Source organism: Durio zibethinus, chromosome 16 (assembly GCF_047325235.1).
Source record: "Durio zibethinus cultivar Kanyao isolate XHJ-2024 chromosome 16, ASM4732523v1, whole genome shotgun sequence".
Taxonomy (NCBI): Eukaryota; Viridiplantae; Streptophyta; class Magnoliopsida; order Malvales; family Malvaceae; genus Durio; species Durio zibethinus.
Genome location: NC_143177.1, coordinates 2807621 through 2949587, shown reverse-complemented (window position 1 = coordinate 2949587; position 141967 = coordinate 2807621). Strand labels below are relative to the sequence as shown.

General features: G+C 31.4%; 13 protein-coding genes and 1 pseudogene across 33 annotated transcripts; 8 read left to right on the top strand and 6 right to left on the bottom strand.

The window, feature by feature from the left end:
• The first annotated feature begins 10430 nt into the window (after nucleotides 1–10430).
• On the top strand, nucleotides 10431–13495 carry LOC111291705 (uncharacterized). Of its 2 annotated transcripts, XM_022883612.2 has the most exons (8): nucleotides 10431–10677; nucleotides 10789–10918; nucleotides 11018–11145; nucleotides 11260–11398; nucleotides 11764–11878; nucleotides 12228–12291; nucleotides 12397–12684; nucleotides 13270–13495. In XM_022883612.2, the coding sequence occupies exons 1-8, from the start codon at nucleotides 10528–10530 to the stop codon at nucleotides 13273–13275; spliced, it is 1020 nt and encodes a 339-aa protein (XP_022739347.1). In that variant the 5' UTR covers nucleotides 10431–10527; the 3' UTR covers nucleotides 13276–13495. The 2 variants fall into 2 exon arrangements, with proteins under 2 accessions (XP_022739347.1, XP_089601304.1); XM_089745178.1 differs by lacking the exon at nucleotides 13270–13495 and having other exon boundaries at nucleotides 12397–12865.
• Nucleotides 13496–14622: 1127 nt separating this feature from the next.
• Nucleotides 14623–23080, top strand: LOC111291709 (Glycosyl hydrolase family 47 protein). Of its 3 annotated transcripts, XR_002690423.2 has the most exons (19): nucleotides 14623–15134; nucleotides 15590–15709; nucleotides 15802–15894; nucleotides 16656–16742; nucleotides 16829–16919; nucleotides 17026–17081; nucleotides 17389–17461; nucleotides 18519–18628; nucleotides 19191–19241; nucleotides 19341–19429; nucleotides 19577–19658; nucleotides 19742–19855; nucleotides 20106–20185; nucleotides 20866–21001; nucleotides 21255–21325; nucleotides 21429–21675; nucleotides 22073–22364; nucleotides 22505–22577; nucleotides 22681–23080. XR_002690423.2 is itself a non-coding variant. In XM_022883626.2 (17 exons), the coding sequence occupies exons 1-17, from the start codon at nucleotides 15021–15023 to the stop codon at nucleotides 22304–22306; spliced, it is 1848 nt and encodes a 615-aa protein (XP_022739361.2). In that variant the 5' UTR covers nucleotides 14676–15020; the 3' UTR covers nucleotides 22307–23080. The 3 variants fall into 3 exon arrangements, 1 of the variants encoding a protein (XP_022739361.2); XR_002690421.2 differs by having other exon boundaries at nucleotides 14676–15134; nucleotides 22505–23080; XM_022883626.2 differs by having other exon boundaries at nucleotides 14676–15134; nucleotides 22073–23080.
• A 4788-nt stretch (nucleotides 23081–27868) lies between these two features.
• On the bottom strand, nucleotides 27869–29543 carry LOC111291729 (auxin-responsive protein IAA4-like). The gene is made up of 4 exons (XM_022883662.2): nucleotides 29120–29543; nucleotides 28789–28991; nucleotides 28595–28694; nucleotides 27869–28415 (listed from the first exon to the last, which is right to left on the bottom strand). The coding sequence occupies exons 1-4, from the start codon at nucleotides 29317–29319 to the stop codon at nucleotides 28340–28342; spliced, it is 579 nt and encodes a 192-aa protein (XP_022739397.1). The 5' UTR covers nucleotides 29320–29543; the 3' UTR covers nucleotides 27869–28339.
• A 16684-nt stretch (nucleotides 29544–46227) lies between these two features.
• On the top strand, nucleotides 46228–48719 carry LOC111298527 (auxin-responsive protein IAA14-like). Its single transcript, XM_022893242.2, has 5 exons — nucleotides 46228–46670; nucleotides 46885–47138; nucleotides 47655–47790; nucleotides 48048–48109; nucleotides 48283–48719. The coding sequence occupies exons 1-5, from the start codon at nucleotides 46360–46362 to the stop codon at nucleotides 48318–48320; spliced, it is 801 nt and encodes a 266-aa protein (XP_022748977.1). The 5' UTR covers nucleotides 46228–46359; the 3' UTR covers nucleotides 48321–48719.
• Nucleotides 48720–50768: 2049 nt separating this feature from the next.
• Nucleotides 50769–61046, bottom strand: LOC111291747 (uncharacterized). 8 transcript variants are annotated; one of them, XM_089745174.1, is made up of 11 exons: nucleotides 60847–61046; nucleotides 60573–60694; nucleotides 60172–60310; nucleotides 59971–60032; nucleotides 59544–59682; nucleotides 59364–59425; nucleotides 59047–59245; nucleotides 58353–58464; nucleotides 52604–53178; nucleotides 51217–51359; nucleotides 50769–51102 (listed from the first exon to the last, which is right to left on the bottom strand). In XM_089745174.1, exons 1-8 carry the CDS (start codon nucleotides 60905–60907, stop codon nucleotides 58361–58363), a joined length of 888 nt encoding a protein of 295 aa, XP_089601300.1. In that variant the 5' UTR covers nucleotides 60908–61046; the 3' UTR covers nucleotides 50769–51102; nucleotides 51217–51359; nucleotides 52604–53178; nucleotides 58353–58360. The 8 variants fall into 8 exon arrangements, with proteins under 8 accessions (XP_089601300.1, XP_022739454.1, XP_022739446.1 ...); XM_022883719.2 differs by having other exon boundaries at nucleotides 52672–53178; XM_022883711.2 differs by lacking the exon at nucleotides 52604–53178 and having other exon boundaries at nucleotides 60847–61018.
• LOC111291743 (phospholipase A1-Igamma1, chloroplastic pseudogene) lies at nucleotides 52184–53828 on the top strand (annotated as a pseudogene).
• Nucleotides 61047–79062: 18016 nt separating the features above from the next.
• On the top strand, nucleotides 79063–83237 carry LOC111291768 (magnesium transporter MRS2-2-like). 3 transcript variants are annotated; one of them, XM_022883778.2, is made up of 11 exons: nucleotides 79063–79620; nucleotides 79705–79734; nucleotides 80456–80594; nucleotides 80760–80881; nucleotides 81003–81077; nucleotides 81499–81723; nucleotides 81801–81845; nucleotides 82109–82153; nucleotides 82262–82291; nucleotides 82686–82805; nucleotides 82903–83237. In XM_022883778.2, the coding sequence occupies exons 1-11, from the start codon at nucleotides 79381–79383 to the stop codon at nucleotides 82987–82989; spliced, it is 1158 nt and encodes a 385-aa protein (XP_022739513.2). In that variant the 5' UTR covers nucleotides 79063–79380; the 3' UTR covers nucleotides 82990–83237. The 3 variants fall into 3 exon arrangements, with proteins under 3 accessions (XP_022739513.2, XP_022739506.2, XP_089601296.1); XM_022883771.2 differs by having other exon boundaries at nucleotides 79091–79620; nucleotides 80456–80597; XM_089745170.1 differs by having other exon boundaries at nucleotides 79098–79620; nucleotides 80456–80585.
• Nucleotides 83238–84842: 1605 nt separating this feature from the next.
• Nucleotides 84843–89028, top strand: LOC111291778 (E3 ubiquitin protein ligase DRIP2-like). The gene is made up of 7 exons (XM_089745710.1): nucleotides 84843–85193; nucleotides 85699–85798; nucleotides 86201–86501; nucleotides 86639–87078; nucleotides 87199–87249; nucleotides 88543–88615; nucleotides 88855–89028. The coding sequence occupies exons 1-7, from the start codon at nucleotides 85067–85069 to the stop codon at nucleotides 89026–89028; spliced, it is 1266 nt and encodes a 421-aa protein (XP_089601836.1). The 5' UTR covers nucleotides 84843–85066.
• On the bottom strand, nucleotides 88684–91289 carry LOC111291786 (PRA1 family protein D-like). Of its 4 annotated transcripts, none has more exons than XM_089745173.1 (3): nucleotides 90614–91288; nucleotides 89448–89573; nucleotides 88684–89091 (listed from the first exon to the last, which is right to left on the bottom strand). In XM_089745173.1, the coding sequence occupies exons 1-2, from the start codon at nucleotides 91158–91160 to the stop codon at nucleotides 89548–89550; spliced, it is 573 nt and encodes a 190-aa protein (XP_089601299.1). In that variant the 5' UTR covers nucleotides 91161–91288; the 3' UTR covers nucleotides 88684–89091; nucleotides 89448–89547. The 4 variants fall into 4 exon arrangements, with proteins under 4 accessions (XP_089601299.1, XP_089601298.1, XP_022739548.2 ...); XM_089745172.1 differs by having other exon boundaries at nucleotides 89475–89573; XM_089745171.1 differs by lacking the exon at nucleotides 88684–89091 and adding an exon at nucleotides 89701–89915 and having other exon boundaries at nucleotides 89113–89573; nucleotides 90614–91289.
• A 2775-nt stretch (nucleotides 91290–94064) lies between these two features.
• On the top strand, nucleotides 94065–95488 carry LOC111298529 (transcription factor bHLH92-like). The gene is made up of 3 exons (XM_022893243.2): nucleotides 94065–94450; nucleotides 94553–94846; nucleotides 95067–95488. The coding sequence occupies exons 1-3, from the start codon at nucleotides 94109–94111 to the stop codon at nucleotides 95151–95153; spliced, it is 723 nt and encodes a 240-aa protein (XP_022748978.2). The 5' UTR covers nucleotides 94065–94108; the 3' UTR covers nucleotides 95154–95488.
• Nucleotides 95489–99588: 4100 nt separating this feature from the next.
• Nucleotides 99589–101583, bottom strand: LOC111291799 (small ribosomal subunit protein uS19x-like). The gene is made up of 4 exons (XM_022883825.2): nucleotides 101434–101583; nucleotides 101196–101344; nucleotides 101040–101097; nucleotides 99589–100063 (listed from the first exon to the last, which is right to left on the bottom strand). Exons 1-4 carry the CDS (start codon nucleotides 101434–101436, stop codon nucleotides 99815–99817), a joined length of 459 nt encoding a protein of 152 aa, XP_022739560.1. The 5' UTR covers nucleotides 101437–101583; the 3' UTR covers nucleotides 99589–99814.
• A 602-nt stretch (nucleotides 101584–102185) lies between these two features.
• Nucleotides 102186–105408, top strand: LOC111291819 (GPN-loop GTPase QQT2-like). Its single transcript, XM_022883880.2, has 7 exons — nucleotides 102186–102265; nucleotides 102429–102546; nucleotides 102688–102802; nucleotides 102937–103163; nucleotides 103524–103814; nucleotides 104502–104707; nucleotides 104810–105408. The coding sequence occupies exons 2-7, from the start codon at nucleotides 102451–102453 to the stop codon at nucleotides 105093–105095; spliced, it is 1221 nt and encodes a 406-aa protein (XP_022739615.2). The 5' UTR covers nucleotides 102186–102265; nucleotides 102429–102450; the 3' UTR covers nucleotides 105096–105408.
• A 200-nt stretch (nucleotides 105409–105608) lies between these two features.
• On the bottom strand, nucleotides 105609–118705 carry LOC111291806 (uncharacterized). Of its 5 annotated transcripts, XM_089745167.1 has the most exons (8): nucleotides 118043–118205; nucleotides 116111–116448; nucleotides 115943–116026; nucleotides 115662–115832; nucleotides 107560–109843; nucleotides 107111–107226; nucleotides 106806–106921; nucleotides 105609–106211 (listed from the first exon to the last, which is right to left on the bottom strand). In XM_089745167.1, exons 2-8 carry the CDS (start codon nucleotides 116415–116417, stop codon nucleotides 106104–106106), a joined length of 3186 nt encoding a protein of 1061 aa, XP_089601293.1. In that variant the 5' UTR covers nucleotides 116418–116448; nucleotides 118043–118205; the 3' UTR covers nucleotides 105609–106103. The 5 variants fall into 5 exon arrangements, with proteins under 5 accessions (XP_089601293.1, XP_022739584.2, XP_022739574.2 ...); XM_022883849.2 differs by having other exon boundaries at nucleotides 115943–116448; nucleotides 118043–118705; XM_022883839.2 differs by having other exon boundaries at nucleotides 115943–116448; nucleotides 118013–118216.
• Nucleotides 118706–120810: 2105 nt separating this feature from the next.
• On the bottom strand, nucleotides 120811–125259 carry LOC111291824 (uncharacterized). 2 transcript variants are annotated; one of them, XM_022883892.2, is made up of 6 exons: nucleotides 124746–125259; nucleotides 122961–123120; nucleotides 122292–122468; nucleotides 122081–122164; nucleotides 121446–121527; nucleotides 120811–121355 (listed from the first exon to the last, which is right to left on the bottom strand). In XM_022883892.2, exons 1-6 carry the CDS (start codon nucleotides 125144–125146, stop codon nucleotides 120922–120924), a joined length of 1338 nt encoding a protein of 445 aa, XP_022739627.2. In that variant the 5' UTR covers nucleotides 125147–125259; the 3' UTR covers nucleotides 120811–120921. The 2 variants fall into 2 exon arrangements, with proteins under 2 accessions (XP_022739627.2, XP_022739634.2); XM_022883899.2 differs by having other exon boundaries at nucleotides 122961–123117.
• Nucleotides 125260–141967: the final 16708 nt, after the last annotated feature.

Sequence of the window (141967 nt, the reverse complement as noted above, 5' to 3'; positions counted from 1 at the left end):
ATGGATTTAGATTTCATACTAAATCCCATGAGAGATTTAGAAGTATACAAAATTCAGGAGTTTTGTTACTTCATCAACTATTAACTATGATAGTGCTAGGGACATAATCCCTTTAGAGAAAAATATTGACTATTATGGCATGATTAATGATATTATTGAGTTAGATTATTATGGCAAGTGAAAAATTATCTTATTTTGGTGCGATTGGGCTGCTGTGAATAGTGTAAAAGATATTAAGAAAGATCAGTTTGGATTTACACTTGTAAATTTTTCTCGATTAATTCACACTAGACAACACCTCATCGATGATTCTTATGTTTTTTCATCTTAAGTCAAATAAGTTTTTTATTCTGAAAACTCCAAAGAATTGGGTTGGTTTGTTATTCTTCAAAACACACATAGAGACTTATTTGATATAGGGTTAGATACCAGAGATGATATTGAACATGAACAAACTAAATGTTATCATTTTGCTGAATAAAACTTAGATGAAAATATCTCCAGTACCTTTACTCAATGGGTTTGCGAAGATGTTAATGAACACATTTATAAACCATGATAGATCATCTATATTTTGTAATTTGAATGTTTAAGACATAATGTAATAAATGCTTGTATGTAATTAATGTCGCATTCGTTATTATATATTTATTGTATTGTAAATCATATATTATCTTTTGATTTAATTAAATCGATATGTTCTTTATATATCATTGGTTATGATTTCTTAACTTCTCAATGTCTTTATATATGTTCTAAACTAATATCTTTTATATATTCATTTTTATTATATAGGTAAGCTACAATACGAAGGAGTAGAATGAAAGGAAAACATATCAGAGATATTCATTCAAAAACGTCTATGGCACCTATTAATATTGGCTATGGACTAAATCTTTTGGAGGGGAATGAACGTATTGTAAATTCTAACTCAGTCACTTCTAACCTTTCAATTGCTATTAGATCTAGCAATATAGGAGGTCCAGATTTAGATAGTATCCCGTCAATTGATTTTGCTTTAAATTTGAATGTAGGTATCATATACCTCATATTTAGAATTTGATTATAATGATTAAAGTATTAGCATTTTACAAATTGATTTTTTATTTTTTATAGTTGATAATAATGGTCAACAGAGGACCAGAAGCTGGACAACTTTGAAATAATTGTTTGCACTACCTCCGAACGAGCGTATTGTAATGTCTGCAAACTCCGATAGGCAATCAATTGGTGAAAAGGCTCAACTATTAGTTAGATTTCTAGGCATGATTGCCCATATTGGAATAAAATTGCCTATTCATTATGAAACATGGCATAAAGTTTCAGTAGAAGTTAAGGCCGATGCTTTAGACTTTATTGAGGTATTAATATAATTAATTACATATAAAAATATAATTATTTTACATTTGGTTTATTGATTCAAACTTTTTTTATTGTATTATTACAGTTAAAATTTGTACTTGAAATACCAATTTCATTTATGCTTAAGTCATTGGGAAAGAAATGGAAAGATAATAAGCATAATTTAAAGAATAAATTTTTTTATCAAAATACTACTGTAGATGTCACAATGGAAATCCTACCCCGTAATGTGATTAGGTGGCACTATGAACAATTAGTTAAATTTTGGTTCTTAAGAAAAGGAGAGGTATTAATTTATAACTTTTAATATTAGTTTTAAATAATAAAAGTGTTTTATGCTTTAAGTTGATAATATTTGTATTTCTACCATATATGCAATTATTTTTTATAACAGAAAAGAGAACAAATTGTGATTGGTAGCAGAAAGCAATAGAAATATTGCCACACAAGTAAATCAAAAAGTTTTGCAAGAAAGCAAAAAGAAATAGTAAGTTTATGATTTTAAACTTATTCAAATGAATGAACTTTTTGTTTCTTAAAAGGTAAAAAGGCAAATTAACAGTTATTATTCTGTTTTAATAGTTTTGAAAGTTTTCAATACATGATATTAAACTTATCCAAAGTATTGAACTTAGTTTCCACGGTTGATATACATGAAAAAGTTATTATTTACGTCTATTTAGGACTTTTTGTGCCATTAATAGGTTAAAATACAAAATTGTTGTTATTGTTCTATTTTAATAGTTCGGATAGCCTTAATACATGATATTAAATTTATCTGAATGATTGAACTTGGTTTCTATGATTGATATGTGTGAAAAAGTTATCGTTTACATCTATTTGAGACTATTTTTGCCTTTTAAAGGCAAAAATACAAATTAAAACTTTTGGATGGCTTTTAACAATTTGGATGGCTTTAATCCATGATATTAAACTTGTCCAAATAATTGAATTTGGTTTCCATGATCGATATGTGTGAAAGGTCAAAATGCTTTTATTGTTTACGTTTGTTTAAGACTTTTGTATTATTAAAGGGCCAAAATATAATTTTATGGTTATATTTCTATTTTAACAATTTAGATAGATTAAATACATGATATTAAACTTATTCAAAATTTTGAACTTGATTAATAGGCTTGATATGCATGAATAAGTTGTGGTTGATATGTATTTAACAATAACATATGTTTTTATATAAGAGATTGAGGTCGGTGATAAAATTGGACGTGTGAAACTTTTTTGCTTAACACATACAAAAAAATGAATGTTACCTGAATATTAAAACATAAGAAATTATGGTAATTTGTAACATCTATTTTAACAGAAAATAAATATTTGCTCTCTTTAACATATTATGAATTAATCATTAAACTTAATAGTTTTATCTGATTAATTTACAGGAGAAAGTGAAAAAAAAATAGTTGCTGAGATTGAACTAGCATATGATGGTTTTATCTACATGCAAAAATTGAAAAATCGAATTTTCATAGAAATTGCTAGAAAAGAAAAGTATGGACAGGTTTGACGCCTTGGATTGGGTCTAACAACATCTACCTATTATGGACATAGCTCTTAGCAATTTACATTCTCAGCAAGTCAGTCTTCGTTAGACATTTTCATTTTGAAAAAGGAGTTGCAAACTATGCAACAATATTTCCAACAAATAAAAGTAGAAAGAGAACATAACCGTGCCAAAATTAAAGAAGATTGTGCTAGAATGGACTAGAAGCGTGTAAAATTTTAATAGTTGTATGATCAATTTAATCATCTTATGAATTTTATGCAATAATAATTTTTAAGAACTAATCTCGGTAGTCCACCAACTCAAGTATTATATTTAGTAAATATTTCTATTTTTTAATATAAAAATAGCTTATTATTAAGTGTTAAAATTTATATGATATTATTTAGTAGGTTTTTGAGCATGCTAATGATCAAGATAAAAAAATTCCTTCACAAACGGTAGTCTTTCAAATCTATATAGTCATCAATTTCATACATTTTAAATTTTTTTGTTAATGTACTAAAATAATTTGAATGTTATTATATTAATTATTAAACTTTGTGTTAATTACATGTATATTTGAACATGAATTAAGTATTTATTAATTTTAGTTTCTGAATTTAAGTTTGTTTTTATTTCTTTTAACTTTTTTGTTAATGAAAATAATAAATATTAAAAAAAATTTTAAAAAAAAATAAATTTCTTAATTTCGTAACGTTTATACCATAAAACGCCACTAAAAGTAGCAACGTTCTTATAAAAAAATGTCGCTAATAAGGTAGCGTTTATATCATAAGATGCCACTAAATTAGTGACGTTTTTATGATACAAACGTTGCTAATTTAGTGGCGTTTGTCTTGACAAATGTCAGTAATTTAGCAGCATCTTATGATATAAACACCATCATATTAGTGACATTTTTTTGATACAAATGCCGTTAAAATAACGACGTTTCATAAAAAAAACTGTTAAAATAACAATGTTTCATAAAAAACATTGTTATTTTCCTCGACACGTGTATAGTCGATACTCTTAGTGACATTTTTTGCAAACGTCGTAAATCTTTTAATGGCATTTATAAATGTCGCTAAACATTGAAAAAAATACCATTAAAAACCTAAACCCTTGTAGAGAAACCAAAAAATATATTTTGTGTTTGGCATGTTAACACCAATTATGATATAATAATTTTTGTGTTTTACACATATTAAACATGAAATTTACAGATACGAATATACAAATTATCATATCTAATAGATGCCATCTTTCTTATAAAACACTAATATCCTATAAAGATAACTAGAAGCAAAAATCTATCAATGCCCATAATCCAACTCAAATAGATATGAAAGCTTCCCTTGCATTTCAAAATTAGCTTTTGAATTTTCAAAGACCATTTGTTTTTCAAATCTTGATGCTTTTCCATATAGTTCAGATTTAGTAGTTCGTTGGTCATTACCAGAACTCTGCCATGACTAATAATTAACCATCAATAGTATTGACAGTGTCAATGACTCAATGGCTTTTGTTTTATGATTTTAGATAGTTATTTGAGATTTTTTTCTGATGATTCTTCCACTACTCAAGTACCTTATTGATTTTTATTTTTCCAGCATTTAGCTTAGAAGTCATGGCCATTTACAAAAGTATTTAGTCAAGTGCCACTATTTTCAGTTGAAACTATATATCCAAATACTTGACTTGGAGATACCTTAAATTCTCTACAACAATCAATCAGTCAAACATTCAATGGGTGTTTGTATCTAAATAGATCTAGTGACACAATTGAACTAAAACATAACCCAATCAGGCTGTACAAAAAGATCCATTTGAATCTAAATAGACTGTTAAGCATTTTTTTCCTTGTGAAAAGGGTGACCTTCAATCCATCGTGTGCCAAGTTTTGTTGCTTGCTTAAAATGTGGTAGAATCATCAACTTAAACCTTATCTTTTTGTATATTCAAGACTTTTATGTTAAATTATCAAACTCAGTACAAGGTTTTCCATGGATTGGTCAAAATTAATGATCCCACCAGCTAAATTTTCCAAGAAACTAGAGAAATATAAATAAGTATCTATAGTACTAACATTTGATAGCTATATTAGTTGTTTGATTCTCATAAGTGGGGTTTCATCCACCATGTGGTAGTGGTAGGATCTTAAACCTTTGGAAAAGTAATATTTTATTTCCAATGCCAGTTTGATTATCAATAAAAGATAATGACAGTTCCTGAGTTTCCTCACTTGAGGCTATTTACAGATCATTTATAAATCAACCAGCTGAGGTTGAAAGTAAAACAAGAGAGAAACATTGCAAAAATGAGAATCAAACCTCAACATGTCTCTATCTTATCTTTTTCTATTCTTTCTTTTTCATCATTTTCAAGCATAACTAAACACAATAGGCTATACTTGCACAACCAACCAAACCACTTATCCATGCCAAACCGATGCTTTTGACAGAGCTGTGACTCTTAACTTCTTTGACCTTACTTCCATTGGAGACCTTTTCCATGTCAATCATCTAATGATATCAAAACCAAGCAATATTTCCTCCCCTTCCTCTCTTCTCATCCCTAACCAATTTTCTTTTGTGCTTATAATATGTTTTTGTAACTTTATTAGCACTCATTTTAGTAGTATTTCAACTGCGAACCTCATTTACACAATTAAAAAAGGTGACACTTTCTATCTTGTTTCAATAGGCAATTTTTAAAACCTTACCACTTACCAATCTATTGAGTTTTCAATCCTACTTTCGTCCCTACCCAACTTGAAATAGGTGATAGAATTGTGTTTCCAATCTTTTGCAAGCATCCTAATTATTGAGAATAATGACTCAAATCCCATAAAAAATTTTGTTTAAGATTTGTTAGATGTTACCTGATGGATAAGTTTGACTTGTAGAAAAAAAATTTTAAGAGAAAAGAGATTCTTAATAAGCAAGTTTGTATGCTTATAAATAGGTAAAGTCTCTATAAGATTAGTTATGAGAAAAGATATAAGAGAGTTATAGGGTTTTATGGGATAGACACCCAATAAGACTATTAGAGATTTACATATTATGGGTGTGTATATTTGTATGGTACATGGAAGTGGACTAGAAGAGACTGAGAGAATCCACATAAGTGTGATGAATAGGTACATATAGGTATGTATTTATTTGTATTGAAAAGACGCATATGGATATGTGTTTGTTTAGGTTAAGAATACTCTATAGGATTAGAGGAGATTGAGAGGGTTTATAGGTATTGATTGTTGAAAGGTTGATATATTTTGATGTATATTTGTAATTTTTTATAACTAATAGATCTTATTTCTCATCCATAGACATAGGTCAGTTAGATTGAAAAATGTTAAATCGTTATCTCTTGTGTGATTATTTAATTGTTTTATTGATTATTTGATTTTTTTTTTCGTTGATATGATTGGATTGAAGTTTTTTAGCTTAACAAGTGATATTAGAGCTATAATGATCTTCAACAAGTGATAACAGAGCTATGGTGATTCCCTAACAAGTGGTATCAGAGCATAGTTTAAGACATAAGAAGAGGTAAGTTCAGAAGAGCTTGATTCAAAAAAAGAGTTCGAGTTCAAGTTTTAAGAATTGAGGATCAATTTGCATGAAGAGTGAAGACATACAAGAGAAGATGATTGTGAGACTTTCATTATAGATGGAACTAAGTATGTCTAACTTAAAAATAGATGATTTGATGAAATTTGAGTCAAGGTGAAGATTATTAAGAATAGTAACTTAAATCTCATAAGAGATTTGTTTGAAATTTGTTAGTTATTGCTTGATGAACAAGTTTGACTTATAGAAGAAAAATTTTAAAAGAAAAGATATCTTAATAGACAAGTTTGTATGCTTATAAATAGGTAAAGTCTCTATAGCGTTAAGCATGAGAAAAAATATAAGAGAATTATAGGAGTTTATAGGATAGACACCCCATAAGATTATTGAAGATTTATGTTTTCTAGGTATGTATGTTTGTATAATGCATGAAAGTAGATTAAAAGAGACTGAGAGGGCTAAACAAATGTGATAAATGAGAACATATAGGTATGTATTTATTTGTATTGAAAAGGTACACATAGGTATGTATTTGTTTGGATTGATAATATTTTATAAGACAAGAGGAGATTGAAAGGATCTATGGGCATTGATTGTTGAGTGGTTGATATGCTTTGATATATATTTTTAATTCTTTACAACTAATGGATCTTGTTTCTTATCTGTGGATATAGGTCAGTTGGACTGAACCATGTTAATTATTATCTTTTATGTGATTTTTCAATTGTTTGATTGATTGTTTGATTTTCTTTCCATTGATATGATTATATTAGGGCCTTTTGACCTAACAAGTGATATCAAAACTGTGGTGATCTCCAATAAGTGGTAATAGAGCTGTGGTAATTTTTTAACAAGTGGCATCAGAACATGGTTCAATACATAAGAAGAGGTAAGTCTAAAAGAACTCAATTCAAAAGAAGAGTTTAAGTTCAATTTTTGAAAATTAAGGATCAGTTTGCGAAAAGTGTGAAGACACACAAGAAAAGATGATTATGAGACTTCCATTATAGGTGGAGCCAAGCATATCTAACTTGAAGATAGATGATTTAATGAAATTTGATTCAATATGGAGATCATTGAGAATAGTGACTCAAATCTTATAAAAGAATTATTTGAGATTTATTAGATACTGTTTAATTGACAAGTTTGACTTATAAAAGAAGAATTCTAAGAGGAAAGAAATTTTTAATAGACAACTTGTATGCTTATAAATAGGTGAAGTCTTTATAGGTTAGGTATAAGAAAAAATGTAAGAAAGTTATAAGGTTTCATAAGATAGATACCTCATAAGACTACTGAAGATTTATGTCTTATCGGTATGTATGTTTGTATAATACATGAAAATAGACTAGAAGAGATTGAGAGGGTCTACATAAGTGTGATGAATGGGTACATATGGGTATATATTTGTTTGTGTTAAAATGATGTACATGGGTATGTATTTGTTTGGGTTGAGTATACTCGATAAGACTAAAGGAGATTGAGAGGGTCTATGGGTATTGATTGTTGAATGGTTGATATGTTTTGATATATGTTTGTAATTCTCTACAACTAGTGAATCTTATTTTTCATCCCTGACATAGATTAGTTGGACCGAACCACGTTAAATTATTATTTTCTTGTGTGATTGATTAATTGTTTGATTTTGCATCTGCTAGCTCAATTAGATTGGGGCTTTTTTGCTCAACACTAATGAAACACATGTGCAAAATAGAGTGAATTACCTTGTTTCTTATGTGTTTTAGCCTTTCGACAATTTATCATTAGTTGCTTCAAGGTTTGGAGTTCAAACTCAAGCCATAACCAATGTCAATGACAATAACATTTAGTCTTTTGATACCATATTCATTCCAGTCAATTGACTACCTATATTACCTCAGCCCAAGGTAACTCCTACAGTCTTTCTTGAAAAGACTGAGAGGAAATGGGTCATCATAGGATTGGTAATTGGGTTAGGAATTTATGGAGTGTTGCTGATTTTATTCTTAGTGGTGTATTTCATAGAGAGGCTTTGTCTAAGAGAAGAGATATGAAGAAGGATGAGGAGAAGCAGAAGTAACAAACGAATAGGTCTCAAATATGGATGAAGGGAATTAAAGTAAATTTGATGGCCAATGTATCAGATTGCTTGGATAGGTATAAAGTGTTCAATATTGAAGAACTTAAAGAAGCCACTACTTACTTTAGTGATAGTTGCTTGATTCAATGATCTATCTATAAGGGGTCCATTGATGGAGATATCTATGCCATAAAGAAGATGAAGTGGAATACCTGTGAAGAACTTAAATCTTATAGAAGGTACCATTTCATGATTTTCTGGAAAATGTTCCTATTGTTTTCCTGTGATGTTTCAGCTTTTTTGGTTTTTTATCTGGCCTTATACATATACATACATACATATATATATATGTATTTGTTTCGGACTAGTTTTTTTAGATTTTTCAAGGAATCCTGTGAAAAAAATTCTAATAACATGGAAATAATTAGAGCTAATGAGTTGTTTTATGGGAAGATTAAAAAACACTCTAATGGGAAGATTAAAAAACATGCTTAGCAGACAATGACATCACTGGAATGACTTGTCTATTCATTAGGTTAATTAAGAAATTAAATTGTTTTTAGTACTCCCTTCCAGTAAATAGATTAAATTAGATGTATTTGGTTGACTTGAAAATTGGAACATTGAAAATAAGGGAAAAATAATTTTATATCTATATGTGTCTAATTTGTGTTAAATATACGTAAAACACGAAAATTATCATGTTAAAGTTTGTATCCACCCATTAAATCATGGTTATAAACTTGTCATCTAAAGGTGAAACCTGGAATTCTAGTGAAGTTGGAGGGTTTCTGCATTGATCTTGAGGATACAAATCGCTATCTAGCATACAAGTTCATTGAAAATGGCTCTCTTTACTCTTAGCTTCGCGGAAATGAGAATGAAAAACTAAACTAAAAAATAAGGTAAAGGATTGTTGTTGATGTTGCAAATGGCCTATAATACATCTATGAGCATACAAGGCCACAAGTTGCACATAAAGACATCAAAAGCAGCAACATTCTTTTGGCCTCCAACATGAAGGCCAAAATTACCAATTTTGGACGAGCAGAATCAGGCTACAATGCCATAACAATGCACATTGTTGGCACTTAAGGTTACATTGCACCTGAATATCTAGCAAATGGGGTGGTCTCAACAAAGATGGATGTTTTCTCTTTTAGAGACGTTTTGCTTGAGCTTTTATCAAGCAAGAAAGCCATTGATGAACAAGAAAAGCTTTTGTGGGCATGTGTTAATGGAATTTTGGATAGGAATGAGGGAAGAAAGATGATAAAAGTGAGGGAATGGATCGATGGACATCTACTAGAAGAGTCTTACTTAGTAGAGAGTGTGATGAGGGCAATGACAGTTGCCATTGCTTGTTTAAACTAAGATTCTACAAAAAAGCCTAACATGGTGGATATTGTTTATGTATTGTCTAGTTTCTATTAAGGGAACGAAGCACATAAACTTGAAATAAAAGTTAGTCTATCTTCTGCTTCGTGGCCTAGTGGCCACATAAGCCTTTAAGAAGATATAAAGGCTTGGTTTTGAACCGAACCTCCTCTCCTTCCTCTTGTAATAAGGTTTTGCCCCTCTTTGAAACAAAAAAAAAAAAACAAAGTCAATCTAATTTTTGTTAATTTAATTGACTTGATGTAATTTTTGGTCTACCAACTATAGTTCATAATTATTCATAAGAAAAATTGTGATAATTGTTATTGTGTTTAAATTTTATTTGTTTTTAAGGTTGGTTTGCTATGGGTTTGAACTTGAGCCCATGTTTGGTTTCAGACTTCAGCAATCCTCAGCCATGGATTAGGCCCAATGTTCAATTAAAGATTCAATTCAAATGTTAAGTGGCCCAACAAAGGCCAGGGTGACCTTGCTAGGGCAAGAACAAAACGAATACCCGACAATTTTATAACCAAAAATTTTATTTTATTTTTAATAAAAAAGAAGTTAAAAACAAGAAAACGAAAACCCCAAGCTCGTCATCTCTATAGGGACAGTGACAAAAAAAGCAAAAAAAAAGAAAAAAGGACATGGCTCACGGTGGCTACGGTAAGCGGCGCGTGGCGGAGGGGAAGCGCGTTGGTCGGCGATCAAAGGGACCTGGCGTAGATAAGAAACCAAAGCCAAAAGCCGTTTCTCTCAAGAACCAGATACGCTCCATTGAACGCGTCCTGCGAAAGGTATTCATCATCTGCATTTTCTCCTTTTTTTTTTTAATTTTTATTTTATATTTGTTAATTTGTATAAGAAATTCTCTGAATTTCATTTATTTCTCTTATATATATAATTAGGATCTTCCGCCTGAAGTTAGAGAGGCTCAAGAAAAGAAGTTAGAAGGGCTTAAGAAACAACAAGAAATCCATACCCGACTCGCCGTGGAACGAAAAATATTCTTGCGGGACAGAAAGATTAAGTTTTTTGGTAAAAACAAAGAATTATTATTATCTTTTTAATGGTTATAGAATTTCATTCATTTTGAAATGAATCAGTAATTTGTAATTTTCTTAATTGTTATTGAAGAGAGAAGGAAGATAGAAAGGAGAATAAGGCGGTTGGAGAAGCTGCAACGTGCTTCATCCGGTCAGACACAAGATGCGGAGATTACTGAACAACTTTCTAAATTGAAAGAGGATCTTGAATATGTTAGGGTATGCTTGTAGCATATTTAATTCTTTGTAAATTTTTGTTCTTGTCAATGAAAATTTGATGGTTTTTTCACAGTCTTAATAGGGCGATGTTTTATATTTTATTTTCAAATGCAGTTTTTTCCCAAGACTGAGAAATACGTATCATTATTTACGGGAGGTGATGAATCGGACATAGTTGATAGGAGAAATAGATTGCGGAAACAGATAAAAGCCAACTTAGTTGCTGCTGCTGCCAGTGGGAAAGATTTGGAAGGTACATTCTTCCTTTGCCATAGCTAGCAATATAATGCTATATGAAGTGACTTATTTTTGTTGATTACATGATATAGTGTAGTTTAGCTTTTTAAGAATTAAGGCCTTTTCATTATGAATTGCACTGCAACTCACATTAAGGTAAAATGCAGCAAAGAAAACTTTTCTAAGTAATGTTTGCACAGTACCTTGGACTTTGTAGAATTCTTTTGAGCATGTTTGTAGCTCAAGACCATGTAACAAGTTATGGGTGTATCATGTTTTTTTCTCTTAATGCATGTTATTTTACCTGCTTAAGTTGTTTTTATTAACTTATATTGTCATGTTCGGAAGGATGATGTCTTCTGTTTGGATTTCTCCTAACAGAGACAGGGAGTGAAGATGATGGGCTGTTGGATTTGAGTGATGATGATTTCTTTTTGACCGGAACCTCAAGTGATGAAGCTGATGCTGATGATGAATGGACTGATAAAAGTACCAGGTACATATTGTATCTGTGAGTTGAACCCGCTTAAGTGGACTTTGCTTCTTTTCTTGATAAGAAGTGTTATCTATTATCTAGTTGATCGCATTTTTGTTCCCTCTTTGATTTTTTGGGTCATATTTAGAACCAGGATAAGTTATAGATAGAATGATAAAACTGCCTTTAAAACTTCTTTTCACATGAACGCAGAGTCACAGACTCAGTCCCTGTTGACTCTGTGGTTAGCAGAACCATAGCTTTGGCCTTTTACTGCAAGCTCTTTGTAGTTGAACAGGCGAGGAATCTTTATTCCACTTCTTTTTTTATGTTGAAAAGTGCAGTTAAACTTCCTGGCATTTGTGTACAGGGAACAGGCTTCTAGTGCTTCTGGCAAAGCAGCATCCGGCATGTCTAGTGATGAAAGGAATCAGGTTTAGTTTCTACTTGAATAGTTGCATTTTTATGAAAATAATTGATTATAACTTTTTGACATCTTCTCCTTTCATTTTACTTTTGGTTGCCACAACTTATAACAGAGACAGGTGTCTGCCAGAGCTTTAATGCCGCCTCCCAGGCCATCAACTAATTCTTTTTCAAATTCAGCACTTGCAAAATCAAGGTTTGGATCTTCATCTAGCCGAAATTCATCCATACAAAGAGCTGAAATGTCCACATCTAGCAACACATCAAACAGCAGAAGTGGTTCTTCCTTTAAGGTGGGGGGATCCTCAAATTCAAAGACAGGAAACAGTAGTAATTTAAGTTCCAATTCTGATGCTCGCAAACCACGTAGAAAGAGGAGACCAAAAAAGAGAAAACAACAGGTTTGTTGATCGTGACTAAGACTTAATACTTACATGTTTTTTGGTATTTCATTTTGCCACATGCTATCTGTTACGCTGCCAAGGTTCATGGGTGCTCTTACTAACATCTGAAAATCCCTAATGTCTTGGTAATAGAGATGGTCTTAACGGTTATGGATGGTACAATTCTACTTTTCATTTATTATTGTTAGTTCTACATTATATATGCTGGGAAATTGGTTCTGCTCGTTGTTTGTGTCCATCTTCCATCATTCTCAAGGTCTTGTGAGCTGAAATCATCTTTAACCTCTGGAGGTCTTGTGAGCTGAAATCATCTTTAACCTATCTGATGTCCATCTCTCGGCACTTCTACTGAAAATGCAACCTATATGGACCAAGGGGAAGGAGTTGGGGGACGAGGGGCATCAAATCTATCCACAGATATTGTACATGAAACATTAAAATGAGATTGCCAATTTTCAAAAGGAAAAAAAATAAAAATAAAAAGAAAAAGAGCCCTCGAGATACTATGAACAATTTGCAATTATTTCTTGCTAGAGTCTTTGGACGTGTCAGGCTGTACCACATTCTCTTTCGTTTTTGCAGGCATGAAGTGAACTCGGCTTTGGTATGAACCATGATAACCAATTGGTGTTAAGAGACGGATTTATTATGGGGGCAGGGTTGCCTCCATTGAAATTCAACAACTTTTTTTTTGTTGTAGTATTATGTGATTACCTCAAGTTTAAGGATAGTTTTAATTTTGGTTTCACTGAATTTTAATTTTTTTTATTGGTTTGGATTTAATTGTAAGGTGTCAATGCTTTCTTTAGATATTTTCCTTTCATTACAACAATGATAAATTGGAAACGGCTAAAGGAGGCTAGATTTGAGCCCTTGAAAATATGGAAAATTACGATTACGGTGTGTGAAGAAAAAGAAATATATTAAAAGTTCTCCATGTAAAATACTATATATATATATATATTTGGAACTAAAAGAAAATAAATTTCTAATAAAGTAAGATTAAAGTGAAAAATATGGATGAAAACGGGGTAGGTTTTTGTTTAATTGAACTTGACTCGATTTTATATATAATATTTGAATTTGATTTAATTTAATTTTTTTATTTTTTTTAATATTTGAATATGATTTGATTTAAAATTAATAAAATATGATTTTTTAATATAAAATATGATTTTTTAATAAAATATAAAATTAAATAAATATAAATATATATAAATGTAAAATTAATTAATTAATTAAAAAAATAATTTTTTATATATACCAAGTTAGATAAAATTTAAGTTTATTTATCATTCGATCAGATTTGATTCGATTTTTTTTTTTTTTTTTATTATCCGATCAGAATCGATTTGATATTCGATTTTAAAAATAAAATTAATCTTAAAAAATCAAGTCAAATTAAGATTTGTCAGATACAAACTGTCTTCCCTAACGAAAACTTAATAAAACCTTGGCAATTGTGATAAAATTAAGGTTATTTTAATTAGTTAACAAAATTGATTTAATGATAAACGAGGATATTTTTATTAAATTGTTTTTTTTTTTAAAGATAATTTTGGACAAAGGCGGGTTGGATATCACTATTTATCACGAATATAGTTTTTTGTTAAATGAGATTTTGGTGAGTATAGTTCTTTTGAAACCAGGTTTTGGACATGAATTTTAAGATTTAGCTTAATTTGATTTTATTTAAAATATTATATTAATAAAAATATTTTTATTTAATTTTATTTAATTTTAATTAAAAAATTCTATAATATAATACTAAAAATCTTTTAATATTTTATATTTTACTAGTTTTTATGAAAATAGCTTGTTATTTATGAAAATTATGGAGTTATTTAATATTACTCGTAATTGTGATAAAAAAAAATAACCATTAGGCATTAATTATGTATATCTTGTTAGTCTTTTTTAATTTTAAATATAGTTTAATTTCTTTTTTTTTTTAAATAAATAATGAATTCCACTTAACCTACAATGCTGTTTTAATTAGTATTAATTTACTAATAAACTTCTCCAAAATATTGCCACTGGTAGAAGAAAATAAATTATTCTTGAAAAAAAGTCAAAAGCAATTCAAAGAAAAACCTACTGATTTTATTATTTTCTTTTCTGCGATTATCTTTTTGGTCATTCACCCTTTTCATTAGACTAAAAAACCCAGCCAGCCAGGGAAGCCCAGACGGAGTTTAGTTCCAGTGTTTAGATTGAAGAACACAATAGCTCCGAAAAAAAAAAAAAAGAAAATCATAAAAGAATCCGAACAAAAGCCGATGTTAAGATCGAGATCTTAACAAAGAAAGAGAGAAATCTAATCTAATAAAAGAATGAAAGCTTTGAACTTGGTTGTTCAGTTTCTGTTATTTCTTTTGTTGTTTTCTTTGCACAAAGCAGTCGCAGAAGGCGTCACTCCCAAGGAAGCTAAGCAGCTCAGAGATGAGGTAAAACATTTTTTTTTCTTTTTATCTTTAATTTATCTTTTGAATTCAGGGTTTTTGCTTTTTATATGGATGTAATTAGGATTCTTCGAATTGACTTTTCAACTTCTTATTACTACCGGAGTCTTTGCTGATTGAGATTTTTACAGTGTTTGATTGGTTTGTTGATTGATAATTGAGTATTTGAGGCTTCTTTGATGATGAGAATAGATTTTAAGGCAAAATTTGAAGACCTATTTGGGCGAAAAGCATTAAAAAGAATGAGAAACAGATGCCATATTAGTTCACATTGTATCTACATGCTTGATTTTTTTTTTTTTTTTATATGCTGTTAAAAGAAAGCTGAAGTCAAAGTTTAACCTTTAAATTAAAATTATCGTTATAACTAAATGGGAGTAGATGGGATGCATTAGCCGTTCATGTGATGGCATTTATTTTTTTGCACTTGGGTGCTCTAGGTGCGCGAAATGTTCTATCATGCTTTTGATGGATATATGGAACATGCATTTCCACTTGATGAGTTGAGACCTCTATCGTGTGAAGGAGAAGATACGCTTGGTGGTTATGCCTTGACGCTGGTACAATCCTTATCTCTTTTTTCAAAAATTATATGAGACTGAGATTGTGTATTGAACTGTTTTTGGATGTTGCTTCTATGCTGCTGTTGCAGATTGATTCTTTAGACACACTGGCTTTACTTGGAGACCGAGAACGCTTTACTACCTCTGTTGAATGGATTGGTAAAAATCTTCGGTTTGATATAGTGAGTGAAATATTTTTTGCATCAATCTTTTGTGCTTATCGCATTGGGTTTGTTTTTAGTATGGAAACCTTAGTATGGACTTTTATAGGGTTGAAGGTGAAACTCTATATCCTTGGTTTAGAGCTCAAGCTCTGATTTAAAGAGCTACTTGATAACTCTTAAGACTGGTGCAATAGAAGCTTGATCTTTTGTAAAGTGATAAAAGTTATCATACTTCTGGTTTCTTATCTTAGGACTTAAATGCAACATACATGGCAGTTAGTTTACATTCTACTATGGTAATAGATTATTGTTGTTGATTTCCATTTTCAAACTTTTTATATCCGCAAGAAGTGTCTACCATTCTTTTTCAATGCCCATATACTTTTCCTGCAAAATGAAATTTCTCCTTGGCAAACCTAACATCTAAGGCTGCTTTTGTCATATGTTTAGCAATTAAAGAGACAACCTGTCTGATTTCCATGATTGAGGAGATATAATAAATTTGAAAGCCTTCATAAAGTTCTTTTATCATGATGGTTACTTCCATTGTCAAAATTGTCTTGTGAATTCTATAAAATTATATATCTTCATGGGACTCCAAAAAGACTAATTTTTTCTCTATGTTGTTCTTACAATATGACTGTCACAGTGTAGTGGTTTATATTAACTCGACATTTCCTCATCCTTACTTCATGGTCTTTTTCTCCCTCCAAATCACTGTTATCATCCAATCAATTAGTAGTTAATTTTAAACTTTGTAGTTTACTTTTATTCTGCAGAATAAAACAGTTTCCATTTTTGAGACCACCATCAGGGTCCTTGGAGGTCTGCTTTCTGCTCATCTTATTGCAAGTGACTATGCTACGGTAATATGGACTTGTCCACCTCCATCAATCTTTTCTAATCATATTTCATTCTTGTAGAATAAACATCTGGGTCATTTCGATTTCAGGGCATGAGAATTCCTTCCTATGACAATCAATTACTTGACTTAGCTGAAGATTTGGCCAGGAGATTATTACCTGCATTTGACACTCCTACAGGTATCACTCCTGGAACATTTTTCCATTAAGATACAGTAACGGGAAAGCTGGCTGGTAATAGGTGTGGTATCTTATCATGACTATCTTCAGCTATGATGTATTGCAGGAATCCCATTTGGATCTGTTAATTTAAAGCATGGAGTTGATGAACATGAAAGCAAGGCAATGCCTCTATCATCTCCTATGTGATGATTTATTTAACTAGTTTTTGCTTGTGTCACCCTGAACATAGCTTGTGCTAATTCTCCTTGTCCCACACCCTAAAGTACAATGTTATTAGTACTTAGTGATGTTCATAGTTGCTGTATGAAATTTCAAATGGATGAAGATGAAGGTATTAAAGTGAATTGATGTTGTTCACATAGTAATCTATAATAAAGCCCAGTTACTTATGGGTCCTCTATGTTTGCAGTTTTCATGTATATTATATTATATAGGTTATTTAAACTTGCAATTTTGGTCTGCTTAGATAACATCAACGGCTGGTGGTGGGACTTTGACCCTTGAATTTGGAGTGCTAAGCCGTTTGACAAATGATCCTAGTAAGCGTTTCTGCCCCTATATTTCATTTGTCGCATTCTCTGGAAGTTTGTATGCTACAAAATGTATAAATAGCAAGCTTTGGCTCTCCTACTTGCCTGTTACTGATAGCCTTGCTGGGGAGCCCTTGGTTTACCAGGGCTATGAGCCACATTTTAAGTCCAGGTAGCAAGAGTTCTAGGACCTTTCATAGTCCTACTTCATATCATGCATTGAGTGAATATTGCTTTTGGCTTGCATGTTCCCTTGCAAGTATTTTAGGTTTATTGAATTATTTTTCTACTTGCACAGTTAAAGAATTGGTTTTGCTGTTATTATAAATGATAATTTGATGCTTAGTTGAAATTTTTGTAGACTGTAGTTGCTTTCCTGGATTCTAGAAATTAAAGAATCCTTTTGTAATCGTGGATTTCAATACAGTGCTTGCTGTTGCTAACTTGCTATGACTATTATGAAATTAGACCATTTTCCCCTTTCCTTGTCCAAGCTCTATTAGCTGGAAATTTTATATTGCTGAATCATAAAGAAGCCTTGCAACTTTTGATGGAGCCTTGGGTCAACCCTGACCTGTGAAGCCAATATATTCTGAACTTAAGGTTAATAGTCCCGGATCCTAATGTCATTTGCTCTTGCTATGAGAATAGATGGAAGAAGAGGTCAGGGTTCCATTGTTTTCCATGGTGCACAAGTATATTTACCATGGAAAAAACTAGAGACCCCAGTAATCACATTTGCTGTTTAAATTTAGTCCATAAAAAAAATATGGTTCTAATTGTTCATAACTGAAAGGCACAAAATATGGAAGGGAAGACTATGGAAATACTAACAGACAAGAAAACTGAAGGGAAAATCTGGATTGGTTTGCTTGGAATCTTAGTATAACCAATTGACAGGGCTGCCAAAATGACTAGGAGATGCTTAATTCAAAACTCGGTAGTCTAGACTTTGCAAACTTCTATCAGAAGGTCTATGAGACTTTTACTTACCATTACCAATTGTAATGACTGTTAGCTTTCACTTTCATTGCTGAAATAGGTTTATTTCTTAAAATGGATGCAGCTTTTGAGCAAGTTACAAAGAATGCTGTTCGGGGCCTGTGGGCTCGCCGCTCAAAGCTTAACTTAGTCGGTGCTCATATCAATGTTTTTACTGGTGAATGGACACAGAAGGTAACATGCTTTTTTACTATGACCACATAATCAAGGGCCTTGCAATTTTCTGTTTTTGTAATAACTATTTCAGGATGTTCTTAATATTATTTAGTTGTTAAATGGATGGAAAAGGATTAAATCTTTTGTTGCTGATGCTTCTATTGAGTCATTTTTTCAATATGTATGAAGGAAGTCTTTTCTAGATGAAAGTTGGTCAGTTTTGAACCTTTTTGATGTGGTCTTTATCTATTCTTTTATAAGTTTATTGTCCTATCTTCTAATTCTTTTGTGAAACCTTTCTTTTTCATTTTCAAAAGGACAAGTTTAGAGTTAATATTTTCATAGGTTGTATTTCCCTTGCAAATTGCCTTGCTGATATGCAGACATCGAATAAGAAAAACGCACATAATTAAGAATATACAGCTAAACTAGGAACTCAACTGCAGTTTAACTCATTAACCTGTCACTCAACTGGACCGATCTTTGTTGGCCCTTCTGTTACTACGATCTACAATGTGAAGGAACAATTTAAGCCAATCTATATCTGGCTAGCTGCAATTGATTCTATGCTGCATTGCAGGATGCTGGAATAGGGACAAGCATTGACTCCTTCTATGAGTATCTTCTGAAGGTCTGTCACATGACTTGAAATTCTTGTACCTCGTAATTTTGTGATCACAATTTAGTAATAGAGAGGATATTGTTTTTTCCTTTCTTGATATCTTTTCAGGCATATTTGTTGTTTGGAGATGAAGAGTATTTGTTCATTTTCCAAGAAGCATACAGTGCTGCTATGCACTATCTTTACAATGACCCTTGGTAAAAACTTCTGCTGTTGAGCACCACCTTAATATATGTTTCTTTTCCCTTATTTTATTATACCTTTGTCATTTCACAATTTCCCTGCATTATGTGTTTTACTTTATCATCTCTCTCTCTTTGTTTAATTTTTATTTATTTCCTTAGGTATGTAGAGGTCAATATGGATTCTGCTGCTATTGTCTGGCCGTTATTTAACAGTTTACAGGCATTTTGGCCCGGGCTTCAGGTTATTAGATATAATTTTTTTTTATAGAACCATAAGATATATAATTCAATATTTGGTAATCAGAGGTTTACCTTTTTTGGAAGGTCTTAGCGGGGGATATTGATCCTGCTATTCAAACGCATACTGCTTTCTTCAGTGTCTGGAAAAGATATGGTTTCACTCCTGAGGGTTTTAATCTTGCTACACTTAGTGTTCAGGTATCTGAATCATAATATTGAACTACTCTTACCATTTTCACTCAGCATTTCAAATTAGAAGTTTACTTATTTCCTATGTGTACCTTAATAACACCAAATACGCCCTGATACCAAAGTACACTTTCTTTTTTTTAACAAAATTTGCACATTTGCTCTATGATGGTTCACAATTAAGATCTACCTGATAACTTTTCTCTTCTTTTTTTTTTTTTTAAACATTTGTCACACTTATATCATGTTTCTTTGGCAGCATGGGCAAAAGAGTTACCCTTTGCGTCCAGAGTTAATAGAAAGCACATATTGGCTCTACAAAGCTACCAGAGATCCCAGGTCAATCAATTGACTTTTATTTAAGTTCCTTTTCTACTTTTTTTTTTTAACTCAAGTTTGCTACATCTTTTAACATATAGTTATTTGGAGATGGTAATATTGCAACATCTAAACTTTATCAGTTTCTTTCTATAACTGGAGTAATTCTAAAGGATGAAAAGGTGTCACTCTGTTTACACATTAAATTAAATATATTCATTTATAAAAAAACTCTCATTTATCCAGCCAGTTGATATTGTTTCTGAAAGGCTTTATTGTTTCAGGATTACAAAAATGCTGGCATAGCTTGCTTTCTCTCCGATTTGTAGAAGCAATTCATTTGAGCATTAAATAGCAAAGAAATACCCTTATCTGAAGATAAATTTTATTAGAAGACAAACTTGCTGAAACTTAATACATAGAAAAAGAGAAAAAGTGAGAGGAATAAAAGCTGATGCCTATTATGACATTTAACAGCAGTGATTTAAGATATTGCATTAAATGAATGTGAGAAAATAAAACAGACTTGCTATGTAAGCTATTTTGTTAGACAAAGAATTGTTGTTGATGAGAGTGCAAAGCTCTTCCTGCTCCTATTAGATGTTTTCCAGTTATCTGTTCTGTTATTGTTAACATGAACAACTTCTGTTCTATTTCTCCACTCTTGCTAATTAAATGTTCACAAATATTTTCCACTGTAGATATCTGGATGCTGGACGAGACATGGTTGCTAGCTTGCAATACGGGGCAAGATGCCCTTGTGGTTATTGTCATATATCAGATGTCGAGTTTCACAAGAGGGAGGATCACATGGAGAGCTTTTTCCTGGCAGAAACAGTAAGTAATAATTTGTGTATTTTAGCTATTCCATGTTTCCCTAAATGCACCTTTATATATATGGACGACAACACTAGATTTTAAGATTTCGTTTAGTTTGAGCTTAAGTCCAATTTGACCTGTCTGCCAGCTTCTCCCTCCCTGGATATTTTTTGGTGTTCTCATCTTGTTGTCTTGTCATTTACAGTATAATCTTGTTTATAACCTCGTCATTTACAGTATAATCTTGTTTATAACCTCTCAACATGATTAGGTGAAATATTTGTGGCTCCTTTTCGATTTGGCTGTGGGTCCCGACAACCTTGTTGAAAATGGACCATACAAGTAAGATTTCTGTTTCCTAGGTTTTTTCTTAAAAAAATTTTGTAATATGAAATAAGCGATAGTTTCTTATTTTTCATTTTTTGTGGAAAATTTCCATTTATAGGTACATATTTAACACTGAGGGCCATTTATTGCCCGCAACTCCTCAAATATCTCTATTGCGAGAGCATTGTTCATATTTTGGGGCTTATTGTAACCGGGGTGACTTTAAAGAAGAGCCTCATGCATCAGACAAGTCTGCTGATTCTCATGAAACTAATGGTGGTAGAGTTTCTGAGGTTTGGAATCGGACTGGATTTCCATTGGATTCTTCTTATCTTGAGGCATCTCCTGTATCAGGGCTGATTAAGGTTAGTTTTGAAATATTTTCTGAATCATATTTAGGTAAACCTTAATGACTTTTATTCCTCTACTTTGTATTTTGTTTGTTTTCCACTGTGTTGATGGTAATCTTATGTGATGAAATATTACTAAAAGATTGATAAATGCCTGTACTCGGTGTCTACGTAATGATTTTCATTTACAGGTTATCACTAAATAGAAAGGCTATTTCAGATCTCCCTGGTAGGAATTTAGTTATTTCTAGTTATAGCATCATCACTTTAATGAACTCTTTCTTATGGTGAAATAGCAGAATAAACAAGGAACAGCTGTTTGAGGCTTTTTTTGGCAATAACTCCTCCATTTTCATGAGGAGCACATTGATGTCTTTCCATTCTCTTAGAAAATTTGTTCTTTATTTCACAGGGCCTTTGTCCAGGACTAACTCATGGGCAGAAGTATGGCATTTCATATCTGGCTTCAGTTGATACACCTCATGAAGATAATTCAGCAAAACAAACAGATACTCCCGTTCAGAGCCATGCTTTAGTTGTTGTTTCTGGCCAAAGTACTAATCAATCACTATCTGGTGACAGCAACAATGACAATGTTGAAGAATCAACTGATAGGGAATCAGAGAGTGATCCATCTCAATCATGAAAAGGCTTCTTGGCCGTGTGTAACAAACTGGGTGCCCTGAACCACATAATGGAACCAGGTCTCAGCTCTTTCCTTTGTGCTGTTTTCCCTGATTGGTGATAGTGACGTGACTGATGAATATTGGCTGGTCTGTCATTTTATCTGATTTAAGCTCCTAATCTGATGCTTATGATTGATTGATCTTCTCCACTTTGACAGCATGTATACTATTAAAGTCAATAGTTTCAAGCAATTCGGCAACAACTGTCAATAGAATGAGAATATATTTGAGGTTAGAGTTATAAACTGCAAGATGAAGGTCTGCATGAAGACTGTGCTGTTGTTATGCTGGCTGTAATGTGGAGAACTGAAAATAGGCACTTGTTTACTTACAGGGCCGTTGTAACTTACCAAAATTTGACAGAACTTCTGTGCATTTTATATAGTTACTCCAAAGGTTAATTGCGGTGGTGAGTGGATTGCTGGAAGACCATAGTCCCAAAGTTGCTCGAGAGGGACAACCAGTTTAGTTGGGATGCCATTTATTTGGGACTGTCAGAAGGTTCTCATTTCACTTGAGGACTTTAATCTTGGAAACCATCACATTCAGACACTTTGATTTAGACAAATTATACTCAAAACTATAAGGAAATCTTGATTGATGGATTCTCATGTTCAATTACAATACATATTTGAATTATTTTAGATTCAGTATTAGGGATTGGTTGAACGAGGACTAAAATTCTTAGGTGTTCAAGAAATCAATGAAAGAACATGTTGATGATTCTCTCTTGATATCCATCTTGCCTTTCAGATTAAACAACAGCCTTGCATGATTTTATTAGTTGAAAATTCTTCGGGGTTTTGACAGGTTGTAACCATGCCTGAGGGACTTGTTAGTGAGGGCAGGAGGTACTTTAAACATATGCTGGAAGAATATAGAATTCAACCCTCAGAAAAACACTATGCATGTATTGTTGACCTTCACGGTCGAGCTGCGAGCCTTGAAGAGGCATATAACCTTATAAGAAACATGCCAATTTTACCTAGTGCAGTTGTTTGGGGAGCTTTCCTTGCTGCTTGTAGGGTCCATTGCAATGTACAATTAGCTGAAATTGCCGGAGATGGTGTTTCTAGAATGAGAGCAATGATTAGGAAGAATCAAGTTAGGAAGAATAGAACTTCCAGCTGGATTGAGTTTTGGGGTGTGTTATCATGAATTTGTCACAGGAGATCCTTTGCATTTTGAGTCCGAAAGAATATACTTTACCTTAAATTTGATCAGTGAAAAAATGATACTCTTGGGATTTTTAAGAGACTCAAAAAAGTATCGCCGTACCATGCTTTTCTGGTTTTCTGATGTGTGCTCATTTAACATTTTGGGAAATGGCTGATCAAAAGAAATTTGTAAGAAGAAAGATTGTTAGTCTTTTGGCAATAGATCACCCTTTTTGGTTATTATTGGACATTGTCAACTGCTCCATCAGCATTTTTCCTGCCTGTGAGAATCTAGTACATCCTTCACATTTTTTTGGTCTTATAAATCAGAATGAAAACAATTCAGGAATGTATAACATGATGCCAAATATTCAAGTATCCGCTATCCAGGTGCCAAAGAAAACACAGTTCATGGATGCACCAGTAAGCTTTATGACATCTCTTGGAAATTTATCTGCATGGAAATGCTTATTTTCTGCTACCAAGTTGTACTTCAGACTCGTTACTTTTTGAGGCAAAGCACTGTAAAGTTGTGGCCAAGTTGGAAGCGCCACTAATTTTGTCCCAAAAGTTAATATCTAGTGGGGAAAAAACTTTTTGGGTCTGGTGTTCTGCAATTTTGACTAGTATAGTCCTAAAGGAGCAGATTGCGAGGAAAAGGTGATATTATGTAGGTACAAAGAATAACTGGCTTAGAAATAGAAACTTATTTCAGTTGATTGATGCAATTACTTATAAAAAATGACATTTACTAAGTGTTAGGATTCAAATTTCAATGCTTGCAACCCATTTTCCTATTCCAAATTGCAATCTCGTTTATAAAAAATAATTGGCTGAAGGTGTCAGTTTGAGTATCATAAAATACTATCAGCATTGTTATTTTCTTTTTCTCGACATCTTAGAGTACCCTTGTCTCTGTTTGATTTCATAATGGTATGAAAACTTTGGTAACTTTAAATCAGTTTCAAGTTCTCCCTTATATTCCATGATATCCATCTGACTTTTAACCACAGCAAACAGATAGATACAATATCAAGAGGAGATGAAATAGCGGGTACAAAAACATCAAAATGCATGTAAATGTAGGCTTACGATTCCATCTGAAAGCATCCTGCTTACAAAAAATTCTTAACCAAAATTCCCACTGACATGGCTGGCTGTCTGAGTCCTGTGCTGTAGGCCTTGCATTGTTCTTGACATGGCATGGAGCAGCCAATATCAATGCCCATGTGACAAATGCGTGGTTTATGCATAAGAACACATGTCCTAACCTTAGTTGTGGAATGATAAAATCTAAGCAACTGCTTAATGTCCATGTTTCTCCCATATATTAAGTGCACCAACTAATCAAACCATGCTTGGCTGCCATCCCTTCCTTTGAACCGCACATGGAATCTGTGATATGGCAAGGTGAGGCAATGACTTGGTTACATAGTCTGTGGATAGTGCGGTTGGGTAATGACTGGCAACATAAATGTTACTAAACATTAGTTTTAGTAACATACATATGAACAATTATCGAACATGTCATGTGCTCCATTTCAGGTTTCAGACTTGAATTGCAGTAAAGAATTATCAGAAGTTTAGGCTGTTTGAATTTGAGAAATCCTGTCTAGTTAGCAGTGGTTGAAAATTTTTAAATTTCATTTTTTTACACAAAAAAATGTCACGTGTTTGAAGATCAAAAAAAAAAATTATAAGTGTTGAAATTTTATCACAGACTACTGAATATCTCATTTTAAAGATAACCATATAAAAAAAAAAAAAGAATTGATATTTTATCTCATTTTCTTATTTTCAATCAAGCAATTAATTTCTTTGTTAGAATCTATGCTCTCTAGGAACCAAAGAAAAATATATTATTCTCAAGGAATTAAAAAATGTAAAAAGCATTAAATTTATTACATCATTTAAGACATCATTAATTCTTATAAAAAATATTTCGAAAATAAAATTTTAAATACATTACACGAATATAAAAAATGCACTCTTTAAATCATCCAAGACACAACTAAATCAATATTAAAATAGCTTATAATCAGATATAGTATGGTGCCGGGCTCTCAAATAGAGGTGATAACGATTTGATTTTGATCGGATTCGATTTTAATTTTTTTAAATATTGTATAATATTTTAAAATTTAATCTAAATTTGAATTTAAACTCATTCGATTCAAACAAAATTTAACCAAATTTTATAGGTTCGATTCAATTTATCGATTTTTAATTTTTAATTATTAATATATTTAAATAGATTTTGATATAAAATTATTATTTTTATTTTATAAAAATTTAATATACATATATATAAATTAAAATATATATATAATTTGGTTCGATTCATTTTTTTAAAAATTTTTTATCTCTTGATTTAAAATTTTGATTCAAATCTAATATATGTATTTAATATTTAAAATTGATCTGAATCAAATAAAAAAATTAATTCAAACAAAATCGAACTAAATAATTTCAAATCAATTTTTAAAATTTTTAATTTTTTTTCTTACCCTTACTCTCGAACACCCTTTTGCCAAAAGAATTAGGTAGGAACAATGTTTACAAAGTCCCAAAAATTTTCTCATAGCTGGATAAGATTTTCATAACAAAAGATATTATTAGTTTAAAAATACCACTAGCCATGGCATATAGGTTAGGAAAGATATTTTAGGCATCCATATCCTAGAAAGCTGTTCTCGAGAAAAGGACAGCTTAATGCTATTGCTTTTTCGTTACCAACAAACCGTTCTCCGATGCGTAAAAGGGAATATCAAATGGATTATTCCTTCCATTTGTAGATTATGTTAAGTAATCGTAACCAATCATCATTTTCACCTCCGGTGAAAATTTTCCATTTGATAGATATAAGACTGATGATGTAATTCTGAGTTGATGGGTGCAGAGATTGTTTAGAGGTTGAGCTGATAAGCTTACCAGACCTATTAAGAGAATAAGGTCAGAGGGTAGTGGATCGAGTTCGCATATGCACTCCAACATTCAAATCAGTAAAATCATATGTAATTTGTGATTATATGGCTGGATGACATAGTAACAAACTGATAGATTTTTTTTTTTTACATTATTTAGTGTCACTTCGCTTTTCTTTCTAACATAAAGACATCATTAAATTCAATGCCTGCACCTGAACTCCACTGACTTATTAGAGAAATGAGAGGAAGATTACGTATTGAAAACAAAAAGAAAAGAATCCTGACAGTTAAGATTATAACCAGACTTTTTTCCTCCACTGGAACGTGCAGTTTTGCTTCTTGTGACATGTTCAGTCCTGTAGATCTCACTGTTCCCAATACAATTTTCAACTTTGGGCGGTAAAGATTTAGATCTTTTGCATTTTAGTTTGAAGTTTGAACAAAAAATCCCAAAATCCTAGTATCATAAAGGTCCCTGTTGAAAGGCTTTGAATGACATGTTTTGACATGTCATCCTATTTCGTTGTTTCAAGACTCTAGTTTTATTGACCTTTTCTTCGGGAAACAACATTTCAGTTACATGTATTTTCTGGCCTTTTTGTCTGTAATCTTGGGTATTTATCAAATCAGTGACGGTCATAATCTTTTGTTGAATACAAACTTATGATAGGCTGTTTGGTATTGTTAGGAATATTTTAACTTTTTTTTCCTTTTTAAAAAATAATTTGACCTTTTCTATGGAAAGCAACGTTTGAGTAAAATAGAATTCTGTCCTATATACTTGTATTCATGCATTTATCAATTCGGTGAAGATCAAAGAAACTGCAATGTTACAAATATTAGAAATTTTTTATGGATATGTAGGCAATGCTTGCTGAATGCTTCTTACTCTTCCAATTGGATTTTCCAGGTTCATCTGCACTTAAGACCTTCTGCCAGGAAAATTAAAATAAAAAAAATAGTACTAGAAAAGCAAGATCAATAGATCCAAAGTAAAGTTTGAACATATCACAAAAAAGAAGTTTGAACATGAAGTATTTCTCCAGACCTAGAAGTGAGTCAGTGACCTTACTTGAGGCCCTGACTACCTTAAGTTTGAGAAATGATCACATTCACTGCCAGTGAAATTACTGTCAAGATTTGTAGGGTGACATACACTGATGCATATTTCTTAAAATCAATACCAGAGACCAATTTTAGATCAATATTGAACTGTTACTCTAACTTCAGTTCCTATTTTCCTTACATAAATGTGTTCTTTACTTACACTCAATATATATTCTGCCTTGGTTATAAAGAAAAATCAAGTTTGAGTTTCTTAGAGCTCCTAGTCCTGCAAATTAAGCAAAGGTGTCCAGTGAATTTAGTGCAAGGCAACTTATATATATATGGGAAAGGATTTAATTTATAACAAATATCCCCTGTTGTGATGCTTGAATTCTGGAGAAATACATTTCATATATGTAAATGTAATTGTACAGAGACACACAGCTGAAATACAACTTTGTTTCTTCATATTACAAGCCAAAACTTGTTTGTGACCTTTTTTCTTCAATTTTTTTTTTTTACAAAGTAGCACATGAAGCAACAGATTCTTGTATCTAGTTTTGGTTTGATGAGTAAAATAGCAAAACACAGTAACAGATGCTCAAACCACCAAATATGTTTGCTGCAGCCAAACTTCTGAGCAAAGAAAATGTGAACTCCTCCTTTATATTTTCTGTTTTATTTCTAAACTCTCCTAGTCGGTCGAATTTTCTGACCAGACTACCTACGGAGGAGACTGAGAATCAGATCCAAAAATCTCCTTCGAGAACCCAAGCTGAAAGATTTTTCTCTCCATGAGAAAGATGGATCTTCTGTTTTTTCCTTGCTCTTGGATGTGTTGTTGTTGGTAGAGACAATTTTCTCATACACCACAACCTAAGCCCCTGGCTTCTGATCCTTTCATGATTCTTAGTCTGTTGCATGATGTGATGAACATTCTGTAACAAAATTAGATAACCTTGTAAGTTTCAGAAGATGTATATCTAGGATAAATAGCAACTAGGAAAAGGTAGGCAACAGCCGTGTCATATTGATCGAGTGCCGAGCGGTCAGTTTCAAGTTCAAATTCTGTAGACTTAAAATTAAAAAAAAAAAAACAGAAAAGGGAGAGACTTACTCCCAGGGAACATCTCCAACTAGCATCCAGTCTCCATCCTTGTCTTCATAAGTTGGTGCATAATCTGATCCTTTGTAGCCTTCTCTGTCTGAGTACTCACCTGAAAGAAGTTGAAATCCAAGGTCATTTTACCCAAATCCAAGGTCATTTATGTCATAACAACAAAATAACAACATAATATTCCATTTTCTTACCTAAGGTGAACTTGAACATGTTCTCTAAAGCCCGCAGGAGCTCCGGGTACCCAGTGTAAACTTTCAGGTCAATCTTTCTTAGGTATGCTGCTCCATCCATGCTTACTTTCACGTAGATCCCAGGACCCTCACACTCACTTTTCTTTGGCTGAAAGTTATTCTTTCTATAGGACCGGATTGGTGGCCACCCCACAATTTGTGCTCTGCATGTTGCATATATATGCATCAAAAGGATCCATTAGTTTCCATCTAATTTTACAGGAAATCAAATAGCAAAAGAAGATCATCTGCTAAAGGCAAATTTTGTTTGTAACTTGTTATAATAACTTACTTGGCATGAGGGGCAGTTTCATTTTGAGTATTAGATTTGCCATTTGCTCCACATTCCTCATCAGCCACCTGCAATGGTCGCTTGTTGTTTCTAACATTGGAAACTGTTTGTTCCTCTCTTTCATCTGTTCCGGGTAACCCTAATCTTAGTTCAGTTGCCTCGAGGTTTAGATCATTCTCATATGCCACACTACCTTCCATTTTTCAAAGAGCTTCACTCTCAAAATGATATACCAAAGCAGCTAGTATAGCAAACCCAAAGTTCCTTCTTGTTCAATGTAGAGATAAATGCAAGCTGATTTTTTTCAAGTTCTGATTTTGGGAAAGTCACAGTTCCTTTGAGGATGCACAATGTTTGAGAAAAATCAAAATTTGTTTCTGAGTTTATGGTTGAAATAGGGTTGCAAAAGCAAGTATTTTATAGGATATGATGCTAGTCATGGTGGATTAAGAGTAATGAGGAAGCCTTGTTATTCTCTCGATGCATGAATTATTGCCAAAAGAAAGCTCAGCTGTCGGTAGCAATAGCAGCAACTTTGAGGCTAGCTGCCCCTGGATAGGGAGACAAGGGTGGGACAAGCTCAGCCGCCCATATGGAAGACTTGAGGCTTCAGTGGAAGGGTCGAGATGGGTTTGTGGGTTGTAGGAGTGAAATCAGGGGCGTTGGTTTTTCTATAAATGAAGGGAAAAGCTAGCCAGCCTCCCCATGTGAAAAGGATCCATCTTGGGTGTGTACGGGCACACCATGGCCATGTGGGGCTAGAATTTGGCAGGGTTTTTCAATTTTGCCTAATGGATTGTGGGGTTCGTTTCATGTGGGCTGTCATATGTGTGGGTCAGGTCAGCCCCTGAATCATTCATGGTTAAAATTCAAACAAGAAAAGAAATTAATTAAAAAGCTAAGCATTTTTAATTACTAGTCTTATTTATACATCTCTGTCGGCCATTCTAACTAACGAAAACCTGTTTTTTTAGGTAAAGAATAGTGTAAGTGGGAAAAATTATTTCGTTTAAAGGTCAGAATATGTTGAGAAAATATATATTAAATTTACAAATTACTCATTAAAAAAATTTATCATTGATAATAAAAATCGAATCATATATTTTTACAAGCAAAATATTCAATCCTTAGTAATTCAATTAATCTCTCTGATAGCAACGAAAAAAAAATAAAAAACACTCATTTGACCTGGCCTGTTTGTAGTTAATTGAGATTCTCCAAAATCCAAACCATGCTGTTTTTACCATTTTCTTGCTTTGATCTTTAGTTGTTTGACCTAATTCTTTTAGGAAAGATCCACAGGATTAGTAAACTTTATAATTTTCCTATGCATTGGAGCCTCCATTAATGTATCTGGATTAGTTTCAGTTTATGAGGGAATAAGAAATTCTTTAATACTTTGGGATTGTTAAAGCAAACTGCTTCTCTGGTTTCTGTCTTTTCCCACCCTATCAAGAACTAAACTTTTTAACATTAAGGAGATAATTGAAGGCTTAATCTTTAGTCTATAACTTTGATCCTTGTGCTTTTCATGTAGTTTGCATTAGCTTTATTTATCTCATCTTAATAGTATCTAGGCTAGTTTTCATTATACAGCATATCATCATTATGTTTTTGTTTCATAGGAAAGATGAAAAGAATTAAAGATATAAAATTTGTTAATTCATAATTATTTTGTTCCTTTATAATGTAACCAAAAACAAAAAAAAAAAAAATCCTTTGTTGCTTAGTAACTTAATCATTATATTAACAAATTTTTTTTCTTTTTTTTTTTTTATCTTTCTTGCCTAACAAGCCTTGAGCAGTAGATTGAACTAAATTCTAAAAAATTTCATGAGAGGTACTATAATTTCATCTTGATTATAACTTTTTTAGAGACATGCTCTGAATTTTCATGGTTAAACAAAGCTGGCAGTTAACAACAATATTAAGAAAATAGTAGATTCATGAGGAACTCTATGCTTTTGAGCAAATAAGATGAAGCCGTAAAAGGAACTAGATGTGAAACATGGGTACAAATTATGGGACACTAGCCATTTACCCTCGGAGGGATGAGCCCACCTTGTCCTCTGGTCTGAATAATCTCCATTGCATGCTCAATTGACGCAAGATGGGCATTTCAGCCTCACCCGTGCGCATTGAAAAGCTGTTTCATCATTATTATTCTTGTTCTGCTATAGTTATACATATGCCATCCAACGCCTGATATTTGATAGACTCTCTTATGGAAAATCTCTTTTTTTTTTCCATTTTTTTTCTAGCAAAGGTGAATCAATTCATCTTACCGGCATGGCCTTTTTCCAGGTTCCATCTTCTATGGTTTGAATTTAAAGTAGAATTCTAGACAATCTATTTTTCTTTGTCCGGTTATCTTCCATATTTCTCTGATCCCTCTCTGCATTCTCCTCCTATTTTAGTTCCCAAAAGAAACAAAAGAAAAAAAAAATGAAAAATTGAAATAGAAAAAGGTAAATTACACCTTTGGTCATTCAATTGTATGTTTAAAATTATCATTAAACTATTAAAATTTTCGATTTAATCAATAAAATTTGAGTAAATATTTTTTTACCAACAATTTTTCTCCAATGGTGTACTGATATGGTAATACCAAGTCAGTAATCAGATGCCAATGATATTATTGCGTCAGCCAAATTTATTTTTTTCAAAAGTTATAATACAATTTCAGTAATATAATGTGACATTGTTGATGTATATTGTTGATGATGTAATAATATCATGTGACACTTAATAATTGATATAGCATTACATGTCAATATATCGTTAAAGATTAATGGTTAAATAACAAAAATATTTACTCAAAAATTTTAATGATTAAATTAAAAATTTTAATAATTAAGTGGCCCTTTTAAAAATACATTCATATTTGGTGAGCTATGTTGTATTTTACCTCTTTTTACAGTTGCTCACATCCACATGTAAAACCCATGGCTTTAAATGTACAAAGAGTTTCTTTTATGACTTTAAGGAATCCAACAACTTTTGGTACAAATTTTTGAGCTGTTATGCTGTCTTGGGTCATGGCATTGATCACACTGGTATGTCATTATTGCTGATGCAATGCATCGATAGCAACAGGGACTAAAAATGTTACAAGGGTTAGTTAAAACTTGTGGGCAGCGTCTGCCAAAAATGACCATTGGCATAATCAAAGCTGTATCTGATTCAGCTTTTGCATGTTTGTGGTGCCTTGGAACCCTTCTATTCCAAAACACCCCAACAGGGATAGCGATGCATAACAAATATGGGACCATGATTTAGGTCCATATTGCAGAATTTTGATCCACTAAAAATTTCCAGGTTGGATGATCATTGAGATGACTCATCAATGGAGTTGAATATTAAATGCTTATAAATTGGAATTGGCAGGCTGTCATCAGCCAAGCTTTGACTGTATAATAATTTCTATATGATATGGACCATTCAGCATTGCTGATACGTGAAGATTCTGATTCGTGTCTGGTTCTAAGATTGGATACGTGTTTCGACAGTGAATCAAATTTATTGCAGAAAGCATTGACATGTTTTTTGCTTGTTTATTTGTTTATGCTAATAGTCTTCTAATATGTTTGTCAGGCAAGTTATTGAAGTTACTCAAATTGTCTAACTTGGAAAAGGTAAAATTGGGAACAAAAATGATGTGCAGAATAATGAACAAACATATCATATTTGATTGAATTCAAATCACTTTGATACCAAATTGAAACATAAATCAGGTTAACCCTTTTTCCTGTCAAGCTAAATGCACTTAAAGGTTTGATGTAGAGTAGTCTATTTGGTAAGGAGTTCCTTTTCTTTATCAACTAGCATTAGGTTCTTTTGGAAAACATTTTAGGATAAAATCTTGAATATACTAAAGCCGATGTAGAGAAGTGAATCTTTAAAATTATCGGAAGAGGAGATTAGGATCCCGAAAATACCCTAACCATATCACCAAATATAAATATATATATCCAAAAAAAAAAAACTTTTAAAGAAAGAACTAGTTGAAGCCATTATTGACTTAGAATTCTGTAAATAAATTGAGTGCCTGTCTTGAAGTTTCTGATCAATTTCAGCAGAAGTAAACGCGTGCTGAAAAGTTCATGAGACGAGCACGTTCTTTTGCTCATAAGAAGCAAGCAAGCAACTTACAGGAAAGAGCTTGAAAAGACAATATATCTTCTCATGTATGAAGAAACTTAAGTAGAATATTTCAATTGTGTCGGCTGCAACAAAAACACACGATGCAAATTGTGTGCTTATTATATTAATTCTTTAATCATATTCAATACTTTGATATCAAAGCCTCTGTTCTTGTTGTCACCAACACAAACACTTTGGTCCCTTTTACAGTTTATCAAAGCCTGGTTCTGTTTCTTTGTACTTTTTTTTAGCGAGTCGGTGCTGAACTGCTCTCTGATGCCCTTTTTATCCTAAATACAGACCTGTTCAATTTGTAGCAGAAAACAAAGGAAAAAAAGGCAGTAACCTAGAACGATGGATGATTAATTCAAGTGGTAAACAGTGTGACAGTGTGCTTCTCTATACCTGAGAGGTTTAGAGATGATTTCCAGCAAGGCTGGGGTTTGATCCCAGTACTTGCAAATTTCCCATCGCCAAGTTTTCTTAACCTTGGCCTCCTATATACCCAAAAAAACAAAAAGAGTATATCCTTTTTTCCTTTTTTTTCTTTTTGTCTAGGTTTTAATTTGTTAACAGGTTACGATAAGGTAATTTCATATACATTTGCTAGGTTTAATGTAAATAAACTTATTTGGACTGATCCAAGAAAATAATGTACTGAATATAGCCCATGAATCCATGCCGACCTAATAAAAAATTAAAAATATTCCGAAACTGGACACTAGGGTCAGTTTTAAAGCTAATCTGGAGCAAAAAACAAGAGAGTTTCCAAGCTGTGTAGATTGTCATGACATGAGTACTGGTAAAATGACAAATCTTACAACTTAGATGAGAATCAGTGGACCCAAACAGGCCAAAATGCCGACACGAGGAAAGCTGACCCCTATTGAAGGAACCCCCACACCGTAATATGTAGGGCGGCACCTTTCCTTTGCATTAAATCTGTGGGGATTCACTTACTGGTCCATGGCTTTTGTTTAGATTCCACCAACGTGCACCAAATCTTCCGCTGCAATGTGGACCTCCACCTTTGATATCTTTCAATTATATAAAAGTTTTTGGACCCAACCGTGTGTTTTCACAAACATAAATCGACTCCACCTCCTCTTTCAATTCCTCATGTGCTTGTGGTGTACATGTCTAGATAATTATTGAAAGCTGAAATCAATAAATGATGTTTTTTTTTTTTTTTTTTTGTGTGAATTAGTTGTTTCTTGCATTTGGGATTTTTATGAATTAATTGTTATATGTGTGCATAAATTCTGTGAAAATTTAATAAACAATAAGTGTTAGAAAAGTTTAATAAATTGTCACCAATAAGTGGTTTACGTTTAAAATTTTTTTTTTTTTTATGAAAAAATTTTGAGTTTAAGTTTTATCGGTGATTATTTATAAAAATTATTTTAAATGTACGATTTGTAATCATTTGTCTTAAATTATCAAATATAATATATTTTATTTTGACTTGAAGATTGAATAATTTTTTTTTTTTTTTTTACAAAAAAAAAATTTGTGAAAATTAGTGTAGCTTCATTCTAAAGGTGACATCATTTGAAATTATGTATGCAAATTTTTTTTGTTCTTGCTGCAATCAAAGTTGATACATGAATTTAACCAAAATCTTTGGTATGGTATTGCATCTGGTGAGTATAAAACCAAATACAAGAAAAATAGTCTTGCTGGAAAGACTTTCTTTTTCATCTTTGATTGGTTCAATCCAAGATAACTTTACATCTAGATAATTCGTTTGATCTTGCAGAAATAATAGAAAAAGTCGATTGAATGCATAATTCTTATTTCTTTTTTTTTTATTATTATTTTCTGAAAATGATAGATGATTTGTACAATTTGAAATAGGCCAAAGTTTGAAGCATAAGATTGGGTTGAATGAAACTATAAAATAATTTCCAAATTTGATCATATTAAAAACTTGGTGTCTCACGTAATGTTCGTTAAGTGCTATAAATATATCAAAATAAAAGGACATTTATTGCATGAACAAGATGACCAAAGTTTTAATGGCTGAAAATATTTTGTCGGTAAATATCCATTCTCTTGTAGTGATTTAACATAAAAAAAAAAAAAACAATAATCCCAAAAATAAAAAATTAAGAGGAACAAGAAAATGAATAGAAAGGAATGATATATACTAAAGTGAGAGAGAGAGAGAAAGAGAAAATAAAAAGAAACATACAATTTTCACTTTTCGGTGAAAAGAGTTTCAAAGATGTTTATTTTTCAAGGAAATTTTTTGTCTTTTTTTTTTAATTATTGCTACTGTTAAAATTTTGATCAAATTTTTTTTAACTCAAATTTAACTTGAGATAAAAATTAAATTATTCAAGCTCGTTTAATTAGATTCGATTAACATATAAAAATAAGTTTGACTCTTATATTTAACAAAAAATTTATTATTTGTGTTCAAATTCAAACTTGAATTTAAGATATTTTATTAATTAAAATAATAAAAATATATTAAAATATAAAAATTTGATTAAATTTACGAATTATTCAAATTGAATATAAAAATATTTAAATTTGATTCGATCGATAAATTAAATTTCGAACTCAAATTTAACTCGACAATAATTGAATCAAATTTAAATTTTATTCAAATCAAATTTAAATAATTTATGAATATTAATATATTATTTATACTCTTAAAAATAATTTTACTTTTAGAAAAGAAAAAAAAAACACCAAATTAGAATTTTGATTTTCAATGGTAGTAACCGGTAATAATCGCAAGCAGCATCATCTGATATACACGTGTGGCATGCTGATGCAACCTAATTGTTCAAGTGGGCCCCTTTTATTCTAGGGCAGATTCTGTTTGTATACAAAAAAAAATATCTCTCTCGTTACTAATTACATCTCACATTTAAAAGTTAAAAACTAGAACATTTCTATTCAAATGGGCCCCTTTTCTTGCAGGGCAGATTCGATTTGCATACAAAGAATCCCTTTCACATTCTATTATTAATTACACCTCACATTTAAAAATTAAAAATTAATTTTTATTTTTATTCTTTACAGCTTCAACCCTCTCACATTTTTTTTTCTCTCAAAAATTGATTCACTATAATATCTCAAATAATAACCCCAAAAAATAAATCTAAAATCATTAATTTTTTAAATTAATCAAGTTATCAAACTTTAATTTTTAACTTTTGTCTTTTATTTTATTTGATTTGAGTTAAAATTACCTTTGATTTTGTAAAATTTTGATTAAATTTTGTGTGAAATCATCAGTCTTGGATTTATATTTCCATAAACTTTTATAAATTTCTGAATTTTTATTTTTTGAAACTTGAAAATTTATTTGAAAATGTAAATTTAAACATTTTTAAAAGTTATCAGAAATATAATTTGAAAGCTTTTATTAAATACAAATAAAATTTCTGAAAATAGTTTTTAAAAGCTTTTTAAAATATAAATAAATTTTTTAAAAAAATATAAGTCTGGAAATTTAAAAAGAAAAAATAAAAATAAATGTACAAAAGATTGAAAGATAATTTATCAATAATTAATTAAATAACATTTTTTATGCAAAATTGAAACTCCCTTATTCCAAGGCACCACCACACGTGAGGGTTACCGGGAAGAGAGGGTCCCATTTTCCGGATATGACAGTATCAGAAGCTAATCGTTTGTTTGTTTGGCCTGGCTGTTTCTCAGGCTCTGATTTGACAATTATTGATACGATTTACAGAGAGGTCAGGGATCGGGAAGGCAGAATTGAAAATTAAAAGTCAAACAGAGTAGTGCTTGATCCTGGTCAAGCCACGTCGATGCATCAGTGACCATTCATGGTTGAATCAAAAGGGGCCCTACTCTTCTTTCAGAAACTGCAAAGTTGAAACATGATCAATCATCGTGGGACCCTTTCGAGAACTCATCTTCAATCTTGTTAACTTGTCTTTTCACAACATTGTAAAATTTCATGGTTCTAGCTAGCTAGGCTTTTCTGGTTATGGCAGATTGTAACTTCGAATGCTTCAGAAATTTGGGGACAGGATGCCGATTATGCGTTTTGCTTAGTCTAAAAAACTCTCGTAAAAATTTCTTTTCCAAATGGCATCAAATCCCATTTTTTTCTCTTTAGTTAGCAGGGCGAAATTTTCCTTAAGAACAGGATTTCCCTGTTAAATTGGAGGGAAAAAAGCAAAGAATAACTGAATAGTGGGTAGATAAATCATATTCTTTGAATTAATGTATTTTTTTTTAAAAAATTGATAATTTAAAATATGATATAATAATATAATACGAATATAAAATATAAATGTAATATAATTTAAAATTATAATATTAATTATATATAAATTTAATAAAATAAAAAAATTATATTTTATATTTTAATATTAATATAAATAATAACATATATTTTTTATATAAATTATAATATAAATATATAAATTATAATATTTTATACTATACAAATACACAAAACACTACTTTTCCTTTCCTCGTCTCAAAATTCAAGCATTCCTTCAAAAGTCAAAGCAAAAACATTTGAAAGGGCCCTAAGTTGCCCAATACGGACTTCCAGCCCTATCCAGCTAGATGGGCTATGAAAACTTTCCAAGATTGTAGGCCTTTAGCTACATCAGCGAAATGGGCTAAGGCAGCTTCTGACAACTTCTGGAGACAAATTCCAGGTATCTTATAAATTACAACTGAAATGCAATAAATTATTGGGAAAAACTCGAGGAAGTTTTTTTTGGATGAAATTTTTTAATAAAAAGAATTTAATTAAAATTTTAATAAAAATTAAATTAATAGAATTAATAGAATTAAATAAGAAAATAAATAATATATAAAAAAAATTAAAAATATCACTTATAATTTAAATTTGATAAGTATTTATTCAAAGGTAAAAATTTATCAAAATTTTTACTAAAAATAATTATCTATAAATATATCAAAATTTATTAACTTTTCTTAAAATTTTACATGTTGATCTAACAAAGCCTTTTTTTCTATCAATTTTGATTTTTATTTTTAATTTTTATTTTTATTTAATCAATTTTAATTGAAAATTTCATAAATTTTATCTAAATAACTTCGTCTAAATCTACCTGTATGCTTAGAGGTACCTAAAGAATTTCTAATCTAGGCTAATTGATGCCGGCTAACATGTATGATAATCTGTCTGGAATAAATGAAATTAACTTAAAACTCATAATTTGTTCAGAATTACTTTTTGTTAGGAATTCAGAACTGGCCAGGTTGAAGTATATCTTTTCTTTTTGAAAAAAATTAACAACCTTGTTTGCTAAAAGGGTCATTCCTTTAGCCAAGTACATATTCATCTATGAAAAGTAGTTCATACTGAATCCATGGCAATGAGTGTGAAAACTACTTTAAAAAGTCATCAACCCAGTCTGCCAGCCAGCCCCAGCAACAAGCTCAAACATTAAGCATATGAACCAGCGGGCAATGACAGAAATGAATTCAAAGTGTTGAGCTGGTAAGATCTGTATATCACCATTATGTGGAGCCTAAGAGGTACAGTCATATTACAATTTGCAAACGGAACGGATCGCAGTGTTGAGTGCTGCATATGCAGAGCCATTGCATGAGGCTTTAACTGTCAGTCTAAATGTTGATGGACCCATTGATTAGGGCACTGCAACAGTTGAACACCCTTAGTCCAAGAAGGATTGTTCCTGCTTCGTAAGTCTTCAAGTTAACGTCGTTTTTCTTCCTTTATTTCAGGGATTTATGGCGTTTTCATGGGGCTGATTCCATTGTAAGCCATACCTCCATCAATAATACAAGTTTTTTTTTTTTTTTGAGAGATGGACTTGGCTCATAAATTCTGCAAAAGTTAAATCAAGTTTAGATATGCTAATGATAGAACAGTCTGCCTCCTAAGCTGATATCAACATCTTGAGAGCAACTATTCCTTCATGATCTTCTTAAATGAAAAGCTTCCTCGTTTAATCTTTCTCATTATATTATATACCTTTGAATTCAAAGCTTAACCAGTTGATTTATGCAGTTGATACAAAGTTTTATAATCTTGAGATTTTAAATTCTAATCTCATTATGTGCATGTTTAATTATCTAATTATATTTTAGTATATTAATTAATTATTTATTTATCATTGTAAGTTCTCCAAAAAAAAAAAATCATTAGTCTTGGCCATGTAAAAATTGAAGTCATAATTTTTGTCATAAACTAAACTCATATAAGATTTATTGAAGTTTCAAAAGTATTGTAGTTAGGACAATTTTTTTTATGAAAAAATATCTTAGTTTGAGAATAGAAGATGTTACTAAGTATTAAAATTTGAATTTTAAATATATTAATGTTATATTTTAATAATGATTATACGAACCAACTTAGTAAAGTTTCCGTTTGGATTTCATCGTGCTTTCAATGAGGTGCGATGCGATTAAGCTCACTATATCTCTAGTTAAATTCAAATGTAAACTCTAGTGAGATCAAATCAGTATAAATTTTTTATTATTTTTTTTTCAATCATAATTACAATAATTTTTTTTCAATCGTAGCTATAGTATATTTTATTATTTTTTTTTTATTTTACTGCAGTCAATTTCATGGTCCATTCAAATGGAACCTAAGTTTCGAGTTTTAAAATAATATAGCTTAATGGGTTAGAAGGATATGATTGATCTTCTTTACTAAAATGGAAAAAGGAGAAAAAACAAAGAACTCTTAGTATTTAGTACTCCTCCAGGGAGACCAAGCAAGTAAAAAACACCCTAATTGCCAGCCAAAGTAATAAAACTCTTACCCAACCTGAACTAAATGTTATAGCAAGGGGTATCAAACCAGCAACTGTAAAGAGAACACGATAAAATTAAAAGAATAAACAATAACTAAACTTGGATCCTTTCCAAAGAATTTGATTCATCTAATCTTCTTTTAAAAAGCTTGATGATCCTTCTGTCAGCCACTAAACTGATTCGGTATCCTCTTTGGTTTGAGTTAAAGATTAAGTAAATCACTCCCTGATTATGAACCTTTGTCATCAACAATATGAAGCTGATTAGGCGAGAAATAATGAATCAAAGGGCAGCCTGGTAAGGCCATATTTTTAGTGCCTTCGTCAGCCCCCACCATGGCGTCCACTGTCCCAGGTTCGACCAACATTTGGAATAATATTATTGTGAAGGAGATTCTCATATATATTGCCTTTGTAGGACCAAACTAGCTAATAAACTAGATTAGTGATCATAATTAATATGTTAATTAACTTATGAACGGTCGGTCACTTAATGTGATATGTCTATTTTTGGGGATGGATCGACTTATTCAATTAGAGTGTTTACGGACACCCTCAACAATTGAAGAATAAAAAAATTTTCTCGCAAATATCCCAAATAAATTTTTTTGTACAAATTTTTCATTGATAAAATTAGTAAATTCATTAATAAATTTTTTAAAAACAATAATTTTATAAAAAAATCTTGACTTTGTTACCATTTGTTCTTCTAATAAAGAGGATAGGCTGCAGATTTAATCCGTTGATCAATCACATGCATATGTCACGGACCTAAGGAGAAGTCCTGAATCCCACATCGAACATAATAGGAAGGTCACTGAGATATAAAAGGGTTCACACCATCTCCGCCTTGTGAGACGTCTTTTGTAGGACAAAACCGTGAGGTCAGGAGATCAGAGCGGACAATACCTCACAAGGATGTGAACCATAACGGTCAGGTTGATCTGGAATGCCGAAAGGGTGAATGCCCGGGTCTCGAAGCCGCGCGAGTTCAGAACTTAAATCTCGACCCATGATACATACAGCAAGACAGCAACATTGAAAATGCTTGTTCAAGAGAGTTTGAAACTATTTTTAATAGTGAACCTAATCAGTACGAGTAACTTTGGGAGACATTACACTATCCATTGGACGTACAAATTAAATGAGATGATAATACATGTTAGCAAGAATGAATATTTGTCGTAATCAAGAAAAAGATTTCTTTTTTTTTTTTGCAGAATCAGGAAAAGATTTTAAACCGACACAAACATTCTAAACCTTATCGCTTTTAAAGTTACATCTCTTACAAGTAACTGTTAATTTCAGATATATATTATTTTTTTCATACGAAAATTAATATATATATATATATATATATACAAAATTTAGTACCTCTTGTTGTCTCAATTAAATAGTCATATTTTGATTTTTTGGTAAAATTTTTTAAATTTTGATCTCTTATTATTTTATATTTATTAATGATAAAAATATAAAATATATTTTAAAAACTTTGGATGAAATAGTTTCTAAATATATGTTTTATAAAATTTAATTGATTAAACTATTTCAAATAATAACAATCAAAATTAAAAACTTTTAATAAAAAGTCAACTGTGACAATTTAATTGAGATTAGAGAAATATATTTTTTTCTTATTGCATTATTAATGTTAAATTTTCTACACAATTAATGAATTTAGCATGTTAAAAATAAAGTTAGAATTTTAAATTCTTTTATGATGTTTTAAACTTTACATACTTTGGTGAAAGATATTGATCAAATATATACAACAATCAATCTATAATTTGTGACCTACAAAATAATTTACCTCTATTAGGAATTCATTTATCGATCCTTTAAATTAAGTAATTAAGTATGATCTTAACTTGGCGAATGGCTTAGTAATCATGTCTATAGTTGTTACATCTTAGTGACTATATCTACATTTTACCTCTTATGTTATCTACATCCACACATGATTTTAAAACAAACAATTACATGTCTAACTAAACGTCATAATCCACGAGATATAAAAGGAATTATTAAATCAATTATATAATTATTCTCAACATTCTCTTATTCTCTTCCATTACTTTCTTCTCTCCCTTTGCTTCATTCCTTCATTGTCTCATAACTTTGATTGATTTTAGTGTCGGAACACGTCCCAAAGCCCTAATTCCGGTGCCCCTGACCTTCTTCTCTTTGATAAGTCTAATAGACTCACCAGGTCATCAGTCTTCAGCTAGCTCCATTCTCACCAAGCCTAGAAGTACAGCATCAACAATAATAAAAGAAATTTGGCCGTATTTCTACAAAGTATTAGTTTAAAACATGCTTGACAAAGCATGTCAATTGTGATGATAATTATAGCCATCTAAAAATTTCCTGCCATGCCAATTACTTGAGAGGTTCTCATGGTTTTTAAAAATATCTAGCTAGCTAGGCAAAGACATGCATCCCTATTTGAAGGCATAGAAAGAAGAATCAAACAAATCAAGAGAGAGTGATATAAATAGGACAAATTATGGTAACATCGATCGTGAGGCAAGGCATGCAAAGTGTCCAAAGTTCAATGGAGATCGTGAAAAGCACTAATTTAAATTTGGAGCAAAAACAATAGTTGATATTCTACTCTTTGTGGTCTTCCATGGTATTTTATGGCAACAAAGCAACCAAAGGAAAATCTTGATAATTGACACCATATCTCAGTTTCATATTAATTTGGACCACATCCCGAAATCCTCTGAAACTTACTTCTTTACTTCACATTGTAAAAAAAAAAAAAAAAAACTCATATATCCAAAGTGGTGGAATCACTTTTTTTATGAGATATATAATTAAGTATTTTTGGGTTTTTTTTTCTTTTCCAAAAGAACATGTAGGGAACTGAGATTTCTTTATATTCTTGTATGATTCCAAGTCGAATAGATGAAAAATGTGCTTTTTTGTTAATGGGATTGAATTGGATAATGTTAAAAAAGACAAATATATAATATCATAAAGATAGATTAAATTATTGTATCCATACCAGTAGATTTGAAATTTAAATTTTGATATTTATAATTTTTTTTCAAACTCTAAATTACACTTGGTAGAAAATATAGAGATAGGTTAGAAAGCAACAATACAAGAAAAGGTTGGGGACGTTGACAAGCCAAGGACGCAGCTTGGGTGAGGGATGTTTCCTTCTCCTAGTGATTTGACCTGTCTCTAAGTCACGTCCATTCCCTTCAAAGGTCTTTATAATGAGTGATGTTAATAGCAATTGCTATTCATATACTTTCATGTGCTCCACAGGGGAAATTGGTGACACAATATCGTGCTATGCCACCCATTTTCATGCTTTTATTTGACCCAAAAAGAAATTTTTAGTCTCCAAACTCTCCCTCTTTATCTTTTTGTGCCGGTAGCTGTAACCCCAGTGCTAGCTGTTTGATTTGGAGATACTGTTTTAGCACAGACAATAGCAGGTGGAAAAACTTCTGTTGTGAAACTAAGCTTTGTATGAAAGATTGGTTTTTGAAATTGAATTCAAAATTTATTTGATTTCTGTAATTTTTTTTAAAAAAGTGATATTCGATTGATAATTACGAGTTTAAATTTTAATACTTACAAGATCTTTTGTATTTTAAATTACAATTTAGTTTATTAAAAACAGTGATTTTTTTTTTTTGAAATAAACTAAGATAGATTGCTAGATTTTGTGCAACATGTAATTACTTTTTGGTACAACAGGTGATGGCATGAGCTAATAGGTTTTTTTTTTTTTTTCTTTTTTAATGTAACATGTAATATTATTTTCTTTTAATGTAACATGTGATTTTTAAAAAATTTTCTATATTAAGTTTTAAAGGAAATTTTTACTTCAGGTATAACAAGTCTTTTTAACCCTTTCTACAATTAGTTACTAAACTTTGTGTTGTATAAACATTTTTTTCCAGTTGTGTGTAAACAGTAATTTTAGTTATTTTTATACATTATTCATCTATTAATAAGTGAGTTATAATTCATAAGTTTTTAACTTTAATTTTAAATTTTCTTATATGATTTAATAAAACTTTACATGAACTATACTTAAATATAATCATGCGATTTATTGAAAGATTAAAAATAATCGTGCAATTTATTGAAAGAATACTAAACTTTTAATTTTAATATTAATATCATCCCATGAGGATAGCTCCATTGGTAATGGATTAGCTAAAGCTGGGTACTTGAACTCATGATTTGGTTGCTTGATTGGAAATGTTTCACTAGTGAGTGGGGTTTCATAACTTCAATCATGTTTGATGTTGTTAAAGGTATATTTCGTGCATAAGGTTATGATAGGATAGGCTAAAATAGGATGAGATAATATTATAAATATGATTATATTAAATAATATTATCTTATATCGTATTTTATACGCACAAGGATTAAGGTAGGATAATTTTATATATTAGTCAAAATTATCATTCATCAAAATTTATATAATTTAAATTATTGATATAATTTTTAAGAAAATAATAGAATATATAAATTCAACTTCATGAATTAAAAATAATCTTCTCTACTTTTAAAAAATTGAATAATGATTAATCTTTTTACAATGATGTCCCTTTCTTTAAATACAAACCAAACATAATATAAAATTATTATCATTTTATCTATTATTCTATACATCAAATATAACCTAAATTTCTTATTATTGATTCTTAATAAAAACACATTGTTTTTCAAAAAAAATTAGTGATTAGAATTTAATTTTTGAAAATTTCAAATATAAAAATAAAATAAAATTCTGGTAAATTTTGTGCAATTAAAAAAACAAAAATTGAGGATTATTCAAAAAAGTTGTCTTTTATCCGAACATTTTTTCCTTCTCAATCGTTTTCAATAATTCATGAACTCTTTACAGAGAAATTTTAAGTAGAAAAAGAGAAGAAAAAGAGTAGGTAAAAATTGGAGAAAAACAATTTATTTTTTGCTTTGCAGACTATACATACTGCTGCATTATCAGATAGATATATAATATAGTATTTAAGAAAGAAAAAAAACCTATTGTTGCATGGGATGAATTATTGGTTCATGTGACAATGTGCTTAATTGGAAGGTTCTTAGAAGTATCATTACTATAAAATATGAACATTTTAGTTTTTAATTAATTTATACAATAATAATATAGTATAATAATTAAGATTGGGTTATGCATAATCATATGCTTCTCCCAACACCCAACTCATAAAATTAATTGATGCAGCTGAAATAGGAAGATGGCAGATTGGCAATACCCAAAATAATTTAAAAAAAAAAAAAAAAAGAGACCTTCACATGCATGTGATTTGTTAAAACTTTTGTGACTTCTCCATTATTCCTACAAGATGATAGTGTTCAATTTGATAATGGGTTTTCAAAAATTAATGAGAGAATGATTATCAAATTTGTTATTATAATTATTATTATTTTGTAAAAGAAAGATTAAGTAATGATTGGTGGTTCAAAACTTTAACTTGAATTTGGGGTATATTAAATGTGAAATAATAGAGAACTCAACTCTATGATGAGTGTTTAAGAATTTATTCCATAATTTTATGGAGTATTTAATTCTATTAAATTTGTTTAAAAGTGTGTGTGATTAATTAGTATAAATATGTTATTTGCCTTGCATCTAATATAATAAATATATAAAAGTCAAATCTCTTTTTTTTTATGAAGAGCTTAAAACATAAAACTAAATATCTGAATTCGAAATTTAACTTTATCGATTCATGCAATTATTTTAAGAAGGGACATTCAAATAATAGGCATGAAATTTAAATTTTAATACTTGTAATTTTTTCTCTTCCCAATTATCCGACCATTTGTACGGGATCTGATCAAAGCTACATCTATGAGATTAGTAAGAAAACAGAAAGGAGCCTATCAAGATTTAAATTAAATAAAAATAATTAGGTTAAACCTAGCAAATTGCTTTTATGTTCATGCATGATTCAAAGGAAAGGCTACCTGATTAATTAGATAAGGTCCACAAGGGCTACATGATTTTTTCACCATGTTTAATTAATCAATATGTTTTACCATCCCTCCAATGTTCGACTAAGTGCTTTTGCATATAGTTAAAGTACATGGTTCAAGATCCAACGTCCCATATTCCTCCACGTGTTGACATACCATAGTTCATGAAGTTGATGTGACATACACATGCAGCCATCATAGCTTATATATTATTGAGCGTTTCTGTCTCCCTTTATTAGCAAAGATAATAGCAGAAGCAACTCCAGAAAGAAGAAGAAGAAAAAGCTGAAGCAAAAGTATATATCATCAAAAGTGAGAGATAGGATCAAAAGGTAGAAAAAAGGTCATCAAGAGGCAATTTCTTCCATGGAAGTTACTCGCAAAATGGCCAACATGCTTGGAACAGAGCGTGATTTGAACTTCAAAGAGACTGAGCTGTGTCTTGGATTGCCTGGTGGAGGTGGTGGCGGTGGAGGTGCTGGTGGTGGTGGTGGAAATGAAGTGGAAAGTTCCCCAAAGACTACTGGGAAAAGAGTTTTCTCTGAGACTGTTGATTTGAAACTTAATCTTCAGTCTAAGGAAAATGGCATAGATCTGAGCAAGAACATAGAGAACGGTTCAAAAGAGAAGAATCTCCTCCCTGCTTGCACCAAAGATCCTGCAAAACCACCAGCCAAGTAAGTCAAAAACAAAACTACCACAATTTTTTTATATCCTTGTACACTTTCTAATATATTTAATTTCTATCAAACTTTATGAACATAGTTCTTATATATGATATTATCTGTTGCTTTTCTATAAAAGATATAAGGGTTCCTTTCCGTATTACTAATAAATATTCTTTGTTATTTGAAGAGTAATAATAATAACCAATTTTTATTGGATTTCCAGGGCACAAGTTGTGGGTTGGCCACCAGTTCGATCTTACAGGAAGAATATTATGGCTAACCAGAAGAACAGCAAAGAGGGAAGTGAGAAAGCTAGCAGCGGCAGTGGCAGCGGCAGTAGCAGTAGCAGTGCAGCAGCCTTTGTGAAGGTTTGCATGGATGGGGCCCCATATCTGCGCAAGGTAGATTTGAGGATGTACAAGAGCTACCAAGAGTTATCTGATGCCTTGGCTAAGATGTTCAGTTCCTTCACTATGGGTAAGTATACAGTTTCATTAAACCATAAAAAAATATAAGTACCATACTACCATGTTATGTTTGAAAAGATCCATAATCCATGTTATTTTGTCCATAACCCATCCAAAAACATATTCCCTCTTCTTGAAATGACAAGTCAGAAAATTTTAGTGAATAACATTATTTTTATATTAAATGCTTGAAATTTTGTCCTTACAAAAACTTTTAAACTTCTTTAAAAAGACTAAGTATATGCAAGGGAAAAATTATTAAAAGATACTAACATTCGAGTGATTTGTTAGTAAAGTATTGAATAATCCTTAATGTTAGTGATTAGTCTCGAATAAAAAAATTTATGAAAAGTAGGTTTTGACTTTAAGAAAAGATGTTTGATTATGTAACATTACGTGCCAAAAAGTGAATTTTTTAGGCTATAGGAGGAGAAAAAAGCTGCCTGATTAGGTATTGGTTTTTCTCTGTCAGAAAAAATGGAAATTAACATGCATGGCTGTTTTTGTTTTTGTTATTTTTTTGAAGGAAATTATGGATCTCAAGGAATGATAGACTTCATGAATGAGAGCAAGTTGATGGATCTTCTCAACAGTTCTGATTATGTGCCAACCTATGAAGATAAGGATGGCGACTGGATGCTCGTGGGTGATGTCCCATGGGAGTATGTTCTATATTCAATTCCCTTCTATAAAATACAGTAAAGCCCAAAAGCTTATAAATAACACTAATCAATCAAACAAGGAACTTTGCCTAAGTTTATGCTAGTCTTCATTACATGCTCCATGTACATCTTTTAGCAGCTCACCTCACCTTCAGCCAAAAAAAAAAAAAGCTGGCTAGGCCAGCACTGAGACATAGAAACTGCTTTCATCTATCAACATAAGGTGAATTTTGTCACTTATCTTTGCTTAATTTCAGGATGTTCGTTGACTCATGCAAACGCTTGCGCATAATGAAAGGATCAGAAGCAATTGGGCTTGGTATTTTTATTCACTTTTGTTTTTATAATTGAGGCTATCATGGATTGAACCATGATTACAAATTAAACGTCCAACACTCTACCAGCATATCACATGCATGTTGGTTATTCACTTATTTACTTGCAACAGGATATGGTACTAATTAATGCTAATTTTGTTAAAACTTCTTTTAGCTCCAAGAGCAATGGAGAAATGCAAGAGCAGAGCCTAAAGCTTATACCAAGCCTCAGGCCAGTTACTGGCTCTTTTCCAAGTTCTGTATCCCTAAAGCCTGGAGCCCTGGACAAAGGGCATAGTTGCTACAACCAGATCCTGGAATAGAGCAAAAAGCTAGTTGGCTGCAGCTTCTTTGGGTGTGTCTGTGTATTTCTATTTGATATGTTTTGGTATATAGATATGCAGAGAGATATGGGACATTTGTAATGAACAAGAAGCAATAAACTTAACCATATTGTCTAGCTTGTTTATTGCTAATGTGGCTTGTTTAATAATCACCTGTTTTTGCTGTTGTCTGCTCGTCCTTGCTGTCATAGACTCACAGTTTGTTGTGTTTGTGCTCTATTCCTTCCCCCTCAGTTTTAATTAATGTCAATACTTTTATCTTTCTTCCTCTCCTCCCCAATCAAAAAGATTCTTCATATCATGCAAAATTTCATATTCTTCATTTATTAATTTAATTATTGCTGTTATTATATGTATATTAGAGTTGAAATTTATCAGAATTCAGGACCCGCATGAGGGATGGGGAACAAGGCCATGTGCAGGCTGATGGGGCATTCATTCATGACCATTATATTTATTTATTTATTTTTGGGATAATCAGAAACATTAACTTTAATTGGCTAATGTAAGGCTGTTGGGTGAATAAGGCTGGAATTCTATAATGGTGAGATGGTGGTTTGTAGCTGCTGCAAGACCTGCTTGTTGGTTTCAGTTTATTTTATGAATATACCAATTCAATTAATTTATGGGATCACCAACATTTAGATCATTTCTTTAATGCAGTTCCTTCTTTCTGATCTAATATATTTATATATATATATATATAGATATATATATATATACATATATATTTGTTAAAGGTTTCTTGGATCTGGCATCATGTTCAATATCTTTGATAGAAATATAATTACTAATATATAATATAACATTGTGCAATTTGATCACGTTATTACCATCAAATCACTGTAGAAAGCAGCAAAAATCTATCTTTAATATAGTGGTTTTAGTCAATAGAGATTATTATTAAAGCAAAGGGTCTTTACAAAGTTACTAACCGCGTGAATTATTGGTAAAATATTAAATTTTTAATTTTTTTTAATTAATTCAAATTCCAATAACTTTAAAGTACAAAAAAAAAATCTCTAGAATGACCTGATCAACCCACCTCTACTTGTAGGAAAAAGTTTTATATGGTATGTTTTTAACTTGAGCTAGAGCAAAGAGGGCTTTCATTTTTTTATTTTTTTTTGGTGATGAAGTTTCCATATGAACTTAAATAAAAGTTATAATCGAAAATTATAGATCCAAAGATCTTGTTCATGAATAGATTCATATGTAAAAATTAAAATAATTTTGAGAGGGGAGCAATTCAGCAGCAGAATGGAGATTTCAGCACAAATCTCACTTGGCAATTTCTTAAGGCAGAAGAATCAGAAAGTACTGGGGCATAGATTGGTTTGGTTTCAGCATCATGTGCCAAATAATGCCATAATAGCATGGATGACTATCCTCAACAGGCTGCCTATTAAGGACGTATAGATTGCAGAAGTGGGGGCTCTCAGTTGGAAATGTAAGCAAGAGGCTGAAATCCAGGGATCACCTCTTTTTCTCTCGCAGCTTTTTCAGAAGAAATATGGCAGAGGGCATTAAAGTATATCAGGCATCTAGAGGAGAGCAGATGATTGGAGTCGCAGTCATCACCAGACTAGCATGGAGTGCTATTTATTTTGTATGGCAAGAAAGAAACAGGTTATTTGAGAAATCACAGGCCTCAAATTCCCAAATCATGAAAAAAACTGCAGGACTTGTTCGAGGAAAGATTGTATGTATCAAACCTGATCTTTGTCAGAATTGGGGTTTCAGTCCAGGAATTTTTGCTTTTTATTTCTTATAGTCAGTCCAGCAATATTTTTGTTCAAAATAAATGAGAAAGGATCAAACATCGAAGCTAATCCTTCTTTTATCAATGCCCAATGAAATTTCATATACGTCCAAGTACACAAGCACCATAGACAATGAGATTGAATTATCCAAGGTCTTGAAAAATCTTTTACAAAAATTCTGACTCGTTCATCTAAAACTTAGTTGCGAATTATTTGCTTGAGCACCAGACCCAGCAACTAAAGCTCGAAGACAGAGCCCAAGTTAGACAAAAACCCGCCTGTATATCAGATTCTGTCTGGTCATTTCCATTACCAAAGCCAATGAAAAAGAAAAATCAACCATAGTTAGCTCAAGTGATAAAGAAAGAATGTTCTTTTCTTTGTTATCTGAGTTTGAATCTACTAGAAAGTTAAGAGAAGGTAGTTTTTCATGAATTCACTAAACTCAACATAGATAAACTTGCTTGAACTAACCCGGAGAAAGAATGCCTTCCGCAAAGTCCAAAAATCCTTGCTGCTTTAAAGAAAAAAAAAAAAAAAAAAAAAACCCAATGGGAAAGGGAAATCTTTTTTAACCATAGATAACTCTCTCTTGGATTCAAAGACAGGAACTTCCAGGACAAATATAATATTGCTGCTGATATCAGTGACACTTTGGTAGGAAGAAAATAGAGGGGAAAGGAAAGAAAAAGTCTTAATCTAATGATTGAGTTACAAAATAACTAATGTTCTTATGAATCTCAACAATTAGATTAAAAAAATTTTTATTTTTCTCCTTTTCCATTCTTCATACCAAACATAGCATGAATGTTTCCAAGTGCTGTGCTCTTCCACTCCAGTCTCAACCTTCCCCAATTTGAATGTCTTCCGGTATAAATATAAATAACACTGTTCATATGTATAGTATTAGAAACTGAGGTAATATGATGAGAACTTTAACAATATGTAATTCAAAAAAATATGCTTGGTCATTTTCTACGGGAAAGTCACAGGAGAACTTACAAAATAAGAGAAAGTCAACTCTCAAACTCAAAACTGAACAAGGAGCTAAAATTTGAGATCATCCCCAGGAGCATGTGTTGAACATTCCAAGCGAATACAAGCATGCACATAAGTACTCCCCCAGTCTCCCGATTTCAGCCCAACTGAAAGTGGCAAAGAAACAGAATTTATCTAAAAAACTCAATATCACAAACACACGTCAATGAACAAAAGATTGCAGTCTAAAATAGCTGTTATATTCCTCAGATGCTCTTTCATTGGAAGAGAAGGAAACAGATACCAAGGTGGATTTAGAATAGGTTTTCCATCCTTCACGCCTCACATGCCATTTCATTGAAAATCAAAGAAGTTTAGAGGAGGGAGATGAAAGATTCCATCCTTATCTAAACTAGTTTTCTGTACAAAATTCATTGTTGTATTTCCCAATATTCTCAAACTTCTGATGTTCACCATGACTAATTACATATTCCTAATACAGGTTGCAGACAGGAAAATCTCCTATTTCAATGTTATTCAGTTGACTTTCAACAAAATAGCAGGCTCGCTTAATTTCCTTATATTTAACTAACATGTAAACATGAGAGAGACAGGTTATTGGACTAGAATATGTTAGAGACATTATTATTTCAAAATACTTTAAGAAAGCCATCTCCAGAAGCTCACATGGAAAAAAAGTGAGAATTGCATGTTGTTTCTGGCAACTAGCTCAATGAAAATAAGTGTGAAGGCAGGTCACTGAAACTCAGACATCATCCATACATAAATCAAAAACTCGCTCTTAAATTTTTCAATATTGACTTATTGACCTGCAAGGCTTTCTCTTTTTTCATATTTTTTTCTTCCCAGTGTCAAGTGCAAGAACAACCCTTACTGACTGGTTAAAAGGCATCTACTTCTGCATTTTCCTTTTGTCGGGACTTCAGATATAAACAAGAAACCTGAAAGTGTAACCTAGAGACAATGACCAATGGTGCCCACAAATGTTCAAACTAGATATTGGTCCATCGGATTAGTTAAATCTCATCTGCGGAAGTCCTTGAAACTAGGTTAAAAACAGAGATCAGATAATAAAGTCAGTTTGAATCCTTCATCCAATCAGCTCTAAGGAAATAATACATAGAGCACATTAAACACCACATTATCATCTTCCTAACCAATTCTCAACCTCACCCCTCTTGATCATCCCTTTTACCAGCCTGAGCAGTTTACGAAGAATTAATCAATGGCCATCCACATACCTAAGATGGTATTGCTCTTCAATGGACATGAGCACAAAACATTCCTATACAGACATCATGTTCCAACTCTATTTCTAGGGCAAGAAAGGAAGGAAGCATAAAAATAAAACAAATAAGTATTAGAGTGTCAGCTAGAAATGAGTCCCCACCTCTGCTTTGAGAAATTGGAACACAGAACGAGAAAGAAGATCATCAAAAAATAAGACAACGGAAGAACCTGAGATAAAATTAGCAGACACTTCACAAAAGATACTTGGTGAGGATGATTGGGTTGGTATGCTTGATCCCTTTCATCCGCTCCTACAATTTGAGCTTACACACGATGGAGAAATGGCACATGCTTGTTATGATGCATTTGATTCTGATCCATTCTCCAATTGTGGCAGTTGTAATATAGTCCCCAGAAGTTTTTCCAGTCTCTTGGTTTGACGCAACATGGATAAGAAGCAACCTGCTACCTCCATGCCACAGTCAATATAAACTTCCCAAGCCTCTTCAAAAGATCATTGAGGTCTGAGAGTTGGAGTCAAGCAGCAAATTGGATAGGCTATGTTGCAGTGTCAAACGACCTTCAGCATACCTAGGAAGGAGGGACATTACAATTGCCGGGCAGGGCAAAGCAGCAAAGCTGGAATGGCTAGCTGATTTTATGTACTTTCTAAGACCAATTAAAGTGCGTATGATCCCACACCTCGATCCAAGAGTTGCAATTAAGACTGGATTCCTTCATTTGTACACCGGCAGAAATAGAAGTTTCCCATTTAGTAAGTACTCAGCAAGAGAGCAAGTTCCAACAGAAATCAAATAACTAATTCATCTGTACAAGGGTGAGAAATTGAACAGGTTTGAAATTGAGCATAATGATAACAGGTCACAGTCTAGGGAGCTCACTAGCAACATTAAATGCTTATGATATGACAGAGACACGAGTAGATATCATGGATGATAGGCAGGCAGCCCCTCTATGCAGTTCTCATTCTCAGGGCCACGAGTTGGGAAAATCAGGTTTAAGGAGAGGCTTCATAAGCTCAGAGTGAAGGTACTAAGAGTGAGGAATGTTCATGATCAGGTGCCAAAAGCACCTGGGATATTTTTCAATGAATGTGTAGTAGCCATTCTACAAAAGCTAGCAGAAAGGTTCCCATAGTGGTATTCACATGTTGGAGCGGAACTTATTTTGAACCGCAAAGACTCCCCCATCTTGAAAGAGACAAAAGATTTAGCATGCTTCCATAACTTAGAAACTCACCTTCATTTAATTGACTGATTAGTATGTTTGTTTAAAGTAGTTTCTGTGTTGCATGGCCAAAGATGAAGTTTTACTTAATCATGAACTCCAAAAAAACATCGTAAATTAATAAACCAGTGTTGATTCTAAGAGAACCCAAGAAAAAGAACAAGCAAAATTGTTCTTCTCGTCATCTAGAATTCATGACATTAAACATTCAACTACCTTAAGAAAACTATTGAACCATGTTTTACTGCATGTTATGTCTAAATTTCCTTTATATCATATCTGCTTCTGTTTCTTTCTTTCCCTTGGCAATTTTTAACACCCATTTGTTATTCACAATAGGCCGCTACCACTCAAACCCTGAATTTCTACATTACCATCATTCTTTTTTCTCTTAAAAGGATGTAAATTAATCATTTATTTATTATGCCGGGGCATAAATTTCACGAAGTGCCTTCAAAAGTTTAAAGTTCATAAACCTAAATTCTATAGTCACCTAGGATACAATTAGCAATAATTATTACAAAGAAATTATTATCAGCAAACAACTAAATACTGATCATTTTCTTATTCTTGCAGTCATACAGAATGATACAATCCTTCCCTTTAAAGCTTTCGCATTTTTATATAACTCTCAGGACCTGGACATATGTTTTTGCAGGTGCAAAGCATATCTTCTACATATACATAATAATTAACTAAGTGTTTAATTAAACTTGAAAAAATATATATATTCATATAGTAATGAGTAACATCATGGTAAATTGCTGACTTTATGTCTTCAACTGTTTCATGTATTCAGTTGATATATCAAACTGTGGGATGCTATTATCAATTTACATATCCTATTCCTATATTCTTCATAATTATGCCATTTGGCAATTGCAAAGTTTAGGATTTACTTATAATAATTCTTTGGCCTTTTATTTAAAACATGAAAAGGTACGGTCAGAATGGAAGAAATTTTGTCTTTGCCAATTGAAGGGACATTGCATTGAGCAAGCCAGCTGATTTCTTGAGAGACCATTACCGGGCACACCCCCCCCCCCCCCCCAAAGAAAAAAAAAAATTTGGTTTCCAAGAGAGAACTAAGGACTGGTCCAAACCACAAGGGTCACTGGATTCAGTTTCAACAGCAAGATCTTGAAGATCATCTAAAAGAGATACACCCCTACTTCTAGACATTGGGAATAACTGGAGAAAAGTGATAAAATACTTATGCAGAAGAGAGTCAAGCTTGTTGATTTACTTTCAGGGAGGATAATCGGCAATGCTAAGGAACATGAAGGCTTGTACTACCTTGAGGATCTTCAACAAGTGAATAAACAAGCTTTGGCTCTAAGTGGTGAATCTGTTTCTATTTCTAATGAAATTATGTTATGGCACAATAGATTAGGACACCCTAGTTTTTCATATCTAAAAACTCATTTTCCTTCCCCTTTTAAGAATAAAGATGTCCATTCCTTTCATTGTGAAACTTGTCAACTTGCCAAACACACTCATGTTCCTTATCCTAGTCATCCATATAGATTTTCTAAACCTTTTTCTTTAGTTCATAGTGATATTTGGGGACCTTCACAGGAAAACACAATAACTGGAACTAGGTGGTCCATGACTTTTATAGATGATCACACACGAGCTTGTTGGGTTTACTTATTAAAAGACAAGTCTAATGCTAAGGCAATTTTTCAGCTATTTCACAAAATGATTCAAACACAATTTCAAGCCCAAATCCAAATTTTCTACACAGACAATGGGAGGGAATACTTCAATTCAATTCTTGGTGATTATGTAAAAGAAAATGGGATTTTTCACCAAAGTTCTTGTGTTAACACCTCCCAACAAAATGGGGTTGCAGAACGTAAAAATCGTCATCTATTAGAAGTTGCTCATGCTATCATGTTTACCAATAATGCTCTTCAGTTTTTTTGGGGGATTCTATTTTAATAGCCTCATACTTGATCAATAGACTTCCTAGTAGAGTTCTCAATTTCAAAACACCATTGAACATGTTACTTGAATCATATCCACAAACTAGGTTGTTTACTTCTTTACCCCCTAAAGTCTTTGGTTGCACATCTTTTGCTCACAACAAAAGTCCATCTCGTGGGAAACTAGAACCTAGAGCCATAAAATGTATCTTTATTGGGTACTCTCTTACTCAAAAAGGATATAAGGGAAATTGTCCATCCACAAAACAAACATTTGTCCCATTAGATGTTACATTCTTTGAAAATCAACCCTTTTACCCAAAACCAACTCTTCAGGGGGAGATACTAGGTGAAAATAGGCTTTGGGATTTTTCCATTCCACTTCCTATAACATCTGCTATTCCTATTGTGTCACCAACAGAAGCTAAGTTGGAAACAGGGACAGATTTATCTATGCTTAATCCTCAACAAAAAAAACAGAGCTCCATGTTTATTCACAACGTAAAACACAACCTAAGGAAGTACAAACTTTTGTGCCCCAGCTGCATTGTCAAGAATCTGATCCGCAAGTAAATTCTGAATCAGAAGATGCTGCACCTAAAACACCATCACCAGTGAATATCGATCCGCAAGATTCTGAATCAGAAAAGGTTGTGCCTACCACACCATCACCAGCGAATACTCCACCTGACGATCGAAACATACCTATAGCACTCAGGAAAGGTATAAGATCGTGAACTCAACACCCGTTGTCCAATTATCTATCCTACAGTCATTTGTCTACTGCATTTCGTGCTATGATAGAACAGATTGAGGTAACCAAAATCCCACAAAATATTCATGAAGCTCTAAAAATCCCATAATGGAAAGCTGCTGTACTTGGAGAGATGAGAGCACTGAAAAAGAATAAGACTTGGGATATTGTGGAGTTACCTAGAGGAAAAACACCAGTTGGATGTAAGTAGGTGTTTACTATTAAGTATAATTTAGATGATGGAATAGAGAGACACAAGGCCCGCTAAGTTGCGAAAGGAGTTACTCAAACTTTTGGAGTAGACTACATTGAAACCTTTGCTCCAATAGCTAAATTGAATACTATAAGGGTATTGTTTTCACTAGCTGCTAATCTTGACTGGCCATTACACCAAATGGATGTCAAGAATGTCTTTCTTAATGGGGAGCTGGATGAAGAAGTTTATACGGATTTGCCTCCTGGCTTTGAAGGGGGAAACAATGACAGGAAGGTATGCAAACTGAAGAAGTCTCTCTATGGTTTAAAACAGTCACCAAAGGCTTGGTTTGATGGCTTTGCAAAGTCAATAAGGAGACATGGATTTAGCAAGAACAAACTGAACATACTCTTTTTTTCAAACACTCATAACGTGGAAAAAAGACTATTTTGATCGTTTATGTTGATGATATTATATTAACAGGTGATAACACTGAAGAAATAGAGGCTAAAGAAAATTCTTGGAAAAGAATTTGAACTTAAGGATCTTGGACAACTAAAATACTTTTTAGGGATGGAAGTTGCAAGGAGCAAGAATGGCATTATTGTTTCCCAAAAGAAATATACGGTTGATTTGTTGAAGGAAACTGGTACGCTTGGCTGTAAACCAACTTATACACCTATAAATCCTAATGTGAAACTTGGAAAGAAAGGAGGAATTCCAGTAGATAGGGGGAGATATCAACAAGTGGTTGGAAAACTGATCTACTTTCTCATATAAGACCTGATATTGCCTTTACAGTTAGTGTAATAAGTCAGTACATGCACTCTCCATTTGAGGAGCATCTTGAAGCTGTGTATCAAATCTTACGGTATTTGAAGCCCCACCTAGTAAGGCTTTGTTCTTTGAGAAGAATGAACAACGAAATGTGGAAGCATTTACAGATGCAGATAGGGCAGGACCAATTGAAGTTAGAAAATCCACCTCTGGGTATTGTATAAAGGTTTGGGATAATGTTGTCACATGGAGGAGCAAGAAACAGTCTATTGTTGCTCGAAGTAGTGCAAAAGCAAAATATAGAGCTCTTGCACAAGGAACTTGTGAACTTATCTAGCTGAAGAGACTTTTGGGAGAATTGAAAATGATAGCTGAATACCCTATGAAACTGTATTGTGAGAACAAGGCTGCTATAAGTATTGCTCATAATCCGATGCATCATGATTGAACAAAGCATGTGGAAGCTGATAGGCATTTTATCAAAGAGAAGATTGATATGGGAGTGATCTGTACAACCTATGTCCCTACAAAGCAACAAGTAGGAGACATCCTAACAAAAGGACTACATAAACCAAGCTTTGAGACTCTTGTTGACAAGCTGAGAATGATAAATATCTATTCTCCAGCTTGAGGGGGGGGTGTTGACAGATTATGTATCAAATCAGAATCAACTTCCTGATTTGTTGGGATTTATATTTCAGGTATTTTATTTGTTTCTATGTTTGGATGATTGTGTCCTAATTTTGTGGGTTTCTTTGTACATATCAACTCCTCTATATATTTAGGGATTCTTTTTAATAAAAGAACACTCAGAGAACATTGTTTTTTATCTCTGTTTTCATAAGCATATAACAGAGCACAGGAAACGTTAACTTAATTTGTGATTCTTAAATGGCCTCCAAATTGGCATGGAAGGACGAGCACCACTTCGCATTTTGGTTTTGAGGCAGAGAATAGAAACATGATGATAGTGCTCAGAAGATTAGGAAAGACTAAATGGCAATACCTTCTTATTCACTGTATTTGATTTTGAGGCAGAGAGAAGAAATCTTTGGCATTACGTGCCACCTCTGCTTCCATCACTGCTTCCAACACAATATCTGACCCTTTTGCACTTTCTGCCAACATAATCAACAGCTACTTATATAATTATATGGACTTAACATGCATCAGCAAGAAATACTAAAATATTATATTTGAAGTGACTGTGCAAGCATATTAGGTAACCCTTAAAAGAAGTAAATATCACACGGTGCACCAAACAGCCAAAGGTTGCAAAAGTAATTAAACATGCAAATATTTTCATTCCATGGGATAAATGTACATTGTTTCCTGGAAAAGAGTCCAGATCTATTATGTTATGAACCAGCTAAACAGTCAATCCATATTGGAAAACGAAGTAATTGGAGAGGCGTTGGGTAAATGTATTAAGACTTCTTCAAATTGACAGGAAGTTAAACAAACACATTCATACATACATTATACCCAAATGGACACACATACAAAAAAGCACAGTACTTTTAACATTTAGATGATAGAGACAAAATTTTAAGAGAACACATACAATGAAAACTTGTTCAAAGGAGAACATGACCCATAGAAACAGCAAAAAAAAAAAAAAATCTAGTAACCTTCAAAATGCAGGTGCAAACGGACATAATTGAAGCAAACCAACATTTAATAAATGATAATCTTATGACCTTTGCGATCTGGAAGGAATCCAGCACTTTCAGCTGAAACTGGAAGAACAGAGAAATCAACAGACTCATGATTAAGATTTTCTTCTTCTATACTACACCTTGCTGAACCAGCTTTAACAGCTTCAGATTCAGCCAATCTTGCATAGATGGTTGCTTGGCCATGCAAATCAGTCGAAGCAAAAGATTTTGAATTATAATCCTGAGAAGGATGCATGTGAAGGAATCAAGATGTTGCAAAGAAGACATGCTTTATGAATAAACATAAACAAACAAATCAAAAAGAAAGGGGTATAAATAATAGTGATTAGATTCAAAACCTTCTTTGCAGTATCAGCTGAATTCTTCACTTCTTCACATATCTCAGTTGGAAATGTACCTGCTAAAAGACACACAGACAAAAGAAAAGGGTTGGGCGGGGTAAGTTAACAAATATGAAGCAAAACAAGATAGCCTATAGCAATGCAATGGAATGCATACAATTAAACTAGGACTACTACCATTACTATCAGACGCAGGCTCTGGAGGACTTTCAATCAGTCTTCTAGTCATAGGACCAGGATTCATAAGAGATAAACTTCGTATTTCTTGCCGTATTGCATCTGGTTGTGCCATTGTATCTTGAAGTTCTTTGTGAACCTAAAAAGGTCAGATTATCATAAGGTGAACCACAAAACCTCCCTAAATTTGTCATCACGACTATCTTTATGGTTTTAAGTATGCTATACACAGTTCATTTTCTATATAACATACTATACAGTTGCTTGGCTATGCAAATCAGTCGAAGCAAAAGATTTTAAATTATAATCCTGAGAAGTATGCATGTGAAGGAATCAAGATGTTGCAAAGAAGACATGCTTTATGAATAAATATAAACAAACAAATCAAAAAGAAAGGGGTGTAAATAATAGTGATTAGATTCAAAACCTTCTTTGCAGTATCAGCTGAATTCTTCACTTCTTCACATATCTCAGTTGGAAATGTACCTGCTAAAAGACACACAGACAAAAAGAAAAGGGTTGGGGGGGGGGGGGGGGGGGAGGGGAGTTAAGAAATATGAAGCAGAACAAGATAGCATACAGGAATGCAATGGAATGCATATAATTAAACTAGAACCACTAGTACTACCATTACTATCAGACGCAGGCTCTGGAGGACTTTCCATCAGTCTTCTAGTCATAGGACCAGGATTCATAAGGGATAAACTTCGTATTTCATGCCGTATTGCATCTAGTTGTGCCATTGTATCTTGAAGCTCTTTGTGAACCTAAAAACGCTAGACCATCATAAGGTGAACCACAAAACCTCCCTAAATTCGTCATCACCACTATTTTCACGGTATAAGTACGCTACACAATTCATTTTCTATATAACATACCATACAGTTTAGAGATTTTACTTCCAGTGGACATTCAAGAACTTCCAAAATTCTTGGCAGGAAGAACAAGAACAGAACAAGAACAGAAAATTTATTTCGTAAAGTGGGTTTTCTTAACTTTGTTAAATTATATGAAAAAAAAAAAAAGTACCTGACGAGCTTGAGTTTGTTGCATAACATTATCGAACTGGCCACGAGCTAATTGAACATACCCTATAGAACGACCTGCCAACCTACCAACTGTTCTTGCAATTTTGGGGAGGTCCTTTGGTCCTACAATGGATAAAACACAAAACCCATTTCAGTTTTTGGCTCAAAAAAGCTTTCATTTCAACATCAATTAAAGTATTTCTTCAAATCCGATAATCCCAATTAACCCCACAAACCTCAAAAAGTAAGCATGTTTAAAGAGAGAGAAGAAATACCAACTAGAGCAGCAGTGGCTGCAATCAAGAGGAAGAGCTCTCCGTATGAAATACCAAACATTTGGTAAGACAATCCCAGTCACAGGTGATTAGACGTTTTTGTGATATCTGATTTTTGTTGATTAGTGGAGCGGCGGTGGAGGAAACTGAGAAGTGACTTCAAAAAAAAACGTAATTGTTTTTAATATTAAAATTTATATGAAATTTTCATATATTATTTATGCAAAAATGGCAAATGAATTTGCCCGCTATAATAAATAATTAAGGAATTGTGTAAAAATAAAATAATGAAATTGATGCTAAATATTTTCCAAATCAGATTAAGAAAATTATTTTTTTAGAAAAAATATATGTTTATATTTAAAAACAAAATTAAGCTCTAATATTCGTCTATTTTCATTTAAATATATATATTTTTATATACAAATGCCATTTAAATATAAACTTAAGATAAATTTGGTTTTTAAGATTATAGGTGAGGTTATACTAATAAGTAATTGATGTAATTGGTTAAAATTTGTCTTATTTGATAAAAAAAGTTTTAATATTGAATTTTAATATCGATATTCATTTATTAAAATTATTTCGAATGTATAATTTTTGTTTTGTATTCGTATTTTATATATATTTATATATTTAATAAATTAATTTTTATTTAATAATATAAATTTTATTTTAAATTAATTAAAATAAATATATTTATATTTAAAATTATATATTTAGAAAAAATATAAATATATAAAATAAAAATTAAAAAAATAAAATTATTTATACAAAAATTATTCACATTTATTAAATATGCATTAAGATAAATATGAATAAATTTGACATATGCGTTAGATATAAATATAAAAATAAATATTAAATAAAAAAATTCAAAAATAAAAATAAAAAATATTCTATCCATCTCGTATCCAATTCGTTGATATCCAATTAGATGGCTAGATGATTCACTTATTCATTTTGCTTCCAGGAGGATCCTTCGTCTTCTCGTCTTTCATCAAACTTCTCTCTTTACCCCCAATTCATGTTCTATTTAAGAAGGTCCCAATTCCTAGATGTCTTTAACAGTACCCCTGATGAAACTGCATTCTTCCGCCCGGCTAACGCTGAATGGTGAAGGAGTGAGTTATGGATTCTATTGTCATGATCCAACCCACATTTCTACAGTATTCTTTTGATGGGCTTCCAGTTCCAGTCCTCTTAGATATTCGCTCTATGTGTCCACATGTTATCGAGTCTTTGACTCTATGTGGTTATTCATTATGGATCCAAGATTGCTCAATGGAGAAAACTTGGTTATCAACAAAGACCCAAACCATGAGAACCTGAGAAAGTTGTTGGAAGCTCCGGGGCTTGATACAGGGCAATTGGTTGCTGAACGATTTCCACCTCCAAAGCTTGTTAAATGTGACCAGAATAGCAGTCAGGGAAGGTTTCTTCTTGCCAAATTAAACCCATCCGTTACTCAGAATTCAACTCACATGGATGGTTCAGATATCATATTTACTGATGATTTGAGCTTGCAGGTTTTATAGATCACTTACAGGCCCTTGCAGTGCAGGGCTAATCAAGTGTTGTTTTATATTAAAGTTGTTAATAATGTATTGGATAATATTTCAGTTTTTTTTTTTTAAATATGATATATGTCATTATCAATTATTTTAGTATATTATTTCAAATTTTTTGATTTAGTATAAATATATTTATAAATATTCATAAACTTATACATTATAATCTTATTAATAATTTACAAAACAAATATACAATATCTTCAAAAATCAAATAAATATATTTTTAGTATAAGAAATAATATCGTAAATTTTTTATGATATTTTTAAATACTAAATCCGATCATATAATATTTAAATGAGTATTTTTTATATAAATATTAAGATAAAAACAAAAAGATAAAAAATTTTAACTTTTATTTTATGATTGTTAAACTTTAAAAAGGAAACATAATTGCTTTCTTGAAAGAAATTAAAATATTTACAAACTTTTGTTCCAAAAAAAAATTAAAGTATAAAAGAAAAAAGTTACAATAAAAAAAATAGAGAAACTCAAAATTTAAAATTTATTTTATCAATTTTGTTTGGTTAAAAATGGTTAAACAATAAAAAACAAATTAAAATTTTTAAAATATATTTTACATTCATGTATTAACCGAAATAAATCAAGTCATCGAAATTCATCAAAATCAATCAAAACTAACGAAAACAATTAATATTATGTAATACCAAATCCGATATAAAAAATTATTTTTAAGTGTATCGTATTTTGATATAATCAAAACTTACTAATTGATATATTTGATACCAAAATAAAATTAATTACGTGTTTTATATACAGGATCTCTTCTTAAGGAGGTCATACTTCATAATAGAAAATAGACAAACATCCTTTACATTGTTGTATACATTTCTTTCAAGAGTAAGGGTGCCAAATTATCTTCACAGCCAAGACGGGTAAAGTTTCTTAATTTTTTTTTCTTCTAATTGTGAAATTATGGCTACATAGATTGCTTTAGTGTGTGTCTAAAACTTTTTAATTAACAGGAACAAATTGTTGAAGGGCATTATATCTTGTGACTTTGCAGTAGTTGTGGATGCTTAAGACTTTTTGACATTATTCTTTGCTGAAATGCGTAAATGTGCCAAAAGGACAGCCTTTACGTCGATGAGAAAACCTCTCAATGGGTTAGGGATGGTAATCTTACTCGTATTCGGTGAGTTTCGATCTTATTCAATTTTATAAGATCAATTTTTTTAAATTGAGTTTTAAATTAGATTAGATAATAACAAAAAAAAATTATAAAATAAAATGTTCTAATGCATAAGTCAACAATTAAAAAAAAAAAATGCAAAAAATAACTATAATCAAAAGATATAATTACATAATTCGAATCAAGTGTAACGAATACGTCTTTTTTACTTGTGAATAAAATTTGGCCTATATAAAATAAGTGGCATAAATGTGTGGTAACATTGCAAATTTGTTTTTATTATTAGAACTAATTTAATGTGTCTTTCATGCAAAAGATGTAACACTTCGATAACTACTTGACAGTAACTTCAACTACCCATCAATTTTAATTAATTAATCAATTATAAAAGCAATAAGAAAAGGAAGGGTCATTTTCCAATTTCAGGTTTAGTAGGTAATCAAAAAGTCACTTTCTGCTTTATCACCCATAACCCAATTAATTATTTGGGAAGTGCTTAAATGGATAAGAATGAAGCTTTTGATCTTTTTTCTTTTTTTTTTTGGCATCTCACTTCGAGCGTTTTGTACAAACTTCCACTAACGTTCCATGGCATTTGAAGTTTATTTAATAATAATATTTTTTATGTTTGCATGTTTTAATTAGTTTGATTATAGTATTAACCTACTCCTTTATATTAAAAGAAAAAAATTATTGATTTTTATTAGACTTAAAAATTTATATATTTATATTTATTTATTTTATTTTAAATTTATATAAAATATAAAAATTATTGTGTTTAATTTTGTATTAACATTTTAAATACAGGATATATTTTTTATTTTTATTAAAATTTTAAATTATAATATTTTTTAATGTTTTTTTTATATCATATTTAAAATTATCGAACTTAATTGTTATCAATAAAAAAATAATAAATATTTGTGTCATAAGAAAATTAAAGTAATAATTTCGTTTACTTGAATTTGGTGTAAATAGCGCTTTTTTTTTTTTCTTTTAAAAGTAAGTAATAAGATTGGTTGGTAACCAAATGCTCTTGTCCACCACGAATTAACTAACATTAAATATTCCACTATCTACAAATTGAAAAGAAAAGAAAAAGGGGGAGAGTACATGGGATGGATGCCCAATTGTGTGTGTGTGTGTTTTTTTTTTTTTAATTTAACCTTTTTTGGTTGAATTCTTTAATTCTTTGGTCCATAAAATTATATGAAATTAAATTTAACGATTTGTATATTTATATCATATAAAATAATAAAATTTATATATTTGTATCATATTTTATATGAAAATTATGTGTCATAATTTATATTTATATAAAAATATAAAATATAATTTTTTTATTTTATTAAATTTATATATAATTATTATTATTATTTTAAATCATATTACTTTCGTATTTTATTTTTATATCATATTTATATTATATTATCATATTATATTTTAAATTATCAAATCTACTTAAAATAAACTAAATTGATTACATTTGTTTTTTGCATTAAAAAAAAAAAAAGGAAACTTATAGTACAACCTATTTAAAAAAAAATTCAAATAAAAAATCTACACAATAGATTAATTTAAAATAGTGATAAAAAGCATCCTAAAAGAAAATGAAAAAGCATCAACTTGATAAAAAAAAGTGTTGTCAGGAATATTAAGGCAATTTTATCTAGAATATATGAACTGGAAAGTTGATTATATTCTTTTATAGTGTTTTTTTTTTCTTGGTAGTTTTATTTTAACTTGAAAGGCTTTTTTATTTATTATTTTTAAAAAATCTGTTTAATTGTAAATTAAATTTAAAATTACATATTTAAAAGTGTTTTTTTTTTACAAAGACATAGGAGATGAAATGTTGAATTATTTGCTCATTTAAAAAAAATTAATTAATATAGCATTTCATTTTAGTAAGGTCAAATTGTGAAAAGAATCTATGTAATTTAGTCAAAATTAGGATTTAATTCTTATACAATAATTTTAACAAATCAATTCCCTAAACTTTTCAAAATTTGAAATTTCATTAAAATTTAAATATTTAAGTTACTGACATGCAAATTTTTTTATCTTGATAATTGATGATGTAATATTTTTATAATTAAAAATATGTATAAGATTGTTGAAGCTGCAATTTTTTTTTATGTTTTATTTTTTCTTTTAATTTTATTTTTGAATTTTTACCTTCAATTTGCGAGTTATTTTTCACTTTCTCAATAACATCCAACAACCAATGACCAAAATCTTTTGCCTTTGTACCAAGAAGGAACCTATTCCCCTTCCTTTCTGATTCCACTTCATTGTGACAACTAGATCAACAATCTAAAATAAAATTGAGATTGATAAGTAGCGGTGGATTTTGATATTTAATTTTGAAAGGATCAAATAATAATATATAAAATATTTTATTTTATTTAAAAAAATACATTATCATACTTATTAATATATATGTAAATAATAAATTAGTAAAAAATAACAAGCTAATAAAATTATAAAATGAAAATATTATTGTAATAACAATGTATTTATAACAATGATAAGATGTACAATTAAAGGTAAAATTATTATTACACAATTTTATTAATGAATTATAAAAAAAAAATTTGACAATTAAAAATTGAAATAAAATAGATATACGAATAAATCGATCATTAAATATTTTATCAAAACAAAAAAAAAATAAATGAATTTTTAAAAGAAATATAATAAAATTTTGGATTAAAAGTTATGGTGTTTTTCTATCTTTTCTTTAAAAAAATCTAGTATGATTTTTTGTTGGAAAAAAGTTATGAGAACATGAAGATCTAAAGTAAAAATAAAAGTGAAAATGATACGGAGATGATAAATTAAAATAAGCGAAAAAGAAAAGGGATTGTAAGGCTTAGTCCAAATGATTTATCTAATTTTTTTATAAGATGGATTCTTACCAAATTAGAGTTCAATTCTTAAAACTTGTAAATCTCTTAGTCTTTAGCCTCTTGTATCAAAAAAATAAAAAAGAAAAAGGAAAAACTTTGATACTTGGTTGGAAATAGAGTCTCATTCAAAAAGTTAGAAAAATTAATTTGATTTTTGTTAAGTTTACATGATTATTATTTGAAATTTGTGACAAACCTCTTAATTTTAAGAATTTTATAATTAATGATTATTGAATATAATAAATTAACAAATATTAATGTGATTTGAACATCTATTAAATTGTAAAGTATAGGATTGAGTAATAAAATTAAAAAAAAAATTAATAATTTTAATTTAGAATTAATTTAAATGAATTTACTATATATATGGCTTTTATTACTCATCTCCTTTATTGATAAATCTCAAGTTAGACTTAATAATTCGTATATTTATATCATACAAAATATTAAAATTCATACATTTATGTCATATTTTATACAAAAATTACTTATCACAATTTATATCTATACGAAAATATTAAATTCATTTTTTTGGTTTTGTCATATCCATATATATTTACTATTAAAATTTAAAACCGTATTATTTTCATATATTTTTTTCATATCATGTTTGTTTCATGTCATCTTTTCGTATTTTAAATTATCGGATTTACCTAAAAAAAAACCTACTCAACCCATCCTTTGAACTTGATCACTAACCCAAAACAAAATCCAAAACTCTAAAATTGAAATTACTTGACTCTTAAACTAAAAAATCTTAAAATACAACAATAAGCCAAAACTTATCCCAAACTACTCTTTCAATCTTACTAGCAATTCTATACAAACCCAATATCCTAAAAGCAAAATTACCTTGTCCTTAAACTTAAAATACCAATACACAGCACTTGGTCAAAACTAAGGATGATAATTGTTCAGATAAGATTAAATGCAATTTGATTTTTTTGGACAATGTATAGTATTATAAATTTTTGAAATTCGATTATAATCCAAATTGACCTCTCATACGATTTAGTCCAAACCGAACCTAATTTTATCGATTTAGTTCGGTTTATTGATTTATGAAATTAATATTTTTTATTTTTATATTTTATTTTAATAGAAAATTTTAATATATTTAAATAGTTTTTGATATAAAATAATTATTTTTCTTTTATAAAAATTTAAAATATATAAAAGCTAATAACATATATAAATCATTTCAGTTCGATTTTTTTCATTTTTCTTTTTCTTAATAACCTTATATATATTTAATATCTGAATTTAATTTGAACTAAATAATAAATAAATTGATCTGAATCAAATGGAATATTACAATTTCAAATCAATTTTTAACTTTTTAGTTTTTAAAAAATTTTTCTCATCCCTAATCAAAACCTACTATAACACACCCATTTCAATCAATCAGCAACCATGGACAACCCTAAACAAACCCATTTCCTAATGTCATCACTACCATATCCCATTGTCAATTACAATAATATTAACCAACAACAATTAGCACCAATTTGTATATATTTACTTTTGCTTTTCTTCTTGAATCTATTAAGAAAGTCTTCAATTTAGCTAGTAGCATTACAACCACAATCATTAATGTAGTCATTTCATCACATAAGTCATTAAGAATCTTTTTTAGACATTCATTTTCAATCTTAAGCTCAATATTGGCCTCTATTATGCTCATTCAAGAGGAAATTCTCATTTGTCAAACCTCTATTAGCATACTTTAGAAAACGTTGTATGAACCTGATCCAAAGGATAAAGAAAGACATTCTCAAGATTATGAGAGTTCAACATCCATTCTGTGTAAGTGAGAAATGTATGCATAACCATCCATAATGGGTTATAAACTCATGATGAAATAATTGCCATTAGGCAGTTTACTTATTGATAGAAAAATTACCTTAGGTAATTTATAAACTTCATTAAAATTGAAAAAACGTCGCCCATGTCTTTTGTTAAAATCAAAGCATTCAGCCATTTTTAAAAAAGAGAGAAAAAAAATGTTCCCCATGAGAGAAAACAAAAAACAATTAGGTACTATACAATTCTTAAGAGGGATTTTTTCTTCAATTGATGGACTTGCGTTGTGAATATGAACACTTTTCGTATTATGATTGTGTTTAATGACCACTAATTCAAATTAAGTTTTCGCTTCAGCTTCTGCTAAACAAGTAAGTATATATATATGATTATGTTCATATACATAACTTACATGTAATTTATCTTTTATTATCCAATTGAATTATTAGACATTTTTATTTTTAAAAAGAAAACTTATCAATGCAACCCCAAATTCATTGATAAATATATATATATGATAACGATAAAAAACTTTATCAACAACAATTTTGCCTTTGCAAATCATACAATATTCAAATTAATAGCACTAAATTTTCACAATAAACAAACAAAACTTAGCAAAATTCTTGCACCTATTTGAATACCCAGAACTTGGACTTGTTGCTCTTGTAATCATAACCACAAATTGGTTAAAAAGGTTTCGAGTTGAAAGAGAATGAAATGGTTGAAAGCTAAAGAGTTCTCCATTTTGCGTTGAAAGTGTCGTAATGATTTTAGGACCGCCAGACGTAAAGTGTTTTAAAATCGGGAAAAATAAAAAAGAGTCGTCACCAATCTTTGTTAGGATATTATTGGCCACCCAAAAGTTTATCTTTTTAATAAAACTATAAAAATGGGTTTAAAGTTTATCAAAAATATAAATTTTGATCTACGAAAAATCAGGTTCGGTTCGAGAGTCGATTACGTGTGGGGAAGGATTAGCACCCCCACAATGCCCATAAATTGGTACCATTTAATTACGCATTATTTCAATGTTGGATAAAAATGGTTTTAATTTGAAATTTAACACTAATTCCTTTCATTTGAAAAAATAAAATTTTGCTAAAATTTTTATTTAGAAATATTGAAAAAATCTTTAAGTTAAAGAATTATCTTAAAATTCTCCAACATCTAGGCAGAATTTAAAATAACTCTTTTCGCTTAAGATTTAGCACAATAATCCTTAAAATGAAATAACAATCTTATAGAAAATAATTGTTAGTGACTCTCCAACATCTAGGCAGATACCAAGAATTATTTCTTTCGGAATGTTATTTTTATTTTATTTTATAATATCATAAAAAAATTTTAAGTATTATTCTTTTTTATTTATAAAATATTTTATCATCAAACAGTAAATTAAAGAGAGAATAATGTAGATAATTATTGATGATAACATGTTAACGTATGTATTCTAATGAATGTCATGTAAAATAAAATGCAATTTAAAAGTTAGATTCTTAAGTATAATGAGACCACCCCGACTCTCTAACATCTAGTCAGAGCTTAGGTGCAACTGTTTATATTTAAGATCCCAATTTGCTATTATATTTTTTTATTTATTAATCTTATTATTAATGTGAATTAAGAACTCATGTGAAAAACTTAATGAGATGAAGTTTCCTAAATACCCCATCATTTAGGCAGTATTCGGGAACAAACCATTTCATGTAAGATTTTCATACGTATCCTTAAGGTTTTGAAATAGATTTAGGGTAAAGGTTTAGGGTTTAAGTTTGGAGTTTAATTAAAATGCGAACATCTCTAAAAATCTTCAACATGTAGGCAAACTTTCGAAGCAAGTTCCATTTCGATAATTTTTGAAAATTAATCAAAAATTTCTTATATATATTTTTTTTATGAAAATTTATTAATAATAATTTTTCAACATCTAGGCGAAATTATTTCTTTAGAAAAATATTTTTTATTCCCTCCAACATCTAGGCAAGAAAAATAATAATAATTATTTTATTATTATTATTATTTTAAGCATTTTTAATATATATTTTTTATTATTATCTTACTTACTTTCATTTTTATTATTATTAAAACAATTAGATATTTATCCTAATAAATTTAAACATTTATCATACATAAATATTAAAAAAAAACTTAAAATAAAAAATATATATAAAAAAATAAAAAAAAATTTTTTACCTGAACCGGACGATCAACGTTGGTCTGGGCCGGTCTAATTGGTTTGACAGTTCAATCAGTAGTTCGGACGATCCAACGGTTCAGATCGATTCATCTGTAATTTATCTGAACTGATTCTAGGCTGGCTGAAGTGGGTCGTCAGGTCGGGTTCGATCTACACGTGAATTCTTTACGCTTGAAACGGTGTCATTTTGGTTATATGCTCAAAACGACGTCGTTTTGCCCCTATGTTTTCTATAAAAATTAGATTTTTTTTCAGCTCATTTCACCATTTGGCAGAAAAAAATTTTTCAACGCTTTAGGTTTTCTCTGGCTCCGCCAGAATCCGATGCCGTGCGCTGCACCGACCGTCATGCAAGTCGTCACCGACGGTGGTCGTTAGTGATAGAAAAAAGGTCAGAAAGTAACCAAAAATTCTTCTCGATGCCCTCTTTCCAGATCTGGCTCTCTTTTCCACATAAATAACCCCGATTGTCGTAGATCAGGTTTGAAGTTTTTTGTCTTCTTTTTTTTTTAGACTAAAATTGATCTATTTTCTTTGTTTTTACAGGGAGCTCGGTGCTGAGGTTCCTCCCTACGGGGAAGACTATTTGTCTTTGTTTTTTGTTTCTGTTTGGGTATAGGTTTGGTGAGGGTTGTTCAAAATTTAGGTTTTTTATGCGTAGGGATGTGGGTTCTATTTGGGACTGTTGAAGGTGTTTTGAAGGGGTAGTTCGTCTGGGCTCGAGGGTTTGTCGTGGGGGTGGATTGAATGGCCCTTTTTTTATTTTTTTCAAAGAGACCGAAAGGGAAAGGGACTGGGGGTTTTAAAGAGCTTCAAATAAGGGGATCTAGGTGGCTGTAGGGTGGCTATAGGTGGGCTGAACATGGGGCTGGTCAGGGGCTGGACAAGGGGTTGGTTGGAGGCGACAGCGACGTCGTACCAGCTCTCTGGTTTCTGTCTTTTTTTAAAAAATATTAATTTTTTAAAATTATTATTATTATTAATATTATTATTAAAATTATTATTATTATTAAATTGAAATGAAAACATTAGACCTGGATAAAATCGATGTCTACAGCTGACTCTTTTTGCACATTACTGAGAATCAAGAATAGGACAAAGACAAAGACAATGATTTTGTCCGAAAGTAAATCATGGATTTTTTTTATTTTTATTTTTATTTTTTTATAAGTCAGGTCAAGTGATAATGAAAACGACATCATGAGTTGAAAGATAAAGAATCGATTAAGGCAACACCAAAAGTCGATTAATAAAAAAGTGATCGAAACGACATCGCGAGTCAAGGAATAACAAGATCAGGATTGAACTTGGATTGAATCACAAGTCAAAAAATTAGGAGAACGGGATTAAACCACGAGTCAAAAAAATTATAAAAAATTAAAGATGATCGAGACTAAATCGCAAGTCAGGGAATTAATGAAATAATTGGGATAAACCACAAGTCAAAGGATAATAACAATCGAGATTAAATTGAGACTTTGAATTAAAAAGATCGAGATTGAACTGCAAATCGGAGAATGTTAACTTGGATTGAATCATAAGTAAAAAAATAAAGGGATCGAGATTAAATCACCAGTCAGAGAATAACAACAATTAAGATTAAATTGTGACTTTGAATTAAAGAGATCGAGATTGAACCGTAAATCAGAGAATAAAAAGATTTAACATTTAAATCGTGAATAAAAAAATGACGTTAACTTGGATTGATGCAAATTAGAAAGATAAAAAAGACTGGGATTAAACCGCAAGTCAGAAAAATAATGAAATGATCAGGATTAAACCATGAGTCAAATATTGACAACTGGGATTGAACCACAAGTTAGAAAGATAAAAGAGACTGGGATTAAATCGTAAGTCAGGGAAACTATAAAAATGATCGGGATTAAACCGCAAGTCAGGAAAACTATAGAAATGATCGGGGATTAAACCACGAGTGAGAAAAATAAAAATGATTGGGATTAAATCATGAGTCAGGGATTAAAGATGATTGGGACTAAACTGCAAGTAAAAAAAACTATAGAAATGATCGGGATTAAACCACGAGCCAAAGATTAAAGATGACTGGGACTGAATCGTAAATCGGGGAACTATATAAAACTGAACTGTGAGTTGAGAAATAAGAAATTGGGTATTTCATAGACCAACAATTTTGATTTTAAAGATTGTGCTAACATACCATCTTCAAGGCCATCATCTTTGTTTTAAAAAAGAAAATTATTGATTATTCTTGATGTCTCATAAAGAAACCTTCTATGCAACTTATTGAGAGGTATGTAATGCGTGCAATGATTATGATGAATGAAAAGACAAAGATGTCGTTAATGAATTATATCATGCATTTTATTCAAGTTAATTCAACTTTTGGTTCAATTCTTTCAAACTTTAAAAGCCGCTTCCAGTAATCTCATCCTTTTAAATTTTTTAATTTTTGACCAGAAATCTTTGTCTCATGACAAACCTATTTAACTTTTAGTTGCTCAAAAATCTTTTTTTTTTATTCTTTGTCCCCTTTCTTTTCTTTGTCTTTAGCAATATCGATTTCGTTTAATTCTTTTTGTCTTCATATTACTATTTTTGTCATCTTCATATTGCATTCTCTTTTCGAATGATGCATTGGTCTGTTATGAACTTTATCAATCAATATCTTAATTTTAAATGACAAATGCAATGATTTCAGGTTCAAAGTTAGGTGTGCAATACAACTAGTAATAGGGTATTTTGGGTTTAGAAAGATAAGCATTTCGAGACATAAAAAACAGCTGACTTAAAAGTATTTCAAGAATCAAATATCAATTCTCTAAATAATGAACATTTGGATGACCTCGACCTACTCAGACCAAGTCTTTTCCAATCCTATGATTTCATATGACCAATCCTTGCCCCATACCTGTGACTAATGAGAACTTGTCCCCTAAAAGTCATCTATTTTAATTCTAGTGACAATTCGTCCATTCGGTGTCACTCCTTCATTCTCTGAAAAACTTTTTTCGAGCTCCACCTTCATTCAGGCCGCCTTTACGTGTTTTCAACTTAAATGACCCCCTTTGACTCAAACTGCCATTTTCGGATTTTCAATCTGAATCACTTTTTTTCTCAATTTTTATTTTTTTATTTTTTTGGTTTTTTTTTTATTTTTTTTATTTTTTTAAGCAAAATATTTCTTGACAATATCTGAATTTATAAGATTTGGTAATTCATCTCCGTTCATTTCTGTAAGGATCGGAGCTTCATCAGAAAAAACTTTTTTTACCACATATGGACCTTCCTAATTGGGCGTCCATTTTCCTCTATTGTCATGTTGATATGACAAAATACTTTTCACAACCAATTCTCCCTCACGAAAGCATCGGGGTCGTATCCTTTTGTCATGTGTTTGTATGATTCTTCGTTGATACATTTATCCATAACTGAGTGTTGAGAGCCTTTTCTCTTCAATAAGATTCAGTTGCTCGAAACGATCTGGAACCTATTCTCCCTCATCCAATTTTGTCTCCATCAACAACCTCAGAGAAAGAATTTTCACTTCAATCGACAGTATAGCTTCCATCAAATACACTAGTGAAAACGGGGTGGTCTCTGTAGAGGTTCGGATTAATTTTCTATAGGCAAGCAAAGCAAAAGGTAACTTTTCATGCCAATCTTTATATGTGTCAGTCCTTTTCCTCAATATTCTCTTGATGTTCTTATTCGCAGCTTCCACTGCACCATTTATTTTTGGACGATATGGTGCTGAATGATGATGCTTGATCTTGAACTGTGCACATAATTCTTTCATCATTTTATTGTTTAAATTGTTAGCATTATCTGATATAATCCTTTCTGGGAGATCATACCAACATATTATCTCTCTTTTTATAAATCTACACACCACTGATCGTATAATACTAGCATATGAAGCTGCTTTCACCCATTTTGTAAAATAATCGATTATCAAAAAGATAAATCGATGCCCATTTGAAGCTTTTGGGGCTATGGATCCGATCACATCCATTCCTTACATAGAGAAAGGCCATAGTGGTGTCAAGACGTGCAGCAGAACAGGAGGAAAATGAATTTTATCTGCATAAATTTGATATTTGTGGCACTTCCTAGCATAACTGATGCAATCATTTTCTATTGTAGACCAGTAGTAACCAACTCTCATGATCTGTTTGACCATCATATGCCTATTAGCATGTGTTCCACAAATTTTTTCGTGTACTTCTTCGTATACATAACTTACATGTAATTTATCTTTTATTATCCAATTGAATTATTAGACATTTTTATTTTTTTAAAAAAAAAACTTATCAATGCAACCCCAAATTCATTGATAAATATATATATATATGAATAACGATAAAAAACTTTATCAACAACAATTTTGCCTTTGCAAATCATACAATATTCAAATTAATAGCATTAAATTTCCACAATAAACAAACAAAACTTAGCAAAATTCTTGCACCTATTTGAATACCCAGAACTTGGACTTGTTGCTCTTGTAATCATAACCACAAATTGGTTAAAAAGGTTTTGAGTTGAAAAAGAATGAAAATGGTTGAAAGCTAAAGAGTTCTCCATTTTGCGTTAAAAATGTCTAACGATTTTGGGACCGCCAGACGTAAAATATTTTAAAATCAAGAAAAATAAAAGGGAGTCATCACTAATCTTTGTTAAGGTGTGATTGACCATCCAAAAGTTTATCTTTTTAATAAAACTATAAAAACGAGTTTAAAGTTTATCAAAAAGATAAATTTTGATCTACGAAAAATCAGGTTGGGTCTGAGAATCGGTTACATGTGGGAAGGATTAGCACCCTCACAACGCCCAATAAATTGGTACCATTTAATTACGTGCTATTTTCGATGTTAGATAAAAATGGTTTTAATTTGACATTTAACACTAATTCCCTTCATTTGAAAAAATAAAATTTTGCTAAAATTTTTATTTAGAAATATTGAGAAAATCTTTAAGTTAAAGAATTATCTTAAAATTCTCTAATATCTAGGTAGAATTTAAAATAACTATTTTCGCTTAAGATTTAGCACAATAATCCTTAAAATGAAATAACAATCTTTATAGAAAATAATTGTTAGTGACTCTCCAACATCTAGGCAGAGTACCAAGAATTATTTTTTTCAGAATGTTATTTTTATTTTATTTTATAATATCATAAAAAAAATTTTAAGTATTATTCTTTTTTATTTATAAAATATTTTATCATCAAATAATAAATTAAAGAGAGAATAATGCAGAAAATTATCGATGATAATATGTTAATGTATATATGCTAATGAATGTCATGTAAAATGAAATGCAATTTAAAAGTTAGGTTCTTAAAGATAATGAGATCACTCCGACTCTCCAACATCTAAGTAGAGCTTAGGTGCGACTGTTTATATTTAAGATCTCAATTTACTATTATACTTTTTATTTATTAATCTTATTATTAATGTGAATTAAGAACTCGTGTGAAAAACTTAATGAAATGGAGTTTCCTAAATACCCCATCATTTAGGCAGTATTCGAGAACAAACCATTTCATGTGAAATTTTCACACGTATCCTTAAGATTTTGAAATAGATTTAGGGTAAAGGTTTAGGGTTTAAGTTTGGGGTTTAATTAAAATGCGAACATCTCTAAAAATCTTCAACATCTAAACAAAATTTTCGAAGCAAGTTCAATTTCTATAATTTTTGAAAATTAATAAAAAATTTCTTATATATTTTTTTTTATGAAAATTTATTAATAATAATTTTTCAACATCTAGGCGAAAGTATTTCTTTAGAAAAATATTTTTTATTCCCTCCAACATCTAGACAGAAAAAATAATAATAATTATTCTATTATTATTATTATTATTATTATCATAAGCATTTTTAATATATATTTTTTATTATTATCTTACTTACTTTCATTTTTATTATTATTAAAACAATTAGATATTTATCCTAATAAATTTAAACATTTATCATGCATAAATATAAAAAACTTAAAATAACAAAAATAATAATACATAAAAAATTATAAAAATTAAAAAAAAAATTTTATCTGAACCGGTAGGTTAACGGTCCAGTCAAAGCTGGTCTGGGCTAGTCTGACCGGTTCGAATGATCCAACGGTTCAGATCGGTTCACCTGCGATTCGTCTGAACCGATTCTAGGCTAACTAAAATGGGTCATCGGATCGAGTTACGTGGATCTCGGATCGGGTTTGGTCCACGTGCGGATCCTCTACACTTGAAACGACGTGGTTTTGGTCCTATGCTCAAAACGATGTCATTTTGCCCTTATGTTTTCTATAAAAATCAAATTTTTTTTCAGTTCATTTCACCATTTGGTAGAAAAAAATTTTTTCAGCACTTTGGGTTTTCTCTGGCTCAGCCGAAATCCGGCATCGTGTGCTACGTCGGTCGTCATGCGGGTCACCACCGGCGGTGGTCGTTGGTGATCGAAAAAGGGTCAGAAAGTAACCAAAAATTCCTCTTGACGCCCTTTTTTCAGATCTGGCTCTCTTTTCTCCAGAAACAGTCCCGATCGTCGTAGATCGAGTTTGAAGTTTTTTGTCTTCTTCTTTTTAGACTAAAACTGATCTATTTTTTTTATTTTTGCAGGGAGTTCGGCGCTGAGATTCTTCCCTATGGGGAGGACTGTTTGTCTTTGTTTTTTGTTTCTGTTTTTGTGTTTTTGTTTGGGTATGGGTTTGGTGAGGGTTGTTTGGAATTTGGGTTTTTTATGTGTGGGGATGTAGTTCTATCTGGGGCTGTTAAAGGTGTTTTGAGGGGGGTAGTTCATCTGAGCTTGAAGGTTTGTCGTGGGGGTGGATTGAATGGGCCTTTTTTTTTTTTTTTTCAGAGAGACCGAAAAGGAAAGGGGCTGAGGGTTTTAAAGAGCTTCAAATAGAGGGATCTGGGTGGTTGTAGGTGGGCTGAACAGGGGGCTGGATAGGGAGTTGGTCGAGGGCGACAGCAGCATCGTACCAGCCTTTTGGTTTCTGTCTCATTTTCTTTTCTTTTTTTTAAATATTAATTTTTTAAAATTATTATTATTAAATTGAAATAAAATAGTAGATCCGGACAAAATCGATGTCTATGTAAAGAGAACAAAATGGTTGAAAGCAAGCTTGCTTTTGGGTTGAAAAAAAGAAGAATGAAACAAATAAAATAAGGGTTCATCAATCCAGGTTGTCGTCGGTTGCTATCATCAGCGATGGTGGTTATAATTGTGAAAATTTTTCAATTTTACTTGATGGGATTTCATTTTTTGAAAACGTTGCATAATAAATTCATTATTAATATTTTATAATACATCCTTTTTTATTTATACAATTAAGTTATTATTCAATCATTAATCTCTAATTTGATTATGCAAACGAAATTTTAATATTATTATTGGTAAAATTGCTATTTACTGTGATAATGATAATTATTAAAATTAGTATTAATCTTAATAAAAAATAAATTAAATCAATAAACATTATTTGAGCTTTATTTAGGATATACATAATTTTAATTTTTTTTCCTCAGCGGACGCTTGAGCCCCCACTGGACCCAAAGGAGCGCCCTCTGCCCATGATTTGTTAGTTGCCGGTTGTTATTTGCCAAAAAGGTGGGGCCAAACGGAGAGCTCGATTGTTAAGGAAAAATATAAAAAGCAAAAGGAAAAGAGAAAAAAAAAATCCACGTCACGGCGGTATGTGGCAATTTTAGTTATCAAAATGTCACATCATCAATCCTAAAAAAAATAATTTTTTGTCAATAATTTAAAAAATAAATTTTTAATTTTTTTATTTATGAAATTTTTTTATATTAGATAATCATTAAAATTTTTATTAATTCAAAATCAAGTTAAATTTTATAAAAAAATAATTTTTTTTAAATTTATTTTTTTTCATTTATAAGATTCAAAACTTAAATTTTATTTAAAGAAAATTAAATTTTTTTATCATTTGAAGCATAAAACATAGTAAATTTTTAATTTTATTACATTATGAACTGAAATTTCAATTTAAAAAAATATAAAAATTTAATTTATTTATATTATTATACAAAGACTAAATTAATTGTGGTCAAAGTGCAAAGATTCCATAATTTGATTTTTCAGTAATATTGTCAGTATCAAATTGCATTATATGAATTTCTTCACGTTCTTTTATTCTATTTATTATTTATTATTTATTTCTTAACACTCTTGCACATAACATTTTTATTATTTTATTTTTTAAAAAAATTATTTTTTAAAAATTGACTTGTTTCTTTTTGGAGAAAAAATTATTGTTTGCTTCCTAAATTAAACTGTATGTATTATTTTTTTTTATATTTTATTCAAAAAGTAAAGTCTTTTATTTCATTTCTTTCTCAAATTTAATAGTTTCTACAAAATTAAGCAAGTAAAATAGAAAATGCAAAATTAAAAAAAAAGACAAAATAATTATAATTAATTATTTAATTATTTAAAAAAATTTTAATATATCTTTAAATCATTTATGTTTTATTATTTATTTAATTAAAAATAATATTATAAAAAAATCCATAATTTTTGAATATCAACTCTAAAAATATATTGTAGTATTCAAAAAAAAATAGTAAGCAAATAATTATAATTAATTAATCTCACGTGAAAGTTGGAAACTGGAAACTTCCTCATGAATTTCCTTTTCCCAGACCCCTAATAAAATCAGCCTTTCCTCTTCGATTTCGATAAAAACCAACCCCAAAAGCCTCTGATTGAACATTAAAAAAAAAGAACATAGGAAAATCTATTTATAAAGTTATGTAAAGAATGGGGTTATTTTAAATTGGATTAAGAAGAAAAAAGGATTCTTTGTTGGTAGATTTTTGAAGATAAATTTCCTTTTTCTTTTTTTTTTTTCTGAGAGGGGTTGGGTGGGGGATGTGAGGGTGATGGTAAGAAATGGCGCACGTGGTGCCGGCGGACCCACAGGCGGCGGTGACGTTGAAGAAGAAGGCGCAGCCGTCTCGAAGTTGGGCACTTTTGGACAGCACGGGGGAAACCACCTTCCTCGACGTCGACAAGTATGCCATCATGCATCGAGTTAACATCCACGCCCGTGATTTTCGCATCCTCGATCCTCTCTTGTCTTACCCTTCGACCATTCTCGGCCGTGAGAGAGCTATTGTCTTAAATTTGGAGGTTCCAAATTTCTAAACTTTTTTCTTTCTCTACTTTTTTAGCTTTTTTTGATTTTTTTTTTTTTTTGGGTTTTTCAATTTGCAGCATATCAAGGCAATTATTACTTCCGAGGAGGTTAGTGGGTTTTTTTTTTTTTTTTTTTTTAATTTTCTTTTGCCAATTCAATTCGGATTTCATTGTTCTTGATGATATTTGGGATGTAGGAGATGGGGTTTTAGTGCTGTGGGTTAAGTGTGACTTGTTTGATTGGCTTATTTGAATTATAGCTTTTGACAAAACTTTTTGTTTGTTTTTTAGATAATGTTTTGGATTTTGGCTTTGTCTGTTTCATTTATTGGATTTGTTGGTATATACCATACAGTACTGTCTACTAGCGTACTTTGGTGTTTTAATCTGTGGAGTGTAGTTTGTTTCTTTGGTTTTATAGTGAAAGGATTTGGAGCTGAAGTGGATTAGAAATATACAGAAGTGGTTCAGCCTTTTTTGGGTTGGAACTTGAAATGATTTTCTGGGATTTTACTTTCAAGAGTTGATAATATTAAGTAGTATTCTAGGAGGGAAATAAGTTGAAGGACACATTCTCCTAGTATTGCTCATGAGGTTCATACATAAATAGGAAAGAACTTCAATTATGGTTTTAGGAACTATGTCTTTTGAATGTTATAATCTACTCATCTCGGTGATATGTGCTGCTTTGGGTCTTCATGAAATGAGTTTGCTTTTTTAGTTCAGCTCAATAAGCTCGATTATAATGTGTAAGGAGTTTAAGAGTGGTTTCAATTAAGATTTTGTATGGGCTGCTTTTGCAGATAGTGATTTGTGTTGTATTTGATAGGTATTGCTTCGGGATCCATCAGATGAATATGTTGTCCCTGTTGTTCAAGAACTTCAGAGGCGGCTGCCTCCAGTGAATGCCATTCATCAAGGTCAGGACTACAAGGGTGGCCAAAATGATGTTGAAGCAGGTGACGAAGGTGGTATGTCATTTTGATCCAGTAAATCATAGCAGCTAAATTGATAAACAGTGGGGAACTTAATTGGCATTCTCAGCAAGTTCATTCTTAATATTATTTATTTAACATCATAATGTATTCATTTTACTTCTTTGAAATCTGAATCCTCCGGGCCTTGCTATGTAGAGTCTCCATTTGAATTCCGGGCCTTGGAGGTAGCTTTGGAATCCATATGTAGTTTTCTGGCTGCACGTACACTAGAATTAGAGACTGCGGCTTATCCTGCTTTGGATGCGCTTGCCTCCCAGGTATTTGTTATTTCACAATTACTTTTCTCTTCTACAAAATTTGAAGTACTTTATTATCTGCATATCTTTCATCTTGGCCTATTTATACTGCATTATCATCTGTAAATTGTGCTTTATACAGATTAGTAGCCGTAATTTGGATAGAGTTCGTAAATTGAAGAGTGCAATGACCAGATTGACTGCTCGGGTACAAAAGGTAATAAGGTGTACTATCTTCATATGTTTATGTGAAACTTTTTTGATCATATGCAGCATAATTTCTGTGGTATAATCATTGATTCTTTTTCCTTTTAGCATTTATTCTCTTGGAAAGGACTGGAGTTGTAACCATTCATACATTCTTAAAATTTTCACTTCTGGAAAGGCTGATTATTAACTGGACAAAGTAATGTAATCTTTCTTAGGGGATCGATGAGTTTAGCTATGATCAGCTGAGGGAAAACTTGAGGGATATATACTGATTGCCAAATGGAATGGTGAAAATGATTGATTTGTGAGAAAGATTAATATTAGGGCAGAGAAACTATCATATGTAAAACATGAAGCATTTGTAAGAATTTTATTTTAGCATTTCCATAAAGTGGCCTGAAATAATATTTTGATCATCATTTTTGTAGGTGAGGGATGAACTTGAACAACTACTGGATGATGATGATGACATGGCTGACCTGTATCTGTCAAGAAAGTTGGCTGGAGCTTCACCTGTTAGTGGATCAGGTGCTGCCAATTGGTATCCTGCTTCTCCTACCATAGGATCAAAGATTTCCAGAGCAAGTAGAGCAAGTATAGCAACAATTCGTGGAGATGAGAATGATATTGAGGAGCTTGAAATGTTACTGGAGGTTAAAATAACGATTTACTTCGCTTGTTTAACTATTTATCTACCCAAAAGCTAAGTTTGTTGTAATCTGTTTTGCAGGCTTACTTTATGCAAATTGACGGAACATTGAACAAATTAACCACGGTACTCTTCTCTTCCCCTTCTCCCCTTATGTTTTAACTGATTCAACTGCTGTTCACAACTTACTTTTATCTTTGAATATTTAGATAAACTGTGCTTCTTGTGTCTGGATATAATCCGTGCTTCTTGTGTCTGCGTATCCATATTTAGCTTCTGACCATGCTTAGAAATAAATGGATTAATTTGGGCTTTTTCAGTTTGTACATAATATTCATGTTCTGAAACCTATATTTCTAAGTTTTTACTGCTTGATTTGAATTATGCAGCTGCGGGAATATATTGATGATACTGAGGATTACATCAATATTCAGGTAGTCATCATAAGCTTGAAAACTCAAAATTACTACTGAATTTGAATATGTTGTGCCATGTACTATGATATTTTTGGCTGAATCGAGCTTATGCTTCCTTTTTTGCAGCTTGACAATCACCGAAATCAGCTAATCCAGGTGTACTATTCTTCATTCTGTTACATATTAGAGTGATATTAATTGCTTATTTTTTTGTTTTGAAAGATTGAAGAAAGATAACCTGTATGTAGATTTGGCAATTTGTGTATTCATGTTTGTCTATTTCGTGTTTAAACAAGTGTAAAACACAAAAATTTCCTTATTACAATTTATGTCGACATGCCAAACACAAAACACTTTAAAATTTTTTTCCAAACCCATATACGGTTTTTGTTAAAATTTTAAATTGTCATTTTTTTCTTTTTTCGTATCATATTACCACGTCGTGTTTAAAATTATTAGGTCTACCTGTATTTTTTTGTCTTTGCTCTTTGACAATATAACAATTGAAAGTGATCCTAAAATTTTGTTTCACCATTTCTCATATATGTAGTTAGAGCTCCTTCTAAGTTCAGGAACCGTTTGTTTATCCCTCTATTCTTTGGTGACTGCAATATTTGGGATGAATATTCCATATACTTGGAATGATGACCATGGATACATGTTTAAATGGGTAAGCAAAGTGTTTCATCATCTGTTAAACTAGATGTCAATGTCAGATCGAATTGGCCCCTGCTAATTGAATACTCTCTCTTGTTTGTCACTGATAGGTGATCATTGTCTCTGGGATAGTTTCTGCAATTTTATTCATACTGATCATGTCCTATGCCCGGTTGAAGGATTTGGTTGGTTCTTAGAGGTACAAACATCCAATGATCTGCAATTGTGCATGAAGGAAAGTCAGCTTGCTGGTGATTCTTTCTCAGATGCAAGTGAACTAGAAAATTGTCTGCGCTTGAAGAAAATTTTACTGAATAATCAAGGTAAAAAAAAATTAACATAACAAAAAATAATTGTAACCTATTTTTCTTTTTACTTTCAATTGAAAAAGAAAAAGAAACAATTATAAACATATACATAGTTTTATGCCATGTTTTTCTCTTTATTTTCTTCTTATTCCATTTATTTCTCTTTTATGTTTATTTTACTTTTTTTTTTCTTGATAATAACAAATTTAATGATTCATTATATAAAAAAAAAAATTGAAGCAGTGAGCTTGTTAATTGAAGTTTATAATAATTAAAAAAAACTTTTCCCATTTTCCTCTTTGTTTTCCTTCTAATATTCATTTAATTTATTATTATTATTATTATTAAAACGCAATTGCCTTTCTTTTTCTTTTTTTTTTTTTTACAAAATTAGAAGCAAATTTTCGTTGAACAACCAATACATAGCTTCCACGTGAGCACCACGTAACCTTCGTTAACGTACGTTATGCATTTCATGAGTTTTGATATAATGGATTTGATTTTATAATGAATTTGATTTTGTGAAAAATTATCGTCAAAATCATACAATTTAATTTTAATTATAAAATTTTTATTTAAAATATTTTAATTAAGTACATTTAATTTTGTATTAATAAATCTGTTTTCAATTTGAAGTTTTTCATTGAAATTAAGCGACGTAAATTCACACGATCAAACCCTTGAAATCGAAACTCTGCGTTTCAATGACAGTCTGCCGCAATACCTGCAACAAGAGATGCATGACTGAAACCCAAAACCGCACAAGAAACGTGCACAAAGTTAATCCTACTAAAATTAAAATTAAACAATTCGAGCTTCAAGGTGTAAATTTTTTATTTCATATACATTAAATGGTAATTTTTAAAAGCTGAAAATCATTTCTATATATTTACCACATATTCATTTAATTAAATAAATATTATTTAATTTATCATTAAGACAAAGGTAATAATAATATTACCATTAGTACAAGAATTTTTAAAATAAAAATGCTTTATATTTTGAGATATTTCACGAAATAAATGTATTTGGGATTTGATTTAATTATACATTTTATTTCTTTAGTAAGACAAATTAAGAATTTTTTAAATTTTAATGGAGTCTAATTTTTTTTATTAAAAGATTTTAAGAAATACTTTCTTGAGATTTTAATTAAAATTTTTTAATTTAAAATTTAAAGTGAAAAATGAGATAATTTCGTACTCTATTTAAATGAATAATGTGATTGATTCCGATACGATTAAAAATAATAATAAAAATTATTGTAATTATAATTAAAAAAAAATATTATAGTTGCGATTAAAAAAAAATTTATATTGAATGAAATTCACTGATATTGATATTTAAATTTAACCGATGATATAATAAATTCAATCACATCATACGAAAAATACGATAAAATCCAAACCTAGCCTCTATCAGCGCATTTTAACAGCAGTCACGCAATATAAATATGAGTTATATCTCAAACTTTTATATATGTTCTCGTAGCTTATATAAAACATAAAATAGAGAGAACATGTTCATCATCATGGAGTTGAGGTTCGGTTTCTAACTAATGAAAAGCATCGCCTCGAACGACTCATCGCTAACAACAACGCAGCCCATTGTCGAAATCGAACAAAGACCAACGTCGTATATTCCAAAAAATCCCAGAAGTTCTGATCTCTTTTGTTTTTGTATTTTTTGTTTTTTACTTTTTTCTTGCCTACCAATCAAACAAACACACCGCCAGAAGCAGAGCAAAGGCCTATTCTGAATCATCAATAGGTTCCCCTTCTTTTTACAGCCATTGTTTTTCTTTTCTTTGTGGTGGAAAATGAGGGAAAAGCCTCGTGATTCGTTGCGTTTTTGTGGCATGCACCGCACAGAGTACGTGAATTAATGTTAATAGGCAGGGAAGCAAGTTTTGCGTGTGTTAAAAAGAGTGTTTCTTTGAGTGTTACTGTAAAGATTGAAGAAGAAGATGATGATGGAAACAGGCGGGGAGGTCTCGAAGGTTGAAAGAGAGAAGCTCGTGGCATGCATGACATGTCCCATTTGCAATAAGTTCTTCAAAGATGCTACCACCATATCTGAATGTCTTCACACTTGTGAGTTTAATTGTCCACTCTTTCATTCAACTCCTTCTCTGTTATTTGAAATCATTGTATCTGATTTGGATGTCAATCTTTTGTTTCTGTCATTGTATTTTCTTTTGGAAGTTGATTGTCTTGTGGTTCTTGGTATGTATTGGTTGTTTTGTTTGTTTGGGTATCTCTTGAATTTTCATTTATATTTTTATAATTTGGGTCTCGTTTGTTTTGACTTCTGGGTTTTAATATCGAAACTATGGTGAATGTTATGTTATAATTATGGTTACCGATCTGTATTTTCAGAGTGGCACAAGTTCCTTTTATTCCTTTTGTTATTGTTAACCAATATGTGTTTAACCTTGTGGTCTTTGGCAATGCCTTGCTTGAATAGTATTAAAGCTCTAGGCAACGGAGTGTTACATTTTAAGTTTCATGTACATTATGATTTTAGCAAGGTTCTTTCTATGGATTACATTTCATTAACAAATGATATTTGAGGCATGTTTCTGAACTTCAAAAACAGTTTGCAGGAAATGCATATATGAGAAGATAACAGAAGAGGAGCTAGACAGCTGTCCAGTGTGCAAAATTGATCTAGGTTGTGCTCCATTAGAGAAACTCAGGTATCTGATCATCATATTGCGACACCAACTATGAAGCTCATATTTAGTAATTTTGCGTGATTCATACAAAAGAGAAATAGCAGAATAAGAAAAATTAAATGAAAACATGATTTTAATAATTTCCTGAATTCATCCAGGCAGTTCATGGTCAATCAAGTGCTTTAGTGATGTAGCTCCATTTTAGCCTACTTGATGTTATAAGGTTGCTTGTTCTATGCTTTTTTAATGAAACCACATTAACCCACCTTAATGACTTTAATTGAAATGCTGATAACAATGAAGCAGTCTCCCCCCTGGCAACTGACAATGTTTTCTTCTGAGTTGCCTACGCATACAATTGAAAGACAGAAGAAATCATGGAAAGGAAGTTTGGTGAACATGACATCTTTGGTGCTTCTGCAGGGCTGATAACAATTGGCAAGATATAAGGACCAAAGTTTTTCCTCCCAAAGGACAGAAGCCTAAGGAACCTGAAGGTACATCCCTAGTTACATCACCAGCTAGAAGAAAGGAGAGATCGCTGTCGTCACTGGTGGTCAGCACACCTAGAGTATCAGCAAAATCTAGTTTGACTGGAAGAAGATCAAAGCTTCCTGCAAGAAAGGCTATTGCAAGCCAAGAATCTCCTTTTCCCAATGAGGAACATGTTTCAAAGCTGGAAGATCTCCCAAAAGATCTAAGCCCACCTGAGACCTATAGCAAGGTAAAAGGATGGCATTTGAAAGTGGTTATATTTTTATTGTTTTCAAATAAATTAATAATGTCTCTTTCTGCATTTTATCATTTGAAAATGGGGTGCTTTTGCTTTTAATATGTAAATGTTATCTATTTATCTAGCAGCAATTTTCTGTTGGGGAGTCATCCGAGCAACATGTGCTTGATAGAAGCACCGAGAGCATTGTTGAAGCATTAGAAGAAAAAGCTGAGCTATGGAAACCATTAAATCGCCTGGTGGAAGCAGCAAGTAAAACGAAGCCTAACAAGGTCAACACACAAGGGAACACCGTCAAACCAGCAACCCCTGACCATGACAATGAAGTAAATCTCCCCAATATTGTCAAGGAATGTGGTAATGATTCAAATGTTCCCAGTAAAGAAAAGGGCTCAACGCCAGAACCTTCAACTTCAGCGAGACCAAGAAGGTCCCGAGTTTTCCGACAAAAGAGAGAAGCTATCTCTGAGAGGTTGAATATTCCTGCACAAGTTGTGGTTGATTCAAGGAATAAAGATGATGGAAGATTCAGTCCAATATGGTTCTACTTAGTTGCTTCTGAGGGCCAGTAAGAGTATAATAATTTTTATTATTGAGCATTATTGGTCAACGTGCCTTGATTAACTTTAAAGCAAATTTATTTCTTCTACTTCTATGTTGGTTTCCAATTCTTACACATGGTTTTCAGGGAAGGAGGTGCACCTCTGCCTCAAATATCTTCGTGCTACTTGAGGGTTAAGTGAGTTTCGTTAGCCTACTACCTACTGTATGCTTGAGTGCTGCTTTGCATGTCAATTAAGTTGTCCCTGAAAAAAGGAAATCTTATGCTCAAGGGTTAATGTCATGAATGGACCCTAAACTATAGTGAAAAGTTTAATATGATACTTAAACTTTAAAATTTTCTGTTGTGGTATCTGAATTATGAATATGTTAATTAATGTGATATTCATTCCTAATGTGGCTAGTTTTAAATGAGTAAACTGCCAGACAAAAATCCTTCAAATATCACATTAATTAATAAATTCATAATTCAAGAACCACATTAAAAAATTTTAAAGTTTAAATACTACATTTAATATTTTACTCCAGTTTAGGGGTCATTCATGACATTAGCATATATTCACCGCACCATGTTCTTCAGTCTGGCAGCAATCCATGTTTGATATCTTACTTGGTGTAGTCTATCTGTTGCTGCATGAATTTTTTTGTGTAGCCACTGATTCTTGTTATATAATTGTGTATCTATATATCCACCGAAATCAATTGCTATTTCCAGATTGGTAGAAAATTTGCAAGTACCAGTGTATGTTTGTAGGTCATGTTTCTTGAAATTGCCTGCACTTGAGTGCTTGAGGAAGTTCTTCACCTCACAACTTGTAAGTTGAAATCAAATGTGCAATCGTGACATAATAGTGGCATTTCGGAGTAGTAAAGGAATCATAAGAGTTGAGGGTAAATATTGGTTGAACGAATGTATATCCTCTGCTTTCCTGTATACTAAAACTAACTTCTACTTCAATGAGAAAGCCTAGGTGAATCTGCTGAAATTGTTGGCTTTTGGTTCTTTTAGAATTTTGAACTAAAGGTTGGGGTTGAACATTAGGAAAGAAACACTTAATTTGGTCATTACCAGTTTAAGTTTCTGATTGTATCTTTGAATCTAAGCTGCTAATCAGAAATTATTAGGTTCACTGTCCCCTGTTTTTAGGTTATAACTAACAATGGTGTAACTGTTAGATATTAGATATTGACTCAAACTTTAAATGGGAATCTTTGAATTCCGATAAAATTCGATTACTTGGTGATAAATTTATTTAGGGATATATATTCTTAATGGGTAAGAATTTTTAGTACATATTAAGCAAAACTGCTTCTTTCCTTTCACCTCTTTTTTAGGAACTTCTCGTATTCTGTTTGACAAATGTAGCTATTGGCCACTTGACATTTTATCTTGGTTCTTAATCCTCATAAGTGTGGAAACCTCAGTGACATCCTTAATCGAGCAAATTGTTAATAGAGATGTTTCTTATAGGGATGGCAATTTACCTGTTTCGTATATCAAGAAGTATCTCGTAAGAAAACTCGGCCTTTCTAGTGAGACTGAGGTAAATTTATAACTCTCCCCCATTTTTCATTTTTATTATTTTTTTTTTTTTTTGGGTATTTGAAGCTATTGAGATTCGAACTCTAATCATCGAAATTAAAAGTTCAACTATGACAACAAACCACATAGCTGTTAGCCTATAATTTTACCTATACTTTTCTTCGTGTTAATCAATAGTAAAAAATTACGAAGAATGAGAACTTGTAATTTTGATCTTGGTTGCTACCCGGAATTCTTTAGGTGGAGATCTTGTTGCGGGGACAACCAGTAGTTTCTACACTGCAGCTGCACAATCTAGTAGACTGGTGGGTGCAGACAACTCCAGCATCAGAAAAAATACAAACATTCGTTGGCAGCTCAGCGAAAGATTTTGTGATGGTGCTATCATACAGTCGAAAAGCTCAGCCCCCATAAAGCATGTTCCACGTCTTCTTGCTAAATTGGACTGATCTCAGTTCAGGCAGCCCTGGCATGCATCTACTAGGAGAAAAGGAGTTAACTATTTACTGTCTAAGCATTTTTACAGTCTTATAACTACGAGGCATGTAATTTAGCTCATCTCTTTGACCCGAGTTTTTGTCCAGCTTAAATTTTTCTGGTTTTTTTCGACTTCATTCCTTGTAATAGAATGAGATGATTGGTTATGTTCTGAATATGCATAAATTAAAACTTAAATCAAAGGTTGGGAGATTTTGGTTCTTAAGAGTGGACGTTACTTTCAAGGGCAGTCTTAATGGCTGATGCCCTTCTCATTAAGCATGTGCAGAAAGCTTTTGCTACAATAAGCTTCTGAATCCCCTTCCTAGGGCAGCTGAAACTTTAAAGCATCTAACCTCAAGCTCATGATACAGGACTCTCACCAAGAACTGCTGTATGCATGGGGATTCCTGCAAAAGCTTTCCAAGCCAGTCCTGCATTATTTCTGACAATCCTTCAAGACTCTCCTTTAGCAATCCATACTGAAATAAAGTGGAGAAACTGCCATAAGGAGCAGTTACAAGAATTTGACTGAAATGTTTAAAGCAACCTGTTCCATTGATAAAGAAACTGGACAATTCTAGGACAATCTCTTAAGTTTGAAACAACCTTCATTTGCACATCTTGAAAGCTTGTAACGGCCTCCCAAGTTTCTCACTGCACCTATTATCCAATGAACACAGCGAGGCTGCCAAGACGGCACAAAACCAGTATCCTATCCCATGCACCATCTTCCGAAAAATGCTACAACAATCAATCTACCTCTTCATTCCAACATTTTCACTCTCTGTTACTAGCATATCCCTTTAACCAAGCTCGCCAGACTTGGGAAATCAACATTTCAAAATAAAGAAACAGATGCTTAGTAGATTAAGCTTGCACAACTTCACAAATGCCATAATCTCACACTAGTTTACACCCTTTCAAAGTTTACAAAGAAGTAGACCTGACCATTTTAAATAGTGATACGATACAAAATGATAAAAGAATGAAAGCAATATGATTTAAAATTTTAACAAAAATCATATAAAATGGGTTTAAACATGTTTGGCCTGTTGACAAGTACCGTGACACAGTGAAATAGACAGACAAGAATTTACGAATTGCCAGCTCCAAAGAGAAGTATAATATTATTATTTTGTGATTCATACCCAATTCTTAACTTTCAGCAAGCTTAATAGCATTCTTCCTATCACCCTTCCTAACATTACAGAATATCTGTAATTTTGCTATTAACTTCAATTTGCTTCCAAAGAGCCTTTTCCCTCTCAAGTTTGAGAATTTTCAGAATAATCCCTTCCAAATTCAACCAAAATAACAGCAGCAACTCTCGTTTCATACAAATTTTAGAACATAACAGTTCAATAATTTAAAAACATGTAAGAATTAGTAGGAAAAGACAATAATTTTAACTGATTTTTCATTGCCAACAATGAGATTATATTAAACAGTTTGCAAATGTACAATGTTCAAATCTGTAAATGCAACTACAATGAAAAATCAAAACCCAAAAATCAAATACCAGTGTAATCCCCTCTCGGACTATCAAGCTCCTCATCCCCACCAGCAAGCACGTGTCCATACGGCGACTCCAAATCATCCATCAACAAATCGTCCGTACTCCTCAATGCGGCATGCAAGACTACCAAACTACACCCGATGGCAACCGCCACCAGGACATTGACCGAAACACCGGTAAAAACAAGGCCAGCCACCGTCAAGCCGATGAGCGCACCGATAACGAGCCAGTCGTTGATCGTGAAGCCGAAGATCACGACAGGCTGCTCTTGGCGATCACGGGCGAAGTAGAGGAAGAACCAAGCGAGGAGGATGACGAGGAAAGTAAGGAGAGAGAGAGGGTGGAAAATTAGGGATAAGAAGAGAATTAAGAGGAGGATTATCGTGTAATTAAGGCGGAAATGGGTTAGGTTTTGGGCGATTCGGGTGGTGGCGTCGGAGAAGGAGAATGGGAAGTCGAAGGCGGTGATGTCGAGGAAGTCTCGCCAGGGGCGGCGGATTGCGGTGACGGATCGGGCGGTTTCTTTTAAGCCAGAGATTAAAGTTGACATTTTATTGGGTGAGGTAGAACAAAAATACAAACCCTAAAATTTGAAGCCTATAAGGAAAGGGGTTTCTGCATTAGAAGTATCTTTGTTTTTAGAGAAGGCAAATGTCAGCGTGTTATATAATCCTCCGTCCCATTTGTTTTGTTTGTCTATGTTTTCTCATGGTTGGATGTTTTAGATTTTTTTTTTAATATTTAAATATATTTTTTTAATTTTTTATTTCCTAAATATTTTCTTTAACCATGATGAAAATCAATGAGAAACTAATATTACGAAACAAAGGAAATAACATATATCAATGTGTGATAAAAAATTTAATTTGTTTTAAATAAGATTTTAATTTTGAGTATTATGAATAAAAAATAAATTTAAAAAAATTTACTTTTCTTATGAGATTTGATTCAATTTGATTTCGAATTAATTGAAATTTAAAAATAACTTTTGAACATCGAAAAATTAAAAAAAAATGATATAGTAAAATCAAAACTTTTTTGTATCAAAAAAAAAAATTTTTTTAGCTAATTTTTTTGAACCAATGAGTAATTGGATTACATGATACAAAAAAGATAATTACATATACAAAATTAGTGAAAACTAACCCAAGGATAAAAGATGAACTATATATTATATTACAAGTTAATGTTAGATTTTATTATTATATTTTTATTTCACTAAATTTTATTAAAATTTATTATTTTATTTTTAATTTTGATTTTTAGATATAAAAAAAATAATAAAAAATTAATATTATATTTTGATCCTTATATTATACAACTTTTTTGATAAAAAATATTTAAAGTATTATCTGTGCTATTAGATCGTATCACATGATATTTATGATTTGTACATGTGATATTTATGTAAAGTACACATGATAATAACGTGATTATATATATGATTGTCATATATTATTTTTAAATTTTTAAAAAATAAAATAATAATATTTTTTTAAAGATTGTTTTTCTTTTACTTTTTTAAAATAAAATTTTTTTTAAAAATATTGTCTTTTTTTATTGTTTAAAAATTATTACAAATTTAAAATAAATTAAAATCAAATTTCATACAATGAGTAATTATTGTGATAAATAGAATTTTGTATTCTATAAAGTATTGATTATATTTATTTAAATCTATATTTTTCATTTTACTTTTTAAAATTAAAAAAAAACTTAATAAACAGAAACAAAATATAAAATTGATTTCATATTAATACTAATTTTATACTTCTATCTATCCAATTAAAATTTAAGGTTACTTAACCTGTGTTATTGGAAAACTCCAAACCAAGTTTGGAGTACAATAATCATGCAACCAAACAGACCTCAGATATTTCTTCCGCACCAAGGAATTGGATAGTGTATCAATAATCAACGGTCAAGCAGCCAGAGACCCTAAGAAACTGCCTATGAAATCCATGGCCTTTAAATATTAGGCCTTCTGTGATTATGTACAAATTGGTATATAATATAAAAAATAAATTAATATTTTAACTAATTCTTTAATTATAATAAAATAATTTTATTTTTAAAAAAATTAAAAATAAATAGTTTACTTTATTCTTTAGATTAAAATAAAATATGTTGTAGATTATTCAATCTCTCAAATTAATGTAAAATATATCGTATTTAACAATTTAAAACAGATAATAATAAATCAATCGTATATTCGTAATGATTTTAATAAGTAATCACCAATAAAATTTAAATTTAAATTTTTTTTTATTAAAAAAAAATAAATTTAACGGCTTGAACAAATAATTTATTGGTAATGAAATATTAAATATAATATTTAAATATCAAATCCTTCCAAAAAAATAAATAAAGAAATTGAAAAGGAAAAACAAGGAAATATATACAAAATAATGGTTGTTTCAAGAGATAAACTAGAAACAGGTCAACACGACCATAAAGTCGAGTGTGGTCTGCTTATCTTTACTTGTCCAATTCACCGTCGCAGCAGTGTCAGCCAAAACAATTTTTCGAAACAAAAGCTTCAAAAACCTTGTATGCCCATGGCCTTGATCTTTACATCGGACTTCATTTCATTTATGTAAATGATTTAAATAACTAAAATTGGGCCCTTGACTTTCTGTTCTCATTAGATACGGTTAGGGGTATAATGGTACGAATCAAATTGATTAAATTTTTTTAATAATAAATAATATTATAAAAATTAAAAATTAATTTAAATTTAAATTAAATCTTATATATTCGATTTAGTTCATTAACTTTTAAATTTAATTTTTTTATTTTTTAAATATCATTTAAATTAAAATTTTAATATATATAAAAATTAATAAAAATATATAATTCAATTTGATTTTTCACGTTTCGATCCAAACTAAATATATATAATATTTGAATTTAATTTAAATTAAATAAAAAAATTAATACGAACTAAATCAAACGTTACTTTAAATCAATTTTTTATTTTTTATTCTCACCCTTAGATATAATTATTTGTATATTAATGTTTGTTTATTTTATGTATAATGCATAAAAATATAAAAATTATTATATTATAATTTGTGTTGAGATATTAAATATAAAATATATTTTTTTATTTTTATCAAATTTATATATAATTTTTATTAAAATTTAAAAATATTATTTTTCATATATTTTTTATAATTTTCATATCATATATCAGGTTGTTTTCTAAAATTATCCTATCTAATTTTCCTGGCCAATTCTTGTGGGCTAACTAAACGTGGGAAAAAAACTCAACAGAGTTTCAACCAAAACCCTTTGACAACTGGGGTACTCTTTGACCGAGTAGGAATCGCCCAGAAAGACACGATTAAAAAAATCAAATGAACATATTTTGACCACGTTTTTAATATGTCTTAAATGAGTTTCAAGCAATCGATCCATGACAAAGCAGACCGTTATATATAAACGTTTCAAATCGAGAATTTTCAAATTCCCAGTAAAGCAAAAGAGGGAAAAAGCATGGATCAGTGGATAAAACAACTGTTACAGGGTGAAATCTTCTGGCATGAAGCTACTCCTGCTCCACCTGTCAGTCGAAGTGCTTTTGCGCCATATCAAAATACACCCCTCAGAATTGAACTGGGGTTGGAGAGTGCTTCAGGTAGTAATAATGGAGTGAATTCTGGAAACACGAACAAGAGAATGCTTGAATTCTTGAGGAAGAGTTGGCATGCAATGACAGAAACCAAAGACACCGAGAAAGAGAGGTGCTTCCGTCACATGATAAACGAGAGAATGAGGAGAGAAAAGCAGAAGCAAAGCTACTTAGCCTTGCATTCCATGCTCCCTCCTCGCACCAAGGTTGGTTTAGTTAATCAATTTGGCGTAACTGGGTTTTTTTGTTTTATATAATTTCTAATTATGCTGTTTTCATTGAGCATTTTCTTTGATTTTTCATGACAGCATGACAAGAACTCGATAGTTCAAACTGCAACTAAGAGAGTTCAAGAGCTGGAATGGCTAAAGAAAGACTTGCAGAGGAGAAACTACAAGCTGCAAGCAAATTTGGCTGCAATGAATGAGGAGAAAAATAATGAAGGAATCAAGATTATAGTAAGGATAGACAATCCAACATCTGGGATTGATTCCATGCTGGAGGCTCTGAAATGCTTGAAGAAATTGAACTCAAAACCCAGAATGATCCAGTCAACCTTTACTAATCAAGAATTCCTCGCAGTGATAGATATTGAAACTGAGGTTTGCCCCTGTTTTTGCTTAAAATGGATTCAACATTTCAGCTTGTGCATGTAAAATTCCATACATTTCAGCCCTTCTGCAATTTTAAACAACTGCAGTTTTAAAAAATATTTATATGAATTGCATTAAAATATGATAAAGATATGGATTGATGTTTAAAATATAGAGCTGCTTGCTACTATCAGTAGTAATACTATTCATCTGTCTACTTTTTTGACAGATGGGAGCTGCCCAAATAGAAAAGGTTGTAAATAATACAGTGCAGGAAGCTGAGAGGAAAGTTCAGGAACGTTGGACCAGAAGTTAAAACAGAACAAGGCTGATCAAATTTTCTAATCTTACACCAATGGAAAACCACACGTGGCGCCAAAGAAGATTGAAGAAGAGCAAACAAGATGAGGTCAATTGACCATAAACATAATCCATTTGCTTTAATTGTTAAATAAATAGTGGCAACAATTACTAACTTGGGAAATTTGGGTCAATTTAGTTTTTAATTACTTGCTGGAATTCTTCTTTCTTCAAAGTGTTTTTTTTTTTCATTTTTATGAGTGATTTTGACAGATGTAAAGTTGATTCCTATAATATTTTTATTTATATTATTTAATAAATTTAAAATTTAAAATTTTTATTTTAAATAAAGATATATTGTAAAAAAAATGTTTCTCACCTTCTAAGTTTGAATTGACTAATTTAATTATTGCTTGAACGGCTCTTTCATATTCACTTACTTCGATTGGATTGTGATGCAAAGCTGATGTGAGAGCAGAGATCATCTACACTCTAGAATTGTGCTAGGATTTTTGTTTTTTTTCAAGGCATTCGAAAAGGTGGCTATCCTGACGTAGGTATTTGAAAAATGTGAGAGACTAGAAAGCCTAATTTCAAGTATTACTAATGCAATTGTCTGATCTCTTGAAATTTTGCAAAGGTTATCATTGGCCATAGCAGATAGGAAAAATAAAATTTTGGACATTCATCTATCAGATTAATCAGAAATACTGCAAATTAGAAGTATGAAATGGATTTGAGCAGCTTGCATCAAAGATTAAGTTGAAGATGGAGCAAACTAAAAATGAATTCAATTGCTTCAGAACAGATATAACTACAAAAATTTAGTCCAACTAGATTCTAATTCTTTGGTTTAGCACGTTAGACAAATGCATAAATGAGATAAGTAGGATTACGTATTAAAAGATTTATGCCATGAAAGAGAGACAACATATTGTCACTCATTTAGAAACAAGTATATCAACGATCTAGTGAAGATGGACAAGGGAAAAGGAACAAATGGAAATTTGCCACAAGTAGTCAATACTCAGATGGAACCTGGAACGAATTCGAATAACGATATCTGCAACAATACTTTTGTTCTATTCCCAAGTCAAAACCCCTTTGTAAAAAACAAAAATGGACACTCAAATCAAGTTAAGATTAAGGATACTCAATACAAGTGTAATAGATCACATAAGCACGCACGTAGCTCAACTTTAGATGCAAGTAAATTGCGAAACCTCAACTCTCTAGTAAAAAGAACATGTTGCAAAAGTTCAAACCATGAAGTCTAGCATCATCTTTCACTACCCTAAATTACTAACATTAATGCAAATATCACAATGCTAGGTGCAGGCTTTTACAAATATCATCTTTGGTTCTATTGTCAAACCTTTTATTATCAATTTCTTGATTAAAAATTTCTCCTATTTCCATAAGTGTAGGCTTAGCATCGATCTCTTCATCTACTTTTTCAAAAATTAAGAATTATGTACTATTAATTTCATCTTTTACTATTAAATTAAAAGTTAAAATTTTATCTTTTTAATCTGAATTACTTTCATCGGTAATATCATAATTAAATATATAATGATAATTAAACCCTTTAAAAAGTTCTATATGTATTTCATATAGTTCTTCTATCAAATTCAAATAATTAATTTTTTTTTTTTAATTGTGGTTTTTTTTCATTTTATACTTAAGATGTTTTGTAAGAGTTTTATAAGATTTAAAATCTAATTTTTCAGCTTTAGAAAACTTAGTTGATTGAAAAGATGATGGTTTATCATCATTAAGAGTAAGAATAGCATTACCAAAATATAAAGGTCCAAAATCATTTGTTTGATTTTTATCAACTTATAATAATTCTAATTTTTTAGTAATACTTACTAATAATTGTTTAGACTTTCTGTTTAAATCTAAACAAGTAACTTGTCCTAAATTATCTATTTTGGATTATAGTATATCAATTTTATTAAACAATTTTTTTAAAAAAAGTAGTAGATAAATAAATTAACTATTAATAATATAATTGATTACCGGTATATAATTTTTTAATTGAAGGTCTATATGTAGACTATGATTATGAGGTTTTTTTAAACAAACATAATTTTTAACTTCTTACTCCATGTTCCTAATACCTAAAATCATCTATATATCTTACAAAGATCTTTAAGGTTAGATTAAAGATCACAATGAAGCTACAACACCAACACAAAGATAATAAACAAATATATGAATTTTAGAACATAATGCTGAAAGTTTAGAAACTAAAAAAGTAAAAAAATACTTATAATAATAGCTGAAAACTAGATACCTCAAATAGTATATATATATCTATCAACACAAATTTTTATAAACTATGATATCTATATAAGGTTTATGCCTTTTTATCAAATTTATGTTTTTTTGGCTTCCATTTGATCAATTTATATATATATATATATATATTGTATTTCTTTGAATAGGTTTTAGATTGAGATTTACATCTAAATTTTCATTCATTTTCTAATATTTTTGTGCATTGTTTATCACTTAATTTTTTTTTACTTGCTTAAAAGCAATGTTCTATAATTTGTTTAGAAGCAAAATAGATTCTATTTTCTATAGAATCTAAATAATTTTTATTAACTTCTATAGGATTATGAAGTTCTAAATATTTGAAATATTGTTGATTACAGAATTCATCCCATTGTGATAGTAATTTATAAAAATATTATTCTTTCCAAAATTTAGAATGTGATTTGTTCAATTTTTGGTATTCTTGAATATATTTTTTAGAAAATTCTTCTAAATGCCTTACACCACATAATTTTATTTTAGTTAATACATAACTAGCTTAATTGTTTTGATTAACTGGTTTCATTTTTTTCACAAAATTCAATTTTTAAAAAATTTATAAGATTTTTTAACAAATCTGGTATAGTAGTAATTTGATTTAGAAATGTTACTTTTTGAACATTTCCTACTTCGGAGTTTTTTCCATTTGTGTAAAAATTGTAAAATATCTCCTTAAAATATTCCATAGAAATAATTTAAAAAATTTTCTTCAGACTAAGTGTCTTTGTAGTTATTTACTACAATAATCATAGATGTACCCAATCTTTAATGATTTTTTTATAATCATTTATAAAGATTTTTGAAAGATCTAAATATGTTCCTCTTTGAGCTACAATTTTTTTGTTTAAAGATTCTATAAAATTAGATTGCAAAATAAATTCTATAACAATTCCAAAAGATGTTCCTATTTGTTTAATTTCATCTTTATAAATATTATCTTCGATTCTATTATCAAGCCTTTTATTATCAATTTCTTGGTTAGAAATTTCTCCTACTTTTTTTTTTCCTTATCAACTTTTTGTTGATCAAGATTCATAAATATAAGCTTAGTATTGATTTCTTCATCTACTTCTTCAAAAGATGAAAATTTTGTACTACTAGTTTTATCTTTTAGTATTGGATTAGTAGTTAAAATTTTATCTTTTTTATTTGAACTACTTTTATCGATAATATCATAATTAAATATATAACGATAATTAAACATTTCAAAAAGTTTTATATGTGTTTCATATAATTCTTTTTTTATCATATTCAAATAATCAATCATTTCTTTAAAAACTATGATTTTTTTCATTTTATACTTAAAATATTTTGTAAGACTTTTATAGATTTAAAATTTAATTTTTCAACTTTAGAAAACTTGGTTGAAAAAATGATAGTTTATTATCGTTTAAAGTAAGAACAATATTATCAAAATATAAAAGTCCAAAATCAATTAATTGACTTTTATCAACTTTTAATAATTTTAATTTTTTATTAATATTTACTAATAATGATTCGAAATCTTTATTTAAATCTAATCAAGTAACTTGTCCTAAAACTATTTATTTTGTATTTTAGTATATCAATTTTACTAAACAATTTTAAAAAAAAAACATAATAGATAAATCAACTAAACTATTAATACTATAATTGATTATCGATATATGATTTTTTAATTGAGAATTCACGTACAAAATATGATTATAAAGTTCTTTTAAACAACTACAATTTTTAATTTTTTGCTCCATGTTCCTAATATCTAAAACCGTATGCATACCTTTGAAAGATCTTTAAGACTAATTAAAAGCCACATCTAAGCAACAATACCAGCACAAAAATAATACACAGATATATGAAATTTCGAACGTAATGCTAAAAGTTTAAAAACTAAGAAAGCATAAAAATAGTTATAATAATAGCTTAAAACTAAAGACCTCAAATAGTATATATATATATATCTATCAACATGAATTTTTACAAACTATGATAACTATAAGGTTCTTTAGAAATAAAAATAAATAGTTTATTTATTTACAAATAAATATTAGTAAATCAGAGCAATCATAAACTCATTTTCGGCTATCAAATCATGTAATCAGAGGCTGTGAAAATCAACAAACCATATATCAAATTTCAAAGACCAGCAATTGCAAATTACCAAATCATTGACATCTTCAACTAGATATAAACATTCAAAGCACCTCTTTAAAACACGAGCAAGTGCAACAGAGACTCATTGTCGAATATAACAACCGAATGGATATAAAATTGTCATTAATTAAAGTACTAAAAGTGCAACAAACATAAATTGATCACCATAAATATCTCTTCATAGTAACACCAGATCAAGTATCCAGGCTGCAGGAAAAGACTTCACTTCAGAGGAATGAACCTAGAAGAATGGGTAGCACCAATACCAGGTCTACCGTGCTTAACTGGCTTGTATGAAATAGAGAACTCAGCAAGGTAATGGCTAATCATTTCAGGCTTGATTTCAACCTGATTGAATGTCTTGCCGTTGTACACACCAATAATGCTTCCAATCATTTCAGGTACAATGATCATATTACGCAGGTGGGTTCTGACTGGTTCTGGCTTCTCACCAGGTGGGGCCTCCCTTTTCTGATTCAATATATCAGAGCAAATATTATACGAGTATAATGATTAACTTAAATAGAATAATCAAACACTAATGATGTTCAAACAAGATAATACTCTCTAAAGCTCAATTTAGAATGACAATCCAGCAACAAACAAACAACAGTTTTACAGTGAAAACAGTTTGTTGACTTCTAATAAGGATCAGGTAATCTTGATTATACTAAGAAACATCTCTTAGGAGTTGAATCACAGTAAGATAGGACAAGTATTGTTAACTATCTGACAATGAATCTGAGCGTGGAAATTTAAGAGGAAAATGAACTGAGAAACTACAAACAAATAGAGCAGATAGTTATCATGCATGCAATATAGGTTGCAAGTTATTTGCAAGTAGAACAAGATTGGAAATTCATCATACTGGGACTATATATTCTGTTATAAACATTCAAGGCTTTGCACATAATTTGAGACATAATGAACGAACAGAATGCAATCTGATAAAGTACATAAAGTAAGAGTAACAATTTTCAACAACACACTTAAACAAAAGAGACTTACTCAACTACAGCTAGTAGGATTTGCTAAAAAATTCATTTCCAATTACAATTGAATCCTCTATGGAGAAAGACAAATCATAATAAGAAAATTTTGAGACATGGAACCAATAACCTAACATAAGAAACTCTCTAATCATATCTTTCTTTTAGCATAAACATGAGTTTCAAGTAACATGTTGACAGTTAGGCCTTAGACAAAGCTCCATTTTTTTTATTTTTTTTTACAAAAGAGATTGCAGGAAGAAGATTTGAACCCCAAAATTGCTTGATGCCTTTTAAGGTGAGCCATGAACTAATAAACCAACTGAATTAAACTCCAGATTCATAAAAGGTCCAATCTATAACAAAAATAAAACAAATACTCCTAGATCTAAATAAAAATCCGGTGACTATAATTGATAAAAATAAGAAACGAAAGAACAGAGTCAAAATCAAATTACCGCCTTGCGGAGTTTCTTGATTAAAGCCATGGGCTTTCTCTTGAGACCCCTCTGGAACCTACAATCACATAATAAAAACATTAAAAACCCCATTTAATATTTTTACAGTAAAAAAAGCAAAACAATGAGAAATCGAATCTTCTTTTTTCTTATCACCTTCTGCGTGCACGAGCAGGGAAGAGCTTGACGAGTTCATCGGTGGACATATCAAGGAGAGCATCCAAATCAACGCCTCTGAAGCTAAACTTCTTGAATGTTCTCTTCTTCGGCACTCCGGCCACAGCCACCTCTGTCTCAGCATCCGCCTGTCAAAATTTATGCATTCACTCCACAGTAAGAGAAAAAGGAAAAAAAAAAAAAAAAAAAACCAGTAGAGGAAAGGGACAGCCTTTACCATGGCCGAAAGCTTTGGGTTCTGAAGATGGAGCGGTAACCGCTAGGGTTTGTTGGTGGAGGTGGAAGAAATGGAAAGGGCTTGGATAAGTTGCTTATATAAATAGATACATGCATCAAGGCTTAAAACCCTAAAATCAGATTCAGAAATGTTTGCTTTTAAGGGCCTGGGTCCTTTGTATTTTACATTACGGAAAGTGTACTATTTTCATTAGGTCGAGATAATTTTTTTAATTATAATAATCATTCATAAAAAATAAAAAATAACATGATTTAATATTGAAGTAAGTAGATTTGCCGATTCATATATTTAATATTAAAATTTAAATATTTATATTATATTATATATAAAAATTATATATTATAATTTATATCAATATAAAAATATAAAATATTTATTTTATTAAAATTATATATAATTATAATTATAATTTTAAATAATATTTTTTAATTTTTAGACCTGAGGCTTAAAAATTATGAATTTGAACTTCAGTCCAATAAATATTATGAAAATTTCAAAAAAGAGTTATAATAATAATTTTTTCTTTGAGTTTAATAAATTAAAAACTAATAAAAAAAGAGGTTTATAATAATTTATTTACGAAATAAGAGAGGGCGGAATCTTTTATTCCTCTCATGCCCAAGTGTCTCTTTATGGGCTTCTCCAAGCCCAAGCAAAATCCAAGGCCTGTTTCAGCCTTGCACCCATTTTCTGAGTTGATAAATAAATAAACCCTTATTATTTTTTCTCTCACGAACAGAAAACCCTTGAACACGAAACTCGAAACTCGAAACTCGAAACTTGAAAGCATTTGAAGAATTCCATTAAATAGGTTCGTTTTCATCAATTTTTTTAATTCAAGTTCATATTTTTCTTCCATTTCTTTTCTGTGTTTCTGCTTATCTTTGAGTTCTTTTTCTTTAGAAAATACGTTTTTTTTTCTTATGCTGATCGTAAATATCGTAAACTTTCTCTGGGTTTTTGTTTTTATTCAGAAATAATTTGATTTTATTGAAGATGGAAATTGATTCTGAGTTGGAAAAATCGAATGTTAAAGCCCCAAAAGAAGGAACTTCAATGCAATTGGATTCCCAGGAATCCTCGGAATCAAAGGTACCTAAAAGAGTTCTGCTTTTGTTAATTAATTTTGAGTTAAACGTTCCAACTCAAAAAAGAAGCTTAATTATTGTTATTTTTTTTTTAATGTTGGCTTGTTCATCAAATTAGTATTTGGTTATTTGGTTTCTTATGTAGGGAGGCAATGATGAAAAAGAGAAGCTTTCTGATTCTATGAACAAACTAAATATTGAGTCGTCTTCAGCCGGTTTCAAGAGAAAACCAGTTATTATTATTGTTGTTGGAATGGCAGGTAATCCAAGAAACCTGAATTGGGAGGTTTTTATGTTTTTTATATGTTGCATATTTGGTCTCTATCAAATTCAGGTTACTTGCGAGTTGTTTGAATGAACTTTAAAGTTGACATATGTTGTTTGATTTGATTAGGGAGTGGGAAAACAACATTCCTTCATAGGCTGGTTTGTCACACTCAAGCTTCTAATATTAGGGGTTATGTGATGAACCTTGACCCCGCTGTGATGACCCTTCCATTTGGAGCTAATATTGATATAAGAGACACGGTTAAATATAAAGAAGTGATGAAGCAGTTCAATCTTGGACCTAATGGAGGAATCCTTACGTCACTCAACTTATTTGCTACCAAGTTTGATGAGGTAAAGTCTTCTGAAATTTCTGCATTAGGCTTTTTAGTCCTCTGAATGGCAGTCTCCATCAATTACATTTACTTTTAAATTAGCCTTTTTGGATCATAATGTTTAAACTGGCAAATGACTGGCTTTGTTGCAAAGTTTATACTTAATAGACTTTAACCCTAACCTATAATGTTGCTTCCATATGGATATGTTTTATTTAGAAAAAAAAAAAAGGTTATTTGCATCAATGCATGTGCATACAGAATCGTAGCTGTTTTTATCTTTCTTTACTCTGTCCATTTTTGTGCATTTTATATTTTGATGCTTGACACTTTCCATTTGTCATTTCATGTGAATGACTTTGCAAATATCCGATCTCAGGTTATTTCAGTAATTGAGAGGCGAGCAGATCAACTTGACTATGTTCTTGTGGATACTCCTGGGCAGATTGAGATATTTACTTGGTCTGCTTCAGGAGCTATCATTACAGAAGCATTTGCTTCAACTTTTCCTACTGTAGTCACTTATGTAGTGGATACACCTCGTTCAGCAAGTCCAGTTACTTTTATGAGCAACATGCTTTATGCTTGTAGCATCCTCTACAAGACACGGTTGCCTCTTGTATTAGCTTTCAACAAGACTGATGTCGCACAACATCAGTTTGCTTTAGAGGTACAATTAATTTCCATATTAGCTGCAAATATTTTCTTTGGGATTTTTATAATATCTTGTCAATTGTTTCCATTTAGTGATTGTACCTTATGGTATATGGTTTATTCCTGATTGTAAGATTACAAATATCTAAAGGATTTAGGAATGATTGAGATATCAGAGCTGAGGTATGAAAAAGAAACATGGCAGTTGGCTGCTTTGGGTTGCTGGCCTACTTGGGTAACACTTGTTACCTAAACCCACCCCTTCTTTTTCTCTCTCTTTTCTTTGCTTGCACACATGCAAAATGTATTTATTACCATTTTCTGTGTTACGAAAGATGCATAATACTTATTTCCAATGACAGCTGTGCACGCTTGATTGATCTACAACCATTCTACTGGTAATCGAACTTTTGAAGCAGGATTTCACATCCCATCTTGCTCCTATTCCATAAGAATTTTCCTGATGATTTCAAAACTTCTAGCATTTCCTGATGATTTCCCAATGTTAAAGTGATCTTGAGTTTCATATTTGATATAATTATTGAATTATGTTGTTTTACATTTTCTTATGCTTGTTTTCCATCCATTTGTTTAGGGTTCTAAAATTTTATTTGTTTCCCCCTTTTCTTGTTGACATGCAATATATAAAATGAGCTGTTAGCTTTGTAATCACATTATTGTTTTGAACAAATCATTTGTGCAGTGGATGCAAGATTTTGAGGCATTTCAAGCAGCAGTAAGTTCAGATACTTCATATACATCAACTCTAACTCAGAGCCTCGCCCTTTCTCTTGATGAATTTTATAAGAATCTGCGATCTGTTGGAGTTTCTGCAATTTCTGGTGCTGGAATGGATGAATTCTTTAAAGCCATTGAAGCCAGTGCTGAGGAATACATGGAAAATTATAAGTATTGCCTTCCTCTTTTAATTTTTACAACTGAATGGGGTGTTTTATCAAATAATTATTAACCAAAATTTGTTTTTTTTCCTGCTTATCCTTGTTTTTACAGGGCTGATCTTGACAAGAGAAGAGCAGAAAAACAACGTCTAGAGGAAGAACGCAGGAAAGAGAGCATGGATAAGTTGAGGAGGGATATGGAACAATCCAGGGGCGAAACTGTTGTCTTGAGTACTGGTTTGAAGGACAGAGATGGAAGAGGAAAGACAGTGATGGATCCAGAAGATGAAGTAGAAGAACCAGAAGAGGAAGATGATGACTATGAGAGGTTCACCGAAGAGGACGAAGATCTTATAGATGAGGATGAAGACGAAGAGTTTGCCAGGTTCTCCTTCTAACAAATGTTTAACACTGGCAGGGTTAGCAGCACAAACTGAATCAAAAAGGTTTTATTGTGGCAGTAAATTATCTTTAAACTAAACTTTGTAGATGATCGATTGACTGAACCGTTAAGCAGTTTGGATGAAATATGTGGGTATTGTGCTTAAGTTAGTCTATACCCAATCATCCAAATAACAAAAAATGTTGGCATTGCTTGCAAAATGCTTGTATAGTATGATTCACCTAACTTTAAAAATAGGAATTGTAGATCTTTTCAACGCACATTAAAAGTTTACCCAAAAAAAGCCATTAGCGGGTGGGTTTGTGTCATTTTTTTTTCCTCAGTTCAAGTATATAATCCGGCTTGTAATCGGCCTGGTAAGAGTTTTTACCATTTCACTAGTTTAGGAGGAAAGGAGAGAGATTAAGCCCTGCTGCTTGTTGACCCATTGGGGGAGGAGATAATTATTCCCGGTTAGCCATGAAAACGGATGTTCATGCGAATGGGAAACCAAATGTGATCTGAGCCATTGTTAATGCATACATGTATTTCATCACACGAGTTCAAAACATGATTCTTTCCAGTGGATTTTGTTAGGGGACCAAGTGTGCAACGACACTTTCCCCCAAGAATTAAATTACACGATCTTCACCCAAAGAACCAAAAAAAAAAGACACCGAATATCGCATCCCATAGCACCTATATTCTAGAGCTAAAAGTGGTGAAGTTATTTACATGTTTGCACTAAGCTCCAAAAAAATGGTGGTCCAAAGACTCTGGCTCCATTTCGGAGTCGCATTCGGACGCTCCCATGCCACCAAAAGTTACATTGCTCCCATGGCACCAGGGAATACATTTTATGACTGAACCTCAAATGAAGCCTTAAAAAAGGAGAAAGCAAAGAGTGATTACAAGTAAAATATTTTTACGAAAAAGAAAACATAACTGCCTGATAAGTTTTGCGCAAAGAAGGCAATGTATTTGAACTTCCGAAACAGGAAAAAAAAAAAAAAAAAAAAAGAGCTTAGAAGCCCAATATTCTTCTCTCTTTAACTTTCGTTGTCAATTCTTCCTCCGACGGAATCTTGCCACCACTCCTTGTGGTTGCATGCAACCATGCCATAAGCTCGTCCTGCAAAACGCATAGCTGGTTAGACTGTATCGTCAAGCAAAATATGAATACGAAGTGAGTTGGAATGGGGTTTTGTAGATCAAAATCTTCTCTACAAAACTTTTTCAACTAATGTGATCTCCCTACCAAGTTGGGTTTTAATCTTTTTCATTAAGCTAATAATCTAAGAATTGAAGAGTAACGGCAGTTGACAAGCTTGACTATCGTGTTATCATGAATGGAACTTCAATGGCTGCTAAGAGCTACTCAAAATGATAAAAAAATTTCAGAAATTGCATCATGAAATACCATTTGCTCTCAGTTAGAAGAGGTTAATCATAAATAAAGTTCACAACAAGCGGTTGTTGATGTTCATGACTACTATTTTGAAGATCTGCAATGTCCGGACATTTCTACATTGAACTGTCAAAGTCTAATCATAGAAAATTTCTTAGGCAAAAAGTGAAACATCATCATCAAGTTGAATGCCAGTAAATCCCTTGTCACTGATGACCATAATTCATGGTAAACAAAAAAAGAAAAAACCCTCATGGCTTACATACAAAGAAACCCTAAAACTGAATGAGGTTAAAAAACGAAGTTGATATTTTTTACCTCAAGAAAATCATGGTCGGAGATGTATTGGCTCTCAGCCAAGCATTTGATCCCCCCTACATTAACATAGATGGAATTCTTGGGATTTTGCTGTGAACCCTGTCCGTGTGCCCCTCCTGCATGTAGAAGAAGGAAAATGAGTACATAAAATGAGAGAAAATAGGGAAAATGTCAGTACATAACTTATACATCATTAAGTACATCTAATCAAGGCATCAACTTGCTAAAAAAATGCAAATGATCTACTATTAACAAAACTGACAACTAAACAAGCATGAAATACCACAATTCACTCAGTGTCATACCGGTTATGCAGGCAACATAATATCCAGTTCCCCCTAAACCTTCCTCCCACTTCCCAAGCCGCAAACGCAGGAAAAAACCTTCAAGATGTGAGAGTGATATTTTTGAATTCGTCCACCTGATGTCCACATGTCATTACAAATTTAAATGAATTAGTATTATACTTAAGCAACATAAAAGACACTGGCAGTATACAATCCCTCTCCAATGTATCACATTCAGTTGCCACTCTTTTAGATACATCACAGTCAAACTTTTATGGTTCAAAATGTGTGTAAGAAAGCTGGAGGATGATTTTAATTGTATGAAATTTAGTGTCCCTATGGTCTTCTCTGATTCTATAACCATTTGTCCTTTGGATTAACTCTCTGACCTCTATCTTTAAGAAAAATATCTGACATAGCACTACTTAAGAAAATGAATTTACCAATGAAAATGTTGGTCTACTTACTTCAGGATATCTGTCCGTGACAAACGAAGCATCCTAACAGCTTTGAAGATTGCCTTTGGCATATTGGAAACCTGCTGATTGTCGAAATTGCCCCAAGGTATGATCTGGTTTTCTTTCAACTCATTTTGCTTGATACAGGAAGCTACATATTTCTTGTTCACATTGGTTTTTGATCTCATTTTGTCTATAGTAACCCCATAATTAGTACTGGGCCCTTTTTCAGCATCAATTCCATTGCAAACTGTACGTGCAGCAATAGCTTCTTGATTGTCATCTAAAAGTGTCTTTTTCTCTTCAAATCTTTCATAAAATTGCAGTTCATTGAGATTAGCCAAAGAAGCTCTATGTGCTGATTGATTTTGACTTCTAGAGGATGTGTTAGGGCATGCAACAGCCCAGTGATCAAGCTCAAAGCATCTAATGCACACACAAGGCAATTCTTCCAATCTATTAGGTGACTTCATATCCCTCAAAAGATCTTCAATCTCGATATCTGTTGTCTCTGGACAATATTGCAAATCATGGCCTTTTCTTCCACAAAAGAAACAGGTGATAGTTGAAACTATATTGTCTGATACACCAGAAGGCATGATGTTTTTGAGGGCATCTAATCTCCTAGCAAAATGAGAAGCCATCACCTCTGAATCTTTTAATCCAGGGGAGGATAAAATAGAGCTCACTTTACATTTGGATTTCTGGTCATTGTAGACTGCAATTTTATTGAAACCAATGGATGCCTCAATTTCAGTAGCACAATTCGGTAATTCTTTACCAGAGCTGGTTAGTGGCTCTTCGGCACATTGCTGCCTAGCCTCCACAATCTTGGGGTTGCTAGAAAAATTAGCATTGTTCTGGGAGCAAGGAACAAGCTTCATGCAGTCACTTGAGCGCTCAACAGCACAACCGGTATCCTGGTTTAACAAGGAGTTAGAAGACTTAGGAGTAAAGCAAGTTATCCACAAGCTCTCTAGAAGGTTGCGCTGGTAACCAATGCTATGAGCTGTCTTTCCTTCAGACGGTGGGTCAGAATCAATGTTCTCGGTGTTCATGGCCTTAATTTTACCCAAAGAAGAACTAGAGCTTGCTCTATCTTTCTCCACACCCACTGCCAAGTTGCATGAATTCTTATTCCCTGCAGAATTTCCGTCACTACTTTTCTTACTGGGAGACAAATTCATGGATGAAATAATTGGCTGGGTTGGTGGACCTGCTCTGCCACCAGATATTGGTTCTTTGAACCTTTCTTTTGATAGCAGAAATCCTTCATGAAAGTTGAAATTTTCTCCATGACAAGCAATTGGAGTAGCATCAATGTCACAAATCTTGTTAGTCAGCTCAAATCCTCTTTGATAATTTTCATTTTGTGTTGTTGTTCCTTGGACCTTAGTCTTTGGAGAATATATTGAGTGGAAAACAGATTGAAATCCAATATTTCTGCACCCAGGGTCTTGGTTCATATTGCTTGTGTCAAGATTCTTGTCAGGACTCTCATGTGACTGATTAGGATTTGCAACAGTAAGCGCCAAAGATGGCGTCTTGTCTTTCGATTTCAAAAAGCCTTTCATCATGTTTGATATCCAGTTCATGAAGGAGCTATCTTGTTTTACAAATGATGAGGAACAAGGACCTTCAGCGATTTGCTTTTTCGCTCTTTTGCTCCCCACAGTCAACTGTTGCTCAAAGCCCCATCGTTTTTTGCCCGAAGAGAATAATCCAGCGCTATTACAACTTTGAACACTCTCATGGCTGTCATCCTCCTCTTTTGACATCATTCCTTTAACATCTCCATCAGATAAATCTTTTTCCTTTCCTTTTCTTCTACAGCTACGGATTCTGCTGTTAGTTGGAGAATGTTTATCAGTGGACATCTTCTCTGGTCGTATCTCCTTATGGTGCTGAAAGTTCTTTTCAACTTCAGATGCAGATTCTGAACCTGAAATTTTACTTGTTGCAACACATGCATTATCACCCATCAGAGTCTGCAAATTGTTTTCAGCAGTTGCCTCAAGTTTTTCCAAAGGCCAAAGTCTAGAAGAAATGCCTCCCTTCATCTTACTTTTTCCTTTTTTCTCCATTAATGAAGTTGACTCCACCTGTTTTCTACCAGGGGAAGTCACATTTTTCTCTGGAGTTCCACATGCGTCACATTCATTCTCGGTATTAACTTCAGATGCCAAGACCATCTCCATTCTTGACAACTGAGTCCCACTGCCAACATCTCTGGCTTCATTAGCAGGATAGTTGAACAAGGACTCAATTTGTGCTGCATGTGGTTTCCTTTCATCTGTTTTTTTGTTGAGAAAAGAATGCATCGGTTATATGTCAAGTGTGTGTGTGGGGGGGGGGGGGGGGGGGAGGGGAAGGACAAAAGATCAATTCTATTCGACAAAAGAATGTCAAAATAATTCATTGCTTTAGCAATGACAAAAGGAAACAAGAACATAAATTTAGAATGCCGTGTATCTTGTTTTTTAGCAAAAGTATTGGAACTGCTCCTGAGTTTCCTAAAGCACTAAGGTAAAGTAAGCATAAGATTCTTATAATCATGTTCTAGTGTATATATATAAAATTCATGATTCGTGATGTTAGGAATATGTGGGTCCAACCTCATATAATTGGTTTTGGTTAATTAAAAAGGCTTAAAGCCTTTTTTATCTTTAACTTAAGAGAGCCTTACTTGATAAAAAGAAGAGGGGGATGTGTTTAAAAGGTGAGAAATAGAGGGTGGCACTGAAACCAAGGGAAAAAGAAAGTCAGAAAATAGAAAAAAAAAAAGAAGAAGGGAGAGTTGGTTGAACGAAAGTCGATCCGTAGTCTGATTAAGCTAAAATTTTGTCAACAGCTTTATGATTCAAAGTTCTACATTCTAAACGGTGGAGATCATGTTTGAAGTTATCTATGAACAAATTCAATATATATTTGTTGAGTCACCTATTTGGTGAGATTTCTCTAATTATCTCTTTAGTTGTTGATTAGTTCTAGTTTTAGCCAGAGGTGAACTTTATATATCCATTATTTGATGGTGGAGATTTTTCGATGGTCTGTGATTCTTTTCTTTTATACTAGAAGGTTTTTCACATAAATCTTGATGTGATTTATTTTTCTTATGTTATTGATTATTGATTGTTGTCTATTGTTGTGGGTTTATTGCAATATATTGCTTTTGCATTTTTGTGTTTGTTACTTCAGGCCCAACAAGCGGTATTGAAGTGAGGGTTACTTTTGAGACATTGATACAGAAGCAACCCAGGACAGAAGTAAATTCTATTTGAGATCATGAAGGGTGATATTGGTTTCATGATAAAATTAACAGTATCAAATTATTCAATTTAAAAACTTATGGTGGAGAATTATTCATACTGCAAAGATTTGTATGAATTGGTATTGGATGATTTGGCTAAACCAACAAATACAAAAAATGAAAGCTATAAGAAGTTAAGCAGAAAGACATTGGCTACAATAAAAAAATGGGTTGATATTAGTATATTCCATCATGCAATGCACAAGACAAATGCCCACACTATTTGAAAAAAATTGATAGCATTGTATGAGAAAAAAATAACCATGAATAAAGTTGTGCTTGTTAAAAAGCTTGCAACATTACAGTACAAGGATAACTAATCAATTACAGAGCACTTGAGTGATTTTTAAGATATATTTAATCGGATGACTACTATGAAGCTTAAAATGGATAATGAAATGAAGCCGTTATTTCTTTTGGGTTCATTGTCAGACAACTAGAATACTTTAGTTGTTACTGTTCTTAATTCAACTCCTAATTACAAGGTGATATTGGAGATGATAAAGAACAATATGCTTAATGAAGAAGAAAGGTGAAAAGATTTAAACCTTGGGAATCAAGCTCTAGTAATAGAAAACAAAGGTAGAAACATCGACAGATGTTAGAATTCAAAAAGCTGTAGTAAGTATAAATATAGATCTAACTCTAGAGGTAAAGTGAAGTGCTTTCATTATGGTAAAACAAGTCATATAAAAGCGATACTATAAAATCTTGAAGCAAGAGCGAAAATATGAGAAATGCCAAAAAGGTAAGAGTTCAAATGATGGCAATGTTGTCGCAGTGAATTTAGATAGTGATTCAGTTACTTTGATTTGTATACATGGTGATTGTAATCATGTTAGTGATCTTGGCATTCAGTGGATAGTTGACACAGGAACGGCATATCATTGTGTTCTTAAGAGAGACTTGTATACAACTTTCAAAGCAGGAGACTTTGGTTACATCAAGATGAGAAACAAGAGTGTGTCACAGATTGTTGGAATTGGTGATATTATTGTACAAACTAGTATGGGTAGCATATTGACTTTGAGGGATGTCAGACACATTCAGGTTATAGAATGAACTTGCTTGCTATTAATGACCTTAATAAGGAAGGATATGAGAATCGACAAAAGAATGGGCAATAGAAGCTTCTCAAAAGATCTATGGTAATTGCAAGGAAAAAATTATGTTGCATAATGTACAAGACATAGATGCAATTGAATGCCAACTAGATAAATACCATTAAGGATGATGCTTCAGCAAACTTGTGGCATAAGAGGCTAGCACACATGAGCGAGAAGGGGTTATAGGTTTTGACAAGACAGTCTCTCATTGCCTTGACCAAAGGTATGTCTCTCGATTCTTGTGATCATCGTTTGTTTGGCATGCCTAGTAGAGTTTCTTTTCGTAAGAGTTCTCAGAGAAAAGAAAATAGATTGGAATTGATTTATTCTTACGTATGTGGTCCCATTGAGGTTGAGTCATTGGGTGGTAGCAGGTATTTTGTTCTTTTTATTAATGATGCTTCACATAAGACCTAGGTGTGTATGTTGAAAAACAAAAGTTAGGTGTTACAGTACTTTCAAAAATTCCATGCCATAGTGAAAAGGACGATAGAGTTACCCTTGAAGTGTATTTAGACTGATAATGGTGGGGAATACACATCCAAAGACTTTAAAGAGTATTGTTTAAAGCATGAGATTTGGCATAAGATGACAGAACTTGAAACATCGTAGCATAATAGTGTAGCTGAAAGGATGAATTGCACAATTGTAAAAAAAGTCAGATGTATGTTAAGGATAAAAAAATTACCATAGCCATTATAGGGTGAAACAGTTAACATAGCTTGTTATTTGCTTAACAAATCACCATCAGTTTCTTTGGGCATTGACATTCCAGAAAGAGTGTGGACAAGGAAAGATGCTGCATACTCTTATTTGAAAGTTTTCGAATGTAAAGCATTCATGCATGTGTCGAGAGAGTAGAGGTCAAAGCTCGATAGTAAAATCACACACTATGTGTTTTGAAAGTTTTCGGGTGTAAAGCATTCATGCATGTGTTGAGAGAGCAGATGTCAAAGCTTGATAGTAAAATCACACACTGTGTTTGTAGGATATGGTGATGAAAAATTTGGCCATAGGGTATGGCTACACGGGCTATTGTTGAGTGTGATGTTTCAACACCGACAGGGTTTTCATCGAAAAGAGCTATAGATGGTGGAATTGAGCAAGAAACAAAACTTGAAGATACGAATGAGTTAGCCACAGTTAGTGATGAGTTAGATGCAACCAGTTTTGAGCAGGGGGAGCAATCCTCTCTACCTGAGAGTGTTGAGTAGGGTAAGTAGTCCTCTCCACCAGAGAGTGCTGAGTAGGAGGAGCTACCTTTGGCATTAGGTGGTGTAGAGTCTTAGCCTAGAAGATCTACCAAAGAGTACAGGCCATCTACAAGGTATTCAAGTTCAGATTTTATTTTAGTTACTAGTGAGAAGGAGCTAGAGGCTTACAAGAAGTACAGACGACTCCAGATAAAGAGCATTGGTTAAAAGCAATGAAAGATGAGATGAAGTCATTGTGAAAAAATGGTACATATGATTTTGTTAAACTTTCGAAGGGGATGAAGCCGTTGAAGAATAAATGGGTGTTCAAGTTAAAAAAAGATGGTGACAAACTAGTGAGGTATAAAGCTTGATTAATGGTAAAAGGTTTTTCTCAAAAATCTGGCATTGATTTTGATGAGATCTTCTTTTCAGTTATGAAGATGAGTTTCATTCGAGTGGTATTAAGATTAGTAGCTAGTTTGAATCTTGAGCTTGAGCAATTTGATGTTAAGACTGCATTCTTGCATAGTGAATTACAAGGAGACATTTATATGGATCACCTTGAGAGTTTTGAAGTGAAAGGGAAATAGCACTTAGTTTACAAACTGAATAAAAGCTTGTATGGCTTGAACAAGCTCCATGATAGTGGTACAAAAAATTTGATTCTTTTATGATGAGCCATAGCTATAAAAAAACGGCAATAGATTTTTGTGTATATGTCAGAAAATTCCCTGATGGCAACTTCATTATTCTCTTATTATACGTGGATGATATGTTGATTGTGGGACAAGATGCTGATATGGTTCGCAGGTTGAAAGAATAATTGTCTAAGTTTTTTGACATGAAGGATTTAGGTCTAACAAAGCAGATTCTCTATATGGATATTATCCAGGATAAGAGAGTTGAAAAGTTGTGATTGTCATAGAAAAAGTATGTTAAATGAGTGCTTAGGTACATTCAACATGCAATATGCTAAATCAGTTAGCAGTTCACTTGCCAACTATTTTCATCTGAGTAAAAAATTTTGTCCAATGACTAAAAAAAAACAACTAGCTACGTCTAATATTCCTTATTCTTTTGCAGTCGGCTCTTTAATATATCTTATGGTTTGCACACGATCTGACATTACTCATGTAGTTGGTGTAGTAAGCAGATTTCTTTCTAATCAAGGAAAGACTCACTAGGAAGTAGTGAAATGACTTTTTAGATATTTGCGGGGCACCTCAAAAATGTGCTTGAGTTATGGAGTTTCATAACCAGTTCTAAAAGAATTTATTGATGCTGACATGACAGGTGATCTTGATGGTAGAAAATTTGCTTTAGGGTATTTGTTCACTTTAGTAAAAGTAGCTGTGTTTTGCCAATCTAAATTGCAGAAGTGTGTTGCTTTGTCAATTATAGAGGCTGACTATATAGCAGTAATCGAAGCAGGTAAAGAAATGCTTTGGATGAAACATTTTCTTCTTGAATTGGAATTGAATCAGAAGAGTATGTGGTATTTTGTGCTAGCCAAAGTCCTTTAGATTTAAGTAAAAATGTCATGTACCACGCTAGAACAAAGCATATTGATGTTAGATATCATTGGTTATGTTTGGTGATTGAGGAATATTAGATATTGTTAAAGAAAGTCCATACTGATGAGAATGTAACAGACATGTTGACTAAGACACTTTTCAGGGAAAAGCTTGAGCTCTATAGTAACTTGGTCGAAATGGATTCCTTGACCAAGATAAATTTCAAATGAAACTGCTATGATGATGAATCTCCTCCTAATGGGGTTGGAGGAGAAGATTGTTAAAAATATGTAGGGTCCAACCCCATATAATTGATTTTGACAAATTAAAAAGGCCTAAAACCTTTTTTGTCTTTAACCTAAGAGAACCCTACTTAATGAAAAAAAAAGAGGGGCTGTGTTTAAAAGGTGAGAAACAGAGGGTGGCATCGAAACCAAGGGAAAAAGAAAGCTAGAAAAATAGAGAGAAAAGGGAGAAAAAAGAGCTGGTTTAACGAAAGTCAATCCATTGTCCGATTGAGCTGAAATATTGTCAACAGATTTATGATTCAGAGTTCTATATTCTGAACGGTGAAAATTGAGTTTAAAGCTCTTTAAGAACAAATCCATGATGTATTTGTTGAGTCACCTGTTTGAGATTTCTCCAATTGTCTCTCTAGTTATTAATTAGCTTTAGTTTTAGTTAGAGGTGAACTTTATATATATTTAATAGTAGAGTTTTTTTGGTGATTCGTGGCTTTTTCTTTTACACTAGAAGGTTTTTCACCTAAATCTTGGTGAACTTTATTTTTCTACATTGTTGATTATTGATTATTATCTATTGTTATGAGTTTATTACGATATATTATTTCTATGCTGTTGTCTTTGTTACTTTAGACCCAACATCTATAACAGTTTATTACACAAAACGGAAGCTGTGAGACTTTATAGGACATGTTACTTTCTCAAGGTACTAAACAAGTAAGAAAGACAGCATCATCAAGCACCTGGTGAACTTGGAAAATTATTTTCCATTGCCTCAGCTATTTCAGCCACTCGGCTATTGCCTCGATAACAGACATATGCTCTTTTAGAGTCTGCTAGATCATTCTTTTCACCAAGATTTTGATCAGATTCTCCTCTCTTTGTGCTTATCTCCTCTAAAAAGCCAGCAGTTCCTACAGAAAGAGAGTTTAGAGAGTTTCTTGGCAATTTTAGGGCAAAAGAAAGGGAAAGATACGATAAAATAAATAAATAAATAAATAAATGCTTTATAAACTTAACATGCCTTGGAAAGAATTATCATTATATGTCAGCTGTTCATGACACAACCTGATGCCATCATTATCCCTAGCTGATTTGTCTGAATTATCTATATTGGCAACTTTAGTATTCATATCATGAAATGTGGATACGGATGTATTGAAATTTTCTTCATCTATAGGCTTGTCATTACTTGATCTTGCAGATGTATTAATTTGTTGTGGTGAAAGAATCACATTGCTTGGTCCTGAACCCCTACCAAGGGAATGATTTTTATCAGAAAAGCTGAAGTCGGTACATTTGAGTCTGGGTCCTTTTTGTGGAGACCAAACTAATTCTGACAAGGGGTCAGTGGACACAAATGTCATGTCTATCCTTGAAGCTGCATTTGCACCTGCACCGAGATCATTGCTCAATTTTCTCTGAATGCTTTGATTGGAATACCCCAGAGCAAGTCCTAAATCGGTCACCGGATCTATCTTCTCATCTTCCACATTCATTTTTGTTGGATGAACTCTTCATTTTGCAATCCTGAAATTCCAAGGTGAATAATTACTAACACTCATAGCACTTGTCGAAAAAGAAATTGACAAGGAAACAAGATTTTTCAGTTTGTTAGGCAAAAAAACCAATAATCATTCAAGTCTTTGGAACCGGGAGGATGAGTAATGTTATCTAGAATCCGTTACACCAACCCAACCCAAAGCAAGATTATCATGCAGAAAAGACTAATTTATGCCATGCTGACAATCGTCTGATTCTCTGATCCACTCCATATAGGACATTACTACATGATAATGTCATAAATTTATGTCTTCCTCCACCAGCACTACATGAATTCCTTTTTAAATAAATATATATGCTGCTAAAGGACATGCAGCACCAAATTCTGAAAAGCATCAATAAAAGCAGATTTTATCTGGAGCATAGCAGGTTAATTAGTAGTGCAGTATGACACATAATATAGCAGTTGAGCCTCCATAAATATACAACTTAATTAAGAAAGTCATTGGAGATTTTGCAAACACTTCATGAGCGTACGAGAAAGTGGAACACCACAAGAAAATCTAAACCAAATGCAATTCTATAATGGACGTCCAATTTTAAGCATTCATATTTCTTTCTAGGAGCTGAATGGTAGTCAAAAGGCATGACAATTTGAAGATGATTAAGAGATAGAAAATCACAACATTGTACAGGAGTTGGCAGCTTTGTGCAGGATAAATGATTACAGTTCTCAAACTAACACCATTCAAATCCCCTTGCATGAAAAATTTTATTTGTTTATAAGGGGTCATAAGTTCAACAAAAGGCTGCATATTGCACCACAAAAGCGGCAAGCCAAGTTTTCATGTGGATGATTGACCAAGTACTTTTATTGGTGCTACCAGAAAAGCAAGTTCATGGATCCATGACTGCTATTGGTTATTTCTTATTTATTTGGCACAGGTTTGGTTGAACTTAACCTTAGCATGTGTCACATAAACTGACTTCACTTAAAACTCAATCCTCTAATTACTTGGAACAATTGCACCCGAAACCAGTCCATTTTGAACATGTTTCCAAAACAAGCAACTGATTATATCAATTTCCCCACAAAAATATTAAGTTCAATGATTGAATTACTTGAAACTCTCCATTTAGTAACATTTTTTTTTGGTAAGTGAAGTTTTCAAGATTTGAATCTGATCCCTTGAATTAAAAGTCCAGCATTCTACCAACAGACCAATCGACTATAGGTCTCCTTTTAGTGACTTAATTAAGAGAAAAAAAAAAAAAAACTAAGCAACATGAAAATAGGGCAAAATACAGAGACAATCTATGATTCGAATCATGCATGGCTCACAGATGAAAAGGTTCAGTCTATTGAGATAAACATGAAAAAAGGTTACCCAAAAACATAAATTAACTGCACCAAAATAAAGGCCGTACTAAAAGTTAGAAAAGTAAATAATTAAGACGGCAATCAAGCAAAGTTACGAGTATGACATAGAAAAAACATGAAGAAAATGAGTAAAAGAACAGCATATAAAGTTCAGACAAACGCAGATTTCAGAAAGAAGTTACTGCAAAAATCATCAAAATTGAAAAATACCAGAGTCATAAAAAATGCCTGATCACAAACCTCTTGCACCCTAAATCCATGGAAAATATAGCTAATTCGTTTAGCGGCTTCTTTTTATTCCACCCCTGGAAAAGAAAAATACTAACCAAAGTAGCTACCAATAGAAGAAAGATTTTTATGTGAGAAAAGAGAGGAGATTTCAGTTGAAGTGAGTGCCTGCCATACGCCTTGTTTGCAAGTACAGTTACATGAAGTTACTTGGATTCTCAATTATGAGGTTCAGGACTTGCCACGTGGACATATTGCATGCCAATGACACTGATCATGAGATTATATTATGTCCTGAATGCAAAAACATTGGCAACTGCTTTCAATCTGCATGCCATTAACTTTTGGAATTTTCTTTTCTTTGGAGAAAAATTTAGCCATCGCCTTTTCCAATTATAAGGATGCAGTTATGTATTTGGTAAGAATATTTCTGGGGAAACAAGGAAAATGCTTATATGAATATGGTAATGGTAAAACCTATTGAAGCACATGTTAGATTTGTTATGAGTATGACTAAACCCAAAACAACTTTTTTCCTGTTCATTCAATGGACAAGTTCAACACAGAAACGAGAAACACACAATTGCTCACTTTTTTTCTTTGTTTTGTTTTTCAAGCAGTCAATCTCAGTCACAAAATACTCTTTAGACCCACGAAGGAAATGTTTTGTTAGCCAATATCGTAAGAGGTAGATAAAAGCTTCATATAAATGGCAAAAAAGCTAATATGCAAATCTATTTTTCAACCCTTTTGAGTTTTGATTCATTAATATTTATGCATGAAAAGAGTACAAGCATTAATGCATTTTCGTTTTCATCAGCATATAAATCACATGTAAACATTAATGCATTGTCTTCTGGTTTTTTAGATATTGTCATAATTCACAGAAACTACATCATGTATGCACAAATATGGCTGCATATGCATGAAATGAAATTACTATAATTACCTTGTTCTAAATGATCTATTATAAGATCATATACCTATGAGGCGTTACATGCTATAATGAATTAATCATAAATCTTCAAGAAAGCCATGTATGTATGTATATATAAGATCCTGTTCACATATCAATGTGTGTGTGTGTGTGTGTATATATATATATATATATATATATATTTATATACTCAAATTGGCGCAAGTAACTAAATTTCGCTACAAAAAATAAGTAGGAGTTCTGTGAGAGCAGATACTAAGCAATTTGACAATTTGAATGATGTTGATCTTCAGATACCGTTGAATTCGGGGTTGGGGAGGGGTCCCCAATTTCACGTGAACAAATTTAATTCATTATATAACAATTGGGTTAGGGGTCTGGACTTTCTGGTCCTGTATCCACCACCAGCTTAGAGTATGGACCATCTCAACGCCACTAGAAGTTAATTAAGAAAGTGGGATGGTCACTGTCAAAGCTTTGTCTATCCATCGGGACATGACTTGAGGCATAGGAACCATCCATTTCTGATGTTGTAGAATGATCCACAGCACAGGTTTCTGTAACCATATATAAAGGTTGTATAAAGATTGGTTGTTTGTGAAGGTTTTTCCAATGATTGTGACCATCAAACCCAGCAGTTGTAAAGTAGCAATCATTGTTGTTCATGGTTAAAAGATCCCCTTTCTTTGTGAAATATTAATTTTCAGATTAATAAGCTTCAGTTTAGAATTACCTATTCATTAAAGCACAGCTTCAAAGTCATCCAAATGTTTTTCTTTTTTTTTTAAATAGCACCTGAAAATAAAAATAAAAATAAATTGCATGTGTTATGATTTAAACTCTAAACTGAATGCAAGTCATCCAAATTTATTAATGTAAATGAGATTCTTTTTCTAGTAAAAACAAACCACCGTGGATGGAGCTTGAAATTTTGAGACCAATTTGTCACCAGAGATCTTTTAGCTTCATTATGATGGTAAATAAAACTGCATCATATTTTACTCTTTTGTTTTCTCTCTTACCATCGTTTTCTACCCTTCGCTTCTTATCTCTCTAGATCTAACTGATTTGAGTGTGGGAACGTTTTCCGAAATATTACTTTTTACGCCTCATAATTGTTTTCTTTATGGCAAGCATGATAGGCTTTCCACTCAAACTTCCAACTACTTTGTCACTAAAATAAGAAATAACGTCAACAGGGATGATATTAATTGGCCTTTTGAAGAGTGAGAGAGACAGAGAAACTAAGGAAGAATGGCCAAATCAAAGTGGCAAGTTAGTAATGTTTATGATAAAAAGAATAATTCATCACCAGCATTAATAAATGTTTATCAAATTTCTCTCCAAAACCCTGTTAAAATAAGGTGAAACCTAATGTTTTCTTTTAACATGGGATGTTACGCAGAACCACCGAGACTCAAGGATCCATACCTAATGAACAAAAAATGCATAAACCAAATATTCATATCTTTTGTTTCGGAAAATTTATTGGCCTTGGCAATTTGACCGCTTTATGGGTTGTTGAACTGAGCTTGCTGTGAAGAACCCAAATGGGATGGCCTCGCTTGTGCATCAGGTAGAACAATCCAACTTTGGCAACTTTGGTCCAGCCAAGGTCGGCATAAAAGGATTCCAAGCATCTAGACCCTACCCCAATATAGGGGGAGAACAAAAAGAAAATTGGACTTTTTTTTCCTAAGCATATAGAAGATTCAAAGGTATAATTAAGTTTAGTAACCCTCGGAGTAGATGCTAGGAAGTTGAATCATTGCTATTGCAGATGCCAGTAAAAAGTTGCGACCTAGGGCCAGGTCAACACATCAACCGACATGCCAGTAACTAGTTGTTTCGAAACTTTATCTGAATTAATAAAATGGTTGCATTGTTATGTTAATAAACTGTAATGGTATCTTCAAAGACCAGATACAACTACAATGTCCTCAATGTAAAACTCTCACCGTCGGCCAATTCTCTGCCCTGCTCCAAGTAACAATGCCTTACCAATTACACCCGAGTAGAGTCCAAAAACCAGCGCCACAGTTCCACCTACAGCAATCCACTTCCAATCAAGGCCATTGTCATTCTGCCTCCTAATAACCATGGTTTGATCTTTTTCATCTTCCCCGGAAACAGGACCAAGAGAACTCATGCTCTCATCAGAAGAAATTTTAGTGGTAATTCTTGCCATCAGTGCACATCTAGACAAGGAAGTGTCTGTTTTCCTTGCATTCTGGTATGCCCTCATGCCAGAATGCAATTTCTTTACAGTTCCCCACATCCCATGTCGAACACCCAATTTTGCCACATCTTTTGGGATCCCAATGTCTTCATAATGTACAAGGGTAACCTCACATGCAGACAGCTGTCCATCTCCTTTTTGGGACTCAACTACATCACAAATTAGATAACAAAGATGTTACTGTCATTAGCAACGTCGAGAATATTGTTGCTAGAATCAAAAGGTTGACTAAGACTCACCGGCCCTGATAACCCAACTTGAAAAGTAAAGCTCCACACGTCTTGGCTTGTCATGCTTCTGCAAACCAGGATATGGCACCCCCTGGAACATTATAGCTTGAATGTTAATATTTTTATCACCCTCATGCCAAAAATAAAAAAAATACACCGCATATATAAGATATAGTAATCTACTTCTTTCCACTATTCAAACCATAATACACGCACATGTGATATTAAACAGGGTCAAGAGACAGGCCATTCAAGCATCTTCAGAAGCATGCTAGGAGAATACATGAGATTAAGCAAAACAAATAGAGATCCAGAATGAATACTACATAAAAGTTAGTCAGTTAATGATCAAGATCAACTGCATCATCTATTAACTGCTAGTTGATCTCGCCTATTTAGGTTTACTTAGTCATAAATATTTGTTAGTTGTGTTTTATGCCACTACGGATATTCCAAACACCTTAGCATTACAGAAATCAAACACAATGCCCTTCACCACACCTCTTCCCTTCCCCACCCACCCCACCCCCTCAACCCCTTAATATGGTAATACCACCAGGTCCCTTCAAAGCAACTCCACAAGGAGTATAGGCTTACTGAAAGTTAACAGATCAAACTAAACAACAGAGCATTTTAGCCTGTACCTTTGTCACACAATAGTAAGTCTTTCCAGCCTCCCATATTCTTCGACCAATTATGTATTCTCGATCACTGCAGAAAAAGGGGAACTGCAAAAAGATGATACAAGTCAAAATATGCAAGTCCATACAAAGTCTTGAATAAGAAATATGCTTAAAATCTTATTATTCTGAAACATCAGTCAACAGACTTATACAAACCATTCAGTTCATCTACCTTTCTTATCCAGTGAACAATCATTGTCCCTGTACGAGGGCACTCCTCTAAAATTTTAACGTATGCAAGCATAGTATCCCACTTTGGTCGAAACTCATCGTCCCAAAAGAAATCCCTAACCACCTCCACAGTTGCATCCTCAAAGACAGTTCTACTGCGATAAACTGCAGGGCCACTCTGGTAAACAAAATCACCATTAGGAACTATGTTGTGGCCTATATGACCATCAGGTATCATATGGAATCATCAAACAAAGAATTCCATCCAACACAAACACAAAGAAATGAAGTATCATGTAAGCCATCAGGCATTTTGGACCTAATAACCTGTGAAAACTTGATAAATAACAATAGCTTACATTCAGCCATAATTCAAATGCTAAGTGACTAACAGAATGTGATGGTCATAAGATCTCAAGAGTAAAAGAATAAATTTCTATGAGGAAGAAGGAAACTATTCAAGATCACAGGAAAGTAAACTACAGTGGATCTCTCAAATTCCATTCCACCTCTCTTTCTCTCTTAGAGAGAGAAAAAAATCAACAAATTTCTTCCTAAAACTATAATTTTCTACACGGCAATTTTGACTTATTAGAGTAAGAGAGAACCTACAAGTTTTCACGGGCACATTTTTTGACAGTGAAAGAACATCAATAAACCAGAAACCTACCTCAGGCTCATGGCGCCATGCTTGGTATGACATATTTGAAGTAGTTCTTTCCATCATACTTTGCCATTCCATCTCCCCATCCTTCCCTTCAAGAAAATGTAAGAGGTGTGCTAAGTCATTCTCTGTGACAATATCCTGCTCTCTTCCTTCAGCTTTACTGCTGGGGTTATAAAGAAATAGGTATTTGTCAAGAATAAACTCATGTATGAAACAGCATTAACCATGCTCATAGTAACATAAGAAGATTATAACTACTGCAGTCAATTAATATGCTTCCGATAGTGACTCTAAAACAATAACCATATGAAAAGCGCAAAGACAGTTTTATGGTCAAATTTACAGTCAAAATAAGATTTTGTTCTAACAAATTCCGGAACAAGCAAAAAATAATAAGCATCCACGAAATTCACATTACCTTGACCCAGCAGATAAGGAGGAGAGAGAGAGAGAGAGAGAGAGAGAGAGAGAGCTTGAATGGCAATTCTATTGGATAAAAGTGAAACACAAATGCACTAGCAATAACATGCAATGGGGAAAAACTCATAAGCAAATAGCCAAAACATGTTAGTAAAGTTATTTCAAATTATTCATTGCTTGTGGCTATAACTCTTTAGGGTATCTTTTGTTCAGCAAACAAGCTCTATGCTAACATGCGACAAACAACTTGATTATTTAAATTTTGGGCATTAAATGCTTACCAGAAAGAACTACAGAGAAATATGGTAGGCATCATCTGTCACTACAGATTTACTGAAAAAGGCCCTGGATCTCTAGTTCTAAAACACTAACCTGATAGTTTTTCAATGAACATATAAATGTACCTAAGATTTCTACTTTTAACACTGCTGTAGCAAAGTCATGAAACACGTTTTCTACAATATTCCAAATTCTTTTGATCTTAAATATGAGTATATAACAGATTTGTTTAAATAATTCTCAGGGTTTCATGCCAATTCCACAAATAATTTCATGTGGTATATTTCAAACCAATATATATGCATTTTTTCCCAACTATTTCCTTGCAAGTTTCAGTTTCTCTCTTCCCTATATCTTAAGGAAGATGCTAAAATATTTAACATAAGAATGAAAACTTCTATCACCATTTTTAAACTCTCTCTTAACTCATAGCAGTCCTAATGCATTTCATGCAACCACCTTTAATGCATGCGAAATATGACATTGGTTACTATATATTGACACATATTGGATAGAGCTCTCATAAAACTCCTCCTAAACTTGAAAGGGCTAATCCATTCTGAATTCTATCCATTAGCAAGGTGTTAAGACAATTTGGCATTAGTAACTTGAACCATAAATCACCTGTCCTACCATTAAAGTAAGCTTTAAGGGAAAAACAAGTTCCTTTAATAAGCAAAGGACATGAATTTAAGGAAAGCATCTCTTAAACTACAGCAAGTCCATATCTTCTCCTACTATCCTGATTCGTAACCATAAAGAAATGCACAAATTCTTAACTGACATAACTCGCAATCAATGCTAATTACAAAAGCCTTGAAGTAACTATCCCTTAAAACTAGCTTCCAGTTCAATGTATCACAGTCATAGCCCCATATTCATAATTAGGTCAAATTTAAGTTTAATTAGAAAGCCTAATTGATATTTATCTCAATACAAATATATGGAATTAAAGAAACGATTCAACCACCAAATACTCTTAGATTCATCCAAATCTTTTCTTAAGAAAAAACCATATTTTTGTATCGAAAAATGGTTATTTTTTAATTACATAAATAAAAAACCTAAAAAAGTATAAATAGTACTAACCTAACAGCTTCAGCAGCTCCTTCCGGAGAAATCGTAGCCGTAGGCGACGGCGGTAGCAACGGAACGGCAGAATTTGAATCCAACGCGGTCGATTTTTTGGCTCTCCCTTTAATAAATTTAGAGAAAATCGTTCGGCAGACGGACAAAGCGGAGAGAGCGGAAAAGGCGAGCCAGATTCGGCGAGCTCCGAACCCGGGAGGAACGGTCCAGATGAACCGGAACTTAGACCGGAAACCAAGAAAAACCAAACTGGTCCACCTAGGACGCCAAGACCAGCCGATCACGAGCCCAATCATTACGGCTAGCCATATCGGCACTGCGCATAGCAAAATGTCGACGAATGTTTCGGTTATCGTAGGTTTCTTAAAGAACTCCATTAGATCGAAGAACGTCTCGTCCATTTTATCGCCAAAAGATAAATAATTTTAGGTGTTTGTTTTTAGTCGGCGAGATAATGGAGCTGAATCTGCCTCCACGGGAGATCAAGGAAGAGCTTTTCTCCGCGGTAGAGGATAGAAATAGAAACGTTTTTTCTGTATTTTTCTTTAACTTTTTTTGAGCGGGGTTGGCAGTTGACTGGGACAAAGCAGATATGACGTGGCATCTGGTGATGTGTTTGGTTACGTGAATTGAGGCGCGTTTTACAAAGTGGCAAGGGGATTTTGCTGAGTGTGCATTGCACGCGAAAGTGGGAGAGTGAGATTGAGGGGATTTTGGGATGGGATTGTTTAAGGAATTTGGTTTAGGTTGGCCGGTCGGGGAGTGGATGGCATCGCCAACGACAATTCAGCGCCTGTCAGCGTTTCAAGAAAAATTTATTTCTTTCGGAGAAAGAAAATCACAAATGAAAATCCATTTTATTATTTATTATTAGCCTTAGACTCACGCATATCCATTCTAGGAGTGAAATTAAAAAAAAAAAAAAGTTGATTATGTAGATAAATATTAAAAGAATAAAAATGATTTTATAATTATTTTAAAATGCAAAAAATTTAAAATAATTACGGTTTGATTTTTTTAAATAAAAAATAAATAAAGTAGATTTGAAAATCTTTTCAATCAATTTCCGAAAAAAATGCAATTATCATTATAATCTTATTAATATAAATTTTTTGAATTTTTATTTTATGACAATAATATTTATAAAAAAATTTTAATTTTAAACATATTTTAAAGTTAAATGTATTTGCTTTTTATGATTTTAAGATTTTAAAATTGATTTTTTATAAAATGTTATTACGGAGTTTACCAAAAGTTTATATAATTTATATATTGACATGCTTCAAATATAAAACTCTATATTTTACCTCAAAATTACATTTAAATTATTTTATTATTTTATTATAAGCATTCGATGGTTAAAAAAATATAATAATTTTTTTCCTCCTAAAACTTTTAACAGATAATTATAAATAATTATTTATATCGACTTGATTTGATATGAACAGTATCAATTCAATTCGATGCTATTCTAATTATCTTCTTATGATTCTATTTTTTTGCTTTCTAAAAGTCGCATGATAATGAAAATTTCAAATTATGTGCTAATTATATTTAATAAAAAATATCATAATTAAAGAAATAAACAATCAGATTTTAGTTTCATTTATAGTTATTTTCTCGTTATCATTTTTAAAATTATTGTTTCTTCTTTAAAAACAGTATGAAACATAATTTTCTATTAATAGAGTATTTAATTATTTCAAAAATTGAAGTGAAATGGTAAAATTTTTGTAAAATTAGAAATATATTAAGATAAAATTAAACCAACTGAAAATTTATGATAAATTTGAGTAAATGTGCACTTTATTTGTTTTGATTTGTTGGATTTACGTAACGTTTTATCTAATAATTTTCCATGAATTAATTAGGCATTGAAAATGACAGGTACCTGCTGTTAATATAATTATAGTCTATGATTTCAATGTTTGAAACATCATCACAAGTAAAACCCAAAAGGGAAGAAAACAATATAAATGATAGCAACCTAACAGCAATGACAACTTTTTTAAGGTGATAGTAGGTATGGGAATTCATATATTTATATCATGTATAATATTAAAATTTGTGTATTTATATAATATTTTATATAAAAATTATATATCATAATTTATGTTAACACGAAAATATAAAATATAATTTTTTATTAATTTATATATAATTATTGTTACAATTTTAAATCGTATCATTTTCGTGTTTTATTTTTGTATTATATTCATATTATATCATTATATTATATTTTAAATTACTAGATTATCTTATAAGATTTCATTAATTGGTATTAAACAATTCTTCAATATTGCAATTCAGATCATGAAAAGAATATAAATAATTCTTTTATATGCATATTCAGCCCTACCACTTTGTTTTTTTTTTTTTTTTTTTTTGCATAACCATAACCATAACCATACCCTTACTCCATCTTCTCATTAATTATCAAAACCAAACATGGAAGAACTTATATTGATTTCTGAATCCCAAGTTGCTATATCAGATTAAAGAGTAGTAGTTGTTGTTGTTTTACACTTTAAATTCATTCTCATGATTTATAATGCAGTAAATGGTGTAGCATAGGGCTAAGAAGGTTAGCCAAGCAGACCCATAAGCGAAGCAGAGGTTTTTTCATGAACAAATCTGACCCCACATTGGCTAGGAAACTGACCTAACCTATATGGCATTGAAAGGTCAGGCGTGGGATGGACAAACACTAAGGAGCTGGTTATGATGATCGCAGTCTTAAGGTGAGAAAAAGGAGTAAAATCAAAGCTTAACTTTGATGGGATTATCTCCCTCTTCCTTGACTCCCCAAGTTTATATTCTTTGCAACTCTTCACAAGCAAAGCTGATTTGGAAAAAAAAAAAAATCAACTACAAAAAGATGAAACACAACTTTTGTTTCTTGTTTTGTTTTTTCTTTTTTTCTTTTCAGTCATGTTTTACACAATCACACTAGCCCCATATCCAGTTGTTTTATCAACTAATTTAGTAAAAATAGAGAAAGGTCGGTTGACTTAGGGTGCAATTGGAACTAAAATACGAAGAAAGATGTTTTCCAATAGTTTGTTCCAAAATGCTCAATTTTTTCCCAAAGACTAGACCTAGTGAAATGAAGTTCTAGCAATATTTGGTAGTACTTTTAAGAAAAGGGCATTCCTCTGTTTTTTCTTTCTTTTTTTTTTTCCTTATAAAGGAGGCCATAATCTTGGATTAAAAGGAGTTAAAAGTGTTGAGGTTTAAATTCAAAACTACTTAAATGTCATATTTTAAACTGGATGAATTAACTAAACTAAATTTCAAATTCACACATTCCTCTTTTGACATATGGTCACAATTTTCTCATCAAAATAAGTGACTATACATGTATTCTTTTGTTAGAATATTATCACATTGATTTCATAGCAACTTGCTTGATTACAATGTAAACTCTTTTCAATAATCAACATGAATTTAACAATGTAAGAACAATGTTGTTAGGAGCATTTTTAGATCTAAAAGGCATTTTGGTTATCTTCTCTCATTAGAGACTACCAATAAACAATCAAAAATATTTTAGATTTTTGAATTGACTTGACATATCAAATTAGCTTGAGATCACAATGTCACATCAATTTGATCACCTCATTAATTTGTCCAACGCTTTCTCTCAATACTGATTTGTCATCTTCTAAGTAGACAGTTAACATCCAAGTTAGCTCAATTTGCCAAGTCATCCTTGATTGTAGGGTTAATCTTTGGCAACCACACATCCCAGTTATAAATAGAACCATCCAGGTACCATCTAAACATTTATCACACACCATTTTAATCCTCTCTATTCTCCTTCCTATTCTCCTCTTCAGTCGATTTCTAACTTAAATGTTAGAGCATAAGTGCTGGTGATACCCTAGCTTTTATCATTAACTGCTCTCTCTCTCTCTCTCTCTCTCTCTCTCTCTCTCTCTCTCTCTCTCTTTTGTGATTTCATGCTTTTATCCCTCTAGGTCAACTTAGCATAAACAAATGCTTATACATATCACATAAACATCCAAATTTCTTTTGGAATTCTTGTGAATATATGCCTCTTTGACCCTTTTCCTTTTCCTGTATAAGCATTCTTCTTAAAAAAAATTCATATGATATCTAGATTCTAGGCAAAAATCAAGAGTAAAAATTCCCTTAAAATTTACTTCAAAGCAAATAACAGCATTATATATACTTGCTTTAGATTCTTGAATTTTTCCATATTCTATCGTCTCTTAACCAAGATTGTTCCAAGGCTACAAATAGATTGAAGAAAAAAGATATACAATTATGCAAGAAAGCAAAACATGAATTTCAATGCTTAATAAACCTAGAAAATATTAACAAAATCAAAATGTATTGGCATGTTGAGATTTTCATGATAGTATTTATCCATAGTAGAAGGGAATGAAGTATGGTCCGAGATCATTCTGATGATGTCTAGACTTTCAAATCAATGGTCTCGAACAAGACAGCATCCCCCTCAACTGTTTTGAGGCTTATATACGTGAGGATGAGCATCTCCTTATGTGGGTCGGATGACATAGAATCCTGCTTTCTACAGCTTCCCTATCGTGCTTACACTTTGATTTCTAGTTTTTCAACTTCCATGTTTAGTACCCATTTCTACTGCATCATTAATTGAATTTAAATGACAACTTCGATGAAGTTGAGTCAACATAAATATTTTATCAAAATTTTTTTTAATAATAATTATAATATATTTTTTTTCAATCGTAATTACACTAATTTTTATTATTATTTTTAATATTATCATAATCAATTTTACTGTCAATTCAAATGAAGTCTTAATTTACTTTCTAGGCTGCATTTGATTTGAAAGTTAAAGACCCCTCTTAGCAAAACAACTATCAAGAACAAATATGGAAAGGTCATTGAAACTTGAAAATACTTGTAAGCTGTGCCCTCAAATGACCATCACTTTAACTTTATGTTCCCCTACTTTGATTCGGCGAAACAAGAATTCGAATACAGCTCTTTGACCCAGGGATACATGTGCTAGATTTAATTTGATCAAATGCTCGGATGCATTAGGATTTCACTAAAATTTTTTAAATTGGTATGATAGTTTTATTTGACTGAATGCTCGTTTGGATGAACAATTAGCGTCGTATTTTTTCAAATTTTATATAAAAGTGCATTAATTCATTGTTTAGATAAAATGGTGAAGGACGATGAGCTCCAATTATTCACTAGAACGAAAATAAAAAACTTTTCCTTCCCACTGCAACACACATTCCAATTTTAGCAATTATATTTTTGTCTTTTACCCTTACAATTATAATTATTTTCATGTGATTTAATTTTTATTTTTTCCTTGTTATTTTCTATTTAAAAATTTTAAAACAACTTCATTGATTTAATATAATAATTAATTTTGTATTATATAATAAATGAATTTTATTATTATCTAATAAATATTATTTATTAATATTTTGATTGAATAAAAATAAAATTTAAATATTGTAAATAATATTAAAATATATATAAAAATAATTTACTAATGCACATATAGAGTAAAGTTCTTAAGGTCATTTTTATTGAAAAACTAGATGAGTGCCCTGCGTTTCACTGCAAAAACATAGTAGAAGCGTAATCAATAATGAAAAAAAATCATGTGATTATATTTAAAAATTGGTAATGCTATTAAATTTTTAAAAAATAAGAATGTAAAAGAAGAAAAAGTAAAGATATTGAATCACAATATTCTAAGTACTTGAATATTTAAATTCCTAAATTACAATGATAATAATAAGCTATCGATTAATTCATTTATAAATTACAAAAAAAAAATAAAATTAAAGTTATATATCATGTTATTATGAATCCTTCTTCCACCCTATATTTTGTTGAAAATTTCCTTAACTCTTTCACAAAAGCAAGTGGCACTTGATTGTTAGCAAATTCAATTACAACTATGAAGGTTGCAGCACCAAATTCATTTGATAAAATAAGTGCATGAAATATATATTAAAGAAATTAGGACTTATGAAAGTAAGTAAATCATTTCTTGATTAATTTCTTTACACCAAAAATTAGAATATAGATATATGATTAAAATAAATATGTTTAGAAGGGAAAAATATAACTTCCTTTCTCTTTCTATTATGCAAATGATAAAATAGCTTTGAAACTAAAATCAATATGCACACACTTATGAGCACTTACAACCATTAAGAAGCCAAGAAGCAATAGCTGTTTCGCTCCCTCAGCTTACATTATAATCAATAAGTGAAGGAGCTTGACCAATCCCAATGAGGGAAGTAGCTGAAAGAGAAGCGGAAAGGGACATCTTGAATTTTGTGGCAAGGGATCTTAACGACAACCAAAGAAGTGCGTGCATTTCCCGATCAAAGAAGCCCTTGAATTCACCTTCATTCAACAAAGAAACTTCACGCATGAACTCTCCTCGGGATTGGACTCTTTCTGACAGCCCTTTTGCCAGCGTAGCGCATTGATTGGCGCATTGAAGTGGGGAATGAAAAAGACAGAGTGGCAGCAGGAAAGGAACTGGCTTCATACTATAGTTGTAAAGGGCCCGGAATGAAAGACAGAGAAAGGAAGGAATTGGTATTGGTACCGCTTTGCCTTGCTTGGCACCTTTCCTTCGCTTGCTTCCTTGCATGGACAGCTACCAAGCCTTACCTCTTGACATTAAATTCATTGGATGATTGTATCATTAACCATTTCTTTATTTTGGTGCGAGGAACTTATCATGAATCCACTGGTTTCTGCCGCTTCCGTTATTGCTGCTGGGTTGGCTGTCGGGCTTGCTTCTATTGGACCTGGAGTTGGTCAAGGTGCGGGTCAAGCTGTAGAAGGTATCGCAAGACAACCCAAGGCAGAGGAAAAAATATGAGGTACTTTATTGCTTAGTTTGGCTTTTGTGGAAGCTTTAACAATTTATGGGCTGGTTGTAGCATTGACACTTTTATTTGCGAATCCTTTTGTTTAATCCTATAAACATGAGAATTGTGTATTTTTTTTTTCTCATTTTATGGCTTGGACTTACTCCTCGCTTTTTTGAATTATATCAAGATTTCACCCCTACAATTACTTATTTGTTGGGACAATAATCCTTAGGAAGGATTAATTTGAGGATGAGGAATTATCACATTGACTCGTTTTCTTCCTTCCCCTTCTTAGTTCAAGAGAAACTTTTTTTATTGTTTAAAGGCGTGTTGCAACAAATGAGGTATTTTACCATTGACATGAAACCCGCCCCCCCTAATTCTAATAAGTATCATTATTATTGTGAATTTTCAATTGAAAAAAAAAATACATTTCTAGCTAATAGAATCTATTTTTGACCAAAATCTAAACAACTTGGCCATAAAAGTTTCTTAATTAGTTAAACTATTACAAATGCCAAAATTATTGGTAAAGAATATCCATGAATTGTCTATCATTTCCTTTTTGGCATCATGTATATACATATTTTGAAACTTTTATTCATGCACTTAACATAGAGTATAAAGACTTAAAAGAAAAGTGATAGCAAAGTTATAAAAATATAAAATCTTAAATCAAGTCATATGCAATCATTTATTTCTACGTATGATACCTTTCATCTAAAAAAGGTATCTTAAACCTAAAATCCACATCATTTAAATTATAAATTTGAACTTACATTAAGAGCACCTGTAAAGAAAATATGCTATTAAGAATTTAGGTTGAAAAGCATTTTCAAACCTTAGCTATAATGATTGATTCTTGAGAAAAAAAATACATCAAATTTCATATAAAAAGAAAGTACAAAATGCAAAAAAATGTGAAATCTCACCCTAAAAAATTTTTTACCAAACTCAACTCAACCAATAAAACTTCTTTTTCTTGTGGCTGAAATTAGAAACACAAAATAATAGCGGCTTATTTTAAATTCCTCTTATCAAATATATTAGGCTAAAACCAATCAAACAAAAATAGGGTTGCAACAAAAAGGTGGAGGAAGAAGTATATAGAGTAATAGAGTAAAATCAAAAGGTAAATGACCTTAGTCCAACAATTAAACAATCAATAATCTTTTTTACATTCTATTATAAGCTAGTTTTCATGGAATTTTAAAATGTTCAGTATTATTACTTTAAACTCATTAATTTGTTCAAAATATAATTGCATTTCTAATTTGTTATCACTATTCATATATTTTTAAGTGCACTTTCAAAGAAAACTATTATCATGGGTGAAATATATTGAGAAAGCAAAGAATTGGAAAACCCTGAGGAACAAATCAATATATTTTTAACCACTAAATGTCATAATATATAGATCTAAAAATTTATAGCTAGACTCAACTTAAAGAGTCACCACCAATCTTTTTTAACTAAGTGTGATTGGTCACCTAAGGAATTTATCCTTTTAAGGAGCTCCTAAGCTTGATTAAGGGTTCCTAAAAGAATAGGTTCATGTTTACAAACCAGAGCAAAGTTCAGGAGTTTAGTTACATGTGAGAAAGGTTATATCACCCCCATATGCCCATCCAAAGAGTGGCACCATATTATTTTAAATTTATCCTATAGTCTTGATTCTAATGATTTCAAATTTATTGTTCAAATATTGAAAATAATTCTTAAGACTCTCCATCAATCGGTAGAATTCTTAAAAATATTTTCTCACATCAAGAATATTCAAAAATCGTATTTGATTTCTTGAAGAGGTTCTGTCATCGAAAAAAAGTTTATTTATTATTTTTTTTTGTCGAAAATATATCTAATTATTCCACCGCCAAATTAGAAATATTTTCTTTTACGAAATTCTTAAATTTTTCACTATTTGGGCCTATTTAGAAATTCTCTTTTATTTTTTTTTTAAAGAAAATAATATGACAATTATTTTTATTGAAATTTTATTTAAATTATTCCACCATTTGGGATAAATTTAAAGAAAATTTCTCACCTAGAGATTTCTTAAAAATTTACCATTTGAAATTTCTAAGAGTTTCATCATTGGATAATTATCAAATATTTTCAACTCAAATTTTTATTTTTTATTTTTTTGTTTGAAAATAAATATTAATTATTGTTATTGAAACTTTATCTAAATTATTCTACAATTTGGGACAAATTTAGACAAAATTTCTCACCTAAAAATTTTATAAAAAATTACCATTTGAAATTTTTATAAATTTCATCATTGGATAATTAATATTTATTCCTAAAAAATATATTTTTTATTTTTTTTAAATTTAATCATGCAAAAAAAAACTAAAAAAACAAACACATAAATTAAATATTAAATAAAATAAAAAATATAAAAAAATAGAAGCAGCTCGGTTAGAGCTGCTAGAATCAGCTCGGCTTTAGATCCAGAATACAGCTTGGAGGCTCAGCTTGGCAGTTGGGTTTGCAGCTCGCTTCGACTGGAGCCAAAAGCAAGGGCGCGGGTTGAAGCGGGTCAAGCGCTCTGGTTAGGTCATCTAGCAGTAAAACATGCGAATCTTAGGCTGAATTAAAATGTCAAAACGACGTTATTTTAGAACTACTATAAAAGGCACTCCCAGCCTTTTTCCTCAGATTTCACCTTCCCATTCTCTTTCTTCCCCCTTCTTTTCTCTCACTCTTTTTTTTTAGAACCAGATTAACTCCGGTTGAATCTCTGTCAGATTCTAAAATATGTTGTCGAAATCTGGGTTAGTTCGTCAAAAGTTCGTAAAAAAATTCTATCAATGCCGAAATCTTTAATCGGATTCTAAAAAGCTAATTGAAAAATTCAATTGGTGCGAGAAAACTTGTCAAAAAATTCAACCAATGTTGAAAAATTCACTGAAAATTGAAAATTTTCTAGAAGTTTCCAAAAAATTGGGAATTTTTTAGATTTTTTCAAAAATCCCCATTTTTCTAAACCTAAAAATCTTCGAATTTTTTTACTACTTTATGTGTTTCTATTTCTGTGATTGACTTCTGTGTGTGAGATCCACAGGTATTTATAGGGCTTCAAATTTAAGAGCCCTAAATCACATGGGATTTCAATCCCTCTTGACTTTTAACTTCAAATTTTAATTCAATCTAAACTCTTCACAATTTTACACCAACTTAGCACATAATTTTTCATTTTTATTATTTTTTATTAACAAAACCCAAATCTTGTAGACCCATAGACAGATTGGGGTGTCTACAAATGCCCCTCTTTGCATTTTTTTTATGAAAAAGAATTGTGTAAAAACGTAAACAACCCAATCAACTTAACATATTTTTTTGTTTTATTTTCTTTTATGAAAAAGTAAACAAAGCTCCTCTAAACAGAGGTTTAACAACTTTAAAAAGTAAAAGGCTCTTTTAAATAGAGGCACAACAACTTTACAAAATAAAATGCTCTTATAAATAGAGGCACCACAATTTTGAAAGAATAAAAGCTCCTCGACGATCATGTCCAAAAGATTCACAATTTGAGTTTGAAATTCAAAAGTTTAGATACACAAGAACCTTTCAGCTTTGCAAGAATTTTTCAGCTTCACAAGAATTTACTAAAATTTGAAAAACTTCAGTTTCACAAGAATTCAAATTTACAAGATCTCAAGATTCGTATTTGCAAATTGTAAGACTCGCATCTAACATTTAAAGATTCTTATTTCAATTTTGAAGATTCACATCCAAAAGTTCAAAGCTTCTCATTTTAGTTCAAAGGTTCACATTCAATAAAATTTAGAGTTTCACAGCTAAATTCAAAGATTCTCACTTAAAATTTTAGAGATTCGTATTTAAAAGTTAAGTTTAAAGCTTTTCGTTTGAATTTTAGAGATTCACATCTAAAAGTTTAAAACTTTTCATTATAGTTTGAAGATTCACATCCGACGAACTTTAGGGTTTCACATCTCAAAGATTTTCATTTAAAACTCAAAGATTTTCATTTGAAGACTCAAAGATTCTTATTTGAAACTAAAAATTTCTCATTTAAAGACTCAAAGATTCTCATTTGAAACTAAAAATTTCTCATTTAAAAACTCAAAGATTCTCATTTGAAAACTTAAAGATTCTCATTTGAGGATTTAAAGATTCTCATTTAAGACTAAAAAATTTTTATTTGAAAACTAAAATATTCTCATTTGAAACTCAAAGATTCTTATTTGAAGACTCAAAGATTCTCATTTGAATATTTTTTAAATATTCTCATTTAAGACTCAAAGATTATCATTTGAAGATTAAAAAATTTTCATTTGAAAACTCAGAGATTCTCATTTGAGGATTTCTTAAAGATTTTCATTTAAGACTAAAAGATTCCCATTTAATGATTCATAATTTTATCTTAAAAGACTTTATCGAGAATTTAAAATTTCTTTTCCAAATGACTTTCAAACTTTTATCAAAGTAAAAAATTTATATATAATGAATGTCATGATCAATGATACAAATGCTTTCTTAATGACGCAAATGCAACAATCTAGATTCTTGCAATACCATATTCTCAACTATGATTTGAATGTTTACTACATAATGCAAATGCATAGCCAAACCAAAATTTTCAATATTCTCCAAACAACAATGCAAACGTAATGCATGTAATATGAATATCCATGTCATAAAATTTTAATTAATTATAGTAATATAGTTCTTAAAGCTCCACCATCTATCATCTTTCCTTTCCAACATCTCAACATTAACCATTTAGAACAAGTTTCATCAATTGATACTTAATAGCAATTCACAGGCCTTTCAACACTAACAATTTCAGAACAAATTTGTCTGTTAATCCATACTATTTTCACTACAATTCATAGGCTTTTCAGCACTAGCCATTTTAGAATAAATTTTGTCCTTCATTATTTGGTCACCACTCATAGGCTTTTTAGCACTAGCTATTTTAGAATAAATTCTATCCATTGATCCATATTTTTTTTTATTGCTTGATTACCATTCACAGGCTTCTTAGAACTAGCCATTCCAAAATAAATTTTATCTTCTGATCTATATTATTTTCATCATTTGATCATAACTCACAAGTTATGTCAACCAATCCATCACCATCTTCATCATTTGATCACACCATGTGTAATTTCAAATCATCTTTTTAAGTTTTTATACTTTTCATTTTTTTTGTTCCTTATCATTTTGGATTTCTTTTCAAAAGAATGCAAGAATCTTTTATGCACATTATCCTTCATTTATTATCATTTCAATTTTTGATAATTATAATGCAATTAGGCATTTTTATTTATTTATTTTGGGATGTAACAATAAGAGAGCACAAGGTGAATTGAGAGAAAGGTAATCAATGAATAGTAAGTCTAGTGCAAAAATAAATAGAAAAGAAAACAAGTTGGATGCATGTCATTGGGATCAATGATATATCCAAATAATGAATATTCAGATAATTCTGAACATTAATCTAGGATTCATTTTTAAAACTCATTCCATTGACTGTCAAAATCATTTTGAGCTCATCAAACTTTACTCTAGATTTGGAGGATCTTTAGATATCTTTAGTTTTTTACGAATTTGAACTGTCTATCCAACTCTCAACTCAAAGGTTTTTCTACTCAAATTGCCTTTTGGGATTTTCAATTTGAGTTTTCCTTTTCTTTCATTTTCATCTTTTTTTCCATTCTTTCATTTTTTTCATTTTTTTTGTTTTTTTTATCTATTGTAATATCTCTCACACATCAATCTTTAGAGTAATGTAGCATGATTTTGTTGTTCCATCATAAACATGCATTGGTTCAACATATGATCATTCAATTCTAATACTCACAATTGATCCAAATGGATTTTTAATAATTATAACACCACAAGGTTACTCTCCATACTATCCTGTTATGAACAATATCTCACCTTACCCTTATCAACCATATCCATAACCAGCTTACCCACAATCAACCTTTCAAGTACCTACATCAGTTTTAAAGCCTAGCAACCAAGTAAGGGATTTAAAGATATCTCAGGATAATCAAGAAAGGGCACATATTGACCTTATCCCTATGACTTACACTGAGTTATTCCTAGAACTGATTAAAAACAACTTGCTATCTCCAATTATTTTAGAACCATTAAAGCCACCCTATCTAAAGTGATACTATGCTAATGTGACGTGCGATTATCATATTGAGAATATAGATCATTTCATTGAAACCTGCCCTATTTTCAAATATAAAGTGCAAAGTTTGATCCGAAAAGGCTTAGTGAGCTTTGACCAATCATGGGGGTAAGATTTTAATAAAAACTTTTACTTGATTGCACAGGGGCATAATTTTGATAAAGATGTTAAGGCTGGTTAGAAGCTGCTTGTCATTTTAAGATTTTTTTTAGAGTAATGTTATGATTTCTTTTATGCAATAGGATTTCACTATTTATCATTTCAATAAAAGACAAGTTGATGTATTTCATTACATTTTTTCTTTCATCCAAGTCATTATTCCATGCTTTGCTATTTGCTACATCTTTTTATTCCCATTTTTAAATTCTAAATGATGAATGTTTAGACAATGATAACAATAATTCTAGGATTTAATTTTGAAAACTCATTCACATTGATCTATGAGACTATTTGAGCAAAAACAAGTAAGCTGATGTAAAATAGATATGTCTTAAAGATATGCAGTCATTTATAAAGATTCATGTGCTTGTTTTTGTTTAATAGATAATGTTCAAGGAAAGCATTCACATTTGAGATGAAAAATAACCACATTTCTTATATCATTTGAAAAACCATTCATTATTATCTCTTTGAGCCATTATGATTCTTTTTTCTAAAAAATCCCAATCAAGGATCACCTTTTATATTGGGGGTAATTTTTGAAAAAAAGAGGTAAAAAATCATAAAAAATCTCAAAGATAAAAAGCGAAAAAAAAAATGTAAGAGAGAAGAAAAATTAATGCCACAAATGATTTGGGGCAAAGTAATGAGAGTCTTTTATGAGAAATAAGATGAAAACGAAAAAGTAGTGAAATGAAGTGAAATAGAGCAAATGCCAAGTTGTGTCTAGTGATGAGAAACGATCCTTTGATTTTAAACCTTTTAAACACATGTTTTGAGCCTATTTTATCTATTTTTTTCATGACTCCTCACCATGGGATAAGGTTGATATCCCCTAAACTGTCTATCAAAGCTCATGGCTTGAGCTTCAGTCTCTTTCTTCTGTAGTGCCTTCTAGGTTTTTTCTCATTTCAACTTGCTATTTTTAATGTCATTCTCAATGATTTTACCTGAGATCACCATGTTGGTGAAATTTTTTATTGTATTCCCTATCATTTTTTTATAATAGAGAGATTTCAAAGTGCTGACAAACAACACTGTAATTTTTTTTAGTTAAAAAAGATTGTACTTGAGAAGCAATATCCTTCCACCTCTACGTATATTCTTTGAATGATTCAATTACTTTTTTTTTTCATATTCTACAAAGAAAGGCAATCGGGAGCTAAGTTTATAATATGTTAGTACTGATTAATAGAGTCATGGACCATATCACTCCAAGAGTGAATACGGATCCTATCCAACTGGATATACTACCTAGTAGCAAAGCTTGCAAGGTTGTCTTGAAATATATGCATCAATAGCTTCTCATTATTAACATGAGCAGTCATTTTTTGATAGTATATGGTAGTATAGGTCTTTGAACATTTTATACTATCGTATTTCTCAAATTTTGATACTTTAAACTTCGAAAGAATAACAACATCCGAGACTAAACAAAGCCCAGCAGCATCTACTGAACTATAATCAATGCCTTTTACGATCGATAACTTTTTCTCTAACAAGTTTATCTTTTGTTCAGCTTTTGAGGTTTCTACAGTCTCATTCTCTTTGGGCCTCAGTTTTTCTTTCTCTTTTGGATAATCCAAATTAAGGATTAGTATTGGTTCTACTGCTTTTTTGGTAAAGACAAAATTTACATAACTCTGATACCGTCATAGATTTAAAGCTAATGGCATTTCAGGATATGTGTTCCTTACAGAATAGGTAAATTGCTATGGTGGTAGACTTTATACGGGTTGAGCTTGATGTGGCCCAAAATCATTAAGGTACAGTGGGTCATCCACCTCTTATAATTGATGGTCTTGTTGGCTAATACTTTTTTCTCTACCTTTTCTCTTGTTTAACTTGTTCAAAGCCTCTAAAATCCTATTTAACTCCCCTTCTAGCTACTCTTGAGCTATCTCTATCCTCTCAAAATGATTAAAATTTTTTTGTTCTATCTATCTGGCCAAGCTCTTATATTGTATTGGTGAGTTAATTGTGTGGGATTCTTGGTTGGTGAAGCTATCTTTGAATCTTGAGTATCATAATTATAATTAGAAATATTATGCTTTATGCATGATATGTTGATGTATGAATGAAATGTATATTTTCATGGATGAAATCTAATATGAAAATGATGCAAATGCACAATGTTACACACGACAATGATGCATGACATGTTAATGCAAATACAAAAAGTAAAACAAACAAAATGGTTAGATAACAAATCATTCATTCTTGTGTCCTAACTTTGGGATACATCTATCAATAGGTCGAAAGGGTTGTATCTTAAGGCTGGTCCTCTTAGGTGTTGATTATATGCAAGATTAGGTGACTTGGATCACTAAAGTTTCTCAAATTGTTTCTTACATCATAGTCCATCACAGACTAGTAAGGCATTCCAATCCTTACCCATCACAGGCTACCAACGAAAATGATTCAATATGAGTGGGAGTATTTTGCTAGCCATTACGGAGATTATTATCTCATGAGAGCGTAGGTACTTTACTCCCTCCTAAAAGGGATGGAGCCCAGGTATATAGCTCATGTAATGCAAATGCATGTGATAGTATGTGTGAAGGAACGTATAGGTTTCATGTCCCAAAAAAAATAAAAGACAAAAAAGTTAAAAACATTAGTAAACAGATAACATAAATCATTAAAACCATTAGACCAAAAGATAGGATAAATTTAAAAATTATGGCTTGACTTTCTAGTGTCTCTAGTAAAGTCACCAAACTATCATAACATATAGATCCAAAAATTTATAGCTAGACTCAACTTAAAGAGTCGCCACCAATCTTTTTTGACTAGGTGTGATTAGCCACCTAAGGAATCTATCCTTTTAAGGAGCTCCTAAGCTTGACTAAGGGTTTCTAAAAGAATAGATTTGGGTCTACAAATCAGAGTAAGGTTCAGGAGTTCGGTTACATGTAGGAAATGTTATAGCACTCCTATATGTCCATTCAAAAGATGGTACCATATTATTTTAAATTTATCTTATAGTTTTGATTCTAATGGTTGCAAATTTATTATTCAAATATTCAAAATAATTCTTAAGACTCTCCATCAATATGGTAGAATTCTTTAAAATATTTTCTCACATCAAGAGTATTCAAGAATCACATTTGATTTTTTGAAGAGGCTCTGTCATCGAAAAAAATTTATTTGTTATTCTTTTTTTATCGAAAATATATCTAATTATTTCACCATTTGAGTCAAATTAAAATATTTTTTTTCGAAATTCTTAAATTTTTCACCATTTGGGCTTATTTAGAAATTCTCTTTTATTATTATTATTTTTTTAAAAGAAAATAATATGACAATTATTTTTATTGAAATTTCATTTAAATTATTCCACCATTTAAGATAAATTTAAAGAAAATTTCTCACCTAGAGATTTTTTAAAAATTTACCATTTAAAATTTTTAAGAGTCTCATCCTTGGATAATTATCAAATATTTTCAACCTAAATTTTTTTTTTATTTGAAAATAAATATTAATTATTGTTATTGAAACTTTATCTAAATTATTTTACCATTTGAGACAAATTTAGACAAAATTTCTCACTTAGAAATTTTATAAAAATTTACCATTTGAAATTTCTATAAATTTAATCATTGGATAATTAATATTTATTCCCAAAAAATATTTTATTTTTTTATTTTTTCTAAATTTAATCATTAAAAAAACTAAAAAAAAAAACACATAAATTAAATATTAAATAAAATAAAAAATACCAAAAAAAATAGAAGTGGCTCGGCTAGAGCAACTAGAATCGACTTGGTTTTAGATTCAAAAGATGGCTTGGAGGCTCAACTTGGCAATTAGGTTTATGGTTCGACTCGATTGGAGCCAAAAGCAGGGGCATCGGTTGAAATGGGTCAAGCGATCGGGTCGGGTCATGCAGCGATATCCTAGGCTGAATTAAAATGCCAAAATGACATCGTTTTGGAACTACTATAAAAGGTAGCTCTCAGCGTTTTTTCTCAGATTTCACTTTTCCTTTCTTTCTCTTTCCCTTTTTTTTTCTC

Bases quoted from the DNA above. Each gene is read 5' to 3' on its own strand.
- LOC111291705 (XM_089745178.1), top strand. From the start codon at position 10,528: ATGGCTCACGGTGGCTACGGTAAGCGGCGCGTGGCGGAGGGGAAGCGC. The intron at 10,678-10,788 runs GTATTCATCATC...ATATATAATTAG, and splicing joins TTGAACGCGTCCTGCGAAAG to GATCTTCCGCCTGAAGTTAG. The intron at 11,879-12,227 runs GTACATATTGTA...ATTTGTGTACAG, and splicing joins TGGACTGATAAAAGTACCAG to GGAACAGGCTTCTAGTGCTT.
- LOC111291709 (XM_022883626.2), top strand. From the start codon at position 15,021: ATGAAAGCTTTGAACTTGGTTGTTCAGTTTCTGTTATTTCTTTTGTTG. The intron at 15,710-15,801 runs GTACAATCCTTA...CTGCTGTTGCAG, and splicing joins GTGGTTATGCCTTGACGCTG to ATTGATTCTTTAGACACACT. The intron at 15,895-16,655 runs GTGAGTGAAATA...TTTATTCTGCAG, and splicing joins AAAATCTTCGGTTTGATATA to AATAAAACAGTTTCCATTTT.
- LOC111291729 (XM_022883662.2), bottom strand. From the start codon at position 29,319: ATGGAAGGTAGTGTGGCATATGAGAATGATCTAAACCTCGAGGCAACT. The intron at 28,992-29,119 runs GTAAGTTATTAT...TGCAACATGCAG, and splicing joins GAAACTGCCCCTCATGCCAA to AGCACAAATTGTGGGGTGGC. The intron at 28,695-28,788 runs GTAAGAAAATGG...AACTTCTTTCAG, and splicing joins CATGTTCAAGTTCACCTTAG to GTGAGTACTCAGACAGAGAA.
- LOC111298527 (XM_022893242.2), top strand. From the start codon at position 46,360: ATGGAAGTTACTCGCAAAATGGCCAACATGCTTGGAACAGAGCGTGAT. The intron at 47,139-47,654 runs GTAAGTATACAG...ATTTTTTTGAAG, and splicing joins GTTCAGTTCCTTCACTATGG to GAAATTATGGATCTCAAGGA. The intron at 48,110-48,282 runs GTATTTTTATTC...AACTTCTTTTAG, and splicing joins ATCAGAAGCAATTGGGCTTG to CTCCAAGAGCAATGGAGAAA.
- LOC111291747 (XM_089745174.1), bottom strand. From the start codon at position 60,907: ATGTTTGGTATTTCATACGGAGAGCTCTTCCTCTTGATTGCAGCCACT. The intron at 59,426-59,543 runs GTAGTAGTCCTA...TGTGTCTTTTAG, and splicing joins GCCTGCGTCTGATAGTAATG to CAGGTACATTTCCAACTGAG. The intron at 58,465-59,046 runs GTCATAAGATTA...TTATGTTGGCAG, and splicing joins ATTCCTTCCAGATCGCAAAG to AAAGTGCAAAAGGGTCAGAT.
- LOC111291768 (XM_022883771.2), top strand. From the start codon at position 79,381: ATGGCGCACGTGGTGCCGGCGGACCCACAGGCGGCGGTGACGTTGAAG. The intron at 82,292-82,685 runs GTGTACTATTCT...TCATATATGTAG, and splicing joins ACCGAAATCAGCTAATCCAG to TTAGAGCTCCTTCTAAGTTC. The intron at 82,806-82,902 runs GTAAGCAAAGTG...TGTCACTGATAG, and splicing joins ATGGATACATGTTTAAATGG to GTGATCATTGTCTCTGGGAT.
- LOC111291778 (XM_089745710.1), top strand. From the start codon at position 85,067: ATGATGATGGAAACAGGCGGGGAGGTCTCGAAGGTTGAAAGAGAGAAG. The intron at 85,799-86,200 runs GTATCTGATCAT...GTGCTTCTGCAG, and splicing joins GCTCCATTAGAGAAACTCAG to GGCTGATAACAATTGGCAAG. The intron at 88,616-88,854 runs GTAAATTTATAA...GGAATTCTTTAG, and splicing joins GCCTTTCTAGTGAGACTGAG to GTGGAGATCTTGTTGCGGGG.
- LOC111291786 (XM_089745171.1), bottom strand. From the start codon at position 91,160: ATGTCAACTTTAATCTCTGGCTTAAAAGAAACCGCCCGATCCGTCACC. The intron at 89,916-90,613 runs GTATTTGATTTT...TGATTTCCCAAG, and splicing joins TCCGAGAGGGGATTACACTG to TCTGGCGAGCTTGGTTAAAG.
- LOC111298529 (XM_022893243.2), top strand. From the start codon at position 94,109: ATGGATCAGTGGATAAAACAACTGTTACAGGGTGAAATCTTCTGGCAT. The intron at 94,451-94,552 runs GTTGGTTTAGTT...TTTTCATGACAG, and splicing joins TGCTCCCTCCTCGCACCAAG to CATGACAAGAACTCGATAGT. The intron at 94,847-95,066 runs GTTTGCCCCTGT...CTTTTTTGACAG, and splicing joins TGATAGATATTGAAACTGAG to ATGGGAGCTGCCCAAATAGA.
- LOC111291799 (XM_022883825.2), bottom strand. The intron at 101,098-101,195 runs GTGATAAGAAAA...ATGTGATTGTAG, and splicing joins CCTGCTCGTGCACGCAGAAG to GTTCCAGAGGGGTCTCAAGA. The intron at 100,064-101,039 runs GTAATTTGATTT...ATATTGAATCAG, and splicing joins TCAAGAAACTCCGCAAGGCG to AAAAGGGAGGCCCCACCTGG.
- LOC111291819 (XM_022883880.2), top strand. From the start codon at position 102,451: ATGGAAATTGATTCTGAGTTGGAAAAATCGAATGTTAAAGCCCCAAAA. The intron at 103,164-103,523 runs GTAAAGTCTTCT...ATCCGATCTCAG, and splicing joins TTGCTACCAAGTTTGATGAG to GTTATTTCAGTAATTGAGAG. The intron at 103,815-104,501 runs GTACAATTAATT...TCATTTGTGCAG, and splicing joins AACATCAGTTTGCTTTAGAG to TGGATGCAAGATTTTGAGGC.
- LOC111291806 (XM_022883849.2), bottom strand. From the start codon at position 116,417: ATGAATGTGGAAGATGAGAAGATAGATCCGGTGACCGATTTAGGACTT. The intron at 107,227-107,559 runs GTAAGTAGACCA...TGTGGACATCAG, and splicing joins TCACGGACAGATATCCTGAA to GTGGACGAATTCAAAAATAT. The intron at 106,922-107,110 runs GTATGACACTGA...TTCTACATGCAG, and splicing joins TTATGTTGCCTGCATAACCG to GAGGGGCACACGGACAGGGT.
- LOC111291824 (XM_022883892.2), bottom strand. From the start codon at position 125,146: ATGGACGAGACGTTCTTCGATCTAATGGAGTTCTTTAAGAAACCTACG. The intron at 123,121-124,745 runs GTTAGTACTATT...TTATAACCCCAG, and splicing joins GGAGCTGCTGAAGCTGTTAG to CAGTAAAGCTGAAGGAAGAG. The intron at 121,528-122,080 runs GTACAGGCTAAA...ATAATGTTCCAG, and splicing joins CTTACTATTGTGTGACAAAG to GGGGTGCCATATCCTGGTTT.